The sequence below is a fragment of the Lepisma saccharinum genome, chromosome 3 (assembly GCF_977018435.1).
Source record: "Lepisma saccharinum chromosome 3, izLepSacc3.1, whole genome shotgun sequence".
Lineage (NCBI taxonomy): Eukaryota > Metazoa > Arthropoda > Insecta > Zygentoma > Lepismatidae > Lepisma > Lepisma saccharinum.
In genome coordinates, this window is record NC_139231.1 from 139291074 (window position 1) to 139417230 (window position 126157).

The 126157-nt window shown below is 37.9% G+C and overlaps 3 protein-coding genes across 3 annotated transcripts; all 3 read left to right on the top strand.

Moving 5' to 3' along the window:
- Window positions 1-5681: 5681 nt before the first annotated feature.
- On the top strand, window positions 5682-41460 carry LOC145985459 (acyl-coenzyme A synthetase ACSM3, mitochondrial-like). The gene is made up of 12 exons (XM_083119529.1): window positions 5682-5820; window positions 14583-14779; window positions 17302-17497; window positions 18316-18493; window positions 19915-20091; window positions 20570-20693; window positions 23498-23696; window positions 25672-25790; window positions 27896-27989; window positions 35951-36086; window positions 40094-40310; window positions 41095-41460. The coding sequence occupies exons 2-12, from the start codon at window positions 14594-14596 to the stop codon at window positions 41179-41181; spliced, it is 1713 nt and encodes a 570-aa protein (XP_082975655.1). The 5' UTR covers window positions 5682-5820; window positions 14583-14593; the 3' UTR covers window positions 41182-41460.
- A 6493-nt stretch (window positions 41461-47953) lies between these two features.
- Window positions 47954-84891, top strand: LOC145985461 (glutathione S-transferase 1-like). The gene is made up of 6 exons (XM_083119531.1): window positions 47954-48123; window positions 56306-56452; window positions 58633-58691; window positions 60321-60462; window positions 67541-67708; window positions 84261-84891. Exons 1-6 carry the CDS (start codon window positions 48061-48063, stop codon window positions 84387-84389), a joined length of 708 nt encoding a protein of 235 aa, XP_082975657.1. The 5' UTR covers window positions 47954-48060; the 3' UTR covers window positions 84390-84891.
- Window positions 84892-120208: 35317 nt separating this feature from the next.
- On the top strand, window positions 120209-120616 carry LOC145985690 (uncharacterized). Its single transcript, XM_083119757.1, has one exon. It carries the CDS (start codon window positions 120209-120211, stop codon window positions 120614-120616), a length of 408 nt encoding a protein of 135 aa, XP_082975883.1.
- The last annotated feature ends 5541 nt before the right edge of the window (window positions 120617-126157 follow it).

Here is a 126157-nt window from a genome sequence, read left to right on the forward strand (position 1 = left end):
AAATGAGTTCCGAAACCTCTGGCTAAAGTATCGAAGTCGAAGGAGTTGACTTTTAACTGCTTTCAATTCGATCCAAAGCCTTGCTTTTCAACGCGGAGTTGCCTGTCGAGTTCATGAAGCCTTTCGTTTCTTCTCCATGGAAATCTGTCAAAGACAAGCTTTGTTTCCCGGCCTCCAAGAAATTTTACAACGAACAATCTCTTAATGAATTGCGAGTTCCAGGAAATTAAATTGCACTTTAAGTTGTTCTTTTAAATCAGTGGCGCAACCACAAGGTGGGTGGCAGGCGGCATTGCCCCCCAACCTTGAACGGAAACCAATTCTAGGGGGGGGGAGGCAGGGAATCAAACATCGATGTAACGAAAAGCAAGGCTAACAGAATCTAAGAGTAGGACAAAATGATACTCAACATGGAATTAGCTTTCATATATTTCTTGCATTTTTCTTCCAGATGGCCAAGAGCACCTGCAGGAGGGGCACAAAGGGGCAATTACCCCCCTCGATTTAAACTTTTATGCCAATAAAAATACGTATCGAAATATTTTGGCAAGGTGCCAAAACGAGGGGGCAAATACAGTTTACTTTCCCTTAGTAGATAAGGTTTAGTACAGTGCGGGAGCAAAAATGGAGAGCAACTGTCCCCCATCGCCCCCCTAATCGCCGCCACTGTTTACAAATATCAAATTTTGTTACGAATCATGAAGTTGAAGCATTTGTCTATACCCCCCAAAAAGAGGACATTTCCCCATTTTCCTAAAAACCCGCCGGACCATTTTAGGACCCGAAAAAGTATATACGTCCGGGTAAAAGTGGACGTCTGGTAATCCTATTCAGGATTTTAATTACCTCTTGAGACATTGACCGAGTCTCCGGGAAATTGAAGTAGGAATGAATATTTTCTGTTCGATATGAACAGATGACTTACGTGCTCCAAAGTTAATGACTGACATGAGAAACCGACTCCTAATTACGTGAAAAGAATGAAATCATCGCATGTGCGGAGGGGGCGTGGCCACGTGTTCTGTTGTGCTAGTAATGCGCAATCGCAGCTCATTCGAAGCAGACGAACACGGAGAAGCAGGGTTGAAAACTTTGAACGAGAAATTTATTCTTCGAATTATCGTATATCTGTCTGTACCTATATCTTGGGATCAATTTAAGTTGAAATTTTGAATAGTTGAAGATTGTTACGTCCCTTCACAAAAACACAAAAGAATGGAAGATTTCCACTGGTCTTTATATAGCGATTGGGGAGGGGGCTTGGATCCACGGTACCGAGAACAGTGATTTATCCACACACACACCCTAAACTTTTAACAAAGACCCAACTAATGGCCATTTTGGCTCTAAATTTATACTTACACCCTCTAAATACGAACTTACTCTTCCTTACTCTTCCTCAGATTAAAAATTCTGTGTAACCCCCTGCAAATGAATATTAAAATAAATTATCAAATAAAGCAAATATAAGACACCCGACACCTCTTGAGTTGTTGCAGTAAGACAGGTGTTAATGATCTGTGGGATAAAACGAGGTACAAGTTTCAGTGTAAAACTTTGGTTGTTAGGGTACGTACCTCACGGATTATGGTGGTTCACAATAGCCGATCTTCATAGAAGGAAAAGCAGGTTAATTTTTCGCAGGGAGTCCTACAACTCTTTACTCTCTTCCATCTCTAATTGATCACCCGTGCGCAGTGGCGTGTCCAGGATTTTCGAAAGGAGGGGGTTAGGTATATATTTTTTAGTAGTCAGCCCTCATTTTGCCATCTTTTCCTCCATTTGATGTTTTTTTTAGGAACACTTGGCCGAAAAGGGGGGTTATAACCCCCACCAACCCCAATTGGGCACGCCACTGCCCGTGCGTATAGGCCGTGGATGGTTACAACATTTCTGCTGCCATATAGCTACTGTCGGATATTTACGTTGCGACGGAAATTTAATAAAGTTGACGCAAAAATACACCAGTATAACGGGTGATTTTTTTAACCTGAATCATTTGAATATCTTCAAAAAAAAAATCATCCTACAAAAAAATGTTCGAAATAAAAAGTTGATAGTTTGGAGGGGGAAGTTTAGTGGTGCAACAAAAGAACACCCCTTCCCCCTCTTGTAGGTGGGGGGGGGGGCATCTTCGAAATTTCAAATATAAACCCCTATTTTTTATTACAGATTCGGATTTTACGGAAAAAATACATAAGTCTTGTCTGAAACATTTTTTTCGATTCGTGATAGATAGCGCTATAATCGACAAATTTTCATTTCTTGAATGTTTACACTTTAAAACCAATGTATTTCATTTCGCAATTCATTTAAATTCAAAAAATAAAACATTCTCGTGCATGAACTTTGTACTAATTCTTGACAAATCTTTTGAGATTTCATTCGCCTATTTACAACATTTAAAAGTTAGATTCAATATTTGTTTAATTTTTTTTATTGTTGTGTCAAAGATGCTTAACAAAGCTACAACAGAAAAATAAAATAAAAAAATAAAACAATTTCAAGAAACAGTTCCTTTTTAGACTATTCCTGTTAAATCATTGTTTGTTTTTCAATGTTTTTTAGATCACAAGAATGCTCCGAGCGATTAATTTGACTAAGCTGTTGATACTTCTTAATATCAATGGATGTATTAACTGTAGAACAGAAAATTGAAATGGTTCTCGTGTATGGAGAATCTGGCAGGAATCTCCGTCAAGCTGTCGTTGTTTATGCTGAGCGTTTTCCAGGCAGGGTGCGTTCTTTCGCTTCGTTTCAAGGTACAGTCAATCAATTTACTACTGAAGGAAGTGTTAAACCTAAACAAAGGAATTTGTTTTACAACAATTTCAAGTGCTGGAACAAAAATGTTTTATTTTTTGAATTTAAATGAATTGCGAAATGAAATACATTGGTTTTAAAGTGTAAACATTCAAGAAATGAAAATTTGTCGATTATAGAGCCATCTATCAAAAATCGAAAAAAATGTTTCAGACAAAACTTATGTATTTTTCCCCGTAAAATCCGAATCTGTAATAAAAAATAGGGGTTTCTATTTGAAATTTCAAAGTTGCCCCCCGCCCCACCTACAAGAGGGGGAGGGGGTGTTCTTTTGTTGCACCACTAAACTTTTTATTTCGAACATTTTTTGTAGGATGATATTTTTTCAAGATATTCAAATGATCCAGGTAAAAAAAATCACCCAGTATATGGACCGCAGAAGCGTACACCATTTGGAATTTTAAAATTATTCCCTAAGTCCCTTTTCACTGCTCAATTCAAGATCTTCAGATTTCATGTTCTTCCTCTTGAATGTTTAACACTCGACCACAGTGCCCAGGCTTGGCGTATTTCAATCAATTTTGAGTAATCAGTCATATATTTTCACCACCAGTTCGTGCTTGGGGACGCGACAGGAAGATTCGTTCCGCATAGCCTGTAGGGGTATGACTCTTCGCACGCAAGACAAACACCTTCTGCTGTAACACCATTAAGCCTTGTTTCCATGATTATGAAAAACTAAATATGCTGACCAAGGCAGTAATTTATTTTATTAAAAACATAAACTAAACGTAACGTTTCAACCTTCTAGCAAGGTCTTCATCAGACTCTGTATCAAGTACAAAAGTAACAAGATACAAAAACAGGGCCTTATATATACACAAACATTACTCCCTCCAGACAAGCATCTTAGGAATAGCGAGGAATGCTAAGAAGAATAAGGAAAACAGAGAAGATGAAGAGGAAGGGATTATCTACGAAGTGAAATGTAAAGAATGTCAGAGTGTGTACATAGGAGAAACGAAGAAAAGGCTGAAAGACAGGTTGAAACAACATAGGGATGATGTACGACTTAAGAGAGAGAGAAATGCAATATTTAAACACAAGAGAGAAACAGGACATGACATAGAGTGGGATGAGGCTAAGCAGATAGGAAGGGAGAAGAGAATGGTAGTGAGAAAATGGAAGGAAGCCAAGGAAATAGAGAAGAAAGGTGAAGAAGACACAATGAACTGGAATGGGGGACTGAAGTTAAACAAAGAATGGAAGAAGTTGTTAGAAAGAGTGGAAAGGACAAGAGAGAAAGAGGAGAGGAGAAGGAAGAAAAATGAAGGGAAAAGATCATGAGATTAAAAATCCAACCACATTCTATATGGAACTAATTGAGTTTAGCCTTTGAGGTGAAAGTAAAGTTGGTGAAAGTGAAAGTCACCTCCTAGAAAGTTCCAAACAACTTTCTAAATAGTCTGGAGGGAGTAATGTTTGTGTATATATAAGGCCCTGTTTTTGTATCTTGTTACTTTTGTACTTGATACAGAGTCAGAAGACCTTGCTAGAAGGTTGAAACGTTACGTTTAGTTTATGTTTTTAATAAAATAAATTACTGCCTTGGTCAGCATATTTAGTTTTTCACCTTCTGCTGCTGTAGCTTGCATTTCTTAAGGCTAAGGGGGAAAGTTATTTTTATCGATAAAAACAACTCGTGTCGAACAGTTTTCAAAACCAAGCATAATTATACTCAATAATAATAATAACCCGTGGCGCAACAGCCCTTGAGATGGGAGATTATCTAACTAGTTACGGGGTGACGTGGGGTCAGCACGACGAACCCCCAGTCGTTCTTGTAGGTTTCCATGACCGGGTTACGCTACTCATTCCTCCCATTTCCTCACGATGGTAGGTGGCGCACCGGTCCCATTCACAAGCCGAAATCTCGGGAGTCTCGCGTCCCGTAACCGGAGTCCAAAGCCTGACGCCTTAGATCGCACAGCCACGGTGCGGGACATATTTAAGAATAATAGTATCATATTAACAAAAGAATAATAGTATCATATTAACAAAAAATGAAAATGATATTCATGAAGCATTAGATATCAACTCAATTTGGAAGATGCACATTCATTTTATCTGCATCCAATTTTATCTTTTCTTGCGATTAGCCAAAAGTGGCAGAATAGCAAAGTAAAATAAACCAAACGAAAGTTCTATTTTTTGGTAAAAAATCAAGGATCTGAAGATTACAATACAGATCAGTAGTTATTCATAATGTAATAACTAAGGGGGAAAAATGACCTTGCATAGGAGAAAAACGGGTAGACGAAGAAAGTTACGAAAGACAATTTGCTCATAGTGTCAATCCTTAATTAAATAATAAAAGCATTTAATAATGAGGATATTTTATGGCAAGATGCCAGTAGGAAGTACAAGACAAAAGTAGAGCAATGTTTGTTTGGTTTGGTTTGGTTTTTTAAGTCCACTTTATGCACAGTAAGGCTAATCGGGACTGGCCCTACAGTTTAAAGTGGGATCCGAACCACTTGTGCCTCCACCGGGTATCGAACCCGGGACCCCTTGATTACAAGGCAATGACGCTACCACTGTAGAGCAATGTTGAGGTGGAACTAAAAGAAGTTGACCAAGGATGGTCAAGACTGGATAGATTTTGCCCAGGAGATGATAGGGGCAGATACATTGTTGGGGTTTGTATCCTGAATGACGTAAAGCTGCGCAACATGGAAACGCCGGGATTCGTTTTCTTCTAATGCTTAGTTAAACTCCATGACACAGATAAACTAGTTTATCTATCGCCATATATATGCTACACTTTCCAAATATTTGTACAACAACGGAAAGTAATCACGAGAAAAGGCACGGACCGTTGTAATCCTGAGAGTTGAATGGAGGTCGCCCAATAGTACTTCCAGCATCCCGTAGAAAATATTTGCTCTTCTAAGTGCTTAACTTTCTCCGCCATTGGAGGCAAAGGTTGCAGCTTTCGTTATCTGAGATTTCTGCATTTTGTTGCTAGCTTCAAAACAAGAAACACTCAAAACGAAGGTAAGTGGCATGTACGAATTTCAGGTCAGAGAGTTTTTCTTTCAGATGAAATTTGTATCTATTTTTCAGTCCTGAAAACTCCATGTTCGCATTGCAATTGTACCTTGAGACATTCATGTGCAACAATTTATAATATTTTTAAATCAAGAAGTGTTGATAATCTTTTATCAGTATTCGTGAAGCGAAGCCCCTGTCCTGAAAGCTGAAAAGATAAGCAGTGCCCAAAATGGTTACTTTGCTTACTATACTTTCTGAAATTACTCAAATGTCATATATTCGCTCTTCCAAGTCCACTGTGACTTCTACCAGAGACAGAAAACTGTTCACTTTGCAATTCGTGAAATACTTCTCGACACTTTCATCTAAGGAGCTTGTACGTACAAGGGCATGAATCAAGCAACTAAAAACTTGATCAGTGGCGGCGATTGGGTTAAAAAACTGGGGGCGGAATCGGGAAGGTGTCAAAATTAGGGGGGGGGGGGGGCAAGGACAGTTTACTTTCCCTTGGTAGATAAAGTTTTGCATGGTGCGGAGGAAGAGGCAAAAAGTGGGCGGCAACTGCCTCCCAACGCTCCCCTAATCACCGCCACTGCGCTTGATAATTATTCTTATTGTTTATTTAAAAAATACTAAGTATACAGGTACCTCGGATCCAGGAGGTGGCAGGTAACTTTCTTCCAATTTACCTTTGATTTTGAAGAAAATTCGGAAGATGTTTGCACTAATGATATGAAAGTGAGCTCTTCCAAGCATCCACCAACAGGAAGAAACGCGTGATCAAAAATACATGGGCAGATAAATCGCTGTAAGTTGTGCAAATTAGGTACGTACATTGCGGACACCTACGACTATCCCAGTAGGAATTAGTTTATTCGGTTTCTAATTTTCCTCCGAGGTCGGACAGTGCGTGGAAAAGTAACACGTAACCCGAATTTTCCTATATTTTCAAAAAACCGCTATGATTTTCGAAAATCCGAAAAATTACATCTGTTTAGAATTCCTTTCAGAGCATTCAAGTGAATTTTCGTGTGGTTTGCTTTCGCTGTTATCTAGATATTTTCAATAGTTTAATCTGTAGACTTTTGTATCACGAAACTATTTAAAATATCTAATAACAGAGAAATCAAATCGCACGAAAATTCACTTGAATGCTCTGAAAGGAATTCTAAACAGATGCAATTTTTCGGATTTTCGAAAATCAAAGCGGTTTTTCGAAAAGAGAGGAAAATTCGGAAACAAAGCTGCCCTTGCCCGAGCCCTCCGGTCGAGCCTTAATAGCTCAAATTCAACATGGATTCAAAACTAACCTCAAACTTCTGAATGCGTATGCAAAATCCGAATAATACAGTCGCTCATTGCGACTTTGTAAATGTTAGAGATGCCCAGATACTATGGTATTACAATTAAGCATAACATAAGGGAGTAGGAGGAAGGTTGTGCTCTGGTTAGGACTGGTATTTTACTGTATTGTATTTGTAATCCTACATTTGTCCCTTGAGGAGGGGAGGGTTTTATAGGGTGTTTTGCTAAGAGTGATAGAACTTTGAATTGAAATAAAACACACATAAAAAAATAAGTTTGAAGCCAATTGTGTTTTTATTTGAAAGATAACTTTCTGACATTTACTTTTTGAAAATAATTTCCGGCATATGTCCACCGCGATTAGCTGTGATGAATCGGATTCGATCAGTCCAATTTTGAACCACTTTTTCAAGTAATTGGGGACGTATGTCGTTAATAACACGAGTTATGTTGGCTTCCAAAGCGTAAATTGTTGCTGGTTTATCAGCATAAACCAGAGACTTTACATATCCCCAAAGAAAATAATCCAGTGGCGTTAGGTCACATGATCTTGGAGGCCAATTCACTGACAGCACCGATATTTCTGAAGTGCTCTATACGTTTGGCGAACAGAACATTGATTTTGGAAATATATTTCCACAATTTGTAAACGTTGTTGCGGTGTCAGTCTTTCCATGATCATTTGCCAATGCTCACTGATCTGAAATGACAAAACAACATGTCATCAAAACAAAAAAATTACAGCTATCCCTATCGAAAGTTCTATCTCTCTTAAAAAAACACCCTTTACTTTTATGGAACTTTTGATTGTGGATTGTTGTGCAGCAACAATAACTTCTCGAAAGTCATCATGGCTGGGAATTTAATAGAAAATTATTCAGGAAATTTCACAACGCGGTAGCCAGCCAACCGTGACAAGGTTACACGAAAAGTGACTGCGTAGTGGAACAGAGTCTGACAGTGTTGAAAGCTTGAAGAACCTACAGAGTTTTCTGCTTTCTGACATGTAAGTACACGTTTGGATCCATTCATTGATCAGCAGTTATCCTACCTAACTAAATATGTTACTGATATAGCCTATAGGGAACGGATTTTAAGGTGCGGCACCTTTCCAGAAATGTATCCTATGTATTTTAGGACATGAAATCAAGTAAAATGAACCCACTTCGTTGCACCTTTTCGTGAGATTAGCACGTTTGTCCCCTTCTTACCTCCTCTTTGATGCTTCAGCACCTTTTCCCTTCCTTTTCTTTCATGTTTGTTAAAAAAATGGACTAACTAACTAACTAACTCTCTAGCCTTCTTAAACCCGAAGGTTCATGGCTGCAGCAGCAGCTACATAAAATCCTATAGTCTCATTTTGTAGAGCAGAATGAGAGCTATAAAATGGTGCAATATAATCCTTGCAACTCCAATAGTTGCCAAGATAGTGTAAAGCCCGGGAGAGAAAACACAAACTTGAACATAACCTCGTATTTGTCAGAACTATAGTTCTCTATGCAGCATTCTCCCGTGGCGGAGTGGTTACCACATAGCGCTGCGACGCCAGGGGTCCCGGGTTCGAATCCTGGCTTGGGCATGGACGTTTGTGATTTCTATTCATCAATTTCATCATATCATTACTCATCCCCATCTTTGCAAATTAGTCAAAAGTGGAACAAAAGGCGACGTAAAATAAAGCAAATCAAATCAAAATCAAATCTATGCAGCATTGTACGAGACAGACGGTGCAGAATAAGCGAGCATTGAATAAAGACATTTTATCAGCACTTTTTTCCCCACTCACCTTTTTGAAAAAATGGGGCCTCCCCGATGGCGCAGTGGTAGCGTCGCCGACTTGTAATCAAGGGGTCTCGGGTTCGATACCCAGTGGAGGCACATAGTGGTTCGGATTCCACTTTAAACTGTAGGCAGGGCCGTAGCCAGGCAGGGGCCAGGGGGGGCTGAGCCCCCTTAACATCATTAGTAAAACTTTGTTATGTAATTTGTTTCCAGTGAAGAGTGAAAATGTAGACAGCAGATATTATTTTGCTCACAACTTTGGTGAAGGATAAATTCAGGTAGCATGAACAGCAGCTATTACATTCATTCATCTTATTTATAAGAAGTCGTCTAAGTAGCGGCAAGTATTTAGAAGATTCTTTAGCCTTAAAAAGTTCTTCCATAGGAGAGCATCTTTATTTGTACCTTCGTTGCCCCTGTTGCGACCTCCTATTTATACAGAAATCTGTGACTTTGACGTCATTATGCAAATTACCTCCTCATCTGTGTCAAAGGTCAACATCTCCCAAGTTTTTGGAACGAAGGGGAGTTTTATTGTTTCGGCCGGGGAGTGGAATGTACGCTAAGGCACTATGATTGAATATTGTCCATTTTCCCTTGTGTGATATAAATATCTGTATCATCAAACGTAGTATGGAGTGTGTAGTAAGGGATGATTTCAGTAGCAGCCAATTAACACTTAAGCGTTATTTTAAAATATATATAAAAATGTAGTATTTGTGTGATATTTATAAACTTTGTGTAACTTGATGACTTCCTTCCCCCTCCCACACACACATAATTTACCTTCATTTAACACTGTTAAACTTTTGAAAATAGACTTGGTTTACCAAGCCCCCCCCCCCCTGATAACCCATGAGCCCCCCCTGGAGATCAATTCTAGCTACGGGCCTGACTGTAGGTCCAGTCCCAATTAGCCTTACTGTGCATAAAGTGGACTTAAAATACCAATTCAATCAATCAATCAAACCTTTTCGAAAACATTTTCGGAACCTTTTTTTTCTTTTCCCGACCATAATTTTGCACCGTAAAATCCTTTCCCTAGTGATATATGTAGAATTCCCATAGTTTAAATCACAAGACTCCGTGTTGGGACGATCAGGATGAAAAAATTCTACAATCCAATCTCAGGTTTAGAAACCGGCACATTACACATTGCAAGACATTTGAATAATCAATTACTGATGTTTCATCTACCGTTTGACAGTCGTTGAGCACTCGACCACCGCCAAAGAAAAAAAGCGCAACTTTGCTCAGTAGCGCTAAAGGTTTGCCCCGCGACAAAAACCTGTTAAGCCGGCCTCCGTGGCGGAGTCGTTAGCACAGCGCGCTACGACGCCATGGGTTCCGGGTTGAATCCCAGCATGGACGTTCTTTGTAATTTCATCGCATCATGACTCATCCTCATCTTCGCAATTAGCCAAAAGTGGCAGAAATGCGAAGTAAAATAAGCCAAATCAATCAATCAAGTACCGATGTTACGGCTCAAGTGTGACCAGTGACGTACGCAAGGGGGGGTTACGGGGTTTAACCCCCCCCCCCTTTCAGCTTGTGAAATAATATGAAAAATGCTGTGGAAAAAATTTAAATGGCCAATTTATCACAGTCAAAGATCTGGGACAATACTACTACTACTACTACTACTAATAATAATAATAATAATAATTCGAATTATTTTTTCCATGTAGCACGAAGAAAAGCACAGCATTCCAAACACACGTGTCTTTCAGGGTGAATGAATGCCTTCAAAATAAAATGAAGGCAACAACGATTTAAAAGAGAGAAAAGTTGTTTTGTATCTCAGTTCCAACAATGTTCAATACACTGGCGTACGCAGGTTGTTTTTTTTCGGGATGGTCTGGAATAGTAAATGTGGATAGCACATGGCTTCGTTTTGGAGGGCAGGATGCATAATAAAATATTTCGTATTTTTGGAGCTTTTCAGTAGATTAAAATTGTATTCGAAGACAAAAATGGTAATCGGGACTCACTTGAAAAGAGGTTTCGCATTTACACATTTTGATTTTTTTAAAGTTCTTAACGGATTATTTGAAAATTCCGATTTTCTCAAAATTTTGGTAGCCATCCCTCTACGTACGCCAGTGTTCAATGAACATGTAATTTTTTGTGTGAACAATGAGATTTAACTAAATAAAGTTCTTGGTTCGTTGTAAGAGGCTAATGTATAGACAAAGGCTTGGCAGACAAGAATACAGTCACCAGTCCGCCTTCCCATCGTATTGTTTACCGCAGCATGTTTCAATATGTCTCTTTAAAATGTCTCACCTTGTTGACTAGACAATTATTCCAACGACAATAAGCTTAACTATTGTAAAATGTTTTGTTGGTAAGAACAGCGAGACAATCCAGATGTGAATTATCGGGGAAGAAGCCGGAAAAATTCCAACCAATTCCGGGAATCGAACCCGGATCTCCATCGTGGTTGTCAGACGCTCTACCAACCAGACCACCGCAGCTCCTTGGATGAGTTCCATACTTTGATTATTTCAATTTATTTTAATATATTTTCTTATTTTTATGGATTTTCTTCACACTTAAAATGTCTCACCTCGTTGACCAGACAATTATTTCGTAACAAAGAAACAAAAAAAAAAAAATGCTCCCAGAATTTGATAAAAATCGAATGACTAGAAAGTGATATTGTTCTATTGCTTTCGTAAATACTATATTTATGTAGATCTCTACTACTTAATAGTAATAGTGATATTAGTAGTATTATTAGTAGCAATTCAGCTAATTAATTAATTATAAGTATTATTAATTAATTATGAGTATAATTATTTAATTAAAATATAATAAAACAATGGTAATGTGAATTTGGAGAAAGTTTTAGAAATAACCCCCCTTGATAAAATCCTGCTTACGCTACTGAGTGTGACAGTAGGTTCCCATTTACCAAAGTAAGCTACTTCTAGCGTTGTGTGTAGCAGGCGAGGAGAGAGCCCTGCGGCTATTTTCCCGTCATGTAGTGTTGCAGCCCCGTTCCATTCGAGACTGGGAAATGGAATCTAGAGCAACCTAAAATCATTGAAAATTGGGAGATTTCTTTTTAGAAGAGGGCAATTTCCATGGTATCTTCGCCATCTGACCCTGTTCCAAGCAAAGCAGGGGCAGAAAGGAGGGGGGAGACATATTACAGTGAAATCGACGTTGTAAACAACGTCTTCCATTATAACAATGAGCTGCCTTTGCTTAGTACAGTGGTTTCCAAATTGTGGGTTCCCTGGGACTTATAGGGGCGCCGCGAAATGTTCCAATATTTTCACTGAAATGACACTCATTCCAAATATATGTTTATTTAGAACTTTTTACACATAAAATGTTTCTGAATTTGAAATATGTGTTTATTTTTTAACTTAAGGCAAGCAACCGTACCACACTAACCGAACGTTGTAAGTGTTAGATAGATCTACATTCTGAGTTGGGCGCCAAGAAAAAATCTTGAAACACTAAGGGCGCCGTGAAAGGGCTTAGTATAAAGCATGCATATGCACATGGGCGTCCAGAAGGGGGGCAAGGGGGGGCCATGGCTTCTCCCTGGAAAATGAATGTGTACCTAAAAATTATATATTTCACACATAATTTCATTTCAATCACAGTAATTTATGTTAATTATTATAAATTCGTTGAAGAAACATGATAATTTCAGACGAAATATTGTTTTTTGAGAGGGCACCACTATTTTGGAGGAAAATATGTGTCCTTTGCCCCCCCCCCTGGAAAAAATTACCTTGCTTGCCCCTCCCTGGAAAAAATTCTGCGGACGTCCATGCATATGCATACCAGTTTCGGGTCGTTCAGCGAAAAAAAAAGGTTGTACAATAGGAACAAAGTACATTTTGCTAAAATAAACAGTAGTTTGATATTTAGGAGAAAATTGTGGGAAAAGAGCAGAAAGAAATTATTTTTTTAGTCTGGTTATTGAGAGCAGGATCAGAAGATCCTGCAGCATTCAGGGCCTGCTTTTTATTTCAACTACTCCATGTTCCAAATGAATGCAGCAATCCATCCAAAACAATTATGAATGGTGAATTACAATAAAGCATGGATGTTCTTAGCCTACATTCCTTATCTTAGGAGACTCCACGAAAATCCTTTCACCTTAGTATCCAGAGAGGACGCACAGTTAGGATCAGAATTGTCAAGTTTATATATCTTCCTCCATGTTACAAATTTTTAAATTAACAATTTAAGTGTTCTAATGTAACTGTTGATATTGTTACTTCTGCTGTTACAAAGAAACTCTGTTACAGTTACTTGCTTTTAAAAGTAGCTGGTTACAGTTAAAACATTAATTCAATGCAATTGGATAATTCTAAGTCCACTTTATGCACAGTAAGGCTAATCGGGACTGGACCTATAGTTTAAAGTGAGATCCGAAACACTATGTGCCTCCACCGGATATCGAATCTGGGACCCCTTGATTACAAGGTTACCACAGTTACAGTTAGAGTTCCTAAACAAGTAACTATGTTACTTTAAAAAAGTGCACTAGTGCAACATTCTCTGAAACTGGAACTCCTAGGATCTAATGCATGGATGTGATATTGAGTATGTCCAGCATCTCTATCATCAGTTTATAACTCATCTTCAGTGCCCCAATTAATGCAAGGGTAAAGAAAGCATTATTCTTAATTTCTTACACTTCAAAAATATTTATTATTTTATTAAGCAGTCTTTAAATTGAATAAGTTTGAATTAAATAAGATTGTGCAAAGCCAGATTTATTTTCAGAATGCATCAGCAAAATATCTATCTATCAATGAAATGTCATGGGTGTCTAATCAGGGGATCCTGGGTTTGATGCCCATGGAGGCACATATGGTTTGGATCCCACTTAAAACTGTAGGTCTGGGCCTCCCGGATGGCGCACTGGTAGTGTCGCCGCCTTGTAATCAAGGGGTCCCGGGTTCGATACCCGGTGGAGGCACATAGTGGTTCGGATTCCACTTTAAACTGTAGGTCCAGTCCCGATTAGCCTTTCTGTGCATAAAGTGGACTTAAAACAACAAATCAATCAATCAATCAAAACTGTAGGTCCAGTCCCAATTAGTCTGTCAGTGTATAAAACAACCTTTGACAAATTTTTGATGTGAAAGTCGGTTACAGACGTTATCAAGACAGATTTTTTTTTTTGGATGGCTTAGACCACAAAGTAATGAGTGGTAGAATAAATTTAAGTGTAAATGCAGATTTCTGGATTTGTTTGATCTTTGAAGTCTGTGATTCTCACAAGTAAAAAGAATGTGGTTTGGACTCGTGGACATATGCAGGATTTTTTCCAGGGAGGGGCAAGAAAGGTAATTTCTTTTAAGGACCGGGAAGGAAAACAAGGCATATTTCCCCCATAGTGGTGTGTTCCCATTCAAAAAACACTTGTCCAAATTGAAGTTGTCATGTCCTTTCAATAATTAACCTAAATTACTGTGACTGAAATGAAATAATATATATGTAATATATAAGTTTATGGTAACATTTAACCTTCAGGAGGGGGGGGGGCATGGTCCCTCCCTTCTGGATGCCTATGTTTGGACTTATCTTGTCTCTTCAATTGTTTTACTCTCTTTACATGGGTAAATATGTGTTCTTGTATCCATTGATAATCTTACAGTCTATGTGCTTTATATTTCACTGTTTCATGAAATTAATTTTTGCAGAGCTGCACACAATGCACACAAAGAGGGTATTTCATTTGGCCTTTTCAAGGCTGCAACGTAGAAGACATCACCACAGGAATTTGAGTATACAGAATGGCAATACTTATGAAGACGCTACAAATTACAACATTCCTGAATTCCCTTCAAAGTTCAATTTTGCTCATGACATTGTGGACCAGTGGGCCACAAATTCTAAAGTAAGTTGGTAAAGGTGAGATTCAATGCCTATGTTCTCTGTATAAGGGACAGTGTCGAGGGTGGATGAAGTTGTGTAATTAAAAATTTCTCTGTCCACCTAAGCAAATTCAAGAATTAAAATATTGGCACTTCAAGAAAATATGAATGCTTCAATAAATAAATATAGTCAGGTCTTCACTCTGTGTAAAAGCTGCTTTTTGTAGGGATATTGTTGGTCTTAGAAATGTGCAGTGAACACAAAGCTACACTTTAAAAGAAGTTTGCTAAAGCTACAACTACTCTTCCAAATGAATGTAGCTTTGCTGCAGCTAGACACACATTTACTGAAAAGTAACTTTGTTATAGCTACTCGCGTGCAATACTTCGCAACTTTTGCATGAAAAATGTTATTATCGTGATAACTGTCATTTAGTATATTTTAGGGTATCAGTATCAGGGTATCAGTTGACATGGACGTCCGCAGGATTTTTTCCAGGGAGGGGCAACGAAGGTATTTCTTTCCAGGGGGGCCAACATGGCATATTATCCCCAATAATAGTGTTCATCCCTCAAAAAACATTGCTTAAATTTGAATTTATCATGTTTGTGCAATAATTAACACACATTATTGTAGCTGAAATTGAATTATATGTGTGAAATATGTAATTTTTGGTTTCCTTTCGTTTTCCAGGGGGGGGGCACGGCCCCCCCCCCCTTGCCCCCCTTCCGGACGCCCATGTCAGTTGATATTTTTGCACTGATACTAGCCGATACCATTGGTTTTGAGTCGTTAGAGGTGTGGCCAAAACCAATTGTCTTTTTCCATTTCAAAGTTTTGTTCACCTTTTCCAACTTACCTTCAGTTTTGAAAAAAAAAAATGAAAAATACTCAAGTTTCCGGGAACAGCAAGTGCGTGACACAAAGATCTGTACACAGATAAGACTCGCAGTCAAGTATCTTGCAAATCAATTATAATGTGAAATTATCCCCATAGGAATTCGCGGCATCTGTTTAGTTCTCTTCGAAGTCTACCAGGCTTTGTTCGTACATATGCAGTCTTGTGTAACAATAACCCCAATGAGGTCCTGAAAGCCAATGATACACCTGTTGGTAATCCTTCCACTTTCTTTGATGTTTGCAGACATTCCTCTCTTTAGTGACCTCCCGTAGTGAAAAATGTCATCGCCCTTGAAAGTGGTGGATGTGTCTCAGACATAGTACATAGCATATTCCTGGAAATTCAAATACCTGTACTAATCCCCCTTTTCCTTTCCAACTTTAGACTTTTGTTTGTCCCGACTCGGTTTCAGCAGGCGTGTTTCGGCACAAGGAATGTGGCAGGAGAATATTTTTCTTTGAATGACAGATGACGGCAGTTAGTTTCTGGAAAGTGTAGTGACGGGTTTGGATTTCCTCCCATGCCAAGCAATAGAATTATGCATTTAATTTTTCTTAGAAATCATTTGCCAAAAGTATATTGAAAGCACTTTGGAATATCACTGTACTGAAGTCAATTGCCTGATATACGTAGAAGCAAGAGGCTGGTAAGTTTTCATTCTTCCCTTACATTTTGTTTACTATTCTCTTTGTTAAAGGACAATAAAGAGATGAGATTGGTTTCACATTACACCTTTACTATTAGTTTTAAACATTGTGTCCGGAGCTGGTCCATTGCCAATTATTCTTGTGTTCACAGATGATTTAATGTTAGTTTGGGAAGAGTGATCCTTTAGTTTTAAAGGAGGTTGAAGAGGCATGATCTAATTTTTCAACATTGGGGGAGAGAAGGACGACAACCAAACGATTGCCTTGCTCTTAGCTTCATTTAATATTTCTCTAATATTTTAAACATCTGATCGATTGTCACTTAAAAAAAAGAAATGTGAAGTTGAGATGCATCCTTGCAACAGAGCATTGTTTGGTGGGTTAATTTATTCATCAACCCTCAGGTTGATAAACAGGTAGTTCAAGACTCTTGCTAATCTTGACCTGTCAATCACCTGTCAGTGTGGTAGACCCATTAGTCATGTGTCAAGGGTCCTTAATTAAAGAATGTACATAATTCTTTTGGAGAAATCGTCCAAGATAAGCACTGTCAACATGATTTGCTTTTGTGTGGCTAGTCACCCTGCTATGTGCATATATCTTTCTGTGTGTGTATTTCTTCATTTTAGTTTAGTTCTTCGTCTGAGGAAGACCCTGATACAGGGTTGAAGCATTACATGTTAAGCATTTTTATATCTCAATAAACTGCCTTGGTCAGCAACTTAGTGTTTATAAACTGGTACTTTAAACTTGTAATAAATCGTACACAAACAATTATTTTTATCTGGTGTGGTGTCTCAGATATTCTGAACATTTATATAACTATGATGACTAATATCCAGATATCCATCATTGATATTAAATAACTCTTCTCAATAATACAAATGGTGGAAATCTATCTGCTGGATGACCTCGATTTGGATATGTTTAGTTAACCTACTTGACCGATCCTGAAAGAGTAAAATGTTGATCATTCCACCATCCTCCTTTTTACAGAATATACATCATCCTGCACTGTGGTATGTATCAAATGAAGGGGAAAATGAAACAAAGTTAAGTTACAGTCAGTTGCAAAGCGAATCCAAAAAACTGGCATCAGGATTGAGTACATTGGGCTCCATTAGCAGAACGATGGTTCTTCTACCCAGAGTTCCTGAATGGTGGGTGGTGAATGTTGCATTAGCAAGAATAGGTAGGTATATATTACTTCATTCCTTGACTCATGATTTTGTTTCTAAATGCTACGGTTGTCCAGCCTCAGTTGTGATGAATGATAATAATGAAGTAGATAAACTACCAAATACAACCTTTTTTATCTTGACTGCGATTTAAATCCAGATTTGGGTTCATTATTGGACCATCGTATTTTCCTGAAAAAATTATAAGAAACTGTTGCCTTTCACTGTTTGATGAAATATTAGATAGTGTGTTGGTAGCTATTGGGAGAGGTAATATTATTAGACTTTTGTGCACGACTCTCTCTCCTTCATGCCTAGAACTAATACATATCCTGGTTTCACATATCTCAAGCGAGATTTGGGATATTATGTAAATTGCACATTTAGTGTCCCCTAAAAAGAAAAAGAGTTAAAAATTATCTTCAAATACAAGAATGTATGTATTTTATGTCTCATATCAATAACATGACAACATCAAATCAAAGAACCAGACATGTACCTAAGTTTTCTCTCAAATTTTCACAAACACCTGTTGGCTTCCTCAGGGGTAAGTAAAGAACATTGGAGTTGCATAACATAGAACTGACTGCATGGAAGGGGGAAGCAAGACATGAAGGTGATATCATATCTCTTCATTTCCAGAGATTCTTCCTTCTGCTTCCTCTTCTTCCATTAGTGTGACAGATTAGAGAGAGAGAGAGAGAGAGAGAGAGAGAGAGAGAGAGAGAGAGAGAGAGATGTGGCTCAATAGGAGAAACATTCTTAACAGTCTTATGAAAATAGCACGCATTCTTTCAATGAATGAAGTCACTCACAAACTTTATTTTTCCAGGTATTATAATGTGTCCCGGAACAACACTGCTAACTGCTAAAGATATAGAATATAGATTACAGGCTTTGAAAGCAGATTGTGTTATTGCAGATTTGGACTGCGCTAAGAAAATAGATTCCATAAAGAGCAAATTAAATCTACAAAATAAAATACTAGTAACACCTGGCAGTCACAAAAGGTATGATCTTGTAACTGAATCTATCATGTTGCTTTACTTACAGAATTTAAAAACATCAGTGTGTGTCTGTACCTATTTGAAGGAAAGGTATCATTAGTTCACAACCCCTTCAATAGCTGTCACCTTTTGAAGAAACATTAACTAATAAGGTTATTAAGAGCTCAGAATCACCTATAAAATGTAACTCTATTTGTCTAAATTCAACCAGTATATATTTAAATTGCGTGATGAAAGTAGTTATGATGAAAAAAAGGCACATGCCACACTCAAAGTCTACAAAATTAAAAAAATGCACGATAGTTTTTCAACACATGCCTTCACTCTTCAGGATAAAACAGTCAAGACATGCATACCTGAACAACACAAGCCAGTATATCTGCAGGAGTTCTTATTTCTTCTCCTTCATATCATATCACAGTTTGGATTCATAAGACTCTCCCCTGAGAAAGATGCGTGAAGTTGTTTTGTTATAGATTGCTTGTTACAGACAATTGTTAATACAGTGACTCTCATATGTTGCTATATAATACTGTAGGTTTGAAAAATGCAAAATCTACCTGATTTCTTAAGGTTTTATTCACAAGTTTGCATTGGTATAAGCCATTTTATACACACTCATTGGAGACTATGCTAGAGATAAAATAGAATAATCAGCACTAAATTCCCCTTCCATTTCCCAGTGCTAAATGCTATCATTCTCTATTCAAAGATTATTTCTTCTGTTTGATTTCTAATGAGACAACATTTTAATGGTTCGTATGATACTCTTAAGATGTAGACCCAATCTGACTGGTTTACCTCTTCACCAAAGTTGTGAGCAAAGTAATACTGTATGTGCTGTCTACATTTCACTCTTCACTGCAAACAAATTATACAAAATAGTTTTATCTAATGTCAAGGGGGCAGTGCCGGGGGGTGGGGGGGCTGATGGCAGTCCCAGGGGGTGCTGAGCCCTGTCTGGCTACGGACCTGGCTACAATGAAACTTAATAAATGCTGGCTCCACAAGAAGTCTTTGCAATACTGTACCACTGATCTACTAACTGAGCTACCAAGCCTGATTTTTTACTTCCACTGTTTTATCTGTGTGCAAATTGTTGGTGGGGCCTGCATATTTTGCTTAATTTTTTCATAGTAAACCTAATGTGATAACATTTTCCCTTGTATATCCCCAAGCATCTTTGTCACACTACCCCCCACAGTTTTGTACTTTGATTTATGAAGTTTACTTTAATAATTAGCATTGTTAAAATTACAACATTCATTTCAAACAGGATTTTTCACGCTTCGGTGTGTTCCAACTTGTTTCTTTATATCTAGGTAATAAAAAAAACAAAATTTGAAAAAGCAGAGAGGGGTGGGGGAAGCTTGGAGCTTGGTTTTAAAGTGTGCTTGCTTTTATTTCTTGTCCATATTTTACAGGGATGGATGGTTCAACTATTATTCACTATTAGATTGTGGTAATAACCTTACAGAAGAACCGAAAACTAACAGTCATGATTTAATGCAAGTTTACTTTACATCAGGAACTACTGGAAATCCTAAAGTAGTTGCACATTCTCATGGTACCATTGGAATTATGCATCAGATAACAGGCAGGTATATATGTATAGCATTTATTTATTTTGATGAATACAGGAAGGTCTCTTGGAGGAATAGATATTTACACCAAGGAAATGGATAAGTCAAAAATATAGTCATATAGGGTGGGAAATGTGTTACACTTGATTCTATGGCCTTGTTATACTTCCCATTTGTTTATGAGACATGGAGGCCAGTATAAATTTCTATTTTCATTAAACATATTTAATCCTTAACTACAGATGCACAGTCTGTGAGGCCATTAACTTTTGTAAATTTATGTTTCTAAATATGATGACACCTAGCAGAGGTGAATTTACGTGTACTTTCAATATATATGTCATTACTCACTGTAGTGCATATTTGGGGAATTGTACATTTGTAAAAAAATTATGGTTTATAATGTGTCTTTATAGTCACTCCATGTTATCACTAATAAACATTAGAGATATGAATGTGCACATTTCACTTTCATATAATAATTACACTGTTTCAGGTTCTGGTTAGATTTATCTGAAGATGATGTGCACTGGAATATCTCTGATACAGGTTGGGCAAAGTCTGCATGGTCAAATGTCTTTGCACCTTGGTGTCGTGGCTGTACTGTTTTCGTTCATGGAGTGAGTATGGTTTGTCACATTTACCGCCTTGTACTAAAGGAAATCTGTTTGTGTGTTCATTTTGTCTGTGTACTAAACATTTTACGATACTTACTAATCCATAAAGCTGAGAAGCCTACTGATGCTACAAGATTATTATTATTATTATATACGCTTTCTGAATAACAGCTAATTGTGGAATAAATTATCTCAATTTGTACATCTGTTTGTGAGAGTCAATAATCAATCATATCGCCAGAAATTTTTGTAGAAGACATCAGGCCATTAAAAAAATTGTGAATAGCAGAAATAATAATAATAATGACATGGTTATGATTATTATAAAATAATAACTCTTGGAAACTAATAAAAATAAACCAATTTTATTCCAAATTTATTATTATTATAATATACTTGGGGAACTTTTCTCACTTGATTAGGCACGGAGTTAATGAGAGAATATTCAGCACAACTATTTTTCATTAAGTGTACTGTGAAATATATAGTTATTCTATTTTGTTATTAACTTTTACATATTTTGTTCAAGAACAACCTCTAAAATTGTTCGATCTCTCACATAAAACTCTCATTTTTGCAATCTTGAAAACTTTAATCTTTGGTATAAAATATAGAATATGAAAATCTAACCTGGCTCCTGTATTTTTGTAACTCAATTTTTTTGTTATATCACAGTTTTTACTTTGACTATTCTGTTCCAAATACTAACTAACTGAACCTTTTTCTGTTATTAACGATATAAATAACAAGCTCTCTGCTTTTTTTGTAACTTGAAACAAATTATGTCAATTTCCAGGGGGAGGAGGCCAATGGACTTGTTCGACCCCCATATCAACAATTTATATCACATCATATTCAAAGTTGAAATTATCCTAAATTGCACCATATTTCATGTAAATTTTTTTGAACATATTGAAGGCTTTGAAAACAGCACCAATTAGGTTACTAATTTCCTAAATTGCACAACACCCCGGTTTATATCCACATGAACAAGGACATATGTTGCACCATTGTAGTGCAGGTGGTGCTGGAGTACAAGAAGATGATGATGATGATAATAATAGTAATAATAATAATAAAACATTTACTGTACTTCATTCAGCCTGTGAAAACAATTAATAGAATCAAAAAATGAGATCATACCTTCCCCCAAAATCCTCAGTGGAGTTATCTTCAGCACCCAGCGCTGACAATGTTTACAGAAGACTTTGTGACACACAGTACTGATATTGAAAATCGCTTAAATCTGTTTGCAAGCAACCAACAATGCAAGAAACTCAGAACAGGAGGAACTAAGAAATGTGGTGCAAAATCTTGTTCAGTTTAAACAAGAATTTGATCAAATGTCTATGGACTGTTGAAACTCTTCATATCACCGCTCGGAGAGATTCTTCTCCACTTTTGATTGATTCAAGCTGAGGTGAAAACATGTTGATGGCCTAACACCTAATGATGACAACTGTGCACAGATTACATTGTAAGAAGCATTAAATATGGTTAAAGAAAGCCAAGAGGCAAATGCTTGTAACCAGCAAAATTTTGAATGGCCAATAATTACAGTTGAAAGTACACCTATATCATCATCATCCCTCACAGTTTCCTGCCTCTAGCTGGGTCGGCATAGAAGTCAAGCCTCTCCATTTCTTTCTGGTCTTCCACCACTCCTCTCTTTCCATGGTTTTCCAATCATGTCATCTTCTCCTAACATTCTTCACTATCTGCTCTTTCCACCGACATCTTGGTCTCCCCCTTGGCATTATTCCCACTCCTTGTGCATTGTAAGCTCTTACTGGTAATCTTTCTGCATCCATCCTCTTCTTGTGTCCAAACCATCTCATCTGTGCCTGATCTATTCTGTCCTGAAGCTTCACCACCCCCTCTGTCTGCCGGATCTCCTCATTCCTTATTCTATCTCTTCTAGGCTTCCTCAATATGCTCCTTAAAAATTTCATCTCCACTGCCTACGCCTTCCTTTGTCTCTCTCTCTGTCATTGTCCAAGTCTCTGCTACATACGCCTATATATAGTTTTGTTAATAGTGAGTTTCCTCCTGCACCATGGCTATGCAGTCTAAGGCATCATCCTTTGGGCTCCGACTACAGGCTGTGTGCAGGTTCAAGTCTCCTGGGGAAAGTGTAACAACTTTCTCCTGAGATTTTGGCCAGTGTATGGGACCGGTGGCCACCCACCATGATGAGGAAATTAGGGAACTACGACTGAGTAGCGTAACCCAAACTTCTGCAAGTGGGTGTGAGGCCAGCAGTCGGTAGGTAGGCCTTGGCCTTCACAGGCTGTCAAGCCACGGAATATTATTATTATTATTATTATTAATAATAGTGAGTTCAAAAGATATATTTTATGAATACATTTGATACAGATAGTGACAGCTACATTGCAAAGCATTATTTCAGTAACCCCCCTCCAAAACATGGGTTCTTAGTCAGTAGTTGTGCTCCAGCCTGGAGTACATGCATCCTGTAACCCCCACCACTCTTTCAACATTGATAGAGTCCGAAAAAAATGAGCGAGGAGGCAGAGATAGCAGAAATATTTTCTGAGGGCAATCGCAGTCAATACAGTCTTAAATACTATCTAGAAAAGTGTATTTTTGGCTTAAAAAGCCAAATTATGTAGTTTTTCTTGTTTGCTGGAGGGTTGCTGCCTGACTGGGTTTCCTCCCTGCTCCAAACTGCTCTCAGTGTTGTATGTCTGTTCCAGAATGACTCAATATTTGCTTATATTATTCCAACTGTGCTAATTTTTTATTAATATCTGAAACAATATTATCTTGTTGACCATATGTTTCAGATGAAAGCATTTCACCCTAAGGAAACACTTGATGTTCTCAGCTCATATCCTATAACAACACTTTGTGCTCCTCCTACCTTGTACAGAATGTGGATAAACCATGGCATCTCCAACTACACATTTCCTACTTTAAGGCACTGCGTATCAGCTGGTGAACCTCTAAATCCAGAAGTAATAAGACAATGGCATAAGCACACAGGTAAAGACCAGCTTTGTGCTTTACATATTTGGATATTATATATTAATATGGTTATGGATGGACTGTTAAAAATATTTGCAACAAAGCATTGATATAAAATATCAATGTACTGATATTAATAACTAACTCTCTAGCCTTGTTAAATCCAAAGTTTATGGCTGCAGCAACGTAAGCCTTCCATCTGTCCCTAACCTCGGCAAGATCAATCCAATCTTTTCCATCCTTACCGATTTCCTTTAGTTCCATCTCAATGTCATTCCTCAATCTTCGCCTTGACCTTCCTACAGGTCTCTTGCCATCAGGTTTCCCAACAAGAATCCTGTAAACTTTTATTTCCTCTCCCATTCATATCACATGGCCTGCCCACCTAAGTCTTCTTGATTTAATCATTCTAATAATATCTGGACATGAATACAAATTATATACTTCTAAATTATGCAACCTTCTCCACTCACCTGTCTCTTCATCCCTTTTAGGTCCAAATATTTTTCTAATATTCTTTTATTTTCAAATACTCTTAATTTATGCTCCCCACCTAGTGGTTGCATGCTCTGATGATTCACTAGGCTATACCGGCGGTAGCATAGCTACTGGCAGGGTCTCCCATGTCGGGCAGGCTAGTGAGGAGGAGCCAGACTAAGATTTGTAGCAAATGGTCAACTTGCATAAATTGTTTTCCACACAGTCAATGATTCTAGTAGTAATATTTGTAGTAGTAGTAGTAGTGCAATAAAAATTATTTACATATTGTTACACTTTAAAAACTGTAAATCTTTCACTATACAAGAAATTAAAGTATAGATTTCTTAAATATATGTAAAAATAAAAGTATAACTTCTACAAACCCAAGTAGCAATGTGAAATTATCCTCTATATTTGAGTGCTGTATTCGAAATTTGCCTGACCATACAAAAAAACAAAAAAACAAAAAAACCTTCAAGGCTCTACTTATATAAGGTATGCCCAAATGAAAAGGAGACTACAGTTATATCTAAAAAGTTTTATATTACAGAATATTTGCATTACATAATAAGTGAATTACAATTAATGTGTAACATGATACCTACACATAATTGCTTACGAATCCAGTTTTCCACAGTGTTCTGCCTTCCTTGTCACAGGTGAACCGTTGACCTTTCAGTGATTGTTTTAAGGGATCGAAGATATGGGAGTCACATGGGGAAATATCGGGGCTGTATGGAGGGTGTGTGAGGACTCTCCATTGAAATGTTCTCAGCAGGTCGAGGGTCTTCTTGGCCACATGGGGCCTAGAGTTGTCCTGGAACAGCACTATCCCCTTCGAGAGCTTACCTCTGCGCTTGTTTTTGATGTCCTGTTTAAGCCTCAGCAACATGTTGCAGTACCGCCTGCGATAAATTTCTGAAGCATGCTCACATTCTGCGTGAAGATTTGGATTACAGCTGTCTGCACTGATCTGGAGGAATCCATAATGCACCTGTCCACGCAAAGTCACTCTCGCCAACTGAGGAAACAGCAGTCGAAGTCGTTCGCTACACCTGCGAATTGGGACAAACACCGTGCCATCTATCGGCAATCATATTTACCTTCTTCGATTAGATACAACGGCGCTACAGCAAAGGTCTCTTTTTCATTTGGGCATACCTTATACTTACAAAACATAGATTTCCAGCAAATTCTATCGTAAGTGTTTAACAGTATCAAAACAAAATGTATTTTTAAAATATTCACACAAAACTAAATAACTTCTGAAGTTTTACATGTCAACTCTAATGACTACAATGTGTTGACTAAAAGTCTGCAGCATTAAAGTCATATGTAGCATGTTTAATCCATCTAGTGGGTATTCTACCTAATGCTTAGGTTCAAATTTCACAGTTAATGCTTTTTGCAATGTGTGCAGCAACAAATGCATTGATTTACAATATGTGAAGAAAGTTCAGGATGTAATAATGTAGTACATTTTAACTTTGTATGTGACTATTAAATACTTTAGGAATCTACATCAGAGAAGGTTATGGCCAAACAGAAACAACTCTTCTAGCAGCAATGTTTAAAGGGTTGGAAGTGAAAGCTGGCTCATTTGGAAAACCTGCACCAGGGTTTGATTTGCAAGTTAGTACACACACACACGCACAATATTTTCCTAAGAACACACTGTGCCACTTAAAACAGATATAGGAGAAGTCATATAGTAAAGATTGTATACTAGATTTTTAATCTGTACTGTATACGGATGTATTATCCCACTAATTGTCATTTAAGCTGTCATCAAGGACAATATATGCATTTATAAAAAATTGGCATTTTATACACAATTTGTTGTGTATTTTGTCATTTCTATTTTTCGTAAATATAATTCTATTAATTTCTGTTATTAATTTTTGTTAAATTTAGAAGTAATAAATTAATAGAGCCATATAAAACTCATTCCTGTGATAGAGCCAGTAAGGTAAACACACAAATTATATTTTACCAATAAAACTGCTTATGAATAGAACTTACAGTTGAATGAAAATAGCCAGCGACTAGTGTTCCTTTGTCCCTTTCCTATTGAGCATCAGATGGTGCTGCTAAGTTGTTTGGTCTCTGTAAAATCACCATGTAACATATCTCTTTTGCAAATTGCCATAAATTTATGCCAGGTTAGTCATACAAATAAACAAACATACGGAACATGTGCTTTATATTGAAGACCAGTCCAGTTCATGGCTATGCTGATAGAGTTGTCTTTATTTTAAGGGTTTGGACAAACCAGTAAATACTGAATATACAACATACCATGCAAATGAAAATGAGCTTAGAAATGAGAATTTGGGCAGCCTCTAGAAAAAAAAATAGATAAAGAGAAGAAATACACATGAAAAGGAGAAATAGGAAAGTTGAAAAAAACAAACATGTATCACACAGAATTCAATGATGCAAAGTAACAGTACTACACAGAGAACAGAAACGTCAAAGAAGCATCCTTCTAACCCTGGCCAAGCCATCCTAGTGTAGAATTCATGGCAGTATGTCCCCTCCCCCTGATCATGAATGGAAACAGTAGCTGAAATGGAGCAAAAAGTAGTAGAAGTCCAGGGGATGCTGTGGAGTAGTTGGTTGGTTCACTGGATTTGGAAAAAAATCCAGATCCTTTACAGGTTTGATTCCCCCACTAGGGAAAAAAAAATGCTCACCTGAGATGAGAGCTCTTTCGACAGAATACAATACAATACATTTATTCATCGTTAGACATTGTACAATGCAATAGATGTCGTCAGTTATTGGTTACATATTTGTTATTGTATACTTATATGTAAATATATAATTACATATATAGAGAGGGATTACATGGAACTACAATAAGTTATAGATACTAATATGAGAGTATATGCATATATAAAGTAAGATTATGTAGACATAGGACAATTCTAATATTAGTGATGATGAAATAATATAAATATGGCAGTGGCAATATACATAACAATAATACATAAACAGGAAATAAACAATACAATACATTCTAGAATATTAAATCATTTTTGGGATGAATTTCGAATTCTTCTAGATTGTAGAAGACCTTTTCTTTTAACCAAAGTTGAAGTACACTTTTAAATTTTTTAAGAGAGACACTGTGAGCAGCTTCTGGTAACATGTTGTATAACTTAATTCCTAAATACTTATAACTATTATGTGTTTTACTTAATGTGATTGATGGTGTGTCGAGCTTGTAACATAATCTTGTATTGTGTCTGTTCACAGTGTGTCTTGCGTTATAATTATGTACATTTTCTTTTGTATACACTAGGCAGGTAAATATATATAAGCTTGGCACAGTCATTATTTTTAGTTCTTTAAAGAGATTTTTTACAGGAAACAGACTGATGAAAGATTCCTGCCATGCTTCGTAAAGCTTTTTTCTGCCAGATAAATACAGAAACATAGTGTTAGAATAGTTAAAAGTATATGCACTAGATAATGTGTTAATAAGTCCAGTTATTATTGCATGCTAATGCTACATGATGTTCTAACACCACAAACATGCAGCAAATACTTATATTTGAGATTCTGTAAAGTGTTATAAATGAACGAAACTACTATTACTTTGTTATGAAAATTAAAATTTGAAAAATTTATTAAATAAATGGCAATTGAAATATATCAAAATATGTTTTAAAAAAGAGTAAATTCTCAGCTTAACTGTCACAATAATGTGTTATGGTGTTATACTTATGTAGATTGTAAATGAGAAGGGAGAGCCACTGCCAAGAGGAAAGGAAGGGCAAATAGGCATTCGAGTGAAACCAAACAAACCTCTTGGGCTGTGTAAAGGTATGAAATTATAAATTTTACTACAGTGCAAGATTTATTTCTTTGTAGACGGTAGTTTGCACACTTTGCTATGTTAAAGTAAGCCTTGGTAAGATAGATATCAAACAGGAGTCCTGCACCCAATTTCTTGGTCATGCTGTTTCTCTCCCCCTCCTAGATTTGGTTTTGATTCCAACAATAGCTTTGGTATTCTTTATTCTATTTTTCTAAAATGTTGAAAGAAATCTAGCGTTACTCAATTGACTTTGTCCTTCACTGATTTCACCAAGAACTGCTGCCTAATTTTAATAGTTCAAACATTTTGATCTTTTTGATTTGATTTAGTTTATTTTACTTCGCGTTTTGTGCCTCTTGGCTAATTTGCAAAGATGGGGATAAGTGATGAAATTGATGAATGGACATTCACAAACAACCAAGCCCGACCGGGATTTGAACCCGGGACCCTTGGCGTTGCAGCGCGATGTGATAACCACTCGGCCACAGGGTCGGGCAATAGTTCAAACAGATTGCTCTGTAGTTTTGATATTGGATGTATTTCCCTTTGTATGAATTCAAGAGTATGTTAATTCGCTTTCAAACCTCATCAAAGACCCTGTCTTCCTATCTCCCAAGTTAGTTAGGTCAGTATACATTTCATAGACTCCTGTTGCTTTTCCACTCTGCTTTTCCATTCTAATTTCCTCTCCCCGACCTTTTCCATGTGCTCTCTATAACTTTTCACAGCATTTAATCGTTCCTCTTTAAAACGTTTTCAATTTCTGTTCCAAAATCAATGCATGGTTTGCAGGTCCTTTTAACTGTACATATTGATTTAATTCAGTTATAAGTTTTGAGACTCAAAAGCCTGGAGTGACTGGGAGATTGATTAAAAAGGACGAAGATTTATTTCTAGTTTCTCGCCTTTCTCTTCCCCATTTTTCTTTAAGATAAGATGAGATAAGATTTATTTCATCCATGAATCACTTGTTTGCATTTACTCGTACATGTTGTGATATCAGACATGTCAATTTGTGTTTACAATATCATAAACATTGCAACATAATAATAGAATGAAATACAATTTTATGGATACAGTGAAATATAGTAAAATGTAGTGGAGTTTAGAGTTTAGCATAATGTGATAATGTACTTTCAGTTCATTTTCACCATGATCAAATGTACAGTTGGCAACTGTGGCACAGTGTGTAAAAATTTGATAAACTGCAATAACCTCTTGCAAGCAGGAGAAAATATAACTAACTAACTCTCTAGACTTCTTAAACCCGAAGGTTCATGGCTGCAGCAACACAGGCCTTCCATCTGTCCCCATCTTGAGCAAGATCTATATACTCTTTTCCATCTCTACTGATTTCCTTTAGGTCCATCTCAACGTTGTCCCTCCATCTTCGTCTTCGTCTTCCTACAGGTCTCTTATCATCAGGTTTCCCAACAAGAATCCTGTAAACTCCTCTTTCCTCTCCCATTCGTACCACATGGCCTGCCCACCTAAGTCTTCTTGATTTAATTATTCTAATAATATCTGGACATGAATACAAATTATGTAGTTCTAAATTATGTAACCTTCTCCACTCACCTGTCTCCTCATCCCTTTTAGGTCCAAATATTTTCTTAAAGATCTTATTTTTAAATATTCTCAATTTGTGTTCCTCTTTCAATGTAAGGGACCAAGTTTCATACCCATATAATATTAAAGGCAAAATTACTGTTTTGTATATTTTAACTTTTAGTTTCTTAGATATTAAACGAGAAGACAAAAGTTTACGAAGAGAGAAGTATCATGCATTTCCTGAATTAAGCCTACTTTTTATTTCCTCTTTAATACAATTTTCACATGTTAATATTACTCCTAAGAATTTGAATTTGGAAACTGGTTCAAACGAGTTATCAATAATTAGATTTTGATTATTACCTAACACTTGGTTTCAGGCTGTAAGCATAAATTTAGTTTTCTCTTTGTTAACTTCCAAACCTATGTCTTTAGCAGTTTTGAAAAATATTTTAGCATTATTCTTGATTGTATTTATATCATCCCCTAATAAGTCTACATCATCTGCATATGCTCACAACTGAGTCACACCGTTTAATTCTAGTCCTTCGTTAGTTTCTTTTACCTTCCTAACAGCATATTCTAAGGCAAAATTAAAGAGCAATGGAGATAATGCATCTTGTTTTAACCCAACATGAATTGTAAATTTGTCAGACACATTAATACCACACGAATTTTACTTTCTGTTTCACTGGTGCATACTTTTATCATACTAACAAGCTTCTTAGGTATTCCAAACTCAACTAATATATTATATAATTTATAAATCAATGAATAGCTGATGGACATTTTGATTATATTCCCACTTTTTTTCAAGTGTCTGTCTAATGTGAAAAATTTGATCTGTAGTTGATCTGTTACGGTTAAATCCACATTGATAATCACCTATAATTTCATTAGCATATGGGGTTAGTCTTGTTAAAAGAATGTTATATAATATATTATATGTTGTTGAGAGTAGAGATATTCCACGGTAATTATTGCAGTTCATTTTATCACCTTTTTTAAACACAGGAACAATTATGGATTCTTTCCGCTGTTGAGGCATTTCTTCTTTATTCCATATTAAACAAATTAATTTATGAATTTGACATATTAACTAATTTCCACCATATTTAATTAACTCAGCTGGTATTGAATCTATGCCAGGTGCTTTATTATTCTTTATCCTTTTAATAGCATCTTTAACTTCAGTCAAGTTAGGTTCTGGAACTAAAGGTTCTGCTGTGTGTACTTGATTTACTTCTGATTTATCTCCTACATGAACATTTAAAAGGTCATTAAAGTAGTTCTTCCATCTATTTAGAATATCGCTTGGGTCAGCCAAAAAATCACCATCGTTATCTTTTATCAAGTTTACTCGATATAGGAGAAAATATAACATTTCTTATTCCGATTGCTACATCATCAAATTGCACACAAGATCGAGAAAAGTTAGATACTTATTAGAAGATACCTGCCAAGTATAACTTTTTCTGGAGTTAATAATTTAACCCTTCAGTACACGGGTGAAATTGTTGTTATGTGAGTGGCACCAAAAAATTTAATTAAGTGAAAAACATAAAAACTTTTGTAAATTAAATAGCTGTTTGTTTGAACGAAAACATGTATTACTAATTGATACATAATTATGGAAACATGAAAGTCATGATTTTTAAGTTCTTTGTTGATGTATATAAAATATGCTTGTTTCACCTAATGAATAATGTATACTACCATATTTTGCATCATAAAACTATGACTTTTAAGAAATAACATGATTATGCACAAGAAATATTAAGAATAAAGTAGGTTTACGTAAAAAAACTTACTTGGACTTACATGTATTGCTTGGAAAACAGGTGAAAGAAGTGTCATTTTCACCCATGTATATTGTCCTCAAAGCATTCCGTGCACAGCATCTCACAGTGTTTGAGGCACAACCACTTTTTGCACAACTTACAAAAGTACCTTGTTCCACTGTTTTTACATTTGACACATCTTTCTCTTTTTCCTGGTAATGGGTCTTCCTTTTCTCCTGGTATAAAGCCTGACAGTCTTGCAGCCAATTCCCTTATGTGTTGTGGCAGATAACGCAGCTGAGCTCTCTCCCTCATTTCTACGTTAACTAAGGTCAGTCCTAAGCTCTTGAGAAACTGCCTTCTTGATATACAGTTCCCTTGATTAGTATTTGATCAAAACACAATATATGCATTTATTCCAGTAATGTTCATCAGTGTATAAAACAAACACAGTGGCCACCTACGTACATTTCTACTGACGTCATATTCTGCACACATCCCATCTACCACATCCACACCTCCCTTTGTCATGTTGTACAATGTCATAATTTCTGGTTTTCTCATTTCACCGGTTTCACTGTCAATTTTGTCATCGTGGTGCATTGACGAAAGTAATACTACACATTTCCCTTTCTTCAGAACATAAGAAACCAGAGTGCAGTTTTCTTGGAAACAAAAAAATGCTGGAGTGGATTTCCCTGTCTTTTGATTCAATAAATTCTTTGGGTATTTCAGCTTTGTTTCTCCTAAGCATGCCCACCATAGTAGTACTGTAAGTTGTCACCAGTTCTTGAACAAGTCTGTAACTAGTATTCAATACTGGCTGACAGAGTACGGCCCTTCTGCTTGCGTACCAACATATACTTCCATATTTTTAACATAAAATGTTTTAGAATCTGCAAGAATAAATATTTTTATACCATATTTGGATGGTTTGGAAGGGATGTACATGCGGAAACCACATCTGCCACGAAATGCTACTAACATTACATCAATGGTGAGAAATTCTCCTGGAGTGTAGTTCTTGCAGTTATCAACAAACGTTTGAAAGAGTTCCCTAAATGCTGCCATTTTGTCTGCTTTCTTTCTTTCTTCCCTTGTATGTATATTATCGAACCTGATAAATCGCAAGAGAAAGCGAAATCTTCTTTGAGACATTACTGCTGCGAACACTTCAATTCCAGTTCCATGTTGGTCCCAAAACTCTTCAAGATTCAATCTTCCACCATGTAAAACACCGGCTAAATATGAGAGACCAAGAAAGGTCTTTATTTCTTGCTTTGTTGTTTCCCTACAGCCATATTTATATTGATAATGAGCTTCTACTTTCTTGATGAAGATATTAGTGCTGGATACAATGAGATCAATAATACTTTCACTAAAAAACAAGAACCAGCAATCCTCTATTGTTTGTGCTTTCTTTGCATTTCCAATGACACCCTGAAATTTTGACACAATGTTATGTTTTCTTGTTCTCACATTCAGGGTGGGATAATTACTTTGCCATTTGGTGACCTTTGTTCTCCCCTCATAGATAGGTGCTGATTGTGCAAGAGTTGATGTTAGTTCCTTTCCATGGACAGAAAGACTGCCAACTCCAGCTTCCAAACTTTAAAATTCACTATCACTGTTATGAGAACTGGTAATTTGAAAAGTGGGGTCAGCGTCTGAATCGTCATCTGTAATATTGAATTCCAACAGGTCACTGTCTTCGATCAAATTTCTCGCCTCCTTGAGAGTAAATTTTTGTGCCATTTTGTACAAAAAACCGATTCACGAATGTCCCGACAAAATTTTCAACGAAGGCTTTGAATGTTATACGAGCAGACGGGTTGTGTCTGACAGGCACATAACGAGAACAATGCCTTCCCGCTCACTGACAGCTGATGGACAATTCCACGATTATGAACAATTGACTCCCGGGAACTGCAACGAAAGGTACACTGAGTGACACAGTTGTATCTATCTGCCATCTATTGGAAAAAACGTAAATTCAATTAATTTGTCTTGTTGCATGCTTCTCAGGCACAACCCGTCTGCTGTAGTGTTAACATAGGGTGACCAGATTTTCTGAAACGAAAAGCAGGATGTAGATGGATGCGTACGGGAAGATTTCAGCTATAACTAAAAGAGCACAGGTCAAGTGCACTCCTTCCCCTTCTTTAGCAAAGGAAAAGTCATGCTGATTACATGTAATTGTAATTTATTCTCGTTCTGTTGACTATACAATGAAGTTGTCAATGCAATAAAATTCTTAGGAGTATGGATAGACACAAACCTGTCTTGGGACATGCATATTACTAATTTAACTCAAAAGTTAAGCAGGCTCTGCTACATGATGAGAATTTTGAGAAATGTTTTAAATTTGAATGATTTAAGGACACTATATTTTGGACAGATTCAACCTGTACTCACATATGGTATCTCTTTCTGGGGCAGTTCACCCAAAATGCAGAAAATTTTTATTTGGCAAAAACGCATATTAAAAATTATGAAGAATGTATCCCTCTCAAACCCAACAAAACAAATTTTCAATGAATTTCAAATATTACCTCTTCCATGTTTGTACATATTAGAAACGTTGTACTTTATTCATACAAATTCTAAAATCTTCTCAAAAAATCTGGACATACACAAGTACAGCACTCGTATGCGTAACTCCCTCCACCTTTCTACTGTCCGCACATCCAAAACACATAGTGGTCTAGGATTTCAAGGTGTAAAACTCTATAACAAGCTGCCAGAGGAATTCAAGAATCATAATCCAACCAAATTTAAAATAACAGTAAAAAGCTTGCTCATGAAGTATTTGTTTTATAGCACAGAGGAGTACTTAGATCATAGTTTTCATTAATAGACATAACCTTTGACTTTTCTTGTATTTTTATGTTCACTAAAAGTCATAACCTTTGATTTTTCTTCTATTTTCTATGTTATTCCATACTCTCTTATACTTTTTAATATGCATAAGTATGTGTTAATTCCTTTGTACTCAAAATCATACATGTAATTTTATTTTATACTCTTTATACTTTTTAATATGCTTAAGTATGTGTTAATTCCTTTGTACTCAAAATTATACATGTAATTGACCTATCTCATATCATAGTGCTATTTGTACTCATATGATCAAGTGGATGGAAATAAATCTTATCTTATCTTATCTTATATTGTTGATATTTCTATCTGCAGTAGTATAGAACACATCATCTTGTTACATATAACATATTATACTTGATTACATATATGGGAAGCAGCATAATTAAAGTTACAAGTATATATTACATATCCTTGATAACATATTTTTGAAGTAGATCAGAATAATTGAGTTATAAATATGTATTACATCCACTAGATTACATATATATGGGATGCAGATCAGCGTAATTAAAGTTGCATATATTTTGATATATATATATATATTGTATCAAATTGATAATGTACATGGGTGGGACAGAGAAGGTAGTTTTAGATATGCTGTAGAAATTCTAAGAGATAGTTTTTGAATTTATTTTTGAATAGCTTAAGATTCTTTTCCTCCTTTATTTCACATGGAAGTTTATTGTATAGTAGCATGAAATATTACACAATTCTCTTTAATCTGTTTTCATCTTGATTTGATTTGATTTTTGTTATTTAAAGTCACCTTCCTGTCACTTTTGGCTAATTGCATCAATGAATAGGAATGATGATGTGATTAAATTCATGAACGGACACTCACAAATAACATTTATGCCCAGGCCAGGATTCGACCCCAGGACCCCTGGCATCCTAGCATTCAACCACTCAGCCATGGAAGTCTTCCCATCTTATATATTTCTTTTTTCATTTCTCTCCCTTCCTATCTCTCTCATTCTTACTGTTTCATTTTGTGTGTTTCCTTACTTTCTTTCCATAAAACATTAATACATTGTGAACAACACTGTCTCTTGCCGCGTAATCAATTTGATACAATATATATATATATATATATATATATATATATATATATAAATCAAATAAAGTAAAAGTTTCTTCTCACACCGATGATGCTATAAATTAGCGAAAATTTTGAATTTTCCTACTGTCCGGTGAGTGTTTCCTTTTACCTTATTTGATTTTTACTTAGCCCTTTTGGCCCTCCTTGCTTTTATCCTATATATATATATATATATATATATATATATATATATATATATATATATATATATATATATATATATAATCTCATCAATGCATCAAACATGCAAATCCCCAGAAGTGCCCCTGCGTATACTTTCAGTCATCACTCGGTACCTTGCATATTATATCATGAACAGACTGCAAGCAATATCTGCATCTAAGCAATAAATATCAGCTTTACAGCGAGCGTGAATTTTTTTCAGATCTACAAGTATTTCTTTGCAAACCAACAGTTTCACAGAGGCAAACAATTCGTCTGTATGTTTTGTAGGACAGTATTAATAAATAGGACATATTTGATTTTTTAGAGTGGCTTCGCAGACCGCAGGACATGATCCTCAAATAGCAGATGTGGAAGGAATGTGATGCTAAATAACAAAACTGCAAACAGAAATACAGTAGCAGATATGATGAGATATGAGTATTTACACTTTCTCTACAAGATATGAAATGTAACAATTTTTTTCTTGTAGGATACTTAAAAGAAGACAAGTGTCTTGAACTTCCCACAGTTGGGGATTTCTACTTGACAGGAGATACTGCTTATGTTGATGAAGATGGTTATTTTTGGTTTGGATCAAGAGCAGATGACATCATAATATCATCAGGGTAAAAAATAGTTTTCTTTAAATAGACATGTGGATATTTTAGTTGTGTTTAGAGTTACATATCTTTAGTAACATTAAAATCACTATGTACAATGTTCAGGCGCAGCGCCAGGGGGATGCGAAGGGGTGCTTGCAAGCCCCTTAATTTTCTTCCGCACCCTCTTCAACTTATTTTCAACATAATGGAATGTTATGTTATGTTACGATATTAAAACAAAGTCGTCACTATGAGCGTAGAAAGTTAGTTATTGAAGTGATACTGCTATTACTGTATACAACAGGCAATCCACTGGTCCTGAAAGAGAAATAGCATTTACTTTCCAGTAGCGGCAACGATCTACACAAATATCAACGGCTGTTGTCTTTCTTACATCAACCTTGTTGTTGGGAATTCCCTGTACTTCTGTTTATTCTGGTGGCGTGTTCATTAATTACCTACAGCTCAGTGTGTTTCATGTTTTTTTCTTTTACATTATATAAAAGAAACAGTTTTAATATCCGCCTACAGGGTGGCTACTCTAGGACCATGAAAAAATTCAAGTATGATTCCCGGTTTTCAAGGTGAACTCTCCAAATTCGAGCAGATGTTTGCTCTATTTCAACATTACGTATTACTGCCTCTCAACATCCACACACAAATATCTTAATAATATAAAGGGTCTATGTGATTCCAACATCCAAAATTTATAATTCAATTAAAATATTTAATTTAAGGTGCTGACTTTCTATTTACAATCAGAGGTGCAACCACGAATTTTTGTCTGAGCGGGCGGGGAGAAAATTCCAGGATAAACATACTAATACTAATAATAATAGTGTTAATAATAATGTTATTATTATAACATTATTATTATTATTATTATTATTATTGATTTGTTTTATTTTACTTCGCTTCTTGTGCCACGTTTGGCTAATTTGCGAAGGTGATATGATGAAGGGGATGAGTGATATGATGAAATTGATGAATGGACAGTCACAAACATCCATACCCAAGCCGGGATTCGAAACTGCCGGGACCAACATGTTGTTGTTATTATTATTATTAGTATCAAAGACGTTATTATCCTTGTAAATTATGCAAAAAGGGGGTAGAAGTTGGTGCTAAAGCATTTATGTTCAAACAAACGATTTAATTGATTTTTTCAACACATGGCACATCCCGATTATCCTTTCTGTGCATAAAGTGGACTTTAAAACCACAAATCAATCAATCAATTTAACATTTTTTTTTTTCATTTAGACAGTTCGGCGCCCAGGTCCGACTCCCGCCACCCCCAAGCTATGGTTATAAACTTGATAAGACTAAGAAAAGGAGGAATTGCAAGCAAAGCAAGCAAGAAAATTTTACGAAAATAATTTTTATTTTCATAACATGTGAATAGGATTTGTATTAAAAGAGTTGTAATTTTTCACGTCTACGGAGAAAAATTCAAGTAGAATTCACGCATAATTCCCGGAATTCAAGGAATTCCCGGTGAGTAGCCGCCCTGGCCTACTTGTTCATCATCTATTCTGAAAATCTCACTGCAAAAAAAAAATTTAGTTGCTTTCAGTAGATCATCGGGTTGTGCCTGGGAAATTATTTAACATGATATGATTTATTTGCATTAAAGGACTACAATTTTGTACAAGTAGGTACATCTGTAGTATAGGAAATGTCAAATAGAAATACATGATAATAAAGTTTGGTAATTTTAACATAGAAATACGTGATAATAAAGTTTTGTAATTTTAACATAGAAATACATGATAATAAAGTTTGGTAATTTTAACATAGAAATACACGATAATAAAGTTTGGTAATTTTAACATAAGATACACACATATATATTGGTGTATTATAACCCTTGCATAAAGATATTATACTTGACAATTTCAGCTTGATGTGCAACAGCAAGCTCTGCATGTATGGTAACTAACCATACCTTTTAACATTTATTCTGATTACACATACACAAGACCTTGTGTCCTTCACATTCTGTCCAACAGACATGTTTGTATGCATTCAAAAGATGAGTGTTGCCTCTGTATATTCTTGTATGCTGTAAAATGAATGTTTAATTAGCATGGTTTTGATTTTATTTTTAAACCTTTCCACTTTTGGTTCGTGTCTTAACTCTCTGGGCAACTTGTTATACACGTCAACTGCTGAGTTTTTAGGTCCCTTCTTGTAGAGAGTAACATTCTTTCGAATTTTACCTTTATTTCTCGTGTTCAAGCTTTAGATATCATCACTGGTTTCAAAAGTACTAAAATAATTTCGTTTGATGTATACCAGACATTCATAGATATACAAACAGGGTAATGTCAGCAAGTAGAAGTTACGGAAGAGATTTCTGCATGAATATTTCCCATTGACCCCTGCCACAATTCGAAGTGATCTTTTTTGTAATTTAAACAGTATGAAGCTATGTGCCTTGTTTCCCCAGCTCATGATTCCATACCTTATTCCTGATTCAAAGTTTGCTGCATAGAGACTTCTGACAGACCAAAAGCTCGTAATGTTTACCATTACATGCAGTGCAAAACAGACTTTACTTAATTTTTGTTGAAGCATTTTGATGTGGTTTGAGAATTTCAAGTGTTCATCTAAAACAATACCCAAAAATGTAGATTCTTTTGCGTGCATTAAGTCTGTATTTTGGGACTTAACATTAATATTTAAGTGTTTCTTAGTTTGAGAGGCAGTAAAATTTATGTAATTTGTTTTGCTTGTATTTAGAATTAAATTATTTCCTTGAAACCAGCTATCAAGCTTTAGCAATGTGTTGTTTACTTTATTTTTTAAGGCATGCTCACAGTGATCTGTTAATATAATGTTTGTGTCATCTGCATACAGTATAGCCTGAGCCTCATCCAAAAGGTTTGGCATTTCGTTTACGTAGAGCAGGAATAGAAACGGTCCAAGTATGCTGCCTTGGGGAACTCCACAATTTATTTTTTGAACTGGAGATTTATTATATATTGTATTTCCATCAGCATTTAAGTAACGTATTTCTACAAATTGTTTTCTTTCATGAAGATATGATCAAAACTATTTATGTGCTAGTCCTCCTATGTCGTAATTTTCTAGTTTGTTTAGGAGCATTTCGTGATTGAGTCAAAGGCTTTTGTGAGGTCACAGAAAATCCCAAGTGTGTGTTTGCAGTTAAGTGATTCACCCACTTGTTCAATGAGATCAATCAGGGCTGAATTTGTGCTTCTTTGCTTTGTGAAACCATGTTGTGTCTTGCTAAGTACTGAATACTTGCATGCATATTTGATGTTTTCTATATTTTGAACATCGCACCCCCTAAATTTCAGTCTGCAGCCCCTCAGTACCCCTAGATGATTAATCCTGGCACCACCGCTGACAATGTTTGTGGTAATTGCAGCAGTTTTGTTACAAAATTAATTTTGTTAGGTATGTAAAAGTTGAGGTAAAATTATGTTCATTGTGTGGAACTTTAGTTTTGTACACCTGTTTTCTTGGGGAAATTTATAAGATGTACTACATAATTTGTAGAAATGGCATGTATGATTTCATTTCCGGGTAAGGTTACTGAGTTTTGTTCAGTAGCATGTGGTTTTTAGTTTATGAACTCAGTAATTGAATTGCTGCTATGCAGTTCTTTACAAACCAATGATATGCCCACCAAGAAATTATAACTTCAATACATGTTTTCTTGCAGGACAAACCTTGTTACCACCCAAATATACACTACTGACTACTGGAAATTATTAGAATATATTTAATCTGCATTATTCCATGTGAAATTCTTATAATTTTAGATAGAACTTCTAAATTCTAATCTTTCAAAGTAGAAAGCCTGATTAAACTGATTAATCTACCCATCTAGAGAATATATAAAAAACTACTGTACATAAGAGAAACAAATTCAGTTCCATTTGTAAGAAAAGAAATTAATATCAGTTGCACTAATCAATTTATAAAATCATAAATAAATAAAGTACAACTTACGTAACCTTCTGCCTGTATGTACTTAATTATTCAATAATAACTTACAGGTACCGAATAAGTCCATTTGAAGTTGAGTCAGTTCTCCTGGAACATCCTTCAGTTGTAGAGTCAGCTGTCGTAGCCTCACCAGACCCTGTCAGAGGAGAAGTAGTGAAAGCATTTGTGGTTCTCTCTGAAACAGAAAATCGAAGCCATAATTTAGTGGAAAATGACTTGAAGAACTTCGTAAAGCAAACGACAGCAGCTTATAAGTATCCAAGAAAGGTTAGTAATATGCTCTTATCCTAGAATATACAACACATTGAGAGAGAGAGAGAGAGAGAGAGAGAGAGAGAGAGAGAGAGAGAGAGAGAGAGAGAGAGAGAGAGAGAGAGAGAAAGAGAGAGAGAGAAAGAGGGAGAGAGAGAGAGAGAGAAAGAAAGAGAGAGACAGAGAGAGAGAGAGTGTGAGAGAGAGAGAGAGAGAGAGGGAGAGAGAGAGAGAGAGAAAATGGGGTTGAAATTAATGCAAAATATTTTGATGGAATCCATGAAACATTAAAATATTAAAAGAAACATGTATTAGCAAAGAGTTACTCTTAGGTTAGTTTTTGTGTTGTTAGAAGCAGAATGTTGCAAAATTGATTTGATTGATTGATTTTGTTTATTTTACTTCGTTTTCCTGCCACTTCTGGCTAATTGCGAAGATAAGAATGATTAATGATATGATGAAATTGATAAAAGGACACTCACAAAGAACATCCATGCTCAGGCCGGGATTCGAACCTGGGTCCTCTGGCATCATAACATGTTGAGCTGACCACTCTGCCACGCAAGAATTAACATTTGCTTCAGAGGATATTGCTGATTATATTAATTGAACGGTTCTTAATAATGTATATATGTAATGGCAATCATTTACCAATCTTGTTCTTGATTGTCTCAATTATTGTTACAACTTGCCATCTAAGTCTGAGGTACAGTTCTAGTTTCTCTGTTAAAGAAATAATTCTGTGACAATATAAGAAATAATATTTCTTAATTATTTTTTTTTCTTTATTACTTTACAGATTGAGTTTGTTGACTCACTACCGAAAACTGTGAGTGGAAAGATTTTACGAAGACAACTGAAAGTTCAAGAATGGAAGAAAGTCTAACATGCATCTTTAGATGCAATATAAACTTGTATTTGAGAATCAATTCAATTTAAATGTAATCACAAGAGTCAATATGTACAAATTTGTTAACTTAAAATGCTTTATTTAGAACAATGTTGTTCACTCTATTAATAACTTTTATATTTGCATTTTTGTCATTTTATGTTCGTTGCCTATCACTTTTGGCTAATCATGATGAGGATGAGTGATCATTAGGGCTAAGCATGTATCGATTTATTTTTTACTACTGATACCATCCAATATCAAAGATTTTCAGTGGCTAGAAGAGTGGGCGGGCAAGAGCAACAGCTCATCTCAACATTTGTCCTTTTTTAAAGTTCGTTCACCCTTCCTTGTGACATTGGGAGACCCACACAAGAAGTTCCATAGATTTTCTTAGAAACATTGGATCATAAACCCCCACCCTTCTGGGAAGCAGATGACAAGATGGGTGGAAATAAAATAAACCATTCATTGCCAATTCTTGCTTGAATGCTTGTGGGGGTACGATAGGTGGATGTTCTTAAACCACATGCCATGCTAATGCCGGGTCAGGTGGTTACGGAGTTCTTGCTAAAGAGGGATGAAGGTTGCTGTGTAATTAGCTTTGTTTTATCTACATTCAAGTAGGAAGTGGATTCAGCAATTCTTCTTGTTCTCTTCTCTTCTATGTCAGTCTTTTGTGTGACTGCTGGTATCGGCCAATGACGATTATTTATTTCCGCTGAGATTAGATTAGGACCATATGGCTTTCAATGACACTACTAAAGAAGATTGAGTTTGAGTTTTTGTTTCAAGTCCTTTTTATACACAGTTAGGACTGGACCTACAGTTTAAAGTGAAATCTTAACCACTATGCACCTTCACTGGGTATCAAACCCAGGACCCCTTGATTACAAGGTGATGACGTTACCACAATGCCATTGTGGAGGTCCCTTTAAAGATTTATATACAACACTACTTATAATAATGAACATAAGATATTAATCAAGAAATTTACTTTTCATCAACTGCGTAACATCATTTTTTTGTTATTCAATGAATGTTCAATCTTTTACTTGTTTTGACATTAATTTCCCTGCCAGGACAGTTATTTTACACAAATTTTAGCAGTCTTAACTACACGTAAGCTAGATATTGAATACGTGCTATTATATATTATGTTTCTATTCTTAAGTATCTTTTTAATCTGAATCTTTGGGCGCTGGGGATATCATAATAATTACACAATAAAATCATGAAAATCTCCTGAATTTTCAAAAACAGCAAATATCAATAGCCATTTTATTTAATACAGTAAATGGTGACCTTAGATCACCCACCCCAGGAATTGAACCCAGGTCTCCTACGTGGCTGCCAGATGCCCTACTGACTAGACCATCGTGGCTAAAAGTATTATAATGCTACCTGAGAATAATTTGGGAGTTATTTAATGTTATTAAAGGAATGTGATGTGATGAGTTAGTATGACTTGGTAACAAGCCTTTATTATTTTAAAATCGAGATGTTCTGAGGTGACAAGTTCGAGTCACGTGACAACTAAATTGTAACTTTCACATGCATTTTGCTATCACATTCCGTGGACAAAGAAAAGGAAAGAGGGGAAGTGATCTTCAACCCTGGCCACTTCTTTGACAGTTCCAGGAATAGAGCAGTGCTTGAGGCCACATTTGTGTTCGCCAAATGGAGCTTCCAGTTGTCTGACAGAAAATGTTGCAATTGAATGGTGAAGTAGTAAAAAGTAAATAAATTGCCAAAAATTTCTTGTCCCCCCCCCAACACCATTCCCCCAGGGATAAAATTTATCAAGCAGAAAGGGGGAACCAAAGAATCCAGAGGGGGGAATTCCTCCGCATCCCCCCCCTACAAATACCACACGGAGTACACCACATTTCCTGCATCCTTTGAAGCAGTGCTAAGCAAGGAATGTTGAAGTAATTTTATGGTTGACCTTCGGCTTCATGGATGGCTCTTCCATTTTGTGGATATTATTGTGGATGTAAAGGTATTACTTAGTATTCAGGTTTGGACAAGAAAAATATAAATAAATGTTTAAATATATCTACACTAACATTGCTATGCAATAGGCATATGCAATATTGTAATTAGTCAAGTAAACGTATATGCAATGACTTTAAAATGCAAACAATTAGCAAACTCAGTTAAAGTTATGAAACTTTCTAAATCTTTGCTTGGTTGTATCATCAAGCACATCATGAGTTTTTGGTTTTAAGTCCACTTTATGCACAGGAAGGCTAACAGGGAATGGACCTACAGTTAAAAGTGTGATCGGCCACTTGTGCCTCCAGTGAGTATTGAGCAAGCACATCATGAGGAGTCGTAACTGACCACCAGTGGAGTGAGAGCAATTCTAAACATCCCATTTTGTGCCTAATCATCCAGTTACATAACAATGTTTTTATCTTCTTCATCGCAGAAAATGATCTCTCCATGGAAGCTGCGACATGCGAGTTTTTGCCAGTACGTGGAAAAGTCCATGAACACTCCTGAGTAATGCAGGGTCAAGGCGTAATTACACTTATTACGTTTCATCCGATGGCTTTTTTGTTTCAGACCACTACTGACCCCACAAAGCATATTTCTTTATGATTCAGGAAAAAAAGTCCAATGGTAAAACAGTTAAGCCTTGTTTCCATGTTTAATGAAATACTCAAATGCTGACCAAGGCAAATTTTGTTGTATAAAAATACACTAAAAACGTAATGTTTCCACCCTCTAACAGGGTCTTCTTCAGACAAAGATTCAAACTAAAGTGCTCATTTCAGGAAACGGAGGAGTTCTTTGGTCCTGAAATAAAATGTTTCACTTTTTTTTCTGAATTATATGGGGAGAATTTGAAAGGGAAAGAGATGCCAAATTGATCGATGAAGATGAAGTTATAAAAACAAAAGAACTTTAAGTGACATAAAATATGATGTAGAAAAATAATACAATGGTCCCATTTAGTTAGTTGTGTGAAAGAAAAGAGATTGTGAAAATTGATATGAATTGGAACTTCAATTTTTTCCAGGGAAAACATTCTAAAAAAAGACATGTACTTTGTTTTAAAATTGGACATTGCTAAATTCACACAAATACTTGAAATATAATTAAGCCTTGTTTCCATATTAAAAAAACACTAAGTTGCTGACCAAGGCAGTTTCAACCCTGTATCAGGGTTTTCCTCAGACCAAGAACTAAACTAAAATGATAAAATATCCTAGACACAGAATGATTACATACACATAGCAGGGTCACTAGTCACACAAAACAAATCAGTTTGACAGTCCTTATCTTGGAAGATTTCTCCAAGGGAATTAAACATATCACCTCTAAACAGTTGACAAATGGGTCTACCACACTGACAGGTGATTGATAGGTCTAGATTCCCAAGAGTCTGGAACCACCTGTTTACCATTCCCCCACCCCTCCTGCCTTTTTGGATATGGATGAATACCTCCTCCTCTGGTCGTCTTCTTTTTTCTTCTTTTTCATCCTTGTTCATTCTTCTTCTTTATTCCCTCATTCCTTTTCTTCATCCTTTCAAATTTCTCTAACACAGTCTTCCATTCCTTGTTTATCTTATCCTTCTTATATAAGAAGTATGGAAGATGCCACAGAGAAGATATGCAAAGTGCTGAGGAAAGCGGGTATAAGAACTTACAGGAAGGGAGGATGCACTGTTTTAAGTATAGCCAGCAAGAAGAAGGAAGAAAAGAGAGAGGAAGAAGATGAAGGGGTTATCTAGGAGGTGAAGTTAAGAGAATGTGAAAGTGTATACATAGGGGAAACAAAGAAGAGACTTAAAGACAGGAGGTTAAAGCAACAAATGGATGATGTGAGATTGAAGAGAGACAGGAATGCCATTTTCAAACACACTAGAGAAACGGGACATGAAGTAGAATGGGATTTGGCTAGGCGAATAGGAAAAGAGAAGAGAGGACTAGTAAGAAAATGGAAGGAGGCCAAAGAAATAGAGATGAAAGGAGAAGACATCATGAATTGGAATGGAGGACTCAAGATAAACAAGGAATGGAGGACTGTGTTGGAGAAAGTTGAAAGGATGAAGAAAAGGAATGAGAGGAAAAAGAAGAAGAATGAACAAGGAAGAAAGAGAAGAGAAAAGAAGAGGACCAGAGGAGGAGGTATTCATCCATATCCAAAAAGGCAGGAGGGGTGGGGGAATGGTAAACTGGTGGTTCCAGACTCTTGCTAATCTTGACCTGTCAATCACCTGTCAGTGTGGTAGACCCATTAGTCAACTGTCAAGAGGTGATATGTTTAATTCCTTTGGAGAAATCTTCCAAGATAAGGACTGTCAAACTGATTTTGTGTGTGACTAGTGACCCTGCTATGTGTATGTAATCCTTCTGTATATTTTATCATTTTAGTTTAGTTCTTGGTCTGAGGAAGACCCTGATACAGGGTTGAAACGTTATGTGTTAAGTGTTTTTACATCTTAATAAACTGCCTTGGTCAGCAACTTAGTATTTTTTTAAATATTTGAAGTGTATTCTCAACAAAAAGAAAACATTTTTGTATTTCTTATTCCACGCTTTCCTTATTATCATCATTTGATTTAACTATTGCAAGGAAAGATTATATAATGGTGAAAATGCAATGTCTGTCTATATTATTATTTTTAATAATTGCTACCCTTTCTTATGTTAAAAAACTACTTTAAGTTGTTGAACATAGTCAATTTAATCACGTAGAAGTTAGCTTTGGTGCATACTATAGCTGGCTACCTTCTTACATTTGTACTTGGTGAAGAGTCTGAAGAAGACCTTGCTAGAAGGTTGAAACGTTACGTTTAGTTTATGTTTTATAATAAAATAAATTTCTGCCTTGGTCAGCATATTGAGTTTTTCATATCATGGAAACAAGGTTTAATGGTGTTATAACTGAGGATAAAATCCACGTAATTATTGATATGAGTTAATAAAATATATTTACCCCAAGGAAACGTGGGTGGGCAGGGGGGGGGGAGTTCTTTGAAAGAAAAACCCTATTATGTTATTGCCCTGAGCTTAAAAATGTCTAACTAGGGTTCTGTAATGTCTCAAGTAACAATAATTGAATCTGTCATATGTGTGGAGCATATTATTTGATTTACCAAGGTTGATTTTTCTATCTTTATCTTAAGTTGCGTAAGTACTCAAATTGTGAGTTTTATAAAGCCACTCACAAACACTATTTATATGCATCTTTACATAACTTAACTTACTACATTTAACCAACAATGTGCTAGCTTTAAGTCTTTTTCTAAAATCAAACAATTAAAAAAATGGACAGTTTAGCATGGTATATCATTCAAATAAACATCATTTATTAAGATTTCAACAAAAATATTTTGAGGGGATTATGATGAACGATTTTAGGGGCGGTCTTGAGTGATGGGCCCCCCTATTTCTGGAGGAGGGGTAGATCAAGTATAGTGTTCAGTAAAGTTGAGAAAAAAGTTACTTTCGGTAGACACACTGTCGTAATTAAATACTTTGTGGGGATTACGATATGGTTTGAGGGAGCCAATGATATGATTAAGGGGGACACATATGACATGATTTTGGGGGAGATTGCACCATAGGCCTTGGGGGGATGGGAACCCCTGGAGAGGAGTGGCTATAACAGTGCGCTGTGATGCCGTGGGTCCCGGATTTGAATTCCGGCCTGGGCGTGGATATTTCTTACGAACCCTTCATCAATTTCATTGTATCATCAGCATCCTCATCTTCTCGATTAGCCAAAAGTAGCATAAAAGCTAGGTAAAATAAATATTTCTGAACAATTCATCAGCTTGGTAGACCGAACTTCGAAATCTTACCCCAAAATTTAGATACTATATCGGGGGACTTTTTGGGGAGTCATTTTAGCAAGTTTGCTCTGATTGATTGATTGATTTGGTGTTTTAAGTCCACTATGCACAGTAAGGCTAAGCGGGACTGGGCCTACAGTTTAAAGAGGAATCCGAACCACTATGTGTCTCCACCAGGAATCGAACCCGGGACTCCTTGATTTCAAGGCGACAACGCTACCTCTGATTCATTGAAAGTTGATATTCAAAATCACGTTTTGTTTTCGCGCTACATAAGTTGGAATCATAGTGAGGGTGGAAACGATCTTGCCATTGGAACGCTGATTTCCCGATTTCGGAGTGTGGTCACGGCCGCCACTGCCACTCGGCGGAGCCTGGACACCGACTGGAATGGCGAACGGCGGAGATCGTGGTTCGATTACTGGCCCCTTGCATTTCAGGGGAACTCGAACCCATGGCACAAAGCACAAAGAGAGATGTCATGAGTTCGAATCTTGGGTAAGGTATGATGTCGTGAAAAGCACTGTATGAACAACGGACATAAATAGCATCAAACACTTCAATCAAAGCCATAATGGAAAGGGAATTGCAAGTTGTCATGTTTTGCGATCATATACAGCGTTGAATTTGGCATGCATATTTTAGAGGTAATCATGTGTTAGAAAAACTCCCACATTTCTTGATTATACATTATGTTCTGGCGCAATGTTATCAACTCAATAATAACTTCCGGTTAAAATAGTGAAGCGTATCAAATTCTACTCAAGGTCACGTGCCGAAAGGTAATTGGAGGGGTGTAGGAGACAGTGATTATACTGTGCATGGATATGCAAAAACTCTTACTGATGCAGCAAACAATAATGAACTCAGAAAATGCTATCTTCTTCTGTTACGTAACAGGTAGAATTATCTTCCCCCGAAAAAGCTTAGCCATTCTTCAATGTCATCTACGTATATGTTTGTAACGTAAGAGTGGCATTCTCTCTATAAAAGTGCATTTTCGTTGCAAACAGGATCATTTTCAGTTTTCTGATCGTGTGCATCTAACTCCTGCACGGAAGAAAATGAAGGCTTTCCCAGACTGCTTGATGTACGCCATGGCACTGTACGGAATAGTCGGTGCTCAGGTATTTGTGTTTACTAGTTATCTTACCAATTATTGCCTTTAAGAAAGGTAGTACGTAATGTGTACGATTTGCGAGAAGAGAGGAGCCTGGGGGAAATTGCAATACGAAAAGGAAATGTTGAATTTATCATGATTTTCTGAGACGTAAAATTAAAATATCTATTTGAGGTTCGTTTTCTCCATGTTAGTCTGTTTAATTCTATTATACTGAACTTGTGAACATTTAAAGTTGACAAAACATGATAAAAACGCGATTGTTACTCCAAACTGAGCAGCGAAACTACACTACTACCAACAGGATCCAAAAATTAACAATGCCTCTCAACCTCAATTGAAAATATCCCTTGCAAAGTTACTCGTATTTCCGTGTACCCCATGCTCATTTCATAAATTTCATACATTTGAATAAGTACTTAAATTACGTAGCTAATCTCTTCTTAAAGTATTGTTTTAAGCCTTTCCCCCCCAATATATACCCTAAAAATAATGTTAATTTCGTTCCCTATGAAAAATAGTTTCTCGACAGGATTTGAAGAGAATCTCACACGTCGGGTAGTGCGGGTGATTGAAGAAAAATTGATTTCTTGTCCGCCATTTTTTAACTTGTCCAATTTTGCACAAATTCAATAGCCTAGTCTTCCAGTGATTTCAGATATAGCTCCAGTAGAAATTTCAGCTTAATTGTCCTAATTTACTGCAGTTATAGGAGTCACAAAATTATTGACTTGTCCTCATTCTCCCCCCCCCCCCCTCTCCTCCTTGACCCTCCTAAACAGCGCAAAGTGTTTGTTTTCATGTTCTAAAAGGCAACCGATGTCGTAACAATCCTACGAATGTGTTCCATAAGCTCAACAAATGCAGCCTACACTTTGCTTTCAAAATGTGAAAAACGCCTAAAAGGTGACACCCAGGGTGTCGGCGTAAATCACCGTCGAACTTTCACAATGTGCAGAGGCCATTGAAGACGAACAACTTTTGTTAGTAGCGTATTTCTCGTTAATATAAACGACAGTGGCAACCGTGAATCTCCACGGCATAGTTATAGGATAGGAATTGCCGGTTTTCGAGGGCTCGTGGCGCCGGAACGAGGCTTTTACGAGAAAAACTTTACCAAGAAAAGTTGTTAATCTTGAAGACCCATACACGCTACTAAAGTTTGTAGGTGTTGTAGAACGGTGGAATTAGCTAAAATTTTGCTCCAACCCGGACTTAAATACTACAGAAAAGATTTTTTGTAGGAATGTTCTTCAATGTTAGGACAACTCAAATCCAAAATGCCAAAGAATGCAAGCTTGGGAAAATCATTCTACATACGAGGGTAGGTCAATAAGTATCTGCACTTTTGTTGTAATTTTCTTTAGGTTGGCCACACTGATTTCTGTGCGGGTATGTCAATGGATTGTTTATTTGTCATTGACTTAGTGTATATTTGACCTTCACAATCATTTTTTTTCTTTTATTATAGTGTTTACAGGGTAAAAATGGCCACATCATCGATAGTTACTCCTGGGTCAGAATCATGGCACGGACTTGCTCAATGTTGTCGTGAGTAGTGGATGTGAATGGCCATTCTACTGCTCTTTCGCGCTTAACACTTGCCCGACCGATTTTGAATTTCTCAATCCATTCGAACACACTTTGTCGTTGTTAGCACTTCCCCGATTTCGGTCTCTCGCCATCTCATCTCTGCCAGCTGAAGTAGAGGAGAGCGGGGTCAATTGTAACACGGGGCAAATGTAACAATCGCTATTGTGCTGCTCTCGTGAGGTATTTTTTAAAACTATTCAAACCTGTAGAAAGGAGACGTCAGTTGGGAGTGACTCATGTGGCGGTGGTGCTTACGTAGCGATTGTTCCGGCTATTATTGGGAGTTTTTCAAATTTTCAACACGTAAGTAAAAATATAAGGTTCCTTTTTATTTTTTAATAGTGATTTCGCGATGTCGTCTGATCAAGGTTTGTATATATCATCGCAATACACAATATTTGATGTATTTGTTAAGATAGTTGCGATCAATTTCTGGTGTCGGGGTTAGTAGCTGCAAGCCAGCAAACAATATGGCGTCAGGATGGGGCAAATGTAACAAATGTAACCGGGGCAGTTGTAACACTGTTACAATTGCCCCTTATGCGTTTCTTATGTAAAATATTCACTTGCATTGAAATAAAAAACATTGTTCAACCATCCTGAATTATTACATTCTGTATGTTTCAGAATGGTGAGAGACAGAAAAAGAACTACCGAACGAGGCCCTTTACAAGATAAGATGGAAGAAGCTGCAAAGTTAGTTTTGGAAAGCAATGTTTCAATCCGACACGCAGCAAAAGCGTACAATAATTGTCATGTGACATTGACCCGTTTTGTTAAGAAGAGACAAGAAAAAGGGAATCCTGTTATGGGTTATAAACCACACAATAAAGTGTTCTCTGCCTACATGGAGACCCAGTTAACTGAGTATATAAAGACATGTGCAAATATATTTTATGGACTCACCCCAAAAGAAGTCAGACAGCTAGCCTACCAATATGCAAACCAAAATCAGTGTAAGTTTCCAGAGTCCTGGGCAGATCGTCAAATGGCTGGTGCAGACTGGTTTACCGCATTTATAAAGAGAAATCCTACTTTAGCAATAAGGACCCCAGAGTCAACATCCTTAGCGCGTGCTATGAACTTTAATAAAGAGAATGTTAAATTCTTTTTTGAAAACCTATCGAAGGTTTTGGAGCAATATCAATTCGAACCTCAAGACATCTACAATGTCGATGAAACAGGCATATCAACAGCCCCTAAGCCAGACAAGATAGTTGCACCAAAGGGAAGCAAGCAAGTTGGAGGAATTAATTCTCATGAGAAGGGCACCTTGGTAACGATGTGCTTAGCCGTTAGTGCCATAGGCAACAGCATTCCACCCATGTTCATTTTTCCACGGAAGAACTTTCGGGATCATTTTCTCCAGAATGGTCCAATAGGAAACACAGGAGCAGCAAATGGTTCTGGGTGGATGAAAGCACCAGAGTTTTTACAATTTCTCGAACATTTAGAAGTAGCTATGCCAAGCCGAGTGTTGAGAGAAAGGTTTTGGTTATCCTGGACAACCATGACTCGCATGTTCAACTTCCAGTCATAGACTTTTGCCGACAGAATGGAATTGTTCTCCTTTCTTTCCCTCCTCACACGTCGCACAAGCTCCAACCACTGGACAGAAGTGTTTATGGTCCGTTCAAAAAGTTTTTCAACACCTTTGCTGACGGCTGGAGAAAAACCCATCCCGATACTCGCATGACAATATACAACTTGCCAGGAATTGTTCGGGAATGTCTGCCATTAGCGATTACACCATCCAATGTTCAAGCAGGCTTCAAATGTACAGGAATATTCCCCTTCAACCGATGCATATTTCAAGAGCACGAATTTGCCCCTTCCAGCGTCACTGATAGGCCTGATTCTGCGGCACGAACAGAAACCCCCGACGAGGCACCTACTAATGATGACAATGAAGTTAATGAAACAGAACAATCAAGTAACTTGGAAGAAACTAGTTGTACCCAGAACAAAGAGCAATGCAACCCTTGCAATGAACCTCTTCCGTCCACCTCAACAGCTGTTTCTCCGGCTGACATTCGACCTCTGCCTTATGCAGAATCTAAGGAATCAGCACCTCGAAGGAAAATAAAGAAAAGTGCTATATGGACAGATACACCTGAAAAAGAACTACTTATGGCACAGCAAAGATCGAGACCAGAAAACAGCAAAGGGAAAAAGAGGCTGTTCGACAGAAGTGATAGTCGTCAATCAAAGAAGAGAACTGCAAGCAGAAGCGCAAGAAGGTGTCAGGAAAGCAGCTCTGAAGGCGACGAATGTTTTTGTTTAGTTTGCCTTGAGAAGTGGTCCAATAGTGCATCTGGTGAGCAATGGGTGCAGTGCTTAACTTGTGACAACTGGTCACATGAGAAATGCACCAAAGGAGACAGCTTTTACATTTGTCATAACTGTCAGTCAGAATGATCAGATATATCTTTGTTATTAACAGTGTTTGGGACCTGGTATGGTTCGATTAGCCTACTTATTAACAAAAGCACAGTTAGCTAATTGTTAATCATTGTGTAAGGGTACATGTTATTTCCACCAAAAAAATAAATTGTATTTCTGGTAAATGTTAGTATGTTACATTTGCCCCTGTAGTGTGTTACATTTGCCCCCGAGCAAGGGTCAATTGTAACATTTGTCACATATTTTTAAAACATTAATTATGATTAGCATATTATATATGGCGGGATCGTGACTGCATAATATCAATAACAACATATTGTAGTGTTTCCATGCCGATTTTCACGCTGCAAAGATAAATAGTTTCATAGGAAATGCATCATTTGTCAAAATTGTTACAATTGACCCCGCTCTCCCCTACTTTGTCTACGAGTTCTCAACTTTTTCAACGTGTTAAGTCACACATCTTCGGGTTCTGATCGCATTGTTCTCTTTCGACTTTATTGTTCTCCCATTATGTCGAAGCTCTAATTTGAATGTGTTGTGCATTGCACTGCCCGTTTTTCTGAACTTTGCATTCTCAAAGCTATTCGCCGTGCTGGTATTCATCTGTGTTCCGGTGCATTTCGTACCGGTCAAGTCGTCTACTTGTTTATGGAGGTATCGGAGCCCTTGTTGTATCTACAAAGACAACTTATTCTTCATTATTGCCACCATCTGCGATCGATGTCATCCCATCCATCTTAGCACAGTCTCTGACGAGAGAGTTGACTGTGTACCGCCTACATCCTCGTGCCACAAGGCCACTCTGTGTTCGTGCAGATGAACTCAGTACTTGATGTTGATAGCGATTTGCCTGGTGCTCCTTCGCTTTCCCGTCTCTCTCTATCTGGGAATTGCTTGCATATCCCATTAACCTGACTCTAAACTGCACTCCCAAAGGCAAGGGAATCTAAGGGTTTTACAGTTTCGATCCCAATACCCCAATTGTATTGTTTTTTTGTACGGATGAGTCCATATCGGTTTAATCAGTGAGTTGTGTCCTGTTGTCAACTTGCACAGTTACAGCTTTGCTTTACATTTAGCTTGTTCCATCTACATGGCAGAACTCTGTACAATACTAAATGTACTGTACTTTGCTGAATTTCAGATTTTGCAGAAAGTCCTCAATTATTAGGATTTCTTCAGGGTGCTCTAGAGTCTGGAACCATTCTCTTCCGGACACCCTACAGTGCAGTGAATTTTTCGACGGTTAACGTCCTTCTCTGTCAGTGTGGTGTTCTGGTGCTGCCCAAGTCTGCTGATGGAGACAGCAAAGTGCTTTCCACTTTGCATCGGCCAGGGGCCTTCAGAATGTGTTCAGTTCTTTCCTTCTTGGGCAGGATGGGGTACCGGAAAACAAGCTCCACCCTGTCACAGCCATCATTGATGCATGTCGTTCCTCACACAGTCCCTCCGGCAGAGAAAGGATAATACAAAATTCGGCTTCTCGTTGGACACGGCCGTCTCATCCATAGTCATTTGCTGCAAGAGCTGGACCCTCCGCTCTTCCGTGTACTTAATGTTATTTAAAATGTTCATCACATTCTTATGAAATGTGCAGGTTTTAATGTCCTCAAACGTTTCGTCTCAATCACCCAGAACAATTTGTTACCATAATTTACCCGAATACATGCAAGTATAAAAGTAGAAAATTTTATCAACTAGCAAGTGAGACCCAGTAATATGGGGCTGGATACAAAGAGAGCATCTTAACCAGGCTACAACCGTTGAACCACCGGTACCACATAGTCTGTTTCATGTAGTACGCGTAACATTCGAGGGCAGAATCAAAAAGTTTTCGAACTCATAAAAATATCATCCACGACTATTTTTATAAAGAAATGTTACATTTGAAACATTACGAAAAAAAATACTCGTAACCTCAAGTTCCAGGAGATAACAAAATTACCATTAACTCGTAAATTTTCATAAACCTGAAAATTTTGGTGGCGCGGGTCAAGTGACCCCGACACCCAAGTTACGCCTCTGCTCATATACATTTATATTTCCTTATAGACTTCAAATATTTCAAAATATTCATGTAACAACGTACCAGCATACAAGTTTCCACTGTATTTTTTACTTTAATACAGGGTGGCCCCAATTTCAGCTCACCCAGTAAGTCACAATCACGCTACGTCTGTCGGTTGTGAGGAGCACACCATGTCCTTAACCATTCCCCACAAGGCAAAATCGCATGGCACGCCCAACCTATCAGTGATCACGAAATATCTCTATAACCGAACTCTTTCGATCATTGCTTCCTCATTCCGTCATTAATTCCATGTGTAATGTTTAAGGTGACTTGCAATGTAATACATTTCAGCTTCTGATACAATATCTGGATACGTAATAACCTTCTGATAAGGTCTGCGGCCAAAAGTATTTTACATAATATTCATGACAAAAACTATTTAGTCCCTCTTATTGTTCCTTAGATATCTATTGTCCCCCAAGGCGTACGGTTTTGGCATTCTGGTTATTATTTACCCTGAAGTAGATGAACAACACCACCAAAGATCATTTCTGTAGTAATTACTTCCGGGTTCGATCCTAATTCCACCCTACTATTGTGCGGACGTGTGTGTGTACGTGCGTGTGTCGTTAATGAGGGCATTTTGAACGGGACATACATTCGTGTTCTACAGCTCGAGATCAATGCATGCAACTCTAAAGGTTGAAATCTGTCATGACATGACAATGTCTATAATTGATTATCTTGTACTTTCATTTGTGACCGACCTCTGTGGCGGAGTGGTTAGTAGAGTGTGCTACGATGCCAGAGCTCCCGGGTTCGAGTACCGACCTGGGCATGGGTGTTCTTTGTGTCCCTTCATCAATTTCATCATATTATCACTCATCCCCATCGTCGCGATTTTCCAAAAGTTGCAGAAAAGCGACGTAAAATTACCTAATTCAATCAACCAAACAATGTAATTTCATTTGAAATGACTTTGAAGTGAAAATAAATGTGACTTGACACTATCTTGCCTCACCCCCTTCAATTCAGTCTTCAATTTCTTTGGTATTCTGGTTCCTGCACAATTTAGCATGCAACCCAGTACCATTGATTGATTGATTGATTTAGTTTATTTTACTTCGCGTTTTGTGCCTCTTGGCTAATTTGCGAAGACGAGGATGAGTGATGAAATGATGAAATTGATGAATGGACATTCACAACCAACCAAGCCCGACCAGGATTCGAACCTGGTACCATAGATTAGTTGGAATTGTTGCGGATATCCGATCTACGGATCCAAATCCTAGTGTATTGCGAAGCTCTTTACAATATGAAATATGAGGAGAAGAGGAAAACGAGGTTTGATTTGAAGCTACAGATAGTCTAATCGGGACTGAACCTACAGCTTATAGTAGATTGCCAATCACTGTGTGCCTCCATCGGGTATCAAACCCGAGACCTCTTGATTACAAGGTGATAACATTACTACTAGGTCATCGGGGAGACCCTCTAAAGAGGAATACAAGTAACGCCACGGAACGTCCTGGTAAGAGAAAGGAAGTGTGGTAGTCTTACACTCTACCTACTGGGATTTCAGTTCCCTTTCGTAGCTATGCTTGATGTTACCACTGCAGATATTCCCATAACAGAATCACTCAACTTGATTTTTTCGTTATTTAGCGTCGTTTTTATGCCGCTTTTGGATAATCGCGACGATGAAGATGAATGATTATATGATAGAATTGATGAAAAGAGATTCACAAGAACACCCATGCCCAGGCCGGGATTCGAACCTGGGATCCATTGAGTCATAGCGCGATGTGCTAACCACTCTACCACGTAGTTCGGTACGCTCAACTTTAAATATCCAACAGAAATGAACTTAATTCAATGGATGTGAATGTATGAAATATTTTGTATAACCTGAAATAAGTGTGATTTCTTGGACAAATGGAAAATGATGGGAACTTTTCAAATCAATATATGCTAACAAATGGCGGAAAGGTAAGTCTGAAATTTGTATCAAAATTTTATTTTGAACGCCCTAATGTGCACAGCACGCGACGTCTCTGTCGTGTTGCCGTATACCCAGTAATTCAATAGTTTATTTTTCTAGCCATTAATTATAATAGAAAAGTACCGTAGCCATATGAATTTCAAGAGTGCACAATGGTTTTCTCTGCATTTATTCCAGGCGCAGAACAGCATCGACTTTTACCACACCGTTGCCAGTCCGCCATGCAGAACCGTGATGCTAACAGCCAAAGCTATCGGTCTAGAAATGAACATGATCGAAGTGAACTTACTGAAGGAAGACAACCTTAAACCTGAATATTTGAAGGTTAGTTTAAGATAACAATCACTCACTCATAGCATAGCACGCATGAATTCTTCGTTTTTGAAGGGCAGACCACTTGTTACATTATTTTTTAATTTTATTAAATTGTGTTCATTTTAAGTGATTTGTAAATAATTGCGTTTTTGAGTTCAATACACACAAGGACGGTTCAAATGGATATTTTGAGTGTGAAAAATACGTATAAAGCATTATTTAAGATATATTTCAAGTGGCAACGCTGATGGAAGTTATAACCAATTGTATATTTGGATATGCAGATACTCTTGATCCAAGTATCTACTTTTTGAGTGATCCAGGTATCTACCATTCTGTATATTCAATTATGTAGATATCAATAAAATTATTCGAGCACTTGTCAACTTAGGATACTCATCGTATGGATAACTGGATTTACATCGTGTGGGTGTTTAGCATGGATGTCCGCAGGATTTTTTTCCAGGGAGGGGCAAGCTAGATATTTTTTTTCCGGGTGGGGGCAAACGAGACATACCTTCCCCATAATAGTGTTGCCTCGTGAAAAAACACTTCTTCAGATTGAAGTTATCATGTTTCTGCAACATCCTTCCAATAATTAACGTAAATTACTGTAACTGAAATGAAATATATGTGTGTAACATATAAGTTTATGGTAACGTCCATTTTCCAGGGGGGTCGTGCACCCCCCTTGACCCCACTTCCGGACGCCCATGCTGTTTAGTATTACGTCAGGCAAATTATCCCGATATCCATCCACCAGATTATCTGGAAACCAGCGAGTTAATTATCCGGATATTTTTAACTAGAGTAGGGCTTCATGAATAAACTAAATAGAAACTAGCAACTGATTCAGATACCCAATAAACTAAAAATGGCGCAACTATTGTTGAAGGGCAAAGGACTTTTCATTGGGTCACACGTGGTCAGCTCGTTGAGTTCCATCGCAGTTGTTTTCTGGCCTTCAAGATCGGAGTCCGCTACCATTGCTTTGAAGCAGCTCTCAAATTGCCCTGGCGATGCTGACTCGACGCGGACATTTTAGAGCTCCCACCGAAGATCGAACCCGGAGCACAAAAGCCGAAGGCGTAAACATTTGGGTACGTAAAAGATCTTTGTCCTTTTATACCTTCTCTCTGCAACTGTTGTAACCAACGTTTTTGGCAACGGATATATAAGGACAGGGAAACGTTATTATAATCGAGAATGGAGTGATGGCATTAGCTGTACCATTGGTTAGACGAAAGCTTTTTTTGCATCGTAAAACTTCCGTTTCGAAGGTCAACGTGAAAAAAAGCAATGTGGTTGATTGTTGTGCTGTTTATCTGACATTTGGGGGACTTCGGGGTCTCCATCCGCCAAGGAGCGTCCATTGGGATAAATTGATTAGAATAGACCACAAAATTGGGGTGGAAAATTAGCTATTTGAAATGTGGTAACTATTCCAACCCTCTGATATAACTTGGCCAAGAAAGCTACAACTAGCTTCCTAATCTATAAATCCAGGCTTACTTGTTTTTGTTGGATACAACATTGCTCTTGTGCCTTGTCAACAATCAACACAATCTTAAATCTGTTCTGGGGTCAGTCCCTGATTCCCCGCCCTCTGCGATATCGCTGTGAATCCATGTCTTAATGAATGAGAATCTACAAATATGGTAACGATAACGGTGTCAAATGTTAGTGTGTCTTTAAGTACACTTTACGCACAGAAAGGTTAATCGGACTACAGTTAAAAGTGGTTTCACCGCATATCTAACCCGGAATCTCTTTATTACAAGGTGATCAGGTTACCACATCTGTTCTGTTCGAACTTCCTACATGGCAAAGTGGATAACTTGAAAAAGTCACCACAGATGCTCAGTGGAGCCAACTTGGTGGGCCCATGAGGCCCGAGAGCACTCTTTAGTAGTTGTCGTCACACGACGCGGAAAAAGATATGCTTGAAACCACGTCAAATTGCTTCGTTCGTTGGCTAATGAAATCCAAGATGTGGGTTATTTTGGCCTGCTTGAAAGTCCTGATGTGGGGATGACATAACTGTTACGTGTTGTTTCTAAAGAACATGAGACACAGGAGCACTTCATAGGATTCTATACGAAACTTCGGCAACAAATGCAACCAGTCTCTTCAATATTGTGAGCGAGGTTTTATTAAGACTTTTCTTTGTTTTCTCCGTTTCTTTTCAGTTGAATCCTCAGCACACGATTCCAACCATCGTGGACAATGGATATGTTATATGGGACAGGTATGAGCTTATCAGTAACTTTAGTTATAAATTTTATGAATGCACCTTATTGCATGCTACATATATGTATATTTATATAATGCATACCGTATAGTTTCTTTTCAGAACAAGACTTGTTCTAAGAACAATAGACACAAGCACACGCGATCTCAACATTTGGCTCTTATGGGCAGCCGCACACTGGACGAAACAATTGACTCGAGTCATCTCGAGTCACGTTGCGACAGTTTGCGACAAAATTACGAATTTGGTATCACAAGCAGCAGCTTGCGACAAAACAATCTGAGCAAGCGTGAATCCATTGAATTCAGCCACAGGCATCTAATTACAGACCGAAAACTTCAAGTCAAAATTTCCGAACTGGGGGACAGTGCAAATTAAACGTGATTGAATTCTGACACAGGAGATCACAGAGACAGGAAATCTGGATGACTAGATTAATGTTGGTGCATAAAATGTTTGTGTTCAACTTGTGCGAGGTACGACATTTAAAAATTTGCGAACATAGATGATTGCTAATGATTTCTAATCTCTGAACACCAATAATTTATTTAATTAACAGGAGAATAATGTTTGTTGTGATTTGTATGTCCCTAGGCCTAATATTGTGCGTACATTGTCGGAAATTGTGCAATTCAGTGGCGTACTTCGAAAATTTAACCCGGTTTACCGCAACAATTCTTATTTATTGTGTATAATTTTACATAGAAATAAAACAACAGAAGTCCAACAACTTCGAATTTTCCGGCGATATATTTAAAAAGTTGGTTTAGTGGAGGTAAACCAGATAACATAGAAGAATACGCCACTGGTGCAGTTCAAAGTGTGAAGGTCATGTTAGTGACATAAGCAATATATTTCAGGTATTACAAACTGATTTACAAACTGGTATTACTGATGATTCGCAACATATAAAATTATACATTAATTCTACAAATAGCCTACATTGATGCATTGATTCAGCTGTAAACTGATATGTACTGTTAACCCGGTTCCTAATTATAAAAGACAGATCTATACCTATTGCGTACATGGACGAAATCTGCTATCAGAGTTTAGTTAACTAACAAAATGACTCGTCGTGTCGCTTTGTGACTCGTCGCGTCGTGTCGGATCTGGCGTGCGGCTGGCCCTAGCTGAAAATTTGATCACATATGACATTGATTCACTATTTCTAAAAGTAGACAAATTATAGTAATAGCTCGACTGCACATTTTAAATGGCCATCTATACGAGCAGTGGCGGCGATTGGGTTTCAAATCTGGGGAAGCAAAGTGCCAAAACTCGGATGTAGGGAGGGGGGGAGGACAGTTTACTTTCCCTTGGTAGATAAGGTTTAGCATAGTGCGGGAGCAAAAGTGGCGAAAAGTGGGGGGGGGGGGGCGCAATTCTGCCCCCATCGCTCCCCACTGTATAGGAGGACCGTCGGGATTGGAACTTGATTGATTTGGTTATTTTACTTCACTTTTTATGCCACATTTGCCTAATTGCGAAGTTGGGGATGAATGATGATATGATGGAATTGATGAATGTACATTAACAGACACCCATGCCCAGGCCAGGATTCAACCTCGGGACCCCTAAACTGAACATTCATGTAATGAACTGTGTCTCATTGATCGGTTATAGCCACGCCATAGCTGCCTACTTGGTGACTAAGTACGCGAAGGACGATGCCCTGTACCCGAAGGACCCGCAGAAACGAGCCGTGGTAGACCAGCGCCTCCACTTCGACACTGGAATGCTCTTCCCAAGAATGCAAGCTGTGTTTGTAAGTAGAGAGAAATTTACTATTTTCAGATTTCTTTGAATGTCATCATGGTGCGAAATCACTGCGGATTGTGCTGGGAGGAAGGAACAGACAGACACACACAGACACACACACACACGCACACACACACACACACACACACACACACACACACACACACACACACACACACACACACACTAATATATATATAGTCATTAAATATGTCAATTATTATAACGTCGTCGCCTTGTAACCAAGGGGTCCCGGGTTCGATACCTGGTGGAGGCACATGGCATAGTGGTTCGGATTCTACTTTAAACTGAAGGTCCAATCCCGATTAGCCTTTCTGTGCATAAAGTGAACTTAAATCAACAACAATACATTCAAAAAAGGCTATCCTACTTATTTTTAACACTCTTTCGAAATCCAGCATTACTTCCATTTTTCAATGTTTTCAAGCTAAATATTTTTTTTGTTTTAATTATACTCCAGATTCAAGTACATTACTAAAATACCGATTCAGATATCTATTTGTAAAAATATTGTAATAAGAGAACTGTTTTCGATAATTTCTTTGAGCGAGAAATTTATGAAAATATTGTAAACCTTAGGAAGAAAATTGCGGGCTTTGTTTGCTTTTCCATACTAATGAAATTATTTGCTTATCCTTAAAACAGCTGGCAGGGCCGCAGTTAGGAAGCGCGAGGCCCTGTGCAAACTATACCAGCGAGGCTCTTATATTTTGAAAAATTATAATGTATACACCTTCAATTCCTCGTAAAATTCTACAATAATATCAACATGGTTATTAATATTGCATAATTTTTACCCCCTTCAACACAATGAAATTTGGCAGCGTGTTGAGGACATCAGACAAATAACTTTCTTCAATAACTTTTTGCTACTTTAGGACCTGTTTCGAACATTATCAGTCTTCGAGAAACATATTTTATCCTGTATGTATGTAGCCATGCTCTACAGATTCATCGTTACAAACATACATAAGAGCCGCGGTAGCATAGTCGGTAGGGCATCTGACTGCCACGCGGGAGGCCTGGTTTAGATTCCCGGGGTGGGTGTTCTAGGGTTGGTACGAGAGAATGGTATTCCCCAGTCAAGTCCCTTTGCTTATGCAAAGAATCCCTCCAGCTATTCCCAAGGCTGGAACAACATTCCCCACCTAACACATTCCACTACAAACGCTATTCTTTACACATGTGTTGTGAAAGTATAAATATTTGGTATGGTATAGTCGAGGGAAATTCTTTTTAGAGAGCACAATGTAGCTTACTTCTCACATAAAATGTGTCCCTTACCTTTCGTGTAGCAGTCCAATGCCAAGGGTGGCCGTTCCTTCCTACCCAAAGCCAATGGCGTTCACCCACATAATGCATAATCCTCATAAAGCATTTAATGAATAACTGAAATCACATTTATTAGCTTTACACTTTAATTGATCTACCTTCCCCCGAAATTCTTCATTCTCTTCACCTAACGCTCTAAATATGGTGCATCGGGTAGTCAAAGTGTTTTGAAACCAGCTAAAGTTAATGGATTACTAAGGATATATATTCTGATTTCCCCCTACCTCATTACACATATTGCAACATTATGTAAACGTGAGAACCTTTTTTTTACATATTACAATATTATATATATTCAAGAAAAATGTATACATGTTGAATTTTATATTATTTTGAGAAAAAATCTCCAAATATTTGATGATGCGGTTCGCGCCATTATCAGCCCCCTCTGTATGCGCCCTGGTCGATCCCATAATCGAAGTCAAATTTTGACGCCACTGCCAATCTGTAAAAAATTTCAACGTGAAGAATTTCAGTTAACTGCTCCTGAAGCATTGGGACATTATAAAAATTAGGACATACATTTGCTACCTTAAGAGCAAAACCATAGGGCAATGGAGATACCAGAGGGACAATTCACCCTCATCCGCTCTTCAAATACCACCCCGGAGTTAGCCTTTTTGGATTGACTGGCATAGTGGTAGAATCCGCGAATCTGCCCCTTCTCTGGGTTTCAAGGAAGTAGAAATAAAAGTATCTCTAAATCTTTATTTATGTTTAGCTACGGATCCGTTTCACACAAAAGGCAACATGTCGACCGGGCCAAGTTTCCCTGCCACGGTCTGTCCTCTTCTTGACATCTCTTCTCAATTTGCCTACATCGTAAATTCCCCATCCTCAAATTCGTGGCCTGGGAGCTCGGTTTCAACGCAAAGAATCACAACGATGCCTGCACTCTATCGAACAATAGAGTTTATGACAGGGAATCGGTAGAAGGTTGGGATCACAAACAAGAAACGCCACTGTGTTAGTGGTGCTGAAATTTGCTTTTCACAGCAAATGTTCTCTTCTTCCTTCCATTCATCCTTGCGCAAAACGATGTGAAGGTAGTCACTACCATTGTTTACTGTAGGTCTTCGTCCAACAATGCTGGGGACAATCGTCGTAAAATTCTTGCTCGTGCAAACAGTTCTTTCATTGCGATCCCCACCGGGTATTGGCCCCTTGATTAAAAGGCGACGACACTACCACCATGCCATCGGGGAGGACCTAGTAATACACAACAGTAAAGGCCGAATCACACGGAACTAGAAATTCCAGTTAGTTGGCGCTGAACTTACTACCTGCCCGGATGTAATGTCTGACTGGCTGGCTGTTTGACTGGATTGGAGGAATAGGACATGTTGTAATTGCTACTGGCTTTCCTCGACTGGATTCTGCGGAACAGCCAATCAGAGCAAAGTTAGGCCATGTGAAGATAATCTGTGAGTTTGCAAAGGGGAGTTTTTTTGCCTGTGGTTTTCGAGTGTTGCCTGTTTTTGTTAGTTTCTCAGTTTCTCGATAAAAAAAAAAGTAAGGAGATGACGTGCAGTGCATTCCTGTTCAATTCATTAATATTTAGGTATTTATGCAAAGCGATGAGATGTGAACGTGACATTTTATTCTGAACGAGTCCTGCGAATCTCATGTTCATCAAAAAGCTTGTTCGGTACGCATTGATTACCATATTGTTTTCGAGCCAATTTCTAATCCATACTTTTAATTTTTAATTTTTAATAAAAGCACAAAGCAGTATTCTTCAAATTGCTAGTCCATCATTATCAATTATGGGAACAAAAGTCTATCGACAAGTACGGTAACAAAACAACTAACAAGTATCGTGTGAGGCGAAAACAAGCAAATAGGTAGCCAGTCCAGCGCCAACCAGGGCATTCCTACTGGAAATCCAGTTCCGTGTGATTCGGGCTTTAGATACTGTGCGTTGACGTGAAAAACATATCTTGCCTGAAGTCAAAAGGATTAAGAGGAATCATGAGACAGGCTACAAGCGGCATCTGCGACTTGGAAATGAAAACTCAGTAATAAATGCAACCTTCCGTAGCCGAGCGCTACGACGAGCGGCACGTGTCGCTTGTCGCTTGGGTGTCGCCCAGACTTGGCCGTTTTCTAATAGTTATAATGTATCGTGTTGCCTCTGTCTATTGGTAGCGCATGCGCGAGAAATGCCCGCTTATAGACTAAATGAGATTGTGTCGGTTGTCGCTTCGGTGCGATACTCCCGTGTCGCTTGGGGATTCCACCAATCGAACGCAGGCTTGTGCAGCCTCTCGTGCCGCTACGGTGTTCAATGTTGCTGTTGATGGGCTCGTTCCCAAGTGTCGCTTGTTGCTTCGGTGTCAAATCTCCCTTACATGAAATCTTTCGAACCGAAGCGACTCAACAAACTGCTCGTGTCGATTGTCGCTTGCGTGTTGTACGGATTAGGTCGTTTTTTGAATACCGTGTGTTGTGTTCTCTCGGACTGTTGTTTGTGCATGTGCGGGGAAAGTTGTTTATAAACTGAAGAGGCCCGTGTCGCTTGTCGCTTCAGTGTGAAACTATCGCATCGCTTGTCACTTCGGTCTGAACGCTCACTTTAAGGGAGCTTGCAGACCAAAGAAAGAGGCTCTTGGAAACGAAACTTCAGTAAATGTAACCTTCAGAACCGAAGCAATACGACAAGCTGAACGTGTAGCTGAAACTCGATCGTTTTCTTAACATCGTGCGGTGTGTCGCCTCGGTCTGTTGCTGGTGCATATGCGGTGAATACTTGCATAGACGGAAGGGGTTCGTTCGTGTCGCTCGTAACTTTGTAAGATTACAACCCCACCGTGCGAATTCTCTCCTGTCGCGTGTTTCTTCAGTGTGAAAGCTCCCTTAGTGTACAATGGATAAAGAGTGGATGGACGTCAGAAAAACAAGGCAGATTCCATAAACTATCTAGGTATTGGTAATCAACAAACTTTACTTTAGACTAAATATTAATGTCCTTGTAGTTAACAAACCTTATTTTTTCTGACTGTGCAGTGAACAAAATGTTTTAAAGGTTTAACCCACCTTAGGGAATAATGTTTTACCACTCTTAACTTTTGTTGGCATGATATCCTACATTAATTTTACGAGACGAGACGGGGCAACGCTCTTCAAGACGAGACACGGGACGAGACAGCATTTCCAACGGACGAGACGAGTGGGATCCGAACCACTGTGCCATGTGCCCCCACCGGGTATCGAACTCGCGACCCCTTGATTACAAGGCGGCGACGCTACCACTGCGCCATCGGGGAGGCCCTCCTGTGTGGTGAGGTCCTTCTCGTTCTTGTTTGTGCTTTTCTTTTGTTTCGGTGTCCACTCAGAAGTTGTTAAAACTTATTCTATGTATATTCACTTCATGGGCTAATCGGGACTGAATCTGCAGTTTAAAGTGGAATCCAAAGCTCTGTGCATGTTGGACCCTTCAATTACAAGGCGAGATATCTCGTCCTGACCCACGAAATGTTTAGTATAAGCAACACGTACATTGTGTCACCACTCAAAGTTTCACAACGTATATGTCATTAAAGCAAAACTTTGCTTAATAACGTTTTTCTGCTTTATATCGTGTTTCGATGCTGTGAACCGTCGAAATACGGAATTATATTATAAATAGATTAAACCGGGCAGCACAGGCTCGCAATTGTTACTAATGCATTAACTTTGCAATTACAGTAAACAAAATACACGACATTTTGAAAAAAAGAAGTCAATAAATTATACGCTTGGTATGTCTGATAAGACACACAGTAATATAAATTTATTTTTACCTATTTCTTCAAATATGTTAAATGAGTTTCGAACAAGATCATCTCGGACATCAAGTATCGCCTCGCTTTGATTTTGCAGAGATTTATTTCAGTATCGTTTCGAAATCTCAGAGGAAACACAGACTTTTCTTGTCTCAGTATCATCTCTATGTTCAAAAATCTGTTAATATATAGGTTTAAGTATAGTTTTCCCTCTTACAAAGTTATGAAGTACAGGAGTACATTGTACCCCCAATGTCTCGTCTCATTTGTGTAAGCATTTCGTTTCGGAAAATTCCATTTGAATAATTCAAAAGAAAAGGTCAGTCATATACTCTTCTGATGAAGATTTATATATTATCTTTGAATCGACTAGACCACTTCTTTAGAAAAGTTCACCCCCCCCCCCTTACACAAAAGAGCATTCATCTGGAGCGTGATTTTCTGAGAGTAAATTTTATCTGATTCCAACGTTTCACAGAAATTTTACACAATTTTCATCTCCTTAAAGAGGTTTCCAAGAATACAGGTCAATGAACTAACTACATAGTAGCAAGCACAATGTAGTAGAATAAGTTTACAATGGTTTGATTTTCTGTGGTAGCTAAGTAAGATAAATTAGATAATGCTTGTAAGTTATATACAATATACCTAAACCTTCTTTTTTGAGCGAATTGAAAATATGTTCCTTTAACGGTATACCACCTTGCGTTTGTCAAATTATCTAAGGGGGTACAGGAGGTACAACGGGATTTACGGATTTAGGGGGTACAGTACCCTCCTCCCCCGTTCCTGCGCCACTGGTAGTACAACCTGGACTGCAGACTAACGAGGCTCTGGCGAATGGCCCGCCTTATTTGTGCTGAGCGCCCTTTTTAGCCTCAGCTTTTAACCAAGGTAAGGAAATTTTAGTCTTCAGACACTTTTTTATTCTTGTTATGATAAGGGCCTGGACCCCGTATAGTGTGGCGGGTTCAAAATAGCCTCAGTGCTGACGCACCCAAATTTTTTTTTAATTCAAACTCAAAAAAAAAATTGTCAACATTACAAATTTTACGTCGTTCTACAAGTAAATCAAAACTACCTGTTCTCAAATCTATTTCATTCACAAAGAACTGTAAACATGAAATAAATTAATTCGAAAAATTCAAACACGTTAGTGTGTTAAACCGTCGCTAGAAAGCCAAAAGCATTAGAATCTTCCGCTGGTGTGGTTTATTCATGATTGTGCAGTGGCACATTTTGCTGTATAGAATTTACTCAAACTTCGAAAAGTAGGCACAGATTTATTTCTGAAATTCAAAGAACTTACTAGCACTTAGTGCATTAGCTATGTGATCCTATAAGCCCCCTAAAATGTAATTTTCTTAAAATGAATTGAAGACTAAAATTGGTAAACGCTGTAAGTACCACAATAATTCAAACACCGTTTTCCACGTTAAACTGTGAAATGTGCCATGATTAATAATGTGGTAAACGTGAAATGCAGCTGGTAGCCCTCTAAGTAGCTCAAAGGGCGTGTAAAGAGGTCACGAGTGTGCACGTTCTTAAGAGCTGATGTGCGGAACGATGCGATTTCCCAACACTTTCGCTTTTGGCACTTACTACATTTACCACTTTTAGTCCTCAATTTTAGTCTTGGATACTTTTCAGATTCAATTAATTTTGACTTGTGATCAAAATAAAATACCTTCCCATATTTATATATATATATATATATATAGGCCTATATAAAAGCAAGGAGGGCCAAAAGGGCTAAGTAAAAATCAAAGAAGGTAAAAGGAAACTCACCGGACAGTAGAAAAATTCAACATTTTCGCTAATTTCATAGCATCATCGGTGTGAGAAGAAATAGACGGAAGTCTATTTCTTCTCACACCGATGATGCTATGAAATTTGCGAAAATTTTAAATTTTTCTACTTTCCGGTGAGTGTTTCCTTTTACCTTCTTTGATTTATATATATTTCCAGGGAGAGCGAGTGAAGCAGGGGAAGAAGACGATCAGCGACGAAACTGCGTCGAGGGCGAAGGAAGCTCTCCAGTTTCTGGACACGTTTCTTCAGGAAAAGCAGTGGATAGCTGGCGACCAGATGACCATTGCTGACTTCTCCGTGGTTTCAACTCTCTCGACTCTAGAGGTAAGCTTCTCTTCACAGCGAATAACTCAAACGATACTTTTGTTAGTGAGACACTGACTATATTTCATTTATGAAATGTCAGAATAATTATTTCGATTGCACATGAGAATAGCCTCGGGAAAATGTTTCATATTCATTGACTTATAAGAAAATGCAACTATGCATTTTTCATGTATATATCTCATTTCTGATACGAAGCAACAGCCCAGTACTAATAACTAAAGCCCGGATTTCTATGTAATTACATATTTTTTCCTTTATATGTACAAGCGTGGAATTAAAATATATTGACGAATTACGTCAGTAGAGATGTCACAGTGAAGTTTTATATTACATATTTTTACATATTTTACTAAATGTTACATATTCCTAAGATATGAAATATTTTTTACATAAAACAGTCCTTAAGAGGAAAATCCAATGAACTTTTGGCTTACTAGTTTAAAAAGTATCTTCTCACTTCCCCTCCCCATTTCCAGGTTTAAAAGAATATAGTAACTTAAAAGTGCGATTTGCCTTCGTTGTACGTACATAGCAGTTCGTTGATTCGCCGCATCGTAACAATTACATCAAGATTCGACAGTGTTTCAGTTTCCAGTTTGCAACATGGAGCGGCAAGCAACACACAGCGAACGAAGAGAACCAACAATGGAAGGTGGCAAGTACAACGCTGAGAGGCACTTACCTTTCATCCGTACATTGTTGTGATCGTTTTGATTTTTGCAGCCGGCGGCGACAAATCTTGAATGAAGTATTGTTAACTCAACCGTAGAATTTCGTATATATATTTCGTTGCCTTTTCACTTTAACCATTGGAGTTTTAAGAAGAGCTTGCCTCAGTATTTAAACAGTGTTTTAGCTGTAGAAAGCTGGAATGGCTCCGCCTACCTCCTCGTTATCTCAAAAGTTGCGATCTTGGATAGCAGTCGATGATGCATTTACTACGGATGGTAAAGTTATTTTTTGTCGAGTGTGCGATAAAAAGTTGGGTGCACTATGAAGTCTTAATTAGATCAACATGTTCGCACTTCACTTCATGTGAAAAACAAACAACTATGGAGTGAAAAGAAGCAAGTTTTACTAACCCAGATGCAAGAGGATTCTTCATTCAGTGTGTTTTACAAGGAAATGTGCGAAGCAATGATTGCAGCAAACATCCCTTGGTATAAAATTCAAGTACCGAAGTTCCGGGATTTTCTGGAAAAATATTGTGGCCGTAAACTTCCTGACGAGTCAACCCTTCGAAAGCGATATCTTCCACATTCCTACAAAGAAACTTTAGAATCAATTAGGGCAGAAGCAGGCAGTTCCTATGTGTGGATTTCCATCGACGAAACAACTGATGCTTTGGGACGGTATGTAAGTAATTTCATTGTTGGAACGCTAATTGCTGATTCTCCATCTACACCACACCTCATTGCATGCAAAGTTCTAGAGCGTACTAATCATTCCACCATAGCACGATTTGTGAATTACAGTCTTAAATTGTTGTATCCGGATGGCGTACAAGAAGAGAGAGTTCTTCTCATGTTCACAGACAGTGCGTCATACATGTTAAAAGCTGCTACGGCACTTAAAGTGTTTTATCCTAACTTGATCCACTTTACTTGCTTGGCACATGCTCTCCAACGCATTGCTGAGGAGGTGAGAGGCAATTTCCCGGAAGTCAACCAACTTATTTCTTCCACGAAAAGGTGTTTCTGAAGGCAACACAACGTGTGCAAGTTTACAAGGAACAATTGCCAGGTGTACCACTTCCTCCGGAACCTATTCTTACTAGATGGGGCACTTGGATCCGGGCAAGTAAGTTTTACAACGAACATTTTGAAGAAGTGAAATCTGTGCTTGTCTCATTTTCGGCGGACTCAGCTGTATCGGTACGCACTGCTCAAAATCTCTTCAAGGACACCAAACTTGCTTGCGATATGGCATACATAAACAGCAATTTTGGTTGGATTGATACAAGCATAAAAAAACTTGAAACTGTTGGGCTTCCTCTCCTGGAAGCCATGATTATATATGAGGATGCAAGAAAGAAACTGTCTGCTGTTGGAGGAGATGTGGGAGAGAAAGCTCGAAGAAAATTTGACGCAGTGACTGAAAGAAACCCAGGTTACGTCAGCTTATTTACAGTGAGCAGCATTCTCAATGGTGAAACAGTTAACCCTCCCAATGATATTTCTCCCGACCACATTCACCTCCTGAAGTACGCTCCGGTTACTTCTTGTGACGTGGAGAGAAGTTTCTCTGCGTACAAGAACATATTATCTGATCGGCGACAAACATTTACTTCTGAACATTTGGAAATGTACGTGGTAACATATTGTAAGTTAAATAATTAAATACAGTGCCTGCCCCAAGATCAAAGGTAACCTGTTTTTTTGTAAGTGCTTTTTGAGTGAAAAATTTGGGCAACGAAAATTTACTACTGAACATTTTGAATGGTACCTGGTGACATTGTATATTAAATATTGAATATATTCAAATTGTGGTTAATATTTTTGCTCTATAAGAACATAATAAATACTTAATGTAAGCATTGTAATATTGTAACTTCAATTTTTGTAAGTCTTTTTGAAATAAACATATCTCTTTGTGAGGAAAAAATGTAACAAAAATAGGAAGTAACGTTTGGAATAAATATTTATAGTACATATTTCATTATGAATTTACATATTTTTTACATATTTCAGACATTTTTATTACATATTTATGTACATATTTTAGGGGTTGATATTACATAAAAATCCGGACTTTACTAATAACTCACAACAGGTCCGGGGCCTGAGGCATACAATATATGCGGGACCTATAACCAAAAATTTTCAGACGTCTAAAAAAATCAGATTTTTGTTCCTAGGTGTCGTACACAATCAAAATATAAACATTATTTCAACTAATCACAAATTTATTTATGCGTTTCGTATTAGTACCGAAGGGCAATAAAGAGAACGTGTTGAAGGTTAAAACCAAGAAATATGGGAGACTAATAAAAGTTTCTCTAAACTAGGATTTCTTTGCATCTCCGATGTGCATAGGCGCAGACTTAAGGGGGGAGGCACTTTCTGCCCCAATTCCTCAAGAACTACATACGTGATACGTATAAAAATTATTGTTGTCAATCTTGCCCCCGCCCCAATATTTAGATGAAGTTGCCGCCTCGTACGACGTACAAAACTCGGTGTGTTCAATATCAAACTATTATTTTACCTATCAGAGTGGGAAGTTCGATCATATCCAACATTCTCTATCATATTTTTGTTCACTTTTATTAGAATTAGAATTTACATTGCTTCATGTAAAACAATATTTTAACTTTATGATTTCATTCTACAGAGCATTCCCTGACATTCGCTACGTGACTCGGCGGCAAGAGGCTCGGCGTCAGAGATTGTCATTCCCGGTGATCGGGGTCCGCGCCACAGTCGCACGCTACAGTCTGTTTTTTTCGCTCTCCCTGCCTTCGCTCTCTTTCCCTTTCTGTTGACGTTGCAGACTGACGCCAGTATAATCCTCCTTCGGAAGTTGTGTTGTGTCGTGCCCGTGTGTTGAAGATTGTGGCTTAATATGGCACCACGAAAGTTTACATTACAACAAAGGATATATCTTGTCGAGTGTTACTTCGGAAAGAGGAATTGTGGAGATTTGCGACGACGTTTTGCAACGAAATTTCCTGGTGTTCCCGTTCCACATAGGACCACTATAGGGTCATTCCATGCCAAACCATCCAATGGTGGTTGCATGACCATTTTAGAAAAAAAAAAACATTTTTAGTACATAGGTTTGTACATGTTTCTAGATATCAAAACCAATGTTAAAAAGAAAAAGATTGTCTTTAGTTCTCCTGGGGCAGCCATTTTTTCAACATGGCGCATGGCTTTTTTGCTCATGTAGCAGTATACAGAAACCTTAATATCTCAAAAACCATTAAAGCTAGAGACCTGAAACAAAATTTATTTTGTACCAAATGAAGTATGCTTCCTATGATATTCAGGTATATTTTGCTTGAACTTGCATCGTAAGTACGAAAATTATGGTGGAAAATGGGGTAACAATAGTTAAAAAAATGCATTTTTAAGCCCGATTTTTTTAATGAAGGGGTTTAGTCTAAGGCTTGATTTTTTTTCATGTGTAGACCTACCTGCAGGGTGTCTGTAAATAATATATCAGTGCTTAGAAATGCACCCCTTTTTTACAGCATGGGCTCAAACATGGCCGTTCATGGCCACGCAAAGGATTGTCACACTTGCTTTCCTTTTCTTCAGTTTTAATACTTAGTGAAAAGCAACTTTCCAGTTTCCTTTGCACTCCTTGTAGGATGTTAATAGTTTTTCGAGCAAGATCACTTTATTGTTTTTTCTGCAATCAGCCTCCTCAGTTTTGAAACAGGAGATGCATAAAAAACAGAACAGACTTCATGCATTTCCTTTAGTTTTCCTTGGCTTGGCACAAAGACATGATTTGAATTCTGGCATTTAAGTGAGTCACTTTCTCCACATATGAAACTTTTACTCCAACATATCAGGCATATTGATTTAACTGGTATAAGGCTTTTTTGACACTTTTTTTTTACCTTACCTTACTTAACCTTTTCTTTAAGTGGTACTTCTGAAGATCACAACATACTTTACCATATAAAAAGCTATATTTAATGGTATTTGCATATTGTCTCTAAGCCATACACCTGTAGTCTTGACCTAAGAAGTGTTATCATTTTCACTGACTTTGTTAAGATTAGTTAGGTCTTTGGGAACCTTACCAAAAGGGTATTTATGACAGTCCTCTCCAGTTAAAAATATTACAGAACACTCCATTTCCTGTCACAGATAACGAACATTCACAAGTCACTACTCTCGGCACATTAGGCAAAGGAAGAATGACAGCAGAGATTGTACATGCACACATCAATTCCAGGCTTGCCTCACATCCTATCAAAACATGTCTCTGAATCTTCTGCTGTGCATGACTTACATCTATTTCAACGAATGTCTTGGAAGAAAAAAAAAGTGGAAAATAAAGGAAACAAAATATAATATATTCTACCAGCTTTGACACTCCAAAATAAATAGCCTACTTTCAGTGGAGTGCCCAAGGAGGGGTTTGTGGGGGGTCATAACCCAATACCTTTGGCCTAGTATTCCATAAACAATTACGTCAAAGGCAGGATAATGTGGCAAAAACAGGGCTGTATACTAACCCTGTAACCCCCCCCCCCCTCCCATCCCTTTCGAAATTCCTGGGCATGCCACTGCCTATCTTAAGCTGCATGTACTGCTACATTGATAAAAATATGGGGGAAGCTCAGTTTTGGAGCTGACAATACCAACTGGTTGTGGGTACGTAATAAATCAAACCTCTTGCAATGAAATTTCGCAGATTTTCAATTGTCATACCTTGTAATTTCAATTTATGGTAAGTCAAATATTAAAAACTTATGTTACTATATTTTCTGAGCCTTTATTTAACCCAAATTTAAAAAAGAAAAAGAAAGACTTCATTATTTTAAGTATGGGATATATTTTAACCTTACTTTGCAACGTCAGAAATTAGGTGACATACGTTACCTCCTATTGACCAAAACGAGTTGAATCTAAAAGTTGAGATTTTTACTGTGAGTTAGGTTCATGAAGGACTTCCTATGTGCCAAATTTCAGAATTTTTAAAGGGTACCCATCTGAGATATTTAACCCCGAAAACTGTCAAAATTCAACGAACGGCCATGTTTGAGCCCATGCTGTAAAAAAGGGTGGCATTTCTAAGCACTGATATTTATTCACAGACACCCTGCAGGTAGGTCTACACATGAAAAAAAAATCAAGCCTTAGACTAAACCCCTTCATTAAAAAAATCGGGCTTAAAAATGCAATTTTTTAACTATTGTTACCCCATTTTCCACCATAATTTTCGTACTTATGATGCAATTTCAAGCAAAACATACCTGAATATCATAGGAAGTATACTTCATTAACTACAAAATGAATTTTGTTTCAGGTCTCTAGCTTTAATGGTTTTTGAGATATTAAGGTTTCTGTATACTGATACATGAGCAATAAAAGCCATGCGCCATGTTGAAAAAATGGCTGCCCCAGGAGAACTAAAGACAATAATTTTTTTTTGAACATTGGTTTTGATATCTAGAAACATGTACAAACCTATGTACTAAAAATGAAATTTTTCTAAAATGATCATGCAACCATTCTTTAAAAAAATGGTTGATTTGACATGGAATGACACTATATTAAACCTCGTAAAAAAGTTTAGAGTAACAGGGCCAGTTGTGAATAAAAAATAAAGTATACAAAGACAATCCGCACACCATCCGTGAGTTAAAAGAGAGTATTGTACGAGAAATCGGGAGAATTACAGTAGACGAACTTACATAATTATAATTAATAAAGATTTTGTTCAAGAGATCCAAGTCTTCGTACAAGGATTGTATGTCCTGATCCTGAATATTAAGTAAAATTATTCAGAAAATAAAGCACGATTTTGCCTCTCAACAAAGTACAAAACACAAGTGAACGAAACTGTGGTAAATGTCTGGAGCTTATCTGATTTTCATTACCCCGTAGGAGACGACGACTCAAAGTTCGGCGTACAAGTTCTTTGATTGTAAAAGTATTATTAATATTATTAATAGCATTCGGATTTCGATCGGAATTATGTACATTCCTCGACATACAGAGTACAAAGTCAATACACCGGAGAATGAATACTTACGTGCCTCTGAAATTGGTGTTAGAATCAGTCGACAAGATGCAGACGATATAGTTGACAGCAGTAGCGTACGCAGTATTTCATCAAGGGGGGTGTTATTTCGAAAACTTTCTACAAATTCACATTACCATTGTTTTATTATACTTTAATTAATAATAATAATAATAATAATAATAATACATTAATAATTCTCATAATTAATTAATTAATTAGTTTGATTACTACCAATGCAGCTGCTATTTATGAAAGAAATAGAACAAAATTACATTTCTTTTGTTTCTTTGTTACAAAATAATTGTCTAGTCAACGGTTATTTGTATGTGATAAGTCAGACATTTTAAGTGTGAAGAAAATCCATAAAAAAAGCAAATGTACTAAATTTACTGAAATAATCGAAATATGAAACTCATTCAAGGAGCCGCGCGCTAGTCTAGTCTGACAACTTCGTGGGATATCCGGGTTCGATTCCCGGAATTGGTTGGAATTTATCCAGCCTTGTCTCCGCACCCAGCCTCATAGCAATGGGTACCTGAGAGCAGCCCTGGGGGATGAAGGCTGCCGGAGCATGGTGCTGATCACATCACCTGCAAAAATAGTTCGAGATCGAGAATCATTGGGGCCCACCACACCACTACGTGTGCCTTCATGGCACGGTGCTATATGCACGGGGGAATTTACATTACCTTTACGTATGGAACTCGCCCAGGATGATGATGAAGCGCGAGAATACATGTTGCTAAATTCCACTGAGTCTATGTTTTCGTTGAAAAGTTGAAAAAAAAATGCAAAATTGAACTTCGCGGCCGCTTAGATTGTGTTTGGAATGTTGTGTTTTTCTTCATGCTGCATGGGAATAATAATTCAAATTATTATTATTATTATTACTGTCGCAGATCTTTGACTGTGATAAATTAGCCATTTTAATTTTTTTTCTACAGCATTTTCCATAATATTTCAAAAGCTCAAGGGGGGGGGTTTAAACCCGGTAACCCCCCCTTGCGTACGCCACTGGTTGACAGTACAGCGCCTAGAATAACGTAGTGTGGAAAACGGCATGGTTCTGCCGTCTCTCGCTGGTTCCACTCGAAAATGAAATCCGCTAGAGGCGCTGGTGTTGACACCGGGGTACAGCGCTCGACTGCTTATAATGGAAGTAAATGGGGTTTTTGCTGCAACGTCTGATTCTTTTCCTTGTAACATTTCTTTCCATCAGAAAATTGTTATGATATTTGGTACAGTAGTCGCGAAAATATTAAAGAAGAATATTATGAACCGTCGATCATGACCTGTCCTTGAGTTTTTTATTAACAATACGGAAGAAAACATAGGTATGGATTGTAACACGTAACATGACAATTGCTGCGAGAATTAGTATTGTGTATGCATTATCCTGAAAGGTTCATTAATATTGTCATTGTCACAAATATTATTTTTATGGAAATTCACACAGACAATACTCGTTTATTTTAATTAATTAATTAATTTATTTTATTATTAATTAATTTGCGGTTTATTTTCATCAAGTACAAGGTAGACATTTTACAGCCAAGTCACGAGTAAAAATGCACAGTCCTTAACACCAAAGTTCTACTTACCAATCGACACGAATGTAAAGCAATTTGTTGATAGAGATGACAAGGTACCGCCTAATCGGCTATTTCAACTCCATGGAATATGAAATTAAATTCTTTCGAATATCTGCATTTCGGGAAAATGACTTCATAATATGTACGCCACGAAACATTTTTTCTCCTTCACGACACTATTTCAATTTTATTAGTATACAAAAATAAACTTGTGTACACAATCCAACGTTTGACGTCCAGCCTCACATGCGATATGTTGATGCTCGTGTTGCGTTGCACATAAAACGTATTTATGTTACTTTTCTGGGTAAATTAATGTCATTTCGTGACTGCAAATCACTCCACAAATATAACTGTTTCCATCAATTCACTTACCGCCTTTCTAGAGAAACAAATCTACACAATATATTCCAAAAACTAACTAAGCCGCATTACTTTCATAACAAAATTAGCCGCTGTGTCGATCGCACTGCCATCTACTTGTCATCGTCTCGGGGAACCAGTTTCTTGGGTCGTTTTCCACACTACGTTATTCAAGGCGCTGTAGTTGACAGTAAAACAGGATTCAGAAATCTGCACAACATACCCGTATACATTATCTATGACTACTAGTTGATAAATTTTGGTAAATTTCTGTGTTATTCAAATTACTTTTCGATAGCCCTCGTATAAATTCTTTTGTAGTCTAATCTTTTTGAATGTATATTTTATCCTTGTTAAAATTTTAACGCAGTTTATGCCCAGCGAAAAAGAACGCAAAGCAAGTTGAAGCTTGCATTATTTTTCTTTCTTATCAACAATGGGTTCTTTTTCGTTCGGCGCTGCGCGGTTTTGTAAGTTTAGCTTTCATTGTGTTTCTCGATATGCTCTTTTTCAACGGGGTAATTGTTTAGGCTAAAAATAACTTTCCATATGTCTAAATCGTTTGTTCAGGGAATAGGATTGCGAGTATAAATACCAGCCGTTTCGCTGGCAAAATAATCAGTATGTCAGTATATTCCAGAATCTTTAGGTGATTAAATCGCTCGTCGAGGTCCAGGGCTGGGAGAATACGGGCGTTGTGTGGGGAGTGGCTGGTCAGCTCTCCCTTCCACAATGTCCGAGGTTTTCCGTAAGCCACCTTTCAGGATTTGTGCTGGTCAGCATGATCCTTAAAGGAGATTTTGGCAGGCTTATAAATAATTAATTCATATATAAATATTTAATCTTAATAATTTAAATTTTGAAATTATTCATAAATTTTAAATTCTGTCGAAGTTGGCACTGGTCAGTGTGACTCCGATGTAAATTGAAATTAAATAAATTAGGCTCATCAAAGATATACATCCTTCTCGTCGAGCTAATTTTTTTATGCTAAATCATTCTGAATTCTCCTGGTCAGGAGGTTCAATTAAATAAATTTGATTCTTTTTTTTAGTTTAATCCGGGAGCATACCTCTGGTCAGAGGGTGTCTTTTAAATCTGATAGCTTATATAGTTTTCATGTCCGTTTTAAAGTCTGAGTATCCGGAAAGTTGAGGAAGGTTTATGGTTTCTCTTATTTAGGTTTATATTAGATGTATTTTTGAAACAGCTATAATAGGTGACCGGTCGAGTATGTTTTTTCTAGAAATTCATTTAATGTAAAAGTCTATTGTTTTGCTTATGCAATGTGATTGTGAGTAGCCCAAAAGGGTAGACATAGAGTCCCCTATTATGTTAAGGAATTCCACATGGACATTTGTAATTTGTGGCCGAGATATGGCTTTGATATTGGGTAGAGAAAGGCTCCCCTTATATCTTGTTATGAATGTTTTTGGAAGTTGACCCTGAAGATGGTAGTTTACCTCATGAGTTCTAGAGAACATAATGCAGATATGAAAATATGACAGAAGCACGAATAGTAATTTACGGAAAGATGTTATGCTAATTTTTCTTTGGTTTTGGTTAATAGTAATTTTGTCGACCTTTAGTTAATAATTTGTCACCCGTTATTTGAAACCAAGATACAGATGTGTTAGTTCTATGATGGGATGTGGACATGTTATATAAGAGAGTGCTCTCTGGGTTTTATGTTTACTCTATAGCAAGTTTCAGTATATGTTACGGAAGTTGTTATTGATCTAAATTTTATCTTGGCATTGTTGTAGTTTTCCTTTTGATCAGAAGTTTGTATATTTTTCTTTTAACTTAACTATGTTTGAATTTGTGAATAAGTTGATTAAGGTTTAGACGGAGAACCTTCTCTCATGTTAATTTTGGAAAGTTTATTGGAAATTTGAGATATAAATAAATTTGTAATCGTTAATGGGTATTTCCTTAAAGTAAATTTGGTTTATAAGTACAAATTAACTGGCCTCCTTTTGGTTTGATGAGGTGTCCCGCCGTCACTGGTCAGTGAGGCGGAGGCTTTATCAACCCATAAGTTGTCAGTTTAGATTATGCTAATTTCGCTCGCGACTCGCATGCGTATCCTAACTGGTCAGTGGGATTGGGGTGCGATCACGATGGAAGTTTAAGCGTAAGGAAGGTTACCTACTTTAGAGTTAAGGTTCTTGGTTAAGTAAACAAATTATTTTTTTTATTATTATTATTCAAAAGCAGACCCTTACCCGAACTTTGGGATGCGGGCTCTCATGCCCCGCAGGAACTGAGAATTAGTCGTGGCATATATTATAACAGAAAGAGAAATGATAGGCAGCGACGCCCGGTCTTGGTCTTTCGAGGGGACCGAGTCGGTGTGTCGTGTGCCTTGGCAACGGGCTGAAGGCCTATATCGTTGCAAGAGGTCCCTCGTAATTCTGGGTCAAAGGTTCTCAATCTACTTATAGATCTTGACCAACATTCTACAAGCAATCGATAATCCTTCTTCCCACTAGGTTCTGTCGATATCCAGTTAAGTATCCAACTTCCTTTTCTCTTTTCAGCCTCTGACCAGAGAACCGAAAATTAATAAAACGTATTATTAATATTATTAATAACATTCGGATTTCGATCGGAATTATGTACATTCCTCGACATACAGAGTACAAAGTAAATACACCGGAGAATGAATACTTACGTGCCTCTGAAATTGGTGTTAGAATCAGTCGACAAGATGCAGACGATATAGTTGACATTGACAGTAAAACAGGGTTCAGAAATCTGCACAACATGCCCGTATACATTATCTATGACTACTAGTTCTTGAGGAACAATTTGTTGTATAGGATGAAGATTTTCGAAATTTTCATTATTTGCACATATAATAATAATAATAAAAAAATCACAACACCAAAATAGGACCACCACAGCAACTACCAAGCCAACTGCAAACCGCTACAAACTACAGCCAATTTCTCAAAATTGCCGCTGTGAGGTGCTGCAGTAGCGAACTTAGCGGAACAGAAGAATATCATGTTCCGCGCGTTCTTTCGTTGATTGAATTAACTTCTCTTATTTTTTTACTATTATCAGTGGCGCAACCACAGGGGGGGCAGTGCCCCTCAAACCTTGGTCGGAAATGAGTTCTAGGGGGAGCAAATATTGACGGCCAAATGTACCTGCAGGGGTACCGCCCAGAACTTCAAATTTTATGCAAATAAAAATACTTTTCGTAAAATTTTCTTGCTCGCTTCGCTCACAATACCTGTTTTCTTAGTCTTATCAACTTCAGAACCGTAGCTAGGGGACGGCGGGAGACGGCCTGAGCGCCGAACAATCTAAATGAAAAAAAGTTGTAAAATTGAATGATTGATTTGTTTTTTTTAAGTCTACTTTATGCACAAAAGGGCTAATTGAGACTGGACCTATAGCTTAAAGTGGGTTCCGAACCACTATGTGCCTCCACCGGGTATCGAACCCGGGACCCCTTGATCATAAGGCGACGATGTTACCACTACACCATCGGGGAGGCACAAAAGTTGTAAATGATATAATGCCATGGAGTTCCGTGAAATTATTTGCGCCCTATTAAAAATATTGATTTCAGCCTGCGTTCGCTGTAATGCATTGTAAATAACCAGACAGAGAAATAACACTTGTCTCAATTGATTTTATTTTAAATGCATGAACAATTGTTTTGAGGGAACGGAGCGTGCACATTTGAGAGACAATTTATGGAATTTTTGCTGTTGGTTTATTGTGAGATGGATGAATTGGTTGTGTAATGTATTTAAATAATATATGCTGTATATAATATTTATTAAAGAAACTTTGAATACGTACACAATTTAGTGTCCACGGCTTGGGCATGGATGTTTGCGAGTATCCATTCAACATTTTCATCTTGCCATCACTCATCCCCATCTTCGAAAATTAGCCAAAAATGGCACAAGAAGCGAAGTAAAATAATGTAAATCAATAACCATGGCGGGGTGAGGTGAGAGGACACAGTATGAATGGAAATGTACACGGAAGTGAAAAGAAGTGTCTGCGGTATTCAGGGCCACCCTTAGGCGGTTGCGGGGCAGTGGCGTAGCAGCCGATCTCCCAATCTTGGGGCCCCGCATTCTTCTTTCTATGCTCCTGAAATATTGTATAATCACCGAAATCTAACAGATTCTTTGAGGCGACAAATGAATAGAAAGGCCCCCTTTTGTTGTCAGATTTACTGCAACGGACACATCAAATAACTTCACGACTGAGTGTTTATTGTTATTATTGTTTTTAAATGTGAGGGATGATCGAGTGGGTTTCTAGCGACATATCATAAGACGATGTCTGAGATAATAATCCAGAGCGTACTGGCTCAGCCAGAGGAGCCTGTCCTAAATGCCGAATGAACTCACATGCTCGCAGATGGCTATCGATAGAAGGAAGCTCATCTCATACCTTTATGCATCGTTTAGCGTAAACTTAGAGCTAACTCAGTAGCCATGTACTAATACCTGGTCCGTATCACGTATCCAATGACGTTGTCTATCATAAGTTTCTCTTTCTTCTTCTTACTTTTCATTGGTTGAAATATTTGAACACGATTTGTATGTAGCACTTTGTTTAGTCAGCAAAATTCAAATTCGTTGCTAAATTGGAAGCACCGGCGTCCTATAAACTCGTAATAAAACGCACACAAACAGTTATTTTTATCTGGCAGGAGCTCTTTGAAGCGCGGGGACTCGGGCGAATGCCCCAGTTGCCCCTCCCTTTGACTCATAAAACACCAAGTGACGTTAATCAAAGGCAACAAAGAGATAATAATCCAGATCTATGCAACCAATGAACAAACGAGGGAGCGTTTTCCAAAGGAAAGTACATTTGGGGAGACTCTCTTGGTGGAATCTGAACCATGGATCATGTGAAATATGTCGATCCCGGCTCTTACCCAGGGGGGGCAAGAGGGCCACCCCCCCCCCCTCGAGCCATGAAATATTTTGATGCAAACTTACAAAAATAACATGGATAATTTTTTAAGATTTTGTAAGAATTTAGGTTTTCTACTTGTATAAATGAATGTGTTGTCTCTGGAGAGAGACAGACTGCAGAAGTCTGCAGTCTACTATATTTAGTAATTTTAGTTTTATAACCATTTCTGCGAAGCTATTAAATGCTCCAATTTGGTCGGGACAGTTCACCATATTTACTCCCTGTTTTGACTTTTTTTCGAACTGCAATCTTGATGAGAAAATGTCCTCTTTTTGTGGTTAAATCACATTCAGACATGTTGTTCATTATAAAGATAATTCCATAGCGTTGATGGTCACATTCAGGGTACGAATTCCCGTGGCGGAAGGGGGATGTCCAACCTTCCCACCAACGATCTTGTTTTATTAAACATTTCCCTCCCCCCCCATTAAAATTTTCCGAGGATAAGAATTTGTGTTATAACAACAAAGATAAGCAATTAATTTGGACTTCAAACATACTTGACTAAGAATAACATCATAAACACATACAAAGAAGGAATAACAAAGAATGATGTGTGCCTGTGTGTAAATATTACATACATCTTTGTTCTCTCTCTCTCTCTCTCTCTCTCTTGGGCTGGTAACAGCACGAGTTAAAAATGTACTTCAACAGTCATGGATAAGATTTCAAAATTATATCAAATTGGACTAGTAAGAAATGGAGCCGTAGCTGCGAAGGTGGTTGTCATTGTCATCCTACGTCCTTAGAACATAGAAATTAGACCGACCTGTCATTTATCCTCCATTTCTCACCCCCCTTTCGTAGGGAATAAAACATAACACTTACATGTTAAATTAATAGGAAACTAATGTCTTCTTAAAGTTTCTCATTTTTTTGACCCTCCACCTAATTATCTTTAATTTGCAATCGATTCTGCAGATTTGAACAATAACACACACACTGCTTCAATGAAGATGGTATGGGATGCACAACCGACTGTCCATTCATTAGCCACATATCTTGAATGCTAAGTTTTCTTTTCATCGGATTCAACGGAAAAGTTTTTATTATTATTTGCTTTATTTTACTTCGCTTTTTGTGCCAATTTTGGCTAATTTGCGAAGATGGAGATGAGTGATGACATGATGGAATTGATGAATGGACACTCACAAACATCCACGCTCAGGCCGAGAGTCGAACCCGGGACCCCTAGCGTCGTAACCCGATGTGCTAAGCACTCCCGCACGGGAGCCGGCTCAACGGAAAAGAGTAAGTACATAAAATTTCTACAATGTAAGTATGCCAGCTACATCTAGGTTGGGGCGGTACAAGAGGTGCGAAAATCATTCTCGTCCTGGACGCTGAACCATTAATAGATTTCAGCCGTTAGGGCGTCTGACTACCATGCGAGAGACCTGGGTTCGATCACCGGCGGGGGAGAACCGGGACTTTTTCCACCTGTTCAAGCGGCTTCGGCGCCCACCCAGCGTCGTATAAAGTGGGTACCTGGAGGAAACTCTGGGGGGTAAAGGCGGCCAACGGCGTGGTGCTGATCACATCACCCCCACCTTCGGCCGAGATCAAGAAAGTGTGGGGCCCTAACTCCAAAACCCCCTATACGCCTTCATGGCGTGGTGCAAACCACAGGGGAGCACTTTACTTTACACCATTATAAAAACATAACACAATAAAAGATTGAAAATTTATCATTTTTAATGAAAAGCAATAATTAAATATTATCTAACACTTATTAAAAACATTTCAGCTATCTTCTAATTTCTTGACATTTTGAACCAGTCGTTAAGGAATTAATTTCCTAGTTTATTTATTGATTATTGATTGATTAATTTGGTGTTTTAAGTCCACTTTATGCACTGTAAGGCTAATCGACACTGGACCTGCAGTTTAAAGTGGAATCCGAACCACTATGTGCCTCCACCGGGTATCGAACCCGGGACACATTAATTACAATTTTCCTAGTTTATAAATGTAGCAAATTAATTTGTTTATATATGTTTATGAATATATAAATATTAATTCATTAATTAATTAATGATATAAATTATTTATTTAATAATTGGCATATATTTCACCACGGTTTCGGGCTTGCCCCTTCAAAAAAATCCTGCGTCGATCTCAAGATGTAGGACGCAAATGTATGTTCTCATTAGACAACATCTTTATAACTTTATGGGTTGAGCCCTGTAACTGGTTAAACATTCATTCTTTTGAGATGCAACTGATTTATAGTAATCAGAATCAGGTCTAAATTTTTAAGAAATGAAATTTGTCCTAAAAAACTTTACTGAATATGTCAGACACAAAGACAATATTGGAAGTAGCCACCAACGTGACTCCCTTTACTCAAATTGGGGATAAGTTTGAAACAGATTTAAAATGTCAAGATACAGAGTTCAGTGCATTGAGCATTCGCACGAAGCACATCGCTTGAATCAATCATGCTCTGCAACTGAAAGAAGTTTGGTGATGAAGAGGCGTTATACGTATTATCAGTAAGATGGAACACTTTCCCACGATGCGAGGGCTTAGCTTGATGAAAATCTGCTGATGAGATGAATTGGGTGAAGAGTTCTACTGAAAACGGCAAAGTCCAAGCAGTTTGCTTCACGAGACATCAAATGCCTTCCCCTTTTCTCCACTTATTCAATTTCAACACATTTCTTTGCTTTACCACTTTCTCTTCTTAGCTCGTTCTTTAATTTCCTGTAATACTTCTTCCTTCTTCTGAAGGAAAATCTACATTCTTCCTTCTTCTATTTCCTGCTTTCGTTCATCCTCTCCAGTATATTTCACTTGTATGTACTTTGGAACTTCAATATGAGCAGTGAGAGGGTTTAACAAGGTGCAACTGACAAACCTCATCATTATAAACCCAAACTTTTTGTTTTTTATATAATAGTTGTAACTTCTTTTTGTAATTGCAGATTGCAGGGATTGATGTGTCCGAGTATCCTAACCTCAGCGCCTGGTTTGAAAGATGTAAGTCGTCGATGGCTGGATACCAGGAAATCAACCAGAAGGGGCTCGACATCATAGCTTCTATGTTCAATTAGTGCGTTACCAGTGGCGGCGATTAGGGGGGCAATTGCCCCCCCCCCCGAAAATTTTCGCCACTTTTACCCCCGCACTATGCTAAACCTTATATACAAAGGGAAATATACTGTCTTTGCCCCCCCGATTTTGGAACCAATCGCCGCCACTGTGTATTAGTAATAGATTTAAAACGAATCTGGACATCTAGTTCCATGCAAAGAAGATACAAGAACAGCCATGGATTACGTGATAGGTCAGCAAGATGATCTGTTTCAAATGTGTGTCTTGTAATGTGTTATATGTAGCTAGTAATGAAAGCATTAGCATGAAGAAATCGACTTTTCTGTCATCTTCGAGGACAATTCAAAATATACATCTACGTTTCAATAATGTCACCTTTGCGTATTCTTCTGCTCCTGACCTTTTCATACATTGAAAGGAAACTCGACAGCCACAGTTTTGACAATACCTTGGAAATGAAAGGCAACCGACGATTGCATTTCTAGCATGCAACTGCTTTTATTATTACGAGGGGCGTTCAAGTCAATCAGGGACTTATTTTTTTTCCAGGTTTAAATAGACGCCTAGGCTGTAGGTTTTGTATACAATAGGAACTGGCAACTGTGTGCTGTTACTGGTAGGAGGCGCTTATTTCCCGCGCTTCTGCATAGACCGTTATTCAAGATGGCGGACAACAGTGTGGACGTCTACATGGAACAGCGTGTTGTGATGAAGTTTTTTAGTGAACGAGGACAGAAAACCTGCTGAAATTTACAGAAGACTTCAGGCTCAGTACGGTGATGAGACACTCTGTCGCAGTAAGACATTTGAATGGTGTAAGCGCTTCAAAGATGGCCGTATCTTTATTACTGACGATCCCGGTCGTGGTGGATCACAGCCCACGCCAGTCATTCCTGGGAACATTCAGCGCGTGGAGCAGCTGATCCTGGACAATCGTCGCATAACCTATCGTGAAATTGCAAGTATCAATACTATACTATCAACATTGAGTATTACTCCAGTGTTCTGCGTGATGTGCATAAGAGTTTATGGATGAAACGTCCGGGTTTCATCACAAAGGGTGTTCTCTTTTTGCAAGACAATGCACGACAGCATACCGCTCAACGCACATTCCAAACATTCCAGGAAATCGGCTGGGAGATATTACCACACCCCCCTATAGTCCTGACTTAGCGCCAAGTGATTTTCACCTGTTTGGACCCCTGAAGGAATTCCTTAGAGCAAAAAATTTAACACTGATGATGAAGTGAAGAATGCTGTCCTACAATGGTTCCGCCGTAATGATAAATCTTTCTATGCCGAAGCATTCCAGTCGTTAGTTAAACGCTTGGATAAGTGTATAACTGTAGCAGGAGGTTATGTGGAAAAATAAATCCAGTTACCACACTTTGAAATTTGTTCTTCTATTTTTTTTTAAAAAAAGTCCCCGATTGACTTGAACGACCCTCGTATATTGATGTATAAGCGAATTACCCGAGATGACGATCATTCGCATCACTCATTACTGGGGAACGGATTTTTAGGTGTTGGAAAGAGGGATTTAGGACTTTATAAACTCCATTTTAGGACTTTTAGGTGCTTATAATAAATTAATAATAATTTTATGAAATAACTGGTTTTAGATGCAATGAATACTATTCTTTGATTATAAACAATATACAGTTTTTCCAATGTAAAAATATTATCATAATTTGAGCCACTGCACTACCATATGCTTTTCAATGTTCTCCGTGGTGAAGTTCTTCCAATCGTCCAAGAGTGGGCGCTTGTATAGAACAACAGACAACTTTCAATGCGATCGTTACAAGCCAGATGTGTCCATGGAGAACCTTCTCTCTACGCCGCAGGAAGTTATGGGTGTAAACTTCATAAATGCAACTGCTGCTGACTTCCAAGGCAGGTCTGGTTCTCCCCGAGGCCTAGTAGTAACGTCGTCGCTTTGTAACGAAGAGGTCGTAGGTTCGATATCCGTTGGAAGCACATAGTGGTTCGGATCCCACTTTAAACTGTAGTTCAAGTTCCGATTAGTGTATCTGTGCATAATGTAAAAAAAAAAAAAAAAGGTAAAGTGCTTCCCTGTGCATAGCACCACGACATGAAGGCGTATAGGGGGTGTGGGGGTAACGCCCCACACTTTCTTGATCTGGTCGTGAGTGGGGGTGATGTGATCAGCATCACGCCCCTGACCGCCTTTACCCCCCCAGGGTTTCCCCCAGGTACCCATGTTATTCGACGCTGGGTGGGCGCCGGGGCCGCTTCCAACGTTATAAAAGTTCCCGGATTTGAACCGGCCGGGGATCGAACATGGTAGTCAGACGCGTTACCGACTGAACCACCGCGTGCATAATGTGTGCTAAATAAAACTCAAACTGCAAGCAAGTTCGCAGTGATCTTGCCTCCTTGATAAACAGCCTCTATACTAGGGCAGTTGTAGTTTTCGGCGCAAATCCTCCCCTTTCATCTAACTGTTGTGTCAATGGGGGAAATAGGCGACGTGATTGATCACTTGCAGGGTTGATTTTCCTACTCGTCACAGTAGGCACTTGAAACAGCCAATCACACGGAGGTATTCTTGGAATCTTCCCGCGCTCTTACACTGTTGGAGGCGGGGAATAATGCCGGCCGGCCCTATTTTAAGAACTGAATGATTTCGTAGCAAGGATTACGTCCCAAAATATACTACACCTACGGTCCCTTTAATTGCCTAGGAAGTACAGCGTTTAACAACGGAGAACGCTTCATCTAGTAGTTCGCTCCACATTTTTCCAATTTCCTGAAGAAAGCCACGCCCGTAGCCAGAATTGATCTCATGGGGGGGGGGGGGGGCTCACAGGTTATCGAGGGAGGCTCTGTAAATGACGTCCATTTTCAAAAGTTTAACAGTGTTAAATGAAGGTAAATTATGTGTGTGGAGGGAGGGGAGCATTAAGTTACATAAAGTTTAGAAATATCACACAAATACTACATTTTTCTACATCATTTCAAATATCACTTGAAGTGTTAATTGGATGCTCAGGAAATCATCCCTTACTACACATTCCATACTACGTTTGATGATACAGATATTTATATTACACAAGAAAAGATGGACAATATTCAATCATGGGGCCTACCATACATTCCACTCCCCGTCCGAAACATTAAAACTCCCCTTCGTTCCCAAAACTTGAGAGCTGTTAACCTTTGACGCATATGCGGAGGGAATTTGCATAATGACATCAAAGTCGCAGATTTCTGTATAAATGGGAGGTCGCAACAGGGGCAACGAAGGTACAGATAAAGAAGCTCCCCTGTGAAGAAACTTTCTGAAGTCTAGAGAAGATAAATCTCCTAAATACTTGCCGCTACTTAAGACTTCTTACAAATAAGATGAACGAATGTAATAGCTGTTGTTCGTGCTCCCTCAATTTATCCTTCATCAAAGTTGTGAGGAAAATAATATCTGCTGTCTACATTTTCACTTTTCATTGCAAACGAATTACACAAAATAGTTTTACCTAATATCAAGAGGGCTGTCCTCAGTGCCAGGAGGGCTGCCCCCCCCCCCCCTGGCTCCTGCCTGGCTACGGGCCTGATGCAAGCTGGAAGATGGCGGAAATTTGCACAGATGTTGACACTCCTTGCTGTTGCGTTGCTTCTTTTGCAGCTTGGAATCTCTCATGGTCTCAAGATTCAAAGGTCTGAAATCTGTGTGGTGGAAATTAACGGTTGTTCTTAATACAACTTATTTTTAAAATTAAGCAAATGGTTTAAAAGGCATTTTTCAAAACAAAATAGGACTTTTAGGCATTTATAGTTCATTTAGGAATTTATAGGCATAGTTCATTTAGGCATTTACAGGTATAGTTCATTTAGGCATTTACAGGTATAGTTCATTTAGGCGTTTATAGGTACAGTTCATTCAGGCATTTTTAGGTTCTATAGAATTTCAATAGAGGGGAGCTGTGTACATGAAACGCAATGATATCTAAAAAGCATACGTCTAGGAAAAAAAAATAGGCATGGACCTAGAAATCCGTTCCGTACTCATTATCAGAGCCAGGAATTTTAGGTTTGCCAATAAAGGTGCAAAAAAGGTGCCAATTTTTGTACAAAAAAGGTGCTAAAATAGGTGCTAATTTTCAGATGTAAAATTTATTGTGAGCAGTGCATACATATATGATTCAACTTGTCTGGATAAACACATAGAGTATTCTCTGGTTTTAAATCGTTTAATATAACTAAAAAAAAAGAAAATTCTCTGATACATTAGAAAGCGACATAAAGGAAAACATGCTTCTTCTTACTTGCTTAGAATTAGTCATCTAGAAAACTGTTAGAATAGATTACATTCAAAATTTCTATGTTCTTCTAAGTGAGGCTACATCTGCGGTCACTAGGATGGTAAGCTACTACTTGCCTGATCTGCGAGATTTTAGCTTCATAAAGAGGTTGAAGGTAAGATTTCCTTTAGGTGCTCTCATCTGGAACTGACTTTACAGTATATTTTTGCAAATATGATTTCATGACAGGATTGTTAAGTTTCGAAAAAGGTATTCCACAAGCTATAAATGTCCTTGATGTCTCACTGAAAAATTCATTTGTATTTCTGGAACTCGAAGATGCAAGCGCCTCACCAATGAATTGCTGTCGCTTCCCATCTTTACTATCTCGTAGTTCTTTACTCCTGACGTGCTTCCCACTTTGTAGATGCTGCACAACCCGAGTGCGTTGTGGTTTGCCATCAACAGCAATAGAAATATCACACACATCACACCTCAGAACAGATCCATCACTCTGAATACCGTCACCGCTAAACTGTTTAACAATGTCCTGCAGTTTCCCAAAATTTACTTTATGTTTTGGCGTTTTGGCATGGTGAACAAGCAAATCCGATGCATCGATCAGTCGATCACAGACTGCAGTTACCTTGCTCGCTGAGACGGGAGAAGGAAACGAAAACAAAACAGCTTTCCTAAACAATACAGCATAGGACAAAAAGAGCACAACTTCTAGCAATTGTAACGCGTCATTGTTGGCACGGTTTAAAGTCCGCGCGCTTACTGCATTAACGTCCAAGAACTGAAGAAAGCCGATTCATTGTTGTGCGGTAAACAAGAATCGCGTGCCAAGAAGCCGTGCCTCGAATGTGGGTGAGGCTAAACAGCGCGCGAGTTGTATTAAAAAAAATGATAAAGATGCAAAAAGGGCGAAAAGGTGCAAAAGGTTCTGAGATTGTGAAAAGGAGTAAAAAGGTTCTGAGATTGTGAAAAAGGTGCAAAAAGGTGCAACCGAAACACCATGAGTAGAGTTCAATACGTGCTTATTTTGGGGATGAGTCACTTTTTTACCCATATTCACACAAAAAAATTTAAGGTGCAGCACCTAAAATTCCTAGCTCTGCTCATTATCGTCAGCATTACTCTCACACACACACACTCGAGTGCCCATCTACTCTTTTTTGATGCTTGAGTTTGGTTTTAAATCCACTTTGTGCATAGAAAGACTAATCGAGAATAGACATACAGTATAAAGTGGTATTCTACCACTATGTGTCTCCACTGTGTAACGAACCTGAGAGTTTAAGATTTTATATATGTAAGAAGTTAAGATTTTTTAAATGTTTGTTACTTCAAATAATGTTCAAGTTGTCACAGATAATTATAGTTAGACTGATACAGTTGTAGTTGGAACTTTTATATATGTTTATAAATACGTCAAAATCTGTTCGTGTTGACGTCACTTTCTCATCTTAGGCGAGGAAGTGAACCCACCTGAATGTTCCTCACCTGACGACAGACCGAGTTTAAAAAACAGTTGAAGGTGAAGAATAATAAGAACTTGGAAACGGAGAGAATTGAAGTATAGATTTTGGTTTTCGAGTTTTCTTCTTGCCGATAAGTTCAAAGTAAACAATTAATTATGTCATTTAACTTTCGTTATATGTGAGTGAATTGCCCACGTTAGTACTGAATGTTCTAGTGTTTTTATTGGTAAGTGATTAGGAAATATAAGCGATTATAAAACTGCGTTGTAACTTTGAAAAGAATGTTGTGTTTTCTTTTCTACCCAGCAAGCCCTGATGAGTGATAAAAGCGTCTCATGTTCCCGACAAAAGTAGCAGCCGACTAACTTTGGAACGACTGGTGTACAACCGGGGGGACGTTGCAACTGGCACCCCCTGATTACAAGGCCATGACGCCAGGGGTTTATCCAGGATTTTTCCCTTGGGGGGGGGGTGTTGGAAACTTTTGGGGGGTGTAAGTTTGGGGATGTTAAGTGCATATTTTGGACAGTTTTTAAAATGTTCGCCCTAAATCAATTTGCTCATAGATGTTTCCCCCTCCTGCATTCCCTTCACATAACATTTCAGAAGAAAAAATATGTCAAATGTTGGAAAAGATGGAAAATAGATTTTTGTGATAATGTTAACATTTAAGTCTAACGTTTCAAGTATTGCTTTCCAATAATGTTCAGTACTTGATTTAATCAATCGTTAGACAAAACACAAGAGATGACATTGAAAAAACACAAAATTTGAGCATATTATTACCAGGGATCATTTCATGAAATTCTTAAGCTAGTTATAAAGAAATTAGGAACACTTGCGCAATATTGTTTTACTGTATTTGTATGGTTCGTGTCGTAGGTGTAACTTAGAGATTTTCTTTTTTTTTGGGGGGGGGGGTGCCCAATTCATCGATGAAATATCAGTGAGAATGCATTGCATGGGTGCGTGCGCTCTTGCCTGTCTGAAGCAGTAGTAATAAGTACAGATATAATATGGCTCTTAAATAAATGACCAAATCGCGAGCGAAGCAAGCAAGAAAATTTTAGAAGTATTTCTTTGCAAACTGATAATGTATATTATTAATTAAATATAGCGACAATACTTTCATTTCACAGTATCCCACGATGTTTACTCTTTACAATCTTGCTTTGCTAGTTCGGTGTCCTCTTTACCTCAGTACATGCCCCCTGCCCTCTCCTGTTCTATCTTCAGTTAGAATATATGCATATATAATAATATAATTTTAATAGTTCTGTGTTGCGAGTGAGTTCCAAATTTTGATGGTGTTTTCAAATCTCTGTTTAAAAAATGATTCACAAACTGAAATAAAGTAATGAAACTCTCTATAGCCATAGTTAGAGCATGGCCATGAAGACTTAAAATAAACGCATGGCATGATAACTGCAAAGGGAAGGCAAGGAATTTTCACTTCTAATTTGAGGTAATGCTTTATTTTCAATTATTTATAAATTGAATAGCATTTACTTCACTATCCAACACAAAGAGCACAATGAAACAAGAGAAAGTTTTTCCTTCACGTTTTTGTTTAATTTCTTATACTTCCCTTGCTTCCTTTCAAAAGTTGGAAAAAATTAAATATGTCATTATGTCAGGGAACAGACTAAGGTCCCGTTCAGCCCAGGTCGGTACATACCGGAAGCGCTTCACATCAGTTTCTAGGCGAGCGCGGGGGTAGTGCAACGGAGGGATGTGGTGAGGGCAGAGAGCAACGATGTCACATCTCTCAGATTTTCTCTCCGCCGACCCTCTTACGCGCTTGCTGAGCTAAAGCTCTGATTCTCTGTCGTCTGCTGGTCGGTAGAGGTCTCAACACAGGGTGAGGTGTTGCAACCACTTGCAATGCATTTTTCGTTCTGTGGATTTTAACGGATTGACGTTCAGAGGGTGAAAAGCGCGCTCTAAAATATATCGGCTTGTGTTTGTTATTGAGGTGTTCTTCTGTGTTTTCGTTAGTTTCTTGTAGGGGTGTGCGGGATCCCGAAAAGTCGGAAAATTCCCCGTCCCGATCCCGACTTCGACTTTTAGGGATCCCGAGCAGTGGGGAAATACCGAATGGTAATTTTAAAAAGTCGTTAATTCTCGACGTTTTCTGCATAGTTAATGTCTGGACCTTATCGGAAATAGTTTTTGTACCAGAAATGCAAAAACAATCAGTTAAGGTGAAAATTACGTGTAGAATTCGAGATTTCCAGAGCTTCGGGAAATTTCGAACATTTCCCGTCCCGAATGTCGGGATTAATTAAAATTCCCGTCCCGACCGAAAAAATTCTGTCCCGCACATCCCTAGTTTCTTGAATTATTCGTGTTGCATTGTTGATCCTATTATGTTAATTATTATTTATTGTTATGTTAGAGTGCAGAGTGCATGAAGTGAGCAAGGAGAGCAATGGCATGTTTTTTTTTTCTCCAGAATGCTACAAGAAATAGCATATAAAAGATAAAAAAGGCAAATAAATTTTTTGTCCTCGGCCGAACAGTGTTGAATTTGTATGTCTATTTCCGGGCAAAGAAATTATTGGCGGCATCAACACAATGAAGGCTGCCACTCGAATGACATCTGAAGCAACGGGGATAGCTATGTCAGAGGTCGACTATTATTAAAATTAAGAAAGACTTTAATGAAAACAAAGATGGAAACTTTCTGCACCAAGTCAGAAGAAGAATGATATGTGGCGATTCGTCTCGGAAAATATGGTAGTTTTACCCAGGCTGCTATTAGGAGGACAGTGCATGTTATGTATAGGGAAAATGAGCTACCGACTTTGGGAAAACTTCATAAAACCATCAAAGACGAACATGATTTTCCTAAAATGTCAATCTCAACTTTACGGCGTAAACGTAACAACATAAGAATATGTTGTTACCTTTCAAAAATAACTTTAAAGGTTCCTGTACAAATTTTTAAAGTATGTAAAATTTTAATTGCTACTTTTCATTAATTAGATGAAGGACCGCGCAAAAAAAGAAAAATTTGTTCTGTGTTCTCGATTTAATTTAATTGAACAAGTTTGTTTAAAGTTCACTTTATTCTCAGATATGCTAATCGAGACTAGACTATAAAATGGAATCCGAACCATTGTCCATATGACTCCACGGGGAATCAAACACTACTCGATTACAAGACAACATGGTTAATAACTACTTCTTTTTTTCTTTTAATTTTGTACAGAGATTTCTTCGAATATCAGCCCTGATCCGAAAACGTCCTGATTCTTTGTTTAAGCAATGTTTTTTTGTTTTTCATTTTAAATACCATTGCTAATATGTATCATTTAAATAATTATGAAATTGTGCATTTACCAAAAGCAATATATTACTTACTAATCATCAGGGACGTAGCTAGGTTTGGGAAGCCCAAACGTAAGATATTTTCTATCAAACTATTATAAATTAACAAACTATTTATGCATCGTATAGACCTATACTGTATACATACATTACATTATATATATATATATATATATATATATATATATAGATATTAGTCTTGGAAAGGAAAGGAACAAGGGCCTCCTCGGTGGCGCATGGTAGCATCGTCGCCTTGTAATGAAGGGGTTCTGGGTTCGATACCCGGTGGATGCTCATAGTGGTTCGGATCCCACTTTACACTGTAGAACCAGTCCCGATTAGCCTTACTGTGTATAAAGTGGACTTAAAACACCAACTCAATCAATCAATAAATTGGAAAGGAACATCACTTTCCTTTGTAGCCCCCAACAGTCTACGGATATAGACTCGTGAAATCCACAGCCATTATTCGGGAAACTAAATGCAGAATGAACTCATTAACTTAATGGCTGATACACCAAGAACAATGTTATTTAGTCTTTACATTTGTAAATTTGCTCGAATAAAATTGAGAAGTAGATAGAACCCTTTCCGTGGTTTTAGATATAAAGTGCTGAAACCAGGTTTACAAGTATTGGCAACAGTGCAAATATGAAATGTGTGCGTAATGAGTTCAAGCTAGGCATCTCATGTATACAGTTCATACCGGAATCGAATGCGGTATCTCTTAGTTCAAGGCGACCTAGTTAAGCACTATTCTAAAGGGCTGGCCCAAGTCTTCTATGGCATCTGATTGTTCACTTGGGAAATGATGACGACAAGAAATTTTATGCACACGTCTAATTTCTTAAAATTAATCTTATTTGTGTGTGGAAAACTGAATATATGATGGCACTGGATAAAACAAAGTTCCCACATGCTCAAATGATTACGCTCTCGTCCTTGGTTCGGCAGGTTCAACAAGGGATCCCGGGTTCGACTCCCGATGGAGGCACATAGTGGTTCGGATCTCACTTTAAACTGTAGGTCCAATCCCGATTAGCCTTACTGTGCATAAAGTGGACTTTAAACACCAGTTCAATTAATCAATCAATCGAAAGGTTCAAGGTCGATCCCTGGTGGTCAGGCCGATAGCCAGAATTTTATTTCGGAAGGGGCTTATCCCTTATCGGCAGCCACCATCTAAAAGCGAAAAGGTTGGGGGGAGGGTAAATGCGCTGAAGATGAATTTCTTGGTATATTGCAACTAACCATATACAAGATGTATAATCCTGTTAATGAAGCAAATTTAATTACTACTACACATATTAAAATCAGATATTTGTAGGATTTCGGGAAAGGACTGCAAAGGGACCCCGAGCCCCTTCTATGGGTACGTGCCTGCTTGTATTAGTTCCAAAATGTCTGTACTGTTCCAACATCGTGAGGACAATTTGGGAAATACTTGAAAGCGATATGGAAGCAAATTCTGCTCTCGATGTGATGACCACGCGCAACCGAATGAAATAACTCTTCGCAGGCCTTGTCCCTCAATATTAATTTTACTGACTATTGTAAGTTTTTCTCGGCCTCCGCGATGACGCAGTGGTAGCATTGCCGCCTTGTATCCCGGGTTCGATACCCGGTGGAGGCACATAATGGTTCGGATCTCCGATTAGCCTTACTGTGCATAAAGTGGAATTAAAACACAAACTCGATAATTGGAAGGTTTTAGAACTAAACATGGCATTTTATGCATCGTACAATTTTGCTTCTTTTCACCCTACGTTTACAGTTTTTCTTCCTAAGAATTCCACTGAGTATAACACGCTACGAAACCAGAGATCCAAGGTTCGGACATTGGACAGGTATGGTTGTATCATGTCTGTCCCATCGCCATTCCTTCGGCTCATCATTCATCCTCATCGTCGCATTTAACCCAAGAGGTAGAAAAGCGGCGTAATATAGAAATATATAAATGATTGATTTGGTTTATTTTACTTCGCTTTTCTGACACTTATTGGCTAATCGTGAAGATGAAGATGAAAATGAGTGATGTGAAATTGATGAGAGGACCATCATAAAGAACACACACGCCCAGTCCGGGATTCGAACTCAGGACCCCTGCCATCGTAATGCAACTTGTTAACCACTGCACAACAAATAGAAACAGAAAATGCTTGATAAGTAATTTGCTTCTCCATAACTCATGATTATATTATATAACTATTATTCGCTGTATGACTAGGGATTAATTATATTTCTATGTCTAGCCAACCTTGCCACCTAAGCAGGAGCAGATTCCGCATTTGCAGGTGGAGGCTAAATGAAGAACAATCTCAGAAAGTCAGAAAGATATACAAATTTTGTAACAGAATACTTATAGAGCATGCAGGCGGCTGTAAATAAAATTGCTACATACCTAGTTTTCTTCCTTAATTGAAACGTGGTTTGTTGTTCATTATACATGAGATCAACCACCCTGGAAGTCGAACCCAGGATCTTGTGTGGTAGTCAGACTCTTTTAGAACGTCAATATGTTCGACATTTGGTCGATCAGTCGAAACTGATCCATTGTTTCCATAGGAAGACAATCTGGCAGCTTATCATTCGACATTTAACTCGCGATGTAGGAAAACGAGATCACAAACACTTCGTGATTCTATCTTCTCGCGTTTACAGAAGTTAACCACCGATCAGACGACAAACCCTACTTCAAACTATCTGACAGATATCAATTGACCACCAAATCAACAGATGAACCGACCGTTTCGATGTTTCTCCGAATTTTCAGAAAGTGGCCTTTTCCTCCTTTCCAGGGCAGGTCATTAGCAGGAGGGTTGAGTGCATGTGAGAAGAACCGCTACGTCATTCATTCCCGCGCCGAAAAAGGGACAAGCAATAGAATTCTGTTCTTGGAATTGGAAACGCATGGGGATATCTTTTCTGAACCATAAAATAATAAACCCAGAAAGTTCTAGCCACCCGCAGCTAAATCTTCCTGTTTGCGTCGTTCTTTCAGCGCCCATGGCACCAGTGCAGGGCCAGATGAAGAGAAAGTGCGGGTTGTGGGCGGGATCCTGGATCTGGTTTGCAGTAGGGAGAAAAAGTGCATTTTCAATAGGTGTCGGACTTCCCTGACCGGGGCGGACCACAAAACCATTAACTGCATCGTCTGCTATCTGCTAATACATCTGTCTGTATTGAACAAGCAAGAAACAGGGAAATAGGAAAGAAATGCCTTGCTTGAGTTCGTGCTACTGAAAATTGAAGAAGTGTTTCAAAGTGCAAGCAAAATTTACTGAAGAATTATTTTGCAATATTTGTCATCAAAGTAAAATTTCCAGCAAATACAGAACAGTTTCCCGGGGCGACGTGGACGTTTGCCGGGGCCAGCGGCCCCACGTGCCCCCACCTAACGACGTCCCTGCTAAACATAGAAATATCGTGATTGTTCAGTAGTACAGACGTAAGGGAATCAAAAGAAAGCGAAAACATTGTTAATTTGCGGAAGAGAATATTCGAATACTACTGAGAATTGAAACTAAGCAATGAGTGTGAAGCCAGAGAGGTAAAGCTGTAAGCCTTGCGAGCGGGTTTTGTCAGTAACGGACTGCTTTGTTTGTTTCAATTGTCATTTTCCGACCCAAAGCTAGATACGGGTCTGGTTCCGAGCCTAATTTAAGTTTTGTAGAACCTAATTTATGGTTTTTAGAACCTATTTTCGGATTTTTAGAGCCTATTTTAGGAACCTAAAAGCACATTTTAGAACCTAAAAATCAGAGGTCTAGTTATGATCAACATTTGACATGGCTCGTCACAGAAGTGAACTAAGTGTCGCTTATTCCTCAGATTAATATATCTCGATGGGAGTACAAAAACCTTTGTTTTGCTTGAAGAAAGCTTTTTTGAATTTTTGAAGTTAATAAGTTAAGTTGGTTTAAACAATTCCCGTGTCTAGTGCTAGAGCTGAACGATCTTTTCATCATTTCACCGAATTCACAGTTGGGTCGGAAATGGAAATTTTTTAAATCCCGACATTCGGGACGGGAAAAATTCGCAATTGCAAGACAAAGTCGGGAAATTTTCGGGACGGGAAATGTTCGAAATTTCCCGAAGCTCTGGAAATCTCGAATTCTACACGTCATTTTCATTTTAAGTGATTGTTTTTGCATTTCTGTACTAAAAACTAACATTTTCAGATAAGTTTCAGAAACTTACAACTCGCCGAGTCGTCGTTATATCCAAACACTTCGCAAGCTCAGTCGTGCATTCTGGGATAAGCGTCCTGGAAAGAAAATCATCCTTCAACACGATAATGCCCGCCCGCACAATGCTCAGTTCACCAGCCAGGAAATTGGGAAAATGGGGTGGGAACTTCTGCCTCACCCTCCCTACAGTCCAGACATAGCACACTCCGACTATCATCTGTTCGGTTTGGTTCTTGAAGGAACAGTTCCGAGGCCAACGCTACCAGACGACGGAGTACATACAGAAAGCATTGCGTCAGTGTCTGCGAGCAGTTGGAACGGAGTTCTACCGTAAGGGTATTTTTCAAGTTTCGAGAAAGGCGGAAAGAAATGGAGACTTTGTTGAAAAGTAAAGAAAAGTCTGTAGATTATGATGTAGTAGGTTCATCTTTAATAAAACCAAAACTCAGTTCATGAAAAATTATTGCTCATTACTTTTAGCATACCCCTCGTACATATTACAAGCACAGCGAATCTTTTGTAGCCTAAAATTTCTTGGTGAATAAAATTAATTTCTTACTCAAATCTCGATCGTGAAACATTCATAGTATTCGCCCAGTGGAGAACTGTAAATATGTCATATTTTATTACTATGTAAACATTTCTGTTACATATAGTCGTATTAAAACTTACCACACATACAGTATGTAACATTGTTATTCGTACACATAGAATTTCTGAGGAAAAAATGTCATATCTACTAGTAAATATAATCATTTTCATATGTACCTGGAAATTAATGTTAATGAAGGTTTCACCAACAAATGTCAATAAAAATGTATGTTCAAAGCGTATAAACAGAGCATATAATTTGTGTGAAAAGATAAAAACACGCTGTTTCATGAAACATTGTTATTCGTACAGGCAAGAGTTTCAGTCTTCCTCGCATACAGCGCCACTGTTATTCAGGCTATTTCGTGCAGTTTGCAACTTCGTAACAAGTTTGAACATGCAGGCGCGCTCCCAGTCAAGCGGGATGCTGGCGTAGGTATTGTTGTAGACCTATCGTTTATCTAGCAGCGTGTTCCAAATGGGCAAGGTGAAGGAACTTAGTTCCGATCTGAAGGATGTTATTATAAATTTGGCCCTTAGAGGTTATTCGTTAAGAAAAATTGGACAAACAATCGATAAATCACACTCTGCAGTTCAATACATAGTAAACAAATTTAGAGAGGAAGGTTCAACACAGAATGTGCCGAGAAAACCAAAAGAGACGCTTTGTTTTAAAAAGAGTGCGAGAAAACCCCCAACTAAGTTTTCCTCAGTTACGACCGTTAGTAGAAAATGTTGCTGGCAAGATGATGTCCGATCAAACTGTCCGACGTGCCTTGTGGAAGCTTGGATATCATGGCAGAATACCACGAAAGAGGTGTAAATAAGGCAGGGACGTCGTTAGAGGGGGGCACGCGGGGGCACTGGCCCTGGCAAACTCCCACGTGGTCCCGGGAAACTGTTCTGTATTTGCTGGAAATTTTACTTTGATGACAAATATTGCAAAATAATTCTTCAGTAAATTTTGTTTTCAGTTTGAAACACTTCTTGAATTTTCAGTAGCACGAACCCAAGTAAGGCATTTCTTTCTTATTTCCCTCTTTCTTGCTTGTTGAACACGAACAGATTTATTGGCAGAGGATACAGTTAATGGTTTTGTGGTCCGCCCCGATCAGGGAAGTCTGAGACCTATTGAAAATGCACTTTTCCTCCCTGCTGCACACCAGATCCACGATCCGCCCAAAACCCGCACTTTCTCTTCATCTGGCCCTCCACTGGTACCATTGGCGCCGAAAGGACGACACAAACAGGAAGATTTAGCTACGGGTGGCTAGAACTTTCTGCGTTAATTATTTTATGGCTCAGAAAAGATATCCTCATGCGATTCAAATTCAAAGAACAGAATTCTATTGCTTGTCCCTTTATCGGCGCGGGAATGAATGACATTGCGGTTCTTCTCACATGCACTCAACCCTCCTGCTAATGACCTGCTCTGCAAAAAAGGGGAAAGGCCACTTTCTGAAAATTCGGAGAAACATCGAAACGGTCGGTTCATCTGTTGATTTGGTGAACATTGATATCTGTCAGATAATTTGAAGTAGGATTTGTGGTTCGAGCGGTGGTAAACTTTTGTAAACGCGAGAAGATAGCATCACGAAGTGTTTGTGATCTCGTTTTCCTACATCGCGAGTAAAATGTCAAATAACAAGCTGCCAGATTGTCTTCCTCTGGAAACAATGGATCAGGATCGACTGATCGACCAAATATCCAACATATTGGCATTCTAAAATATAATCTGACTACCACACAAGATCCTGGGTTTGGTTCCCAGGGTGGTTGATCTCATGTATAATGAAGAATAAACAACGTTTCAATTAAGGAAGGAAACTAGGTAGCAATTGATTTTACAGCCGTCTGCATGCTCTATATGTATTATTTTTCAAAATTTATTTATCTTTCTGACTTTCTGTAATTTTTCTTCATTTAGCCTCCACCTGCAAATTCGGAAGCTGGTGCTGCTTAGGTGGCTAGGTTGGCTAGACTTACAAATATAATTAATCCCTAGTCATACCGCGAATAATACTTATAATATAATCATGAGTTATGGATAAGCAAATAACTTATCAAGCATTTTCTGTTTCTATTTCTTGTGCAGTGGTTAACAAGTTGCATTACGATACCAGGGGTCCTGGGTTCGAATCCCGGACTGGGCGTTTGTGTTCTTTATGATGGTCCTCTCATCAATTTCACATCACTCATTTTCATCTTCATCCTCACGATTAGCCAAAAGTGTCAGAAAAGCGAAGTAAAATAAACCAAATCTATAATTTATATATTTCTATATTACGTCGCTTTACTACCTCTTGGGTTCAATGTGACGATGAGGATGAATGATGAGCCGAAGGAATGGCGATGGGACAGACATGATACAACCATACCTGTCCAATGTAAGAACCTTGGACCTCTGGTTTCGTAGCGTGTTATACTCAGTGGAATTCTTAGGAAGAAAAACTGTAAACGTAGGGTGAAAAGAAGCAAAGTTGTACGATGCATAAAAAGCTATGTTTAGTTCTTCTAAAACCTTCCAATTATCGACTTCATGTTTTAAGTCCACTTTATGCACAGTAAGGCTAATCGGGGATCCGAACCACTATGTGCCTCCACCGGGTATCGAACCTGGGACCCCTTGATTACAAGGCGGCGATGCTACCACTGCGTCATCGAAGAGGCCGAGAAAAACTTACAATTAGTCAGTAAAATTATATTGAGGGACAAGGCCTGCGAAGAGTTCTTTCATTCGGTTGAGCGTGGTCATCACACCGAGTCCCATATAGTTTCGAGAGCAGAATTTGGTTCCATATTGCTTTCAAGTACTTCCCAAATTGTCCTCACAGCATAGAAATTTTGAAACAAATACAAGCAGGCACATACCCAGGGAAGGAACTCGGGGGCTGCAGTCCTTTCCCGAAATCCTACAAATATTTGATTTTAATAATGTGTAGTAGTAATTAAATTTACTTCATTAACAGGATTAAATATCTTGTATATGGTAAGTTTCAATATACCATATAGAAATTCATCTTCAGCGCATTTACTCATCCCCCCAACCTTTTCATCTTTAGATGGCAGCTGCCGATAAGGGATAAGCCCCTTCCGAAATCAAATTCTGGCTATCGGCCAGCGATCGAACCTTGAACCTTTCGATTGATTGATTAATTGAACTGGTGTTTAAGTCCACTTTATGCACAGTAAAGCTAATCGGGACTGAACCTACAGTTTAAAGTGGGATCCGAACCACTATGTGCCTCCATCGGGAATCAAACTCAGGCAAGTTGTTGAACCTGCCAAACCAAAGACGATAGCGTAATAATTTGAGCATGTGGGAACTTTGTTTTATCCAGTGCCATCATATATCAGTTTTCCACACACAAATAAGATTAATTTTAAGAAATTAGGCATATGCATATAATTTCTTATCATCATTTCCCAAGTGAACAATCGGATGCCATAGAAGACTTGGGCCCGCCCTTTAGAATAGTGCTTAACGCAGTCGCCTTGAACTAAGAGATACCGCATTCGATTCCGGTATGAACTGTATACATGAGATGCCTAATCGGGACTGGTTCTACAGTGTAAAGTGGGATCCGAACCACTATGAGCATCCATCTGGTATCGAACTCGAAACCCCTTGATTACAAGGCGACGACGATGCTTCCATGCGCCACCGAGGAGACCCTTGCTCCTTTTCTTTCCAAGACTAGATCTAGATATACAGTGGCGTAGCAAGTGTAGAAGTGGGCGACCGCCCGGGGCCTCGCGCCTAAAGGGCCCTTGCATCCCAAACAGTTGATATGAAAAATATAGCCTAAATGGAAGTGAGAAAAAATATGGAGAAGGCTAATTTTTGTGCATAATAAAATTAAAATATTCTGCTTTTCTCTGGTTATAAATTCTAGTTAAACGTTATAATTTGAGTGAATACGTCAAATCATGGGCGTAACATGAATGGACTGTCCCGACTAAATGGGGATGACTTTTAGCCTTGCATCAATGGTTATATAACAAAAATTACTCAATGTTACAGACTGCAAACCTCTGGAGCCTGCATCTCTCCCCAAACAACCCATTCCTATATGCAAGGACGAAATCGAAATTCTTGCACAATCTGAAAAATCGTCAATGTTATTTTCATACGTTTTTATATCTCCACATTATAATATTTCATAGTTCGAGGGGGAGGGGGTCATGGCCCCCATGACGTTTCCGTTGAGTAAGGGCATGCCCTACAGCTTCAGATTTCATCTTCCTCAAATACACTTTCTGGGTGAGTGAAATTATTAAATATAATTTTTGCCAGCAATTTATTATTATTATTTAAATACGATAAATTGCTGACGTATCCATGGACATTTAGTATCGATTTACATTGAGATTTCACATTTAAAGAACGGATGGGGGCCTCGCGATTTGTTTCTACGCCACTGTATGTATGTGTGTGTGTTTATATATATACATATATAATGTATGTATACAGTATAGGCCTATATGGTGTATAAAAAGTTTGTTAATTTATAACAGTTTGATAGAAACAATCTTACGTTTGAGCCCCCCAAACTGATCAACCTAGCTACGTCCCTGAAATAAGGTGAATCGCAGGAATAGACTTTCATTCGAGAAAGAGCACATCCACAAGGACTAGGAATTTTGGGATAGTGTCATATGGTCAGACGAGTCCAAGATTAATATATACGGGTCAGATGGGATAAAAGCATCTGGAGAAAATCAAATAAAGACAATGATCACATTAACACAGTTCCAACAGTTAAACACGGTGATGGGTCATTAATGATTTGGGGCTGTATGTCATCCAAAGGTGTTGGTACCATCCAGTTTATTGATGGTATCATGGATGCATATGTCTATTTGGACATATTGAAGAACAATGTAAAGCAGAGTGCCCAAAAAATGAACATGCCTCCTATCTACAGATTTCAACAAGACAATGACAGTAAGCATAAAGCGCGAGTTAACATGAATTGGCTAATATGGAATGTGCCCAAACTACTAGAAACACCAGCTCAAAGTCCAGACTTAAATTCCATTGAGCATTTATGGGCAATTTTGAAGATGCGAGTCCATAAAGCAGGCGTCAAGTCCAAACAAGAGTTGAAAACTGTTGTGCAAGACGAGTGGAATAAAAAAGGCTCTAAAACATGTCGGAAACTGGTTAATTCTATGAAGAACAGGTGTCAAGCAGTAATTAACGCCAAAGGAAACACATCACAGTATTAGAACTGTCAGTCAATTTGTTCTGAATATACTTTTTTCTTTTATATTATAAAGTGTACGAATAGAAAAGTTGTACAAAAAATGGCATGTTTCTCTTTCAGTTTCATTTAATTTATTATTGTCATTGGTTATACAGACTTTGGGTAAGATTTTATGTTCCTAATGATATTAGTTATTGCATTGTAAAGAAATAATTTCAAAAGAGTGTATTTCCTTTCAGATATTAAAGCATTTTCTTTGAAAATCCATGTGTACGAATAAGAATGTTAAATACTGTATAAAAATGTGAAAATCAACTTGAGTGCAAATGTGATCATTTTTAATGCAACACCAGTCTAAGTGACACCCAATCACATACTGATGAGGTTCATATTTTAAAAGTAATATGTGACCACACTAATTTCTTGCCATTTACAGTAAATGTTCGGTAAAACTATCAAAGCCGGGAAACACCTCTAACTCGTTTATTCTGTTATTTTTAACATTCGTACTTACCTATTCTGCATTGCGAAAAATTGTTGAAGATGGGATTTCACTTTTTTTTTTAACGAAATTAGTATATATTGTTGACATATCGAGTAATTATTGTTCGTTCTTTTATCGCTTCCTGAACACGCAAAATGGCGGGCAAATCTTGACTAGCGTTGTCGATATGCTGTGTTTCAAACAGCAAAGCAGTGTTTCAACCTTCTTAACAGAAAAATTTAGATATTAAAGCATTTTCTTTGAAAATCCGTGTGTACGAATAAGAATGTTACATACTGTAATATAAACACAAGATGGTACAAGATGGCACCAACGAGTGAAGCCGTACTTTTATCAGCTCCTCTCAAATTGAAGACAAAATATGATGATAAATGTGCAAAGTGTAAAAGATCTGTAAAAAATGGAATTCTGTGCGACATGTGTGATGAATGGTTACACTTTAAGTGCAGCAACTTGAATGCCAATGAAGAAATCGACCAAAACAGTGAATAGTTCTGTCCACAATGTGAAAATGGAGGAAAAAGTGTTGAAAATGAGGAACTCGTGAATCTTTTGCAGGTAGTGAATCTACTGCAAAGTGATATAAAGGAGTTAAAAAATGAAAATGAAGCCCTGAAAAACAGACTAGAAACTATTGAAAAGGCAAAGGAAATAACAAATTCTACATCCTCATGGACTCAAGTGGTTAGGAAATCAACAAAGAAAAAACATCACATGGATAGCATAAATTTCGATAGTAAAAACAGATTTTCTACACTACAAGATTTCCAGACTGAAGAAATACACCCAGAAACTAATTCAAGAACGTACAAAAGAAATGTGAAGTCAAAAAATACAACCACAAACATCTCGAAAATAGAAAAATCCAGTGTTAGTCAACCAGAAGTGCTCATCTGTGCTGATAGTCATGGCAGAGGAATGGCAGAAAAAGTGAAGAGTCAGCTAGGCAATGTTTCAGTGTTAGGTATTGTCAAGCCAGGTGCAAAAATTGGGCAGGTTGTAAGTAGCCTAAAACCTCAAAACAAAGAAATCAGCAGCTGTGTAGTACTAATGGTAGGTTCAAACAATGTAGCATGCAATGAAGGTCGCGATGTGATATATACATTGGAAAAGAAACTACCTGAAATAAGAAACTCTAAAGTGATTGTAGTTAATATACCAACGAGATACGATCTCATACCAGAATCTTGTGTTAATGTGACCATAAAAGAGACAAACAAGAATATCAGACACCTGTGCAAAAACTTTAGTAATGTCGATATTGTTGATGTAAGCAGGCTAGAGAGAAACAATTTCACAAATCACAGCATGCATCTGAACCGATCTGGAAAAGAAAAGGTGTCAAAAGCAATAGGTACGGTGATAACTGAATACATTATAAACCAAAGAAGAAAGTGCAATCCTATTGAACTGAAATGGCATCCCATAAATAATCAGGGAAGTGAAGTGGTAAATGGAAAGAAATATAGTGATGTGGTAAATAGCGGAAAAAGTCTGTCTTGTGATGAATGGTGAAAAATGCAGTAAAATGGTAAGTGATGAAAAAGGTAGTGAAGCAAATGAACACTACAGTGAAGTGAGAAAAGATGAAAAAGACAAGGAAGTGGAAAATGACAAAAGAGTTAATGTAAAACAAAAAGAACCATCTGCACGAACATCCGATAGAATAAGGAGTGTTCCGGGCAAATTTAAAGATGATTTTTTATTGTAAAATGTTAAACCTAAGGAACAGTCCCAATAGTTTCTCTCAAATGAAGAAGAGAGTTATACAATGCAATATTGTGCACCTAAACATTCAAGGTATTACAGGCAAAGTGTTAGATTTAGAAATGATCCTAACCGATGAATGTTTAGATGCACATGTACTGTGTGTTACTGAGCACTGGCTGTCCAAAGATGAAATTACTTACCTTCACATTCCAAATTTCCACCTAGCTAGTTTCTCATCAAGGTCTCTAATAAAACGAGGGGGAACAGGCATATTTACAAAAAATGATATAATTGCCAAATAATTGTCCCCAAAACTGTGAGACCTATAGAAAAACATTTTGAAGTTAGTGTTGTACGTCTTGCACAATATAATTTAATAATAACGGGTGTCCCACGAACGGTACAACTGGGAATTAAGAGTGGCGTTACTTTGTAACCGAAACCTGTACATACATAAGTCATACACCAAATGTTAGCCCTGTCCAAGTAGATATTTTTAAACATAGAAACAACAAACGGGGTGCAGTGTTGTTCATGCAGTGTTGCCAAATGTAAGTGAAAGTGTAAATTTATTTTTCCACAAAGCATGGAAAATTGCATGTCAAACATTCGTACGGAAATTTGGACGTCAATTTCCACCTTGGGTAGGTGGACTATTTCCCCATCTATAGTTCAGAGAAGAAAACCGATCGTTTTCGCGTATAGCCAATCCTGAAATGCCTCGTAAAGGCGTACCGGTCCAAATGGGTGTTTTAAAAAAATTATGAGGTACAGTGGCAACACTGTTGATGTTTGAAGGCAACAAAAGGTGTGTTTAGTGATGGTCTATGACATGGAAATACTGGAAACAGGAAAAAAAGAAAATGAAAATTATGGTGAAAAAAGTGTTACTTACCTACTCCTGGCAACCATGCAATGCGATAAGAGCGCCCACCGAACGAGAACAAAAGAATTAGTTAGTTGTGTGCTCAGAACTGTTTGAGCCGTGCATTTCATATTGCTCGTAGGGGAAGATTAGAATTGTTCTGTGAAATGAAGTACTTTTTGGAAGAGAGGGTGTTCATTGTGGAACATTATTTTTGTTCAAAATCGTACGCTAATGTAAAAACTGTGTTTCGTGAGAAATATCCGAATAACAGTGTTCCAGAAAATTCGACGATATATCGACTTGTTTCCAGATTTCGTGAAACAGGATCAGTTCATGGCAAACCCTTCCACAGACAACCACCAGTTTTGACACAAGGTGTGCTGCAGGATGTGGAGCAGAGAATACCACAATCTCCCAGGAAATCTGTTCGTAAACTTGCTACACAGTCAGGTGTATCAAAAACAACAACTCACCGAGCGTTAAAACAATTGCACCTACGTGCATATAAGGAACAGGCTGTGCAAGAACCACAATAAACACTTTTGGCCTCAAACAAATTGTAACTACACCCACGTGCATAACGAAAGAGACACTCTCCCTCATAGACCACATGTTAATAAGTGTACACTCAAAAGAGTTTCAATGTGAAAACATATCAGTCCACTTCTCCGACCATGAAGCACAATTTTTATGTCTCACATGTAAAAGAGAAGCTACTGAATATCATAGAAAGCCACTAAAAATGCAGAAACGTAAATATGATGAAGGTTCTATACTCATGTTTATTGGAAAACTAAACAGCAAAAATTGGGAAGATATTTATAATTTACCTTCCACAAACGAAAAATTTAATCTCTTTCTGAACAAAATTATCTTGTTACACAATGAATGTTTTCCACCTAAACAAGTAAACATATCCACTGAGTGTAAACCATGGGTCACAAACGGAATCAGAATCTCAAGTAGAAAACTAAAAATGCTCCATTCTGAAAGTAAGGTGAATCCCAATCCATCTTTTCTGAAATATTACAAGAGGTATAAGCAAATATATAAAAATGTACTCCACCAATCAAAAATTAATCATAATGACTGTAAAATCAATAATTCAAACAATAAATGTAAAACAATGTGGGAAATTATAAGAAATGCATCAACAAAACACCAATCTTTACGTAATAATATGGTGATATGCATTAATGGAAAAGAAGTCCAACATCCCCCTAATGTTGCGAATGCTTTCAATGAGTATTTTGTAAATGCAGTTCCAAATAGAAGGAATGGGCTTATGGCTGCTCCAGAAGAATGTTCTACACACATAATAGTAAATGACAAATCCTTGTTCATTTCCCTCATTACTGAACAGGAATTAAAGATAATCTTCAGGCGTATAAAAAACAAACGATCTTCCAGCATTGATGAAATACCAGACTTCCTAATTAAGAAATGTTATAGTTCCCTATGTCAACCATTACTACATATAATAAACAATTCCATTGAACAGGGTATTTTCCCAGACAGGCTAAAGATAGCTGTTGTTAAACCATTACTGAAGAAAAATTACCCAAAGGATTTATCAAATTACAGGCCCATTTCACAACTCTCAGTCTTCTCAAAAATTATTGAACATGCAATAATGATGAAAGTAGAAAATTTCTGTAGTAAACACTCAATCTTAAGCTTGTCGCAGCATGGTTTTAGGTCTGAACGAAGCACGAAAACAGCATTAGCAGACTTAGTAGAATGTGTCACACAATCGCTGAATAATTGTAATCACACGGTAGGAGTCTTTTGTGACCTATCGAAAGCTTTCGATTCTGTAAATCACGAGATATTGCTATGGAAACTTCAAAAACTTGGTATTCGTGGACTACCACAAAAGTGGTTTCAATCTTACCTTACCAATAGAAAGCAAATTGTAGAAATCGCTCACACCACAGAAAAAGGATATGTAACACATCAACACTCCACATGTGGGGTGCCTCAGGGAAGTATTCTTGGCCCTCTTTTGTTTCTTATGTACATAAATGATTTACCAAATGTTATACCCGAGGCAAATGCAATATTATATGCCGATGGTACAAATATTATAGTAACAGACACTTCCAAAGATGCTCTACAATCTAAGGCTAATAACGTATTAAACAAATTAGATGACTGGTTTTGACATAATAATCTACTCCTCAACAGGAAAAAAACAAATTACATTACATTTTCTACAATCCAAACCAGAAACCAAATAAGCCTCAATCTAATATCTGGGAATACACAACTAGAGCCTAAAAAAATTCAAAATTTCTGGGTATCATTCTGGATGAACACCTTAGCTATACAGAACACATAAACACGCTACAATCAAAATTAAGTAGTGTGTGCTATGCCCTTCGAGAAATGGTAGACATCTCAAGCACCCAAACTGTAAAGTGCCTTTATATGGCAAACTTTGATGCTTTACTAAGATACGGGATTATGGTTTGGGGTAACAAGGGCCACTCCAATGTCCTTTTTATGCTTCAAAAAGAGCTATAAGAATCATAGCTGGAGTAAAGAAAACTTATTTATGTAGAACTCTTTTCCGTAAACTTAATGTGTTAACTCTCCCCTGCATATACATTTATGAATGCAAAATATTTCCAACTTCGCCACGAATGAGGAAATACATGGCCTAAACACAAGAAATAAAGACAAACTTCACATAAAACATTGCCGCCTTAACTTATGTAAGAAAGGTCCCTTAAACTCTTCCATAGATCTCTACAATAAACTACCACAAGATGTGAGGAAAGAACCAAAATTGATGATATTCAAGCACAAGATAAAATCAATGCTTCTGAAGCATGTTTTTTATTCTATAGCTGAATACATGGAAGCGACTTTTACATAAGACAAATGTACATAATGTAGTATAATCACATATTATTCTTGTAAAATTAAATGTCAAATGAAAGTGGATAATTAGTATCACCTAGAAGTAGGCTGTATCTTCTCATGTTATATTTTTTTTGTGATTTTGATATAATACCAGAGTAAGACACAATTTTTTACAATTATTGGCTATATATTTTGTATTTGTAAAATCTATTAATGTAATATTGTATTGTAATGTAAGTATTGACATGTCCTATATTACCATGTACTGTAATTTGTACACACCGGTAGTCCTTGGACGCAAATAAACTAAACTAAACTAAACTAAACTAAACCGTATTCTGAAATTCGAACTGGTATTTCGCTTAATTGGGTCATTATAAAAAAAGGGCTTGTCCGGCAGTCATACAAAATGTTTTAAAAATATATACACGTTTTTTCAGTAGGCATTAATTTAGTTATTAGTTGCAAGATTCATCACTTTTATTTCTTCCAGAAATACAAAGGCTGTCGCAGAGAAGGTGAGACAGATTTTTTTCCTGGCTTGGCAACACTGCGCATGGTTTCGACACTAATCGCGTCGTGTAGGATGACTCATTCTGTTTCAGTAGCAAGTTGTCACATGTTGTCACATGAGCAGCTGCGTTGATTTACGTGGAACGTGTTTCGTTTACCCCTCCAGGTTTTTGTGTATAACATTGCTTTTCGCGATGAGTATTCAAGATGAACAGTGACATGCCATAAAATTTTGTTGGCATTTAGGGAAAAGTACTGCAGAAACATATGCAATGTTTCAACAGGCATATGCCGATCAAGACAGACTGAGTAGAACCACAGTATTACCAAGGAGTCATTGAGACTCTGCGCCAGCACGTAGCAAAAAAGAGGCCGCATTTGAAGAACTCCTTGATATTGCACTACGATAATGCATGCCCGCATACCGCGCGGGCTTTTCAGGATTATGCGACGAAGAGAAAAATAGAAATTTTCCCGCATACAGCATACAGCCCGGACCTTGCACCCTGCGACTTTTGGCTATTTCCACTTTTAAAGGCCGCTTTACGTGGCCGTCATTTCATGACGAACAAAGAAGTGATCACCGCAGGGCAAGTTTTCTTCAGTTCGCTACCTGACGACGAATTTTCAAAGACATTCACAAAGTGGCAGGAGCGTGTGGACGCTTGCTTAGCTGTCAATGGTGCCTATTTTGAAAGAGATGTACGTCTACTGGATATGGCCGATTCTGAATATAAATTTTGTGGTTTGTAATTCTTTTGTTTCATTTTAATGATTCTTGGAGGCGTCCATGTACATGCTTGTCTTTTAACTGCTACGCAGTCACGTTTTGACCTGTTGCCCTCATTTTGGTCTCAATCGGCAGCTAATGAACCAAATTTTCACCCTAGTACATTTGCTAGCCAATGGAGGTTGCTGTTTTATTATACAGGAATTAGTCTCACCTTCTCTGCGACAGCCTTTGTAATTTTTCCTCTTTTCAGAATTTTACACAGACAAATGTAGATTTTCAACTCCGTGAACTGCCCGCAATCAAAATGTATGGATGTATGATGATTTTTATAGATTTTTCTTTAGACAGGTTAATTTCGAATATAATGCAATTAAACTAATTCATCACCTTAGAACCTCCTACGAACATCAAAAAATAATTTCAAAATTTAATGTTCCAAGGAGAACTGTCCACTCCATGGACACTGGTAAAACGTTTCTATAAAAATTCACAGAGTGCGACACTGTTAACTCCACATTAGGAAATTGGAAATGGAAGCCATTGGGATTTCAAGGGATAGTTGGAGGTGCTTTTCTTGCCTTTTGTATGAGATTTTTAGGATTAAGTTCTGATATCTGAACATTGTCGAGATCACATGTCCACTCTGTAGACAAGCTTCTCAAGGTGAGAAATATTGCAAATCATTATCATGATTTGAGTGATAAACAATATGTACAGAACTCATCTAAAAAGTTATGTTTGCCTAACTTGTATTTCCATAAAGTAATACAATAAAATAAAACATTCTGTCCCCTCCGAAATGCTCATGGAAAGGGATAGTGTTGTCCACGGAGTGAGCAATTTCATACTTTTATCATTTGTTATTCCTGGATAAACAAAAAATAATCAATCGACAATATGATTATTGCAGGTACAATACTCTGTATGAACTTCCAGTTTGACCAAATTACCAATGTAAACAAGTGGGAGACAGATTACCTTCAAGCTTATTTTGTTACAAAAGATAGCATACAGACTGGATCACTTGAAATTTGAAAGCAATAGAGAAAAACAAAAGTATCTGGAAAAAATTGGGAAGTTCCCGGATGCTTTAGATGCAGATATAAGGGAGAAAACTAATATTTTCCAAGACAATGTTGATGTTTACCATGTGTTAAGACTTCTGCAGGATGAAATAAAGCTTACATAAATCATAAACACTGAAATACTTCAATTTTACAACAGTAAAATGTATAATTTTCGACATTGTGTACTCAAACACAGCCCCTTTAATTTTATCATATGGCTTAGAGAGAGCATCAGTCAGAAATTTTTGTAGGGGGTAAAGGCCAGTAATAATAGTAGAAATAATAATAATAATAATAATAATTACAACTGTTCATGGACGTCCGCAAGGGGGGCAGGGGGGCCGTGGCCCCCCAACCCCCTGGAAATTGACCAACTTGCTGTTCAGAAACTTGCATTTTCAATTAAATTTTGTGCTAGATATTTTTCATCAATTAAATATTTTTTAATTCATCCCCATTGTCACATTAATCTAGAAAGATGATAAATGAGAGAAATTGACAAACTTACAAAAATGATCGGCCTATATGCATTACCGTATTGAATGAGAAATGTTCTGATGAATATGCAATGTAACACGAGTTTTGAGTGATTTTTTTAGTGTGTCTATGAAGATACTTTCACATGAAATGTAACTACGTGAAGCAGAAAGTTCAACAATTAAGTCTACATTCATTTTAGTGTATTTTTCGAAGGAAAATAAAATGTTTTAAATTAAATGGGTTGTTTTTTCATAGAACGCAAAGGTAGATTGCCTAAAATATTCCTGCCTAAGTTTGTTAATTAACATATTTGGTTTAGAAATATATTTTATCCACACAAATAATGAAAGGCAGCAAGATTTCTAATCTATGTATGGTTCATCATGCACCCACCTCCCCCACATTCCACGACAACTGGACTGGCCCGAAGAGGGTTGCTTGTCATTTCCTACTTCCAAATTTGGCACCGGGGTGAAAGTTGAGTTTTGTTCTTTCCATTGTCGTGTCACTTCAGAGTGGTTTGAGTTTGTGACAAGTGTGTGTAGTTGTGCTTGATTTGATGCAGTTTTGGAAAGCAGTGCCAGTGCTTTTAAAAGACAATAGAAATGGACATTTGGAAATTTTTCAAACATCCAAGAACAGAGTCAACAAATAACATTGTTCGTTCATTGGGTTCTTCGAGGGAAAATGTAACAGCTAACGCCGGCTGTGTCAAGGAAAGTGTGTGTGAAGGGGAGAGTGACAAGTTTGTGACCTCAACAGGAGGGAGTGAATTACTACTAAGCAGTGCTTCTGTTGATAGCATAAGCTGTAAGTATGAAGTAGGGCGATATTTGATAATATCTTCTCACAGTGAATTAACTGACAGCGATAAAATTAAGTTAATAGCTGAACCACGGGCACCAAGTTCTTCGTACACTTTCTCGGTGATTTGGCTGAGGGACAAAAGCATCTGTTTTTGTTCAAGTGGCTTGAACAGTACAGTTCTTGGCTTGTGTACTCTGCAAAAGAGAGAGGTGCCTTGTGTCGACACTGTGTTGTATTCAGACCAAGACTCCATCGAGCAGTTCAAGGTGCCTTTATTGTGAGGGCATTTGCAAAATTTAAAAATATTCACGAAGCGTGTAAAAATCACATGGCTCCCAGAATTTTGCGGAAACAATGAACAGTAAGCAGGGCACCATTATAGAACAGATTGATTTGGCTGTTGCTGATCAAATTAAATCAAACAGGGAGAAACTGTCTCCAATTGTATCTTCAATCATATTCTGTGCCACACATAACCCACCACTGCGAGGAAATTCTTCTAACGCTGGTGTTCTACACGATTTGCTTGAATTTAGAGTCGAATGTGGTGATGTCATTTTAGATGAACATTTAAAAACGGCAAATGTGAATGCAAAGTACACTTCAGTTCGCACACAGAATAAAATAGTACAGATTGTGGTCAAGTTTTGAGAGAGCAGTTACTTCGGGAGGTGAATACATCTTGTGCCTTTTCTGTGTTAGCCGACGAAACAGCAGACATTTCTGGCACAGAGCAGCTTTCCCTTGGACTTCGGTTTGTGGATGAGAACGAGCTAAAAGTGCATGAAGAATTTATTGGATTTGTGCCACTTGACGAACTACATGGTGAAGCAGTAGTAGGAACTATTCTGTCTTATCTATCGAATTGGGGTGTTGACATGTCCAAGTGTGTATGTTTAGGATTTGATGGGTATTCCGTAATGTCCAGGAGGATAAATGGTGTGAGGAAAATTATTCAGGACAAATATCCTCATGCTTCATATTTCGACTATGCTTCTCATAGACTTAATCTTGTAATTAATGATCTCAATGATGTCAGTGAAATACGGAATACATGCGGAACTGTAAAAGAAGTAATTAACTTTTTCCGTTGAAGCACTTTGAGACGGAAGCTGGTCCCCAACATTCCGATGCTATCTGATACTAGATGGTCGTCAAAATACAAAAAGCATTCGTCTCTTTGCAGAAAACTTCACTGTAATTATTGAGGCACTAGAGCAGCTTAGTAACAATGGAAATTCAAAAACAAAACACAGGGCTCACCATCTATTGTGTGCTGCAACAACCCTTGTTTTCATTGTAACTTTGAAAATTGTAGCAGCAATGTAGAGTGGTGCTTTAGAACCAATCACAAATATTCTCCAGAGTGTGTCCATTGATATCAATGCAGTTCGGAATCACCTGAAGGAGCTTGTAGAATTTTTTCGTTAAGCACAGACGTGAAGCAGAACAGCAGTTTGAAAACATCTGCAACAAACACAGGAAATAGCAGCTATCGTTAATGTTGAGATAACTGTTCCACGACAAGCAGTTTGACAGTCACACAGAGCAAACCATGTAGCCACATCGCCAGAAGTTTATTACCGGGTAGCAATTTATATTCCATATTTGGACTCACTCATTTCATCATTACGCGCACGGTTTTCAGACAGAAATGATGTAAGCTACAATCTCCTGCAGCTACATCCTCAAAATATGAAAACTTTATCCGCCAGTGAATTTAATAGAATTATTGCAGAAATTCAGGAATTTTATCATTTGGACAATTTTGTGAATGAAGCAAAATGCTAGTATGATTATTGACAAAACAAGTATGAACAAGTGAATGCCAAAGACAAAATTGAATACATTGACATTTTGGAACAAACAAAGCTTTTTTACCCTGATGTTTCAAAGGCCGTAAATATTGTTATGTCACTGACAGCCACAACTTGTACAGTGGAAAGGTCATTCAGCACATTGAGGCGTGTGAAAACTTGGTTACGTGCAACGATGTGCAATGACAGGCTCGACTGCCTGTGTATGATGAGTGTCCATCGTAGCAAGATACAAAAGGATAAGGAAGCATTTGTTGCAAATGTAATAACAGCATTTGCTAAGGAATCACCAAGGAGATTGCAGTTTCTTTTTCAAGACTACTTCTACTTTCAATGTTATATAATAATTGCCATTATTGCACTGTCTGTTTGCAATAAATGGAATCTTTATTGTCAATATGTACTAAAGATAACATTCAATAAATGGAGAAACAGAAATTAGCATACAAGGGGAAAAAATTGGGCCATAACCCCCTCAATTGTTAACATTTTCTGAGCACATAATTGGCTGCGTATCTTGGATTTAAAAATATCAAATCTCCCAGCTCTTGCCCCCCCCCCCCCATATAAAATCCTGCGGATGCCCATGCAACTGTTATAAATGTTAGTATACAATAAATAATTACTAAACTAATTAAATAAACAAATTTTACTCAAAATGTATTATTATTTATTTATTAATGCTATTCGATCCACAAGCCGAGTGCATATCCAGCACAACAGTTACAATACTGAAATGCACAGTAATTGTATTTTATTATTAACTTTTGCAAGTGTCGTTCAAGAAAAGACCTTAGAAGTTAATAAATATTTTTCTAATAAAGTTTACATTGATTACATTAAATTAACTTAAAATTATAATTTTTGGAATTTTGAATGATTAAAAACAGCTCCAATTTTTAAACATAGTGAATTCGTGTGTGTTAAACAATTATAATTTTCGAAACATGTAAAATATTTTCATTTGATTTACTCCGGTGATGTAGTGTGTAGTGACTATAGAGCCTATTCCCTCGTGTTTGTGTCCAGTCTTTTCACTTTACTGCCTGAATCCACTGATTTTTCCGTATCGGGTCTGTCTGAAAACTATGCATAGATACCCCAATAAAAAATATTTGATCCCAACCTTGTGTTGTAACCAAAAGCCACACAATGATTGGCGCCTTTTCTTAAGACACTGTCTTTACACCTTTGAACTCCATGTTATTCTATTCGAAACTGAAAATGAAGTTCCCACCCATGCCAAGAAAGCACAGAAATGTAAACATCCTGTGAATAGCCCCCACATATATATTGGTGGTCATCAAAGACTAGATAATAAAAAGATTCCAAAAAGAAGAACACAGCGCAGCTATGCTGCAAGTATTCACAGGAAATACTGTTTAAAAGATAAATACCATGAGAAAGTTAGATCTTGCACTTGGAAGAAAATTTGTATAATCAAAAAGAAATAAAGTTCAAATCTAATTTTCACCAAGGAAAAGCTTATGTACAGAGCTGTTGTGCCATGGAGTTTAATTACAAATTCTGTGAGGAGCCAAGCATGGCTTTTTATGCACCACACGATAGTACTTCCATTCAGTCCACTTTTACAGTTTTTTTTGTTTGTTTCTTTGTTTTCTTCTATAAGATTCCTCTTTTATGTGATTTGGTTTATTTTATTTAGTTTTTCTGCCACTTTTGGCTAATTCCGAAGATGAGGATGAGCGATGATATGATGAAAGAACATTCACAATCAACGCCCATGCTCAGGCGAGGATTCGAACCCAGGACCCCTGGCATCGTAGCATGCTGTGTGTTCCAACATGTGAGTGTAATGTGTTACGAAGCGAGAAAATCCAGGTTTAGACCCTGATGTATAATGCTGGTCACACCATTTCTTCAGTTTATCATTCATCCTCTTCGTCATGATCTACCCAAGAGGTTGAAAAGCAATATAAAATAACTGGATTAGAAGGACTTTTCTGCTCCCATGAGAACAACAAATAACAACAGAAAATGCTTGACAACTAATTTGCTTCTCTATGTATGTATCTCATGCAGGTACTTAGCCAGGAGGGGGCTCTGTGGGCGGAAGTTCCCCATAAATCTTACAAGTATAATATTTAAATAGTGTAGTGGTTTTAATTTTACTTCCTTAGCAGGATTAAACATCTTATATAAGTTGTAATATACTGAGAAATTCATCTTCAGGGCTTCTACCCCCCCCCCTTTTTGGCATTAGATGGTGGCTGCTGATAATTGATGACCCACCCAAATAAAATTCTGGGTAAGGGGCTGATCTCATGATTGCATCACATGACTGTTATTTACTACATACCTGTAGTATACTATTAAGTATGTTTGTGTAAATGGTTATTGTGCAACTTTGCCACCTAAGCAGCAGCCGCAGTTGTTGCATTTGCAGCTGGAAATGAAGAGAATCACAAAAACACAACATAAAACATTCAGAGTTTTCAAAGCCAGGGGTGCCAACCCCCACCCCCATGATGCACTCCCCCCAAAATGGGTAGAACATCCCCCTTTATGCCGAATTATTTGCTCAAATTATTTTCTTCAGACAAAATTTGCGGAACAGTGTAACACAAGACATATTTAAGCAATGTGTGTTTACTTTAGGTATTGTTTAAGATGTAGACAATTACATGTATATCGTAACGCAACTCCCATGCTGCGTTTGGGATCGAACCAAGAACCTCTAGATTGAATTGGGTGATGTAGTTATTTCTCATTCATCTCTCGGATGGTTATCACTCGCTTGGCCTAAATGTGATAAATGCAAGAGGATACATTTAAAGGAATGGCGATAGAAATTAACTTAAGTTAAATTTGGGTTTTTGTACTCTCCATGACTTAACCAATATGGATTGGTTTAAAAAAGGATATTACTTGCCTTACAAATAGATGAAGATCATTCCTATACTAGTCCTCTCAAATGTCACTGTCTGACCTCCCCTTCAGACATCGATCCAATCACACACCATCCTCCAATAATCGTTCTCCACTTTGCTTCTCTCTCACAATCCGCAGACCTTACTCTCTCCTCGTATTCTCGCCAACTGATCACACCTCCTGACAATTCCAACACTCATGCCACATACGCCTTCCAAGTCAATCACCCGACCTTTGGCTGATTACTTATTCAGCATTCCTATCTCTGTTTCCTACTATGCTAAGAATTTATACTTCTTACCCAATACCTTGGGTACGATACGATATTGTACATAACTTGACATTGATTGAAATAACATTTTACACAAATGATAATAATTTCTGACTTTGTTGCAGCAAGCTTATTGATAATTTCCCCAATTGGCTTCACTTTTAAAATATCGGACTCACAGGATGGAATTAAGGTAGACATTAACCACTCATCAGCCATACACGAACATAGTTGGTTTTCACTCATTGTGCATTCTGCAGAGAAATTCAACTTATTTTATAAAATACCTGCAAATTTGGAAAGGTCGAAAAGTGGACAACAACACGGTATGGTTTAAGAAATCCATTCTTGACCCACTTCTGAAGATCCATAACTTATTCAGAACCCATCATGTCGTGTGTTCCTGAACTTTCTAACTTTCTCAATCCCATCTTCCCCCATTGCGACTAACCACAAGGTAAAAAAGCAACGTTAAAATAATTACCTATCATGTTTCTCGTGGCTCATCTCATTGGGCTGATTTTGTTAACCTGGTCCTGAACCTGAACCTGAAGCACTTTAATCATTGGTGTAATTTTGCCAAGGCTCACTTCAAAATTTAGCTTCCACAGTTTTGTACTTTATGGGAAGATTATTTTTAGTTTTATATTCATGTTTAAGTTCACATTGTTTTTTCCACTAATCCTGGCGATGAATGTACTCCATACACACACATGTACCTATTTGAACTGTCTTGTAAGACTCTTTGGAATGAATGTTCCTCTTTCAATTTATAGTCAATAAAAGTAAGCTTTAGAAAACAAAAACTGACAGTATTATACAATTATCCAGTCAGTCGTAGCACAGGAACACAACAAGCGAACAGTAGAGCGATTGGGTTCCAAAACTAGGAGAGCAAAGTGGTCAAACTGGGGGGGAGAGGAGAGTTTACTTTCAATTAGTACATTGGGTTTAGCATAGTGCAGGGGCAAATGTGGCAAAAGTGAGGGGGACAATTCGCCCATGCCCTCCCCCCAATGACCCTGCAAAAGTGGCAAAATGTGGGGGGGGGACAATTCACGCACGCCCTCCCCCCAATCTCCGCCACTGCAAGCGAATCACATGGGGCCTGAAATCATCCAACACTAAGACTGAAGAGTGTCCGAAAAACACCAGACATTGTTTACTACTGGCCGAGGTGCCAACAAAGGTGCATAACATTCGAAACTTTTCATTGCAAGATAGAAAAAGCAGTTCATTCATACTTCCTAACATAAACGTTCAAAAGTGCCTTGGCTCACTGCCATTGTTAATGTGCTGAACGTTATTTTTAACATTTTGTCTGCTTGACTATGTGAACGGCGCATCCCCCCTCTTCCAAACTGATTCTAAACGCATAAGCGGTGGTGCTTCATTTCAACCCCATCAAGCGATCAGCCACAGGTAGGTAGAGAAACTGTACATAATAACTATAACTAAAAAACAATAACAAGTCAATCAAATGAAACAATCCCCCCATTTCTGTGTGAAGATATGTAGAAGTTAAACTATAAAATTTTGTCCCCCCAAAAATTCCCATGATGCAGGCACGTCATGAATCCCCCCCCCCCTGTTGGCACCCCTGTTGAAAGCTAATATTGGACAGGCAAGAAACAAGAAAATTAAGAATAGAAAGAAATTCCCCCTATGCGCCTTCATGGCGTGGTGCTATGCACAGGGGAGCACTTTACCTTTTTTTTAGAAAGAAATTTCTTCCTTTGTGGAAAATTCAGGAATAGTGTTTCAAGTTGAAAGCAAAATTTACCGAAGAATATTTTTCACATTTATCATAAAAATAATATTTCTAGTAAAATACACAAAAATTAGGCAGGGTCACATGGATCTTTCGAGGGGACAAGTTCTCCCTCCTACCCCCCCCCCCAACCTATGGTGTGTGTCAGAATTATAATAATAATTCTTAATGTACAGTGCTCAAAAAAGTTTTATATATTATGATTGCATGTGGTTTGAGTCGCGATATCTCCAAAAGGTATACAATGTTCATTATGTGAGCAATGCCCGAGACAGAAACCGACATAATGCCCCAAGTGAGTTCGATATTCAGCAGATAGAGGGCAGTAGTTGCCACATGATCCCTGATCAGATTTGAAAGCAGCCCGATGTGAGGCATTGTCCGAGTCTTATCCACACTTGTTTGTTGGAAACTGCACAGACAGCGGATGGAAAACGAAGGGCAACATGCCTCAAGCAACCATTTCTGCTACGGACCGCATTCGAATTGTAACGCTGCTGCAAGAGGGATGTCGCCAAGTGGACATCGCTGCCCGTGTTGGAGTGAGCGAAACTGATGTCTCTCGAGTGTGGAAAAAGTTCAGGGAGACACAATCAGTTGCTGATCGACCACACAAAACAACACACAGGGAAGATCGGTACGTGGTGATTTCGGCACGTCGTAGACCCACTGCAACTGCTACCAGTTTGTGCCAGAATCTGCGGAAGGCCTCAGGAGCGAATGTTTCCAATCAGAGAGTGTGGAATCGACTTCATGAGGAAGGATTGACGTCAAGAAGACCCATACCCAAGGTTCCTCTTAATCCATACCATAAGAGAGACCGTGTAAGGTGGGCAACAATGCACAGCGAATGAGTCAGGAACAGTGGGAGCACATGCTCTTTACAGACGAGGTCACCATCAGTTTGCACCCGTTAAGCAAAAGCATAAGGGTTTGGAGATGATCAGATGAGAGATTGAACGAGCCCTTCATCCAGGAACGTCATCAGCAGCAGGGGTGGAATCATGTTTGGTTAACGTACACCCCTAATTCCTCTCCAGGGTCACGTGACTGGTCTGATGTACAGAAACGCTATTCTCGAACCCATGGTAGCAGGTTTCTCTACAACTGTGGGGGATGGCTTCACGCTGGTGGATGATAACGCTCGACCACATCGAGTCAGAGTTCCTTGATATGCACGGCATTCGACGCATGGTGTGGCCAGCGTATTCTCCAGACATGAACTGCGTGGAACATGCATGGGGTCACCTGAAGCGAGCATTTGTCAGCCTCGAAAATCCTCCTGTGAACAAGGTGCAATTGCGGGAGGCTGCCATTCAAGAGTGCGACAGTCTTCCTCAGGAGAAGTTGAATGCTCTTTTCCTTAGCATGCCCCGTCGTGTTCAAGCATGCCTTCAGGCTCGAGGTGGCTATACATGGTACTGAACTCCCATCTGTTGATCCCTAGCATGGCTGCGAGCCGTAGGTACACGGTATTACACTGCCTGTGTGTTTCGCATCCCACACTTTCAATCTTGTGCTTCTGGTGTGATTTTGATTCTTCTGCATGGCTGCACTGTTTTCTTTCTGTTTGTATGTTTCCCCTGTACTCTTGAATATGAATCCACGTATGTAGTACAATAAAATGATCATAAACCCTGAATATGCAAAACTTTTTTTGAGCACTGTAGTAAAGTGTATCTTAAACTTTTCTTTCAAAATGTATCAGCTACAAGAAAGATTGAAATTCCACAACTTGGCAAGAGAAATCTTCAATATATTGTTAACAAATTGTTGATTAGCCACCTCAGAGCAGACATGCATATAGTGATTGGCAATAATGCAAATAACATTCATGAAGAAGAGCTTTGGATCCAAAATAGTACAGTCACTTCCATTGTACTGGAATCATTTGGCAGTTCAAATCTCTCACAAAAATCTGCACAAAAATTGGCCAAAGTAATAAACCTAGGTTGCACACAAAAGCATTTTAGAAGCTTACTATCAAACATACTCAAAGTTAAAAATAATTATATTGAGAAAAGAACAAAGAAATTTGTTTTAATTCATGATAGTGTTTGTGAAGATCTAGATAACAATCTGAAATATAATTGGTTAAAATTATTTCCTTATACTTAATTTATATGTTCAGCAAATCATGCAGATTCTAAGAAGTACATCATATTATCTCATGTTTTGGGAAAGAGTCTGCTTCCATATTCTTTCGAAGCCCGTAAATTTACAGATCACAAGAGTAATTTGGAAGACAACCTTCCAGACCTAAAAGGAAATATTCTCAAATTGGTAACATTCACCCAGAAACCATTTTGTTTTGCTATCGAAAATTCTTACGAAGGAATGCGAAGGAGCTGTCCAAACATCACAATTTGACATGGAACATATGCCATTATGATTACTTCATGAATATCATGCTAAACTGTGAACAACAACCAGGTGTATGTACATATATAACTGGGTACATGATTGAGGCAATGATTCCCGCAAACTTCTTGTTCTCCTTTATGGTATCAATTGCAGATTTCAGTTTCCCTTACATGCAGGTTAGCACAGGGTTTCTTACTCCAAAACCCAAAAGGGTGCAGCGCTTGTGGTCAGTATTATCACCACCGAGTTTAAATGTGTGGTTATTCTGTCCGGGATTTATATGTTGTTCATGTTGCCTGTATGCTTTTCCTGTTATGCTAGTTTGCATTATATAGAGTGTCCGAAAGTCACGCAACCCGGTGTTTACGACCGTATAACGGAATAGCGAAATGGAATGAGAAGAAATGCTTTTTGCCAAGAGAATGACCTGTATATTGGGAAAATTTAGAGACACAAACATATGTAAGAACATGCATGTTTTAATAACAAATAAGCAAAGTGTTGCCAAAGGCGGAAAACAAATTTTTGCAAATCGTGTGTATTGATGCACAGAACTCACTGAGGTAGATTATTGCAACATTTCACAATACCAACGAACAATTTGGATGGCCATTTAATGAATTTGACAGAAAAAGAACTTTGACGAAGTTTCAAAAACATTGCACCAGGGAATAAATGGGCTGTTCCAAAAATCGATGTTTTCACAATATTACGAGGGACACTGACAACACTGTTGCTGTCACGTGTCACTAACAGACGTGTTTGACCTCAGGCTATCACACTAAGGCACTTTTAACGACAAAGGAGAAAGTTGGTTATTCTCGAAAATATGCAATAAATTACATACACCTTGCAACCCTGAAATGTGGGTATCCCTACAAATTAAAGCAAATGTTCGAAGTGTCCACCATTTTCTTGGATACATAAGTTGGTTCGTTTGATCATGTTCTCAGATACCTTCCTGAGGGTTGCAGCACCGATATCAATTTCCTGTGTAATGTTTCGTTTCAGCTCCTCCAATGTTCTGGGTCTCATTTGGTATACTTTCCCCTTTAAGTAACTCCACAGAAAAAAATCTGCAGATGTTACATCGGGCGAGCGACTGGGCCATAAATCCTTGGATATTAGACGATCACCAAAAAATTCTCTCATATGGCAAGTTGCTCCATCTTGTTGTAGCCAAGCATCACGTTCGTCTTCTTCCAGGAGAGCAACGAATTGCATTATGAGATCCCCGTACACAGCGGTATCCACTGTTTTCTGCAAGAATAACGGTCCCACAATACGACGTCGCTATATTCGACACCACACACAGATTTTCGGAGAGTGCAAGGGTAGTTCATGCAACTGATGTGGGTTTTCTGTCGCCCAATGTCTGGAATTTTGGCTGACATACCCATCCAATTGAAACCAGACTTCATCGCTAAAAAAAACTTTATTCAGTACATTGACACAATTTTGTCGAACGAATGATTGAAACCAATGACAGTAACGCAACTGTGCCGGGACATCCACCGCTTTCAATTCATGAACAACACGAACTCTATACAGGTAAAATTTCAATTTCCGTATAGCCTTGTGAGCAGTTGACTTGCGTAAGTCCAATTCTGAGGCGAGCTTCCGAACAGACTTTTGTGGCGACGTCACCATTCTTTGTTCAACACGCTGCAGAACATCAGCTCCTAACACAGAAGGGCACCCTGAACTTTGCCTGTCATGTACTGACCCAGTTTGGCGAAACCTTTGCACAATACGAAAAATTGACTACTTATCTGGAGAGGGAGTAGTTGAAAACTTGGCACTAAATGCTTCTCTTACGCCTGAATATGACTATGTTCGGATATATTCTTCAACAATAAACACTCTTTCCTGTGTAGAATATGGCATTTTGAAAACACACACACACGACATCAGCATAAGCAGACACAATCTGGAATGCCATTCGCGGCAAACAGCAACCACCAAAGGCACAGAAAACACAATTGATACACGTTCTTCTGTACTCACATTTCAGGGTTGCAAGGTGTATGTAATTTATTGCATATGTTCGAGAATAACCAACTTTCTCCTTTGTCGTTAAAAGTGCCTTAGTGTGATAGCCTGACGTCAAACACGTCTGTTAGTGACACGTGACAGCAACAGTGTTGTCAGTCCCCCTCGTAATATTTTGAAAACATCGATTTTTGGAACAGCCCATTTATTACCTGGTGCAATGTTTTTGAAACTTCGTCAAAGTTCTTTTTCTGTCAAATTCAATAGATGGCCATCCAAATTGTTCGTTGGTATTGTGAAATGTTGCAATAATCTACCTCAGTGAGTTCTGTGCATCAATACACACGATTTGCAAAAATTTGTTTTCCGCCTTTGGCAACACTTTGCTTATTTGTTATTAAAACATGCATGTTCTTACATATGTTTGTCTCTCTAAATTTTCCCAATATACAGGGCATTCTCTTGGCAAAAAGTGTTTCTTCTCATTCCGTTATACGGTCATAAACACCGGGTTGCGTGACTTTTCGGACACTGTATTACCACACACTCGAAAGCAATCTCTCACACCGAGTGCACATTTGTTCAATTACATGAAACAATTATACAAGAACCCGTACTTCAGCTATATCTACTCTTTCTTTAATTCTGTGAGTATTTTAGTTGGGTTTGGAGTCTCAAGTTATGATCAAGTTACTATAAGACATTTTACTTGTGTGGTTCTTCATGACATCCACTTTAATTATTACTGCTTATAATGCAAACCTTGTTTCATACCTCAAGTTTGCCCTATACAAAACCCCAATAAATTCACTTCAGCAACTTGTAGACTATAAGGTTCAGTGGGGATCGCCTATTGCTTGTGCAGATGCAAATACCTTAGAAGGGGAAACAAGCTGAGGAAAAGGATTACGGACAGGTGTGTCATTTTTGAAGATGTAAAAGATTTGAAAAGCTTGCCAGGGAGCACAAAATTGTCACAGATGTTACTAAACTTGACTCTGGTCATACAGCTCCTACGATCTTAATGAGGAGATTCTCAAAGAAATGTATTTGATGAGAAGATTTTTCTAAGTTTTACCAGTCCTTCTTCTTTCCCAAAGAATCTCCCTTGGTAGACATTGTCAACAAGTTCGTCAACCTTTGCGAAGCAAATATTATAATTCACTGGCATTTTGAAGTTTTATGATAAAAAATACTTCTTACCATTAACATTGAAACAGGACATGAAGCGCTTCGACCTCTTGTGTTACAGGATATTCCAGGAGCCTTTTTCGTTCTTGTAATTCGGACTTTCATTTCAGTTATAGCTTTTGTTGTAAAAAAGATGTATAAATTTAGAGTTTGCCAATTGTACCAAAAAATTTGTTTGAATCAATATGGATATTAAAATTAGATTATGTCTATTTGTCTCTAATTAGCCATAGAGTTTATTTGGCTGTTACCTATCTATGTGATCACGAGTGGCATGCCCAGAAATTCTGCAGGGAGGAGTGATATGACCTTGAAGCAAGTATGGCTTCTCCTTTTAGTAGCTAATGCCGCATTTTCATGCATCTTGCTTGGTTTTTTTTTGTATTTTCTCTTTAGGAAAACTGACCAAAAAGAGGGGTTATAACCCTCATCAATTCCCTCCCCTCTTTGGCATGCCACTAGAGAATATACAGGGTGTATCATAAGTAATAGCGCAAACTGACACACTTGAAAGTACACGATAATAGAAGCAAAAAAGTCTCTGTAAACATGGGTCTACAAACGAGCCGTTTTCGAGAAAATTGCGAACGTGTGGTTACAAGCCTGTGACAGCCTTTCTCCTGAGATTTCATCCAGTGTATGGAACGAGTGGCCACCATCATCATGAGGAAATTGAAGAGCTACGAATGAGTAGTGCGTAACCTGGTCAGCAAAACCTAAAAAGAACGACTGAGGGTTCGTTGTGCTGACCACATGACATCCTGTAATTGGTTGGATGATCTCCCACCTCAGGGGAGTGTGACTAGAATCAGGTGGGAGTGAGGCTATCAGTGGCTGGTGCTGAGGGT

What these genes read in the sequence shown, in the direction of transcription:
- LOC145985459 (XM_083119529.1), top strand. Translation starts at nt 14,594, where the DNA reads ATGCACACAAAGAGGGTATTTCATTTGGCCTTTTCAAGGCTGCAACGT. An exon ending in ACACCTGGCAGTCACAAAAG is followed by an intron (nt 18,494 to 19,914) that starts GTATGATCTTGT and finishes CATATTTTACAG; the next exon opens with GGATGGATGGTTCAACTATT. An exon ending in ATGCATCAGATAACAGGCAG is followed by an intron (nt 20,092 to 20,569) that starts GTATATATGTAT and finishes ACACTGTTTCAG; the next exon opens with GTTCTGGTTAGATTTATCTG.
- LOC145985461 (XM_083119531.1), top strand. Translation starts at nt 48,061, where the DNA reads ATGAAGGCTTTCCCAGACTGCTTGATGTACGCCATGGCACTGTACGGA. An exon ending in GGATATGTTATATGGGACAG is followed by an intron (nt 58,692 to 60,320) that starts GTATGAGCTTAT and finishes GATCGGTTATAG; the next exon opens with CCACGCCATAGCTGCCTACT. An exon ending in CAACTCTCTCGACTCTAGAG is followed by an intron (nt 67,709 to 84,260) that starts GTAAGCTTCTCT and finishes TTGTAATTGCAG; the next exon opens with ATTGCAGGGATTGATGTGTC.
- LOC145985690 (XM_083119757.1), top strand. Translation starts at nt 120,209, where the DNA reads ATGCCTCAAGCAACCATTTCTGCTACGGACCGCATTCGAATTGTAACG.